The 107,127-nt window shown below is 40.4% G+C and overlaps 6 protein-coding genes across 7 annotated transcripts; 2 read left to right on the top strand and 4 right to left on the bottom strand.

Annotated features, from left to right (window-relative positions):
- Positions 1–5,433: 5,433 nt before the first annotated feature.
- LOC124292487 (centrosomal protein of 57 kDa-like) lies at positions 5,434–34,806 on the bottom strand. 2 transcript variants are annotated; one of them, XM_046729578.1, is made up of 9 exons: positions 34,706–34,806; positions 13,341–13,527; positions 12,694–12,873; positions 10,517–10,758; positions 10,080–10,157; positions 9,230–9,430; positions 7,848–8,059; positions 7,193–7,337; positions 5,434–6,350 (listed from the first exon to the last, which is right to left on the bottom strand). In XM_046729578.1, exons 1-9 carry the CDS (start codon positions 34,724–34,726, stop codon positions 6,087–6,089), a joined length of 1,530 nt encoding a protein of 509 aa, XP_046585534.1. In that variant the 5' UTR covers positions 34,727–34,806; the 3' UTR covers positions 5,434–6,086. The 2 variants fall into 2 exon arrangements, with proteins under 2 accessions (XP_046585534.1, XP_046585533.1); XM_046729577.1 differs by lacking the exon at positions 34,706–34,806 and adding an exon at positions 25,101–25,197.
- A 286-nt stretch (positions 34,807–35,092) lies between these two features.
- LOC124292480 (protein FAM76B-like) lies at positions 35,093–43,567 on the top strand. Its single transcript, XM_046729567.1, has 9 exons — positions 35,093–35,251; positions 36,808–36,872; positions 37,020–37,080; positions 37,651–37,806; positions 38,512–38,972; positions 39,451–39,537; positions 40,381–40,531; positions 42,668–42,769; positions 43,101–43,567. Exons 1-9 carry the CDS (start codon positions 35,171–35,173, stop codon positions 43,185–43,187), a joined length of 1,251 nt encoding a protein of 416 aa, XP_046585523.1. The 5' UTR covers positions 35,093–35,170; the 3' UTR covers positions 43,188–43,567.
- A 9,690-nt stretch (positions 43,568–53,257) lies between these two features.
- LOC124292477 (reticulon-4-interacting protein 1 homolog, mitochondrial-like) lies at positions 53,258–73,480 on the bottom strand. Its single transcript, XM_046729564.1, is given in 11 exon segments — positions 53,258–53,611; positions 54,524–54,616; positions 55,791–55,974; positions 56,377–56,513; positions 68,646–68,687; positions 68,689–68,694; positions 69,399–69,542; positions 71,573–71,641; positions 72,157–72,308; positions 72,741–73,048; positions 73,401–73,480. Coding segments are annotated over 10 exon segments (1,152 nt in total). The 5' UTR covers positions 72,958–73,048; positions 73,401–73,480; the 3' UTR covers positions 53,258–53,503.
- Positions 73,481–73,687: 207 nt separating this feature from the next.
- On the top strand, positions 73,688–95,166 carry LOC124292472 (DNA-directed RNA polymerase III subunit RPC2-like). The gene is given in 32 exon segments (XM_046729561.1): positions 73,688–73,851; positions 75,347–75,436; positions 75,800–75,864; positions 77,305–77,380; positions 78,130–78,230; positions 79,021–79,230; positions 79,715–79,796; positions 80,565–80,714; positions 81,444–81,560; positions 82,126–82,311; positions 83,774–83,887; positions 84,091–84,201; positions 84,525–84,614; positions 85,086–85,248; positions 85,746–85,899; positions 86,035–86,109; positions 87,082–87,180; positions 87,415–87,542; positions 88,126–88,211; positions 88,968–89,091; positions 89,616–89,706; positions 89,708–89,772; positions 90,226–90,346; positions 91,277–91,420; positions 91,676–91,724; positions 91,916–91,933; positions 92,178–92,283; positions 92,908–93,004; positions 93,676–93,775; positions 93,778–93,875; positions 94,026–94,115; positions 94,489–95,166. Coding segments are annotated over 32 exon segments (3,402 nt in total). The 5' UTR covers positions 73,688–73,782; the 3' UTR covers positions 94,622–95,166.
- Positions 95,167–96,887: 1,721 nt separating this feature from the next.
- LOC124292476 (gastrula zinc finger protein XlCGF42.1-like) lies at positions 96,888–98,508 on the bottom strand. Its single transcript, XM_046729563.1, has one exon. The coding sequence runs from the start codon at positions 98,387–98,389 to the stop codon at positions 97,571–97,573; it is 819 nt and encodes a 272-aa protein (XP_046585519.1). The 5' UTR covers positions 98,390–98,508; the 3' UTR covers positions 96,888–97,570.
- Positions 98,509–98,793: 285 nt separating this feature from the next.
- On the bottom strand, positions 98,794–102,760 carry LOC124292473 (zinc finger protein 26-like). Its single transcript, XM_046729562.1, has 2 exons — positions 102,668–102,760; positions 98,794–100,519 (listed from the first exon to the last, which is right to left on the bottom strand). The coding sequence occupies exon 2, from the start codon at positions 100,343–100,345 to the stop codon at positions 98,918–98,920; it is 1,428 nt and encodes a 475-aa protein (XP_046585518.1). The 5' UTR covers positions 100,346–100,519; positions 102,668–102,760; the 3' UTR covers positions 98,794–98,917.
- Between the last annotated feature and the right edge of the window lie 4,367 nt (positions 102,761–107,127).

The raw sequence follows: 107,127 nt of genomic DNA, 5'->3' as shown, positions 1-107,127 counted from the left end.
CAAGAAAGAACACACAGCACACTGAGGTTCTCACTGTGCCCAAGTACAGAACTGACCCTGGGCCTCTGGCAAGACAAACCAACACTTACATCATGAGGCAACCACAACCCCTGACCTAGAGCAGAAAGCAAAACAAGATATATAATATCAACATTTTATTTCATAACTTCATATGATATACATGACATTATTTGTGAGGATAAAATATTTTGCATGATAGGACACCAGATACACAGGACAACCACTCTGTCATCAACACATCCAACTGCAGATTTCCAGGGTGGAGACTGGGTTGAAAATGTGCTGACAATGTTGTTACAGAGACAAACACTAAAAGCCAGATTACAAAGGGTCCATCTCTTTCACAGGCATTGACAACAGATGAGCATTTGTCTCGTTATCCAGGATAACAAACTTCCTTTCAGAGAAAAACAAAATATGTCTTGATACATTGACTAAAAAAAAATATTTATTGTTCCCATTCAAACCAGAATTCCCAAAGAATTCCACTAAAACTGTGCTAAGGACCATCCCGTTCTTTGAAAAACCTTAAGTTGATTCAACAGGACTGTCCAGTTCAAATATTACCCAGAACAAAAATAGAAACAATGATTCTTTTTTATAGTATATCGCATGGTATTTCCTTTGTACATGAAATGTTGAATCCCCCATTAAATTCCCAGTTGTCAACCCCCATCAGGCTCCATACTTGTTTCAACCGAAGGATCAATAGTGTTGGTCATATCACGGTCTGACATTCCTGTATGATACTGATGGTGTAGGTGGGAGGTAATGTTTAAAGATTGTACAAGATTCATCTCCTACTCTTAGCGCTCATACTAGAATAAGACAGTAATGGGTTGAAAATGAGGCAGAAATTAGAGTTGATTTAAAAGACAAACTATCCGAAGGAATAAGTCCATATAATGAGAAAGTCCACAAAATTATCAATTTCAGGTATGACGAGTGTGCAGTATCCATTGTCTTGATGCATGGGGTGTATGTCAGAAATACTTTCTGAAAATGCAGCATCGAAAATACATAAAATCCAAAAAGTACTGACAATAAAAATATCATGGCTTTGTACAAGGCTGATGCTAGAGTCTGGGGGAAGCTGAAGGCACTATTAAAATATAGACGCATTTCATCTGGTTATAAATTCCTCTCTGTTAAAGCAACAATATGGAATGAGTATTAATATGGAATCACATAGGCATGTAACAGAATGCTGTACTGCCACCTTGAAAGGCATTCGAGTGCTATCATACATTTTACTCTTTGTTACACATTGGTTTATTCTGAGCCTGCCAATATCGACGCTTTTACTTCATGTGTACTTGATCAATTAGTTTTTATGACAATGTATCTTACTTACATTATCCATACATAATCAGAGTTCAGGCCCTGATTTCTCGAAAAACAAACTTAAGTATGAGTTTCGACTTAAGTTAGAGTTTTTACTCAAATTTGAAAAAATGCATTTCCAATAATGAACTAAAATCGATATTAAACTCAAACATAGTTGACAATTTGAGTTTGGTGGATAGATTACTTAAGTTGTTTGGGCTTTTTTATTTAAAAAATGCAGTTGAGTTAAAACTTCAGCTGTTTCAAATTGTCCAACTCAGTTTGAAATTTGAGTAGAAACTTTTAAGTTTCCGAGAAATCGGAACCTGGCAATTAGTTATTCCATGCATGGTCACTATTTCAGTCATATGGAACACATTCATATGCTCATAAAGTACAGAGAGAGTTACGGGCATGGTGGGGTAGTTTATATCAAACTGTGTTGTATCTGAATGTGAATGGTTCAATTTGTGTAGTGTTTAGGTCATGGAACATGAGTATTTGCCTGTGCTCTAAAACAGATAGAGAACCTGTCCCAGTAGTTTGTCGTGGCATTAACGAACTGTCACAAGAACAAGGCCTCGGGTTTGCCTTCTCTTTTGTTCTCACAACAGAACGTGTACATCCCAATCAAGTAGTGGTACTCATTATCTATCGTATCTAAACAATGAAATATACAAATGTCATCTGTATAATATCTCTCTGATCTTAAAAAATGCTGGAAGGCACATATGTTGAATATAGATAGGACAAAACCTATTAGAAACTTTCTCGGATAAAACATAAGGAATGTGCAAAGAGATCTTGGGGTAACTGTCTTTTTCTTTGTAATCGTTTTGGTCTTTGTTATTTGCATAACTAGCATTGAACAATTGAAACATTTGTGAAGAATACAATAATGTGCATTTTCTTTAAAAATAAGATAAATGAAACTTTTGTACAGTCTAATAGGTTTTGTTCTGTCACATATAGCAAATATGGAAGTGCAGTGTAGTGGAAGATTATCAAAGGCAATTGGAGCCATTTGTGGCCCTTTACTTTCCATACCACACCTGGAAGAACAGTTAATGGATTGTCTCCCTTTGATAACTTATCAGGTAATGAGGTATCCAGCTCGAAGCTGATGAAGACTTTTCCAATGAAGACTTTCACTTTCACTAAGCACAAAAATACCTCAAATGATGCTTTTTGCCTCACTCTACTTACAAAGCAATGATAATAGTTTATGATCATGGTTATGCACAAGATATTATTATTATTTTGACTCCAGAATAATTATATGGAGAAGGTCCAGTTTAAGTCTGTTTACCGAGTACAGTGACAACAGTGAGACAGTAACAACAGCGAGACAGAGACAGGATCACAGCAGGTACTACAGACACAACAGCACACACATACCAGTAACTATACAGGCATAATCAATGGCACAGTGATTCTTCTGAGAAAGGCACAAGATGCTAACATGACATTATATGGCTGATAAATAAAGTTACATGTAACTGAATGTTGCTTTATGCTGTTTTACTAATGTTCTAGCAGTATCAGAGCAACGAGGCGTTGACTGTTACAGCAATCATTGAGCACTGAATGCACTAAGGAATGCGCGAAAAATACTGATGAAGATGTTGACTCGGGATGGAATGATTCAACCGATGCACTGAGGTATCATGACACTTAACTGTATCTGCAGTTGTATCGAGGTATACTTCTGTAATAAGCGACATTTACAGGCTGTAGTGCCAATGAACACAGGATGGAAATCCATGTCAGTCCTTTCCCCAAACCTTCAGATGTTCAGTATCACTGCTGCCCCTTGTTATATACTGTGGTTGGCTGTTATGTCAAGCATGGGTACTACTTAAAGTAATGATAAACATTTTAATGAACTTTTCAAAATGTTATATTTCCAGCATGTATCATGACTTGGATGATCAGACCACTTATCTGAGGTTGAGCATAAGTGCAGCTCTAAATCATAAACTGTTTTCACGTGAAGAGATGTTACACTGTGTATGAATGTGTGCATCTTTTTGATACGTCAACCCCAGGCAGATGTTGATGACACTGGGAATGGATGATTAACAGATACCAGGGGTGGAAATAAGTTTAAAATTGATAGTGTACTCCGGTACAGTGGCACATGTAAAGTCACTTGCCCTGATTATTTTCCCACTATACCAACCGTTTTCTTGCTGATTTTTTAAATAAACAACATAATAAACATTGGAAAGTCAACTGGACACCGGTACAGTGTGATATACAAATTTGCTTGCCCGACAGAAAAAACACTGGACTCGGACGTCGGGCAATGGGTTATTTCCACCCCTGGATACCCTAGTGTGTCACGACACTCACCTGTATCTAACTGACCAACACAGAGATACTGATCCAGAAATGCATTATTTCTTTCATTAGTGGCACATACAAGGTATAGCTTTAATGAGTGAGGAAATGTTGCTTTACGCCACATCAGCAATATTGCAGCTATTCCTGGCTTTACAGCATCACTGAAGACTGGGTCAGAATCCAAAAGTCTGCCCTCTGCTGAAACCTATGAAGCTGGGCATCAGAGCAGCCCCAGATCATCTGCTGTATGTATGAGTGTATTCATGCGCGACAGATTCAGTGGGTATCTTCTAAAACAAGGAACTATGGAATGGAAACACTGAGGAATAAGTAACTAAAGCTGGAATAAGCAGGACAGTGGAATGCATTAAACTGAAACAAGTGTCACTATACATGCTATAGATCGCCTCATCCTGTGAGCAAATGTAACAAAGAAAACACTACATATAGTCCACCTCAATAACATACAGACAATTTACATGTGTGTTCACCTGTGTAAGAAATGGAGCATGAAGATTCAGAGATAAAGAAAACAGGAGAAATTTGTAAAATTCATGAACAGCCTCAGCCATGTAAGCTGTCATGAGAAACCAAAAATAAAACCAAACTTTAAAATTAGTTAAAATTTCAATAAATCTGTAACAAGAATGTGAACCTTTTCATGGTTCTGTATTTGTCATGTAAGGTGAAAGGTATTCTACATAAGTTAATGAGATAAAGTTCGCTCTTGTGAAACAAATACAATGTAGCACTAATACAACACCTTGAGCAATACAGACAAGTAAAAGCAATGATATTGAGGTATCTGTACGGATATTTGCACCTTGGGTTATTTGATTTGTACATGTTTCTCAGCCATTTCTTTCAAATTACTTGGTTCACTGTGCAAAAGTTAAAAAAAATTCAGAAATCCTTCCCTCCCTTTTGACTACTTTCAGGGTAAAAATATAAACCAAACTGTAAAATCACTAAAAATAATGAACACAGGAAGTGATGTTTAATAAACTTCAATTCGTTGAGTTAATTCCAACAATCACTTTTTATAAATATACTGAGAGAAACAAAGAAAGGATCACAGGAAAATTCAAGCGTTCCTTTATTATTTTCCAGTTTTCATCACCACAGTGCTATTCAAAGCTGGTGATGAAAACTGGAAAATATTAAAGGAACGCTTGAATTTTCCTGTGATCCTTTCTTTGTTTCTCTCAGTATATGTTATAAAAATCCTATTTTGATTACACACTTTTCTGATTAAAAAAACCACCTTCTGTGAACCATGTAACGGAAAACAAAGGCTTGAGTATATAAATACAGCTGATATATACAGACATACCATCCTAAACTAATAATAATATTACCCATAATGCATTGTATCATTATGTTGCTTCCTCTTTGTGCAATCCTACCAAGTACTCACCAATGGCTGACTTGGGTTAAGTTGTTTTATGCAATCATAATAATGGGTATCCGAAATATATTTTGTACATTTCATCCAAAAATGACTATAGGTAATAAACCAAATAGCCTGCTTGTCACAGGTATGACAAATATTCCATCGCATAGGGTTAATGCCGCTATTTCTTTGCAAAAAATATTGAAGCTTACTAATGATTCTATAGCCAACGAGGAGAGTTCTATGGATATACAACTTCTAATATAATATGAATGACATTTCGGTGTAGCTACTAACACAGTTTGCTTGACAACGGTGTTAGTAGCTACACCGAAACGTCACTCATATTATATTAAAGAAGTTGTATATTCATAGAACTCTCCTTGTTGTTCAGCACACCAACTTCTAAATGCCACTCAAACAAGATTCTATAGCCACCTTGACAAGATTGACATCTTTTGAATATTAACTTGCTAAATTTATATTATGAAATATGTGCATAAAGTGATAATTAAAATACTTTCAATCTCATATTCAAATAATACTGAAAAGTTCAAATTTCATGTTCATTTTTAGATCTTCATTTCATTTAAATTGATGGACTAAGGTTTTCCCACCAGAACAATTTGTGTTATTTACTGTGAATTAATACCATGGAAATAATAAATATCAGGTCATGTGTGATTGAAAATATGCTTTCTTAAAAATGGTTTGATTTGTATGTTGACATGCACAACGTTATTCTATATATTCTTTTAAAATAAATTCTTCGTTCGTAAAAAAACCTCAAGAACACAGATCTGATTGGCTCCAAACATACAGAAACAAGACAAAAACAAGATAACAAAATAACACAGCCTTCCTCTTGAGATTTCCTTGTAGCAACTGTGGTTAAAAGATGGTGGCAAAAGCCTCTGTTGTGACCACTGTATATACATAAATAAATATTCCATAGGTTTGTCTGTACAATTAGTTATAATATCACAATGGCACCATCGACTCATTCCCAGCATAGGTCGTCTTTCCGTAATGTTGTTTGTAATTTTTTCATGTCTTTGAGAACGTCCAGTGAAACTTGCCGGGAACTGGCAGTGTGTTGCCGTGATGCTTGACTTGTACAGCATTGAGTTTTTGGTTTGGAATTGGAATGTGAACTGTCACAGGTTCTCCTAGCGGGAAAACTGGCCATGGCTGACTGAGGACGTGTTGGAGGAGGAGCATCTTTAGATTTTTTTGTCTTTATTTTTCGTTTCATATCTTCAACCTGTAAACGAGGAAAAGTTTCATGTAAAAGTTTCATATTGGCCAATTATAATTTCATGGCAATACTGCAGAAACAGACACAGACCCATCTCAATCACTTCCTGAATGGCCCAAACCTTCCTAGCAGAAAGATACCATGAATCATTTACATTTCCCACGTCCGTAACTTCACATGTGCCCAATGCAGTACTTCTTTGAAGACCAGGGTTAGAACTGGTGGTCAGGCTGGCTGACTTTGTTGACACATGTCAACGTATTCTAGTTGCACAGATTGATGTTCATAATGTTGATCACTGGACTGTGTGGTCCAGACTCCATTACTTACAAACCGCTGCCATATAGCTGGAATATTGCTAAGTGTCGCATTAAACAACAAACAAACCAACCAACCAGCCAACATCTTTGAAAATGAAAGTCTTGTGCCAACAGTTTCCTAAATAAGAAACTAGCATCTGCTCAATGACCTTGACCTTCAGTTCCATGAACTACTAAAAGATCATGTATATATTATTAGGAATAGAATACACAATTTCACAATCTTCTATTTCTTGTAATTTGGAAAATCCACATCTATTTTTGACTCACAGGCTTAAGAAATCTTATGTCACTTGGTAAAGTATTGACTTCAATTCTGACATTTCTGTAGGGCCCCTACTTGTATCTTGCTACCAAAATATTTCAACTAGACACCAGTGAGTGACTACACCGCTCTTAGCTATATTCAAGCAATATCACAGTAGGGGACACCAGAAATGGGCTTCACACATTGTACTCGGGATTCGAACCCGGGTCTTCAGCGTGACTGGCCCACTGTCAACACCTGCATTCATAAAGTGGACTAACCTTCTGTTGATGCTGTCTGACTTTTGATATTTGCTGCCCTTTTACGTCCATCTTGACAATGAGACTGTCTAACTCCCTCTCCATGTCTTCTCTTGCCCGGTGGTCAGCCACCTCATTGATCTGCTTGACCAGCTCCTGGTGCTCACTGATGAAGATAGTTTAGACATAGGTAGTCTTTAACAACCGAATTACATATTCATACATTATTACAGGTGTGTGCAATGCAGATTTACAGTTGGTGTGATGTTTTTGAAGGAACAAGTATTCACTAATGAATATGTTAAGTAGATCAATCTCCAAAAATGAGTTAAGGAGCTAGTTTTGCAAACTTGTCAATTTTCAACCCATGAATAACACGTTGGGACTTGCCTGACATCAACTGATTCAAAAGTTGTTTGGGCTGGCATTGAAGACTAAAATTTCTTTAAATCAGACAGATCTGAAACCATATCGATAGTTTGGAAGCATGGCCATCATTGTTAAATACTCCTGCTGCAACATGGCAGTCAGTAAATCTGGGCCAGAGTATCAGTGGTTCAAACATCTTGCAACTAACATGGATTGCTGAAGATGTGGATCTAGTTCTAAGATGGATCTGGTGGTACAGGGCCATCTACAACAGGAGGCCCCGTTATCTACGGGAAGTTCTTCTCACCAGCTGAGCTGCCCAAACTCATCCTGCAGCGCTAGTAGGATGTCGGAGAGGTCGTTGTCAAGGCTGTTGCTGCTGGAGCTGGAGGAGGCGCTCTCTGTTCTGGGGATATCACCGTTCTGGTAGTGTTCTGAGCACAAGGCAGTGCTGTGCGTCTTCATCCATGCCAGAACTCTTTGGACATTGGCTCCTACCGAATGACTGGGGGTAGTTGCCTGTGTAGACAAAGGTATCACATACCATAAACAGCATGTGCCCAAACCTTTGATAACACATTCAAACAAAATGGAAATACCCAATGCCTCCACCAAAACAGTTGTTGCACCAAAACAGTTGTTGCACATCAAAAAATATTTTGGTACAAAAGAAAATCTCAATTTATCTTATCCTGAGCTTTCATCTGACTTCCTGTACTCTTACTGAAGGGATGTCTGTATAAAGAATCCTTAAGGAATGTTCCGGCGACTTGTAACAGACTTAAAGCATATGCTTAAGGTGGAAGCCCAACATATATACAATGGTTAAGCTAAACTGAGTATGGTTAAAAATATATATTAATCTTGTGAGGCCTAATATTTTAACGCCTCGCAGGGACTGTCAGTTGCATGAGCCGAGACCAGTGGTCCCAAATGGTGAATGCCAGACATCGTGCGGTAATGTCTCTTAGGTAGTGATTAGCAAATACCATGTTAGATTTCCATCAGCATCCTTCCATAATCGTGTTCAAGGAACAGTTACCGTGGTAGGGCCAGTGCCCTTGATCTCATGTGGATTTGATGCTGTTGGTGGTCCAAGCTGCTGCCTTGTAGGCACGTGGAGAATGACAGTCCTTATCCAAATAGATATTGTATCCGCTGATTAACTTCTGTTTGATGCAGATGCCGATAATGGGATGAATAAACGCTTGATCTTCTCTTTGTTTTGGATCGCCAGAAATAAACTTTGAGCCTTACCGACACAGTGATAGGTCTTGTGTATCTTGTGATCAGAATAGGAATACCGGATGTGGAATAATCTGTCTGGTTGACCTGGCAGTTGATTCTTGCAATGAAATCCCATCTAATCCGAGAGTGCTTGTGTTATGATTGTCATCAAACTGTATCCTCTAAGGCGTGAATTTCAGACATTCTACCAAAACAGTTGTTGCATATCAACTGGCATATTTACAAAAGAAAATATGTGAGTATGTTTGCGTTAATTCACCAATTTATCTTTGAGCTTTCACTGACTTCACTCTTACTGAAAGTCGGAATCCTGGAATGTTCCGACGTAACAGATTAATCCAACCAATGGAGTTGTAGTTCTGCAGCAGGCAATCAAATACCAGCAAAGTGGTAACACAAAGCCAAATATCTTCAGTCTCTGATAGGTGTGACCATACTTACCCTCCCAGCCACAAAGGGAATCTCTGCTAGGTTTAGCCTGTAGTGCTTGGAGGGTTCAGCCTTCCTCGTGGTGTTGTTGCTCGTCTTCTTCGGGACTACTTTCTTCTTCTTCTTCTTGGTTGGTTTCTTGGCTTTGACCGGCGGTCGGCCATTGGACTCGGCAGCTAGGTACACTCTCTGAGCTGCAGCTTCTGTTTCCCGCTAGAAGATGACAAAATGGAGTGAATCCAGTTATATCATGTCATCTTGATTTGCAAGGAAAGAGACCGTAATGAAGGTGGAAGACATTGGTGAGAGCTATGTACACAGGTATGGTGCTGCTGCTCACCAAAAGGTCATTGAAGTAAATAGGGATCAAACCCACAATAAACGCATCCTAGGATCACTAAAAAGTGCAACTGAAATGCTGCACATCAGACCATTGGCCTACCACACCTAGAGATAAACCACCCATTTTGACCACTTAGAACATTAATGTAACATTACCAGTGTTTTGATATTACAAAATCTAACTGATCAAGAGAGATCTGTAAAAGTTCTATGTTATATATATATGGCATAACTTTAATAGTGAAATGAGTGAGTATTGTTATGTACATCTTCTTTTTTTTATAGCAATATTCCAGCAATATCACGGCAGGGGGCACTAGAAATAGGCTTCACACATTGTACCCATGTGGGGAATTGAACCCTGGTCTTTGGCGTGACGAGCGAATGCTTTGACCACTAGGCTACCTCACTGCCCCAATAGTGAAGTGAGATGAGGTAGTATCAGGGCACCAGCACAGGTAAAGATTCAGCTAAAACAGTCAATACATGTAACAGCTGAACGAAGGCAGTAATCCAGTACCTCTGCAGCTCTCTGTTGTGTCATCCTTCTGTTCAACCTTTCATCCCTTAGTTTATCTTCCAGTTCTCGTATCTTGGACTGCAGGAGAAACACTACAATTGTACTTGTACTTAACAAATGTCAATAAATGGACCTGGCATACAAGGAAAACCAGTTACTTGAAACACTACCATGCCTTGTATATTGAATTAACTGTAGCATTTGATTTAATGCATCAACCAAGACACGTCGAAGTGACCTCCATGAAAAGATACAAATATTCTTATAGACTGTCGAGTGTGTGCTATTTGACTCTAGACAAATTTTCAACCCTTAAAGATGACCAAACCCGTAACCTAGATCCAAACAGCAATCTTGAAAAGTCTTAATTTAACATTTTCAAAATGTTTGAATTCACTTCGACATGCTGTTATTGGCTGTTCTTGCTCTATGTGTACCTCTGCTAGGTTCTGCGTGGCAGTCAGCTTGAGGTGTTCTCTCTCCAGCTCGGAGATGCGTTCCGCCTGTATCTTGAACTTCCTGGGCAGCACCTCCTCCCTCTGCTGCTCCACAACAACGTTGCGGGCGACAGTGTCCAGGCGGTCACGCTCCACGTTGTGCACCATCTTCCTCATGTAGTCCAGCTGTTTCTCCAGGACGTCACACTTTGTCTCTGCGGCCGACAACTGTGACCCCAACTCTGAAAAAAGGGTGGGTAGTTACAGTGAGTGAGTGAGTGAGTGAGTTCTATGCCGCACTCAGCAATATTCCAGCTATATGGCGGCGGTCTGTAAATAATCGAGTCTGGACCAGACAATCCAGTTATCAACAGCATGAGCATCGACCTGCGCAATTGGGAACCGATAACGTTTGTCAACCAAGTCAGCGAGCCTGACCACCCGATGCCGTTAGTCGCCTCTTACGACAAGCATGGGTTACTGAAGATCAATATTCTAACCTGGACCTTCATGTGTCTGGGTAGTTACAGACTCTAAGGAGTGAGTGAGTGAGTGAGTGAGTGAGTGAGTGAGTGAGTGAGTGAGTGAGTGAGTGAGTGAGTGAGTGAGTGAGTGAGTGAGTGAGTGAGTGAGTGAGTGAGTGAGTGAGTGAGTGAGTGAGCAAGTGAGTGAGTGAGTGAAATTTTACACAGCTTTTAGCAATGTTCCAGCAATATTAAGACAACTGGGACACAAATTTTTAACTAATTGAACCCGGTCTTCAGCATGATGACCAAACACTTTAACTACTAGGCTACCCTATCGCCTTGATGAGCATCACCAGACTACAGTGTAACTGGACATGTACTGGCTGGACACGAGTACACATTGGTCAAGTCTGTTGAAGCTGTCATATTCCCTCACTGTTTAGTTATCGGGTACAAAAGTTCTATGAACACTCATACTGCACATGCTCCTTTCCTTGGTCCCTTCTACACTGAGAGTGCAGACAATACCATCTGATTTGGACTGAATTTTGCTGGTCATGTGCATTCCTGGTTGGCACATATTATTATATGATATTTGTATAGCGCCAAGTTCCAGCTCAGCTCAGCTGCTCAAAAGCGCTTTGTTTTTCCCTCGATCATAGGATGTCAATCTCAACAACACATAATATTTTTCAATCTCAACTCCCTGGGGATCATCTCTTGCAGCCATTTAGGTGCACCAAGTTAATGTGGCATTCCCATCCTTATGAGGTACCCATTCACGGTGTCCGCCTGGGAAGTCGACAAATGAAATTTCAGTTATCCCGGGAAGTCGACAAACTGAGTCCCGGTTTGTAGACAGGTGCTGTACCGCTTTTGTCGACTTCCCGGGTAGTGTTTAGATAATTAGGTAGTGATGTTTTGAGAGTTATTGCCTGTGAACTTACAGGTTCTACATGTGCCGTAATGTTTTTGTTGACTTTGGTTTTGTCGGGTAGTGTTTATATATCAAGTAGTGATGTTTTGAGAGTAAATGATATACTCCAGTGAGTAGTAGTGACAATCTGGTCATGTACCAACGGATTCGTGGGTTCTTTTAAAGTGCACAGGTTGTGTACTGTACACTAGGGGTTGTGACAACACTGAAAGAGTCTGCACACAAAGTTGACTCCAAGGTTTTTACACCCGGTCACAGGTGGGCTCGATCTTGGCGCTTTAAGCTCGCTGTATCACTAGCCTGGCGCCTTAGATTGCTCACCCACTGATCCATTCTATTATTGGTCTTTACAAGCATACTTTGAACCTCATCCTGATGGAAAGTGGCCATCAAATAACTGATGTCTAGGTCTCTACATGACACATAACTAACAGTTACATGCCCTGATCACGTTCAAGAAATCACCATAATATTATCTCACATTCCAATGTTTACATGACAACAGCTATAAGAAATCACAAAATCAATGTAAACCATATTTCTCATAACAGTATAATACTGGATTGAAATATTTGACCAAAAAATATGATACCTATTGCAAGACTGCATCTAAAACAGGTTACTTATGGATTATTTGAAAAAGGTACCAGCAGTTGTATTGGAACATATACATGAAAGTATATGTAGGTAGAGATCCACAGTTCAAGTCTGTCTTTCTGGATACAACTGCTTCAAGATGCCACAGAGACAGGAGGTGTTATGTGTGCCCTTACCCTTGGTCTGTCTGGAGACGAGGATGGTGGTGGCGTCCTTGGTTTCCTGCTCCCCCTGCAGCATGTCCTTGTAGCGGGACGTCTCCGATGCCAGGGACTTCAGGTTGTTCTCCGCAGCTGACCGCTCCAGCTCCAGTTTCTGGACCTTCTCCTGAAGATTCCGTAGAGCCGAGACTACCGCTGCAGTGAGTGAGTGAGTTTGTGGTTCATGTTGCTTTCAGTAAAGTTTGACTATACTTTAACTAACAAGTTTCTATAACAACAGAATCTGTTTGAGTCAGCGATTATCTCAGACAATATCACTACAATGAAACTTCATCACAATGCTTTGCAACCTATTGGGTCATCATTGTAACAGATAAAGTCAGTGGCATTGTCACAATCAAATGACATCACTCATCCCAGCCATTGGAGCTGGCTAGGTGTACTTTTATTAGTTTTAAAACCCAAGATACTGGTTCATACTAGCTCATTCTGATAAAATCAAAGAAGATATTGGTGTTTCACTTTTTATATCAACTTGTGACAATATATTTGATATCATAAGACATTTGGGTGATATCCTGTACAGTGATAACATGTTCTTAACTCTTCCTGGTAAAGAAAACCATGGTCCCTGGAGACGGTTCTTCCAACCAGATTCTTACCATCGCGGTTATTCTCAGGGTATGATGATGAGAGTTTTCCCGCTGCTCTCCGGAACTCTGTGTTGATGAAGGGATGAGTGGAGGGGTACTCGTGGTACTGGGTGAGGCTGATGGAGTTGTCCTGGATGGATGTGTCATACGGCGGCCCAGGCGACATGGGGAACTTCTGGCTGGTGCTCATTGCTTCCTGAAACACCACGACCCTTTATACAGCTTTTACAGGGTTTTTGCTACTGAGTGAGTTCAGTTTTACGCCGCTTTTAACAATATTCCAGCTATATCACGGCAGGGGAAACCAGAAATGGGCTTCACACATTGTACCCATGTGGGGAATCGAACCCAGGTCTTCGCCGTGACGAGCAAATTTTGCTACTGAGACTTATACCCAGGTTTTTGTTTTTACAGGAACAAAATTTGTACAAACCTCTAGACCGTTCTAGTCAACGACAGCATGAAAAGTGAGGTACGAGGTAAGCAGCCAGAGTTACCTGCTCTTGGCTGTAGGGGGCCCTGTGAGGGGCCCTATAGGGGTGGTCTCACTAAACAAAACGAGTTTTTTGTTTGGTAAAATATTTGATTGAAATATTGTTACAACTGTCGTAGGTATTTTAAAATGGACATTTTAATGCTTATATGTACCCTAAGGAGGACTTCTTCTGAAAAAGAATTCGAATTTCCACGTGTGTATAACCCAACGCCATCTTTCCACCAGTGTACCTATCTACTGGCTGAATGCAGGCATTACATGCATGTACTCTAGTGAAGTGAATCATGCATGCTAGTATTCAGTGTTTGCATTGCTTATTGTATCTTTCTTCGCAGCTGTAGCCAGAAGTATTTAAAAGATGATTTTTTTAAAAAGCATTTAAAAAGGCTTACTTATAGCTTTAAAAATAGCCAGTAGATTGTGTCCCAAAATGGATTGAATACCTTCAAAATAAGTGTCAATCAACACCCAGTACATATAAAAATTATCAGGAGCAGGGACATAAACACATCAAGTAAACAACTGTCGGACAGGGACCGTCTGCTGTGAGCAATAAGCAGATCTGTTACAGCCTGTGAGATCTGTCACCTGATTGGTTAAATATAATGGCTTGTCTTGTTAAAACTATCAACTGTACCCAATGGATACAGTAAATGGATCCAGTCATCCAGAATTTCTACTTGAACAATCAATTATGAGAAGTCAAATGATGATAAACAGAACCGGATTGCCTGAAACCTATTTAAGCCTCTTGTTATCGGGATGGAGTTTCAGTTATGAAAACCTACTTGAATAGAGTCAGCTGTAATTGTGCTTGTGTTAGAAACCTGTAATCACAGGGTAAAACAATTCAAACAGGAGAATGTAAAGTTTGCCTGGATTTCTTGGTAAGAAGTCACAAACAGATTACAAAAAGGTCATGGTTGTACATTGTTTAGTTGGTACAGGTAAGCAAGTGGATATCATTTTAGGCCCCAGTTGTCAATATTCTAGCTGTGTTTATTTCATATAAACTATACATTCATTTGGGAAAAAACTTCAAATGAGACTGACTGACTGAGTTTGGTTTTACGCCGCTTTTAGCAATATTCCAGCAACATCACGACAGGGGACACCAGAAATGTCAAATGAGACAATTCAAGGAGAGAAAAACTATTGCAAGAGTTGGTCGCAATAGTATGTTGCAACTATCACTATCACAATGGTTGTTTCCCGTCAGTTGTCACCCCTATTAAACATAGACATCTGTAAATACAGACTGAGCTGGAAAAACTGGTGGTTGATAGCACCATCAGCCAGGTCCCATACTGTAATCACTTGATGCTCTTAAGTCAGCGAATACAAGCAGCAGCTGCAATAGTGACCTATTCACTGGAATCCTACCTAAATAATCAGCAGTGGTACACATAAACATTAAATATTAACAAAAGTATCTTAGCATGCTCTTCAGTTACCATGGTTATTGTCGCATATATCATAAACAATCTCCAAAACATACAGATATTCACCATGTTCACCATCTGCTACTTTAGGCTGCACAGACAATTATTGAAGTCTGGTTTATACATGAGGTGTGTACAAAAAATGTCGGCTGAATACATCGTCTTTAAGGGACTTTCTCCCACACAATATTTCTCTGTATTGAAGACAGAAATTAGAATGATTAGATCTCTAGTGACTCCAAGTGAGTGAGTTTAGGAATATTCCAGCAATATCACAGCAGGGGACACCAGAAATGGGCTTCACACATTGTACCAATGTGGGGAATTGAACACAAATCTTCAGCGTGAAGAGCGTACACTTTAGTGAGTGAGTGAGTTTAGTTTTACACCGCACTCTGCAATATTCCAGCTATATGGCGGCGGTCTGTAAATAATCGAGTCTGGACCAGACAATCCAGTCATCAACATCACGAACATCAATCTATGAAATTGGAATACGATAATGTGTCAACCAAGCCAGCGAGCCTGACCACCCGATCCCGCTAGTCGCCTCTTACAACAAGCATGGGTTACTGAAGGTTCATTCTAACCCGGACCATCACGGGTGCGAACACTTTAACCACCCGGCTACCCCACCGTCCCGATTATATTTCTACACACAAACAGCAACTCAAGTTAAAACAAAATCATCTAAATAATTATAGCCCCAGTTTGCAACAGCGCAAATTTCAGTGGACAAAGACATGCAAGAAGGAAACAAAATATCATGTTAGGGCGAGACATTTGTCAACATAATTTCACATGCTACAATTAGGTCATCAATACTGAAGCCAGATCAGCTCCCATTCTACAGCAGGAAATTCCACAACATCTTGTACATAATTAGTCAACAGGCCCTGGATACCACACGTCTTCAACAACAAACACGAAACTGAGACACTTCCTTGACTGACATGCCTTAGCATACTAAAATGTTTCACCAACATGATTTTTAATCTTGGAAACCGAAATATAATTTGAATCTATTTCCTGTCAGTAAGTGTTGGACAATACTGAGTGTAATAAACACCTGCTGTTAGTCTGTCTCACAGTCCCTGAACCACATTATTATCCCTACACCTTATCCCTCCCTGCAGTGCTAAAGCCCTAAATGAAGCAAGTCTAGATTTCCTCAGGTTCTGAATCTCTGGTCTCCCTGGGGCTCCTTTTCAATTTAAATGGGTTTGTATGTTACTATCAAACTTACATATATTCAGAGACTAAGCGTTAGTCTACAGTGCTGTATGAGAGTTGTCCAAAACTAGGAAGTACTGAAAAACATATATAAAACCAAGTCCTGTGTTTGTCCATATACACAGACCTGTGCAAAAAGTATTCGGACACTTGATGTAATTTCCATAAACTTAATTGTTATTTCAGTGTAGCATAAATAATTTTCATGAAGTGAGTTTAGTATGGATCTTTGTAAAATCTGACAGGCAAATTTGAAATCATCTCTGCTCTGTGCACATAATTTCAGTTCAATTTTCTGACCACTATTTAACTAATGACATCATATTTATCAACTCACGCACAATCCCATAGACTGCCATGTTAAGGAGTGCACGGCACTGTACATATGTTGATTATATTGTTGCCATTCGATAAATAAGCAATGGAAAATTAAACAGAAATTATGTGATTGTAGGTAAGATGATTCCTCACAAATGTGCAAAATTTGACTTGGGTCTTACAAAAATTAAATTCATGAAAATTATTTACGCTACACTAGATTAAGTCTATGGAAATTACGTCCGAATACTTTTTGCATAACTCTGTATCTAAACCGTAGGACCTGTGTTTTTAATACCCTGTTCTCGAGAAGACAAGACATGATTAACAATTTTTACGTTGTCATTGTTACCATGGTTACAAGGTTCTGACATTGAAAGCAATGCCAACACCTTTTCAGTATATTTTCCACTTTCTAAATAGACTTAAGTACAATTTATTACAACTGGAACTGTTAACTGTGAGGAGGAATATTCATGTAATTACAGTTTCATTTCATGATATATTCTTTCATTCTTTTTATTATTATTTTATGTAAAGATAAGAGACTTCTTGTACTGTACTGTACTGCACTGTAACTCACTTGACAAACACCACCATATGACAACATAAAACCAAGTCCAGTGTTTGTCCATATACATGTATATCTAAACCGTCACTAGGACCTGTGTTTTTCATACCCTATTCTTTATAAAACTACACACAATTAACAATTCTGACATTGTCATTGTTACCATGGTTACAAGGTTCTGAACACTAGAGTTGAAATAGACAACACCATGTTTTCATCACATGTATTCACACAGACTCTGTACATGTATACAGGGCTCCAGATAATTTTTCAACATCAGGAGTACATACTCCTTATTTGTTCAATACTGAGTACTGGAAAACCTTAAGTGTACATTTAGAGTACTGAATGGAAGTTAATGGACTATCAGTAATCTTGTGTTTCGTTTCATATATGCACCACAACATTGCTACTCTTGTGTAAACAGGTCAATAAACAATAAAACAATACTTTTCAGATAAATACGTCTGTAAATGATTCTAAGACCGTACACCATTGCTGTGGTGCGTATCTGCTACGTTTTCTAAATTATTTCCTACCGTATCGTGCATATTTTTTATCCGTACATACGCCGATACTGCCCTTATCTGGAGCCCTGTGTATACAACACATAAAGATGTGATTGACACATGGTATATGGAAGAAAATAGTGCACTTAGTTGACTGAAGAACTCTTAACATGTGATGGGACTGTCATTACAACATTGAACAGTCAATTATATAACATCCCTTAAGTTAAAAAAATTCTGTCATGGAAATTGACAATAAAGTAATTTAATTGGTTATTCCAGGCAACTTACAGAAAAACTAAATTTAAATGACTAATTAAAAATACCAACTTCAACATGCTCAATTTAAACACAGTAATTCGAGTATGCTTTCCAAATATTCAACCATGTTCAATTTGTTCAAGTTCTTGATGAAATTGTTGTACTTTACAAGAACAATTCCTCCTTTATTTACGTTCAAGTACACTTAAGTACCTTCATGAAATCTGAGTACTTCTTCAAGTTTGTGCAAACTCTAAACAGTGATAAAAACAATTTCAGCTGAGTTGGCTGTCTGTGAATTCTATGTGGGAGGACAACATGACACAAGTACAAACACGGTGTATTGTTCAAGGCTGCAGTCAGCAATATTCCACTGATATCAAGGAAACTTGTAGGGAAGAAATGCTGGGTGCGTCAAACCAACACCTAACAGTGTTATTAATGATCCACACAAACCAGGAATGATGACTACAGGGCAGGGGTGGAAATAACCCATTGCCCGACGCCCGAGTCCAGTGTTTTTTTCTGTCGGGCAAGTAAATTTGTATATCACACTGTACCGGTGTCCAGTTGACTTTCCAATGTTAATTATGTTGTATATTTTAAAAAAGCAACAAGAAAATCGGCCAGTATAGTGGAAAAATTATCAGGGCAAGTGATTTTACTTGTGCAACTGTACCGGGGTACACTAGCAATTTTAAAGTTATTTCCAGCCCTGCAGGGCCCGATTTAAGGAAATAAAATGTACTTGCACCTAGTGCAACCTTATGTAATAACTTGTTGCACCTGCTGATCAATATAAAAATATTACATTAGTTTTGGTATTAATGACTTAGAACATCATTATCACTGATTATAACACATTTATTTTGGGTCTGATCTCTATTTTACGTTGTAAAATTTCACGACATGAGCAGAAAGTCACTCAATCACTATCCATGCATATCACAATCCATGTCATTATCAGAGTCACCGTTCAAAGCCATTTCCTCACCATACAGTTTTCCAAATGCAATCTGTCTTCTTTGAACAGCAAAATGTTAACATGCACTGGGTTCAAGATGATATACACAAATATGAAGTTGTATTTAACAGTTGCACCTGTGCAACTTCTAAATGCTTTACGTGATGATGTATTCTTCAACAGTAAAATCAGCAATATTCCAACTACATCCAGGCAACCTACAAAGAACAAATGCTAGGAGAGACAAACCAGTGCTTCATAGTGTGATTAATGATCCTGCAAACTAGATATGATGACTACAATCATCAAGTGACAGTGGAGGCCAAAGAAGCCTACAGTGACCCGTGAAAAGGTTGCAGCGAACTTGAATAAACATGAGATCAATAAATAGTTGTCCATTTATACCACAGCCAGCAAAGACACATCTGTTTCACAGCTGCCAATTAATCAAAACAAGTGCAATATTATGAGCAACGTCCAACACTGCTGGGTATTATGACAAGACACCAAGTGATCATGACCTATTTCGGGAAGTTATAGAATACATGAAGCACCCAAGCCAATTGAGTTTATTGTCATTGACATTAAAATACACAATATTTCTATGAATGGTTGATTCAATCTTGAACGATTAATCAATTAATCTGTTTCAAGTTATCTACCAGTAGTTTTTTTAAGCATAAACAAGATGCCACATTTTTGTTATTGTCAACTGGACATGCTGTTGAGAGTTAATATGACATGTTACACACTTGGGACAGCATATGATTAGATACAAACTAGAAGTCATCCAAACAGCACTCACAAGTCAATCACTTTATAAAATGTTTACCCATTAGTAACATAAACCCAACAGCCTCGATACAAGGATATAAATATATTGACTACCCAAAAAAGTACTCAATGTGTAAATGAATTACCTTGAGTCCTGTATTGTTCATGAAGTCCATACATACATATTGTATTTTTCTTTTACAGTTTTCCGAAATAATGTTACACAATACGGGTTCTATTCAACATGCAATTACTTTTATTTTTTCGGGATATTGGTTATCCGAGACTCTGAATACAAAATAATTATAATTAATTTTTTTTTTTTTAAAATAAATAAAATAAAATAATAAAAAATTCACATCTTTCTTATTTGTTTTCCCGTACCAACTCATGATGTAAAGTTGGGGAAGTGATATAAGGAAATAAAATAGTTGTTTAACAAAAAAAAAAAAAAAAATAAAAAATGTCCATACATACCATGACATATTTCTGCTTTTGAACATCATACAGAGGACAGGTTCAGACTAGTAAAGTCTCTGGTATAAACTGATCACAAATTTCTCTCACCTTTGACTCACTAATAACATGTCCAATAAATTTATTCTGAAACCTTGCTGTCTTGAACTCTGGCTGACTTGAAACAGTACGAATTATCAACGTGATGTCTCAACGGTCATCCACAGGGTCCAAAAACTAGACAGGTAACCCATACACTGCCATGTAAAAACATGAAGACAAAGCCATCAATATCCCCTGCAATAGCAAAATACTCTTCATGATTATGTCTACGAGTTATGATTATGTCAAATATTTAGCTGTGTATATAGAAAAGTGGAAGGAGAGTATTGAAAGGTTTTTAAAGTTCTGCTCCAGAAAGGAGCACTATCACAAATTTCAGTTTTAGTCAAACTTGTTGCCATGGAAATACCCAAAATATTTTATTCAGATTCCAAAACTACCAAAAGACACAAGCACACCACCAGATCTCTGTATGTGCCAAGTTTGGTGAAGAAATATTGAACGTTTTTAGAGTCCTGCTCCGGAAAAGAGCACTACCACTAATTTCAGTCTAAGTCGAACTTGTTGCCATGGAGACGTCAAAAATATTTTATTCAGAATTCCAAAACTACCAAAAGGCACCAGTACACCAACAGATCCATGTATGTGCCAAGTTTGGTGAAGAAATATTGAACGTTTTTAGAGTCCTGCTCCGGAAAAGACAAATGTGGACGGACAGACGCACACACGGACGGAGTCCATTTTAATCCCCCCCGCAAAACGCGTTGCGGGGAATAATTACACATCAAACTTACTTGAACAACTGTGAAACATCGAGGATCTGATGATGCATATATAATAAGTTTTCCCATCAATAAAATGGCATAAGTGTAGATATTTTCTCCAAGACATGTTTCAGTGTTCACGAATAGCATCTGACCCTCTGGCAAATCTGGCCGGCCCCAGTGTCTGACAGTATATTTCACAATGACTGAAGTTGTTATGTGACATGTGACACTTGTTTGCTGTTATAAATCTTATGTTTGTAATAATTTCAATGCCAAATATAAGAAATGTTAAGTCTGAAATGTGTGTTTAATTTTATTCTATGGGTCCTTTCAATTTTCAATGGGTCAGACAGACATCTGAAACTTACAGGACCCAATGTCCTGTTACTTTGAAACACCATTCGTGAGCATTGATGTTTGATAACTTAAAACTTGCAACATGAGCACATAAGATTTCAACTGTAGCAAAAAACATTTCCCTTCTAGTTCTACATTCATGAATATGAATAGCCCAACCCTGAATATGAATACATCAACAAAACTTTCACTTTTAACCTGTTGAACACTCAAACAAACACTTCAAACCTAATCCTTTCTTCAATGAGAACAGACAATCTGCATTCTTGACCTGTATAACACGATTCTTATAAATCACTCAGTGGGTCTGTTTGTTTTTACCTATACTAACATTGACAAGAGGGTTCTCCATTATGAAAACTCTTCAGGTCGGGGTAAACACTCCAGCTCAATCATGCCTGGGACTCCACAATGGAGGATTTACAACTGGAGTTTATTATGCAAGGCATAGTGTTGGCTATTATCATGGGGAATGTATTCAGTACATGATAAAGAGTACACCATAAGGTGGAGGTTATCAATGCATTGAGCACATATGGAGTTCTTATACAACCTGTTGGTTTGAAGAAAAGTGCATTCACACACGTACAAGAGATTAGAGATATTCGAATTATTTAGAATCTTGGATGTGACAGTTATAAAGTGTTTCATTCATTCTGTATACAGGGTACACTTATGAAGATCCAAAGAAAGAGTTCAGTATTGTGCAATATGTCTATAATTCGAATATCTGTATACATTCTGCTACATAATATGCTTGTGGTATGGCGGAGGTAGCTTTTCAAACTGTCATTTGCTATAAATAGGACATCATTGTTAAAATGGTTACACATCAATGTTTGGAATTAATATCCTTTGAATTCTGGCAAATAAGTGATTCTGGACATATAAGTCATGGTTACAGGGTAAAGAGCCGTTTGAATTAATGTTCATTCAGTAAAAGGTCGTCCCAAACCAGTCACTAAGACAGTAAAAATATCAATGCTTCAAATGGAAAACTTTGGAGAAAGATCTAACAGGCTGTCAAGATCAAAATGACAACACTGCTAGGACAGGAAGTGGTCTCAGCAGACTACAGGAAGTACAGACTTTATTGGTTAGACATAAAAACGTTTTTACAAGAAAATGTCCACATAAATTTCAAATCTTTTCTGTCCTTAATACTCAGATGACAAGCTTTCATTTCATGTATAGATTGTCTATACCTCTCTCGGATATCAAAAACAAATGTTTTTTGAAGGAATATCAATTTGTGTCCTGTCCTATAAAAAATGGGGTTCAGCGTGGACTACCCATGTGAGTTGCTAACTGTTTTAATGCTATCATTACCTTCACAGAACCTCCCAAACACAGCAAGCACAAAAAGCCTACCAAGTACTTTCAGGTGATGGTCGTGTCTTGGAATGAAAATCCCTACTTCACGCCCACCCTCTGCCTTGACAAGCTGACTTCCATTGTCCAACTACATTGGCAACATGACAGAAATCACTCCACACCTCCTTACAAACAATCAAACCCTTTCACAGTAGCCATTACAAACATCACACAGTTTTCAAACCTTGTCACAGACAATTCATATCCTCCACAAGTAAGAATCCAGGTCAGGCAGCACCCACAAAATGCTTGTGTGGTTGACTGGATGAGTAGTGGAGTGAATTCCAGCTCACATACTAGACTACCCCGATCTTGCCCAGGACAGAGGTATTATTGCCTACACCACGGTGTTAAATTGCATTTGGTGATCCTTTTAATCTACTTCTGGTCTGGGCAGATCATAAACCTGCTAAAGATTTAATCAATCTGTTGGCATGTTTGCTTAAGGAGTTAAATGCTGTACACATCATAAATTTGATCAATACGACTCCTGTTACTGAAGGTATGACAGTAATAGCTTCACAAACGTTTAGGGAATGAAACCAGGGAAATATTACTATTCATCACCCATCATTACCGAAGTGAGTCTAGTTTTATTCAGCTTTTAGCAATATTTCAGCTATATCACGGCGGGGTACACCAGAAATGAGCTTCACACAATGTACTCATGTGGGGAAACTTTAGCATGATGAGCGAATGCTTTAACCACTAGGGTACCCCACCAACTCCACATGGTCGAAGTGACTGAAGTCAGTGAGTTCTGGTAGTTCTATGATATAATGGCACAGTGGTCTACAGGCATCTCAGTTCACCTGTTTCAGGATCTCATGTGTCAAATGGTCATGGGTTTGAATCCCAGGTGTATTTTAATTATGAATCTTGATCTGCCCTCACCAAAGTGGTAAATGTTCATGACAGCACAGCTTTGGGGTTTTCTCTTACATTATGCTGATATGACTGAAACGCTGTTCAAAGCATAATAAATACTACAACTGATTCCATGCATTTGATTCACTGAACAAGCCATTTATAGTGTACATTGTATGTTTCATAAACAAACAAAAATTAGATTAGCCAACGTCAACTAGTGGATCATTACTCACCATATCAGCTGACAATGGGTTTTGTATCCTTCCATAGATGTGAAACATTATTGAAGTCAATTCTGAACAATCATCAACAAATATAATTACAAAAATATACAATTGATGGACAAAATGCACCCCCATATTTGTGGTATGGAATTAGGTTAAATGCTACCTAATACGTGCAACAAAACCTTGATTCCCTTCAAGTGAAATCTGAAACAAGGGGATATACTAAACGCTTTGAAGGGAGCTGGTACTGCTATTTCTTTTCTTTAAACATTTAGAATAGAACAGTTTTGAGGTACTCCAACATTACAATTTTTTTATTGAATCATTTAAACAGAGACTACATGATAATTTATTCCAATCTTGGCAGTCATCTTTGGACAGTAGCTGTAAATGTTTTTACTATAAGCAATTCAAATCTTTGTTAAATGTAGAGAGCTACTTGAGAAATAATGATATCCCTCAATATTTAAAAATTATATATGCCCGATTTCGCTGTTGTAATTTTAAACTAGCAGTTGAAACTGGTAGATACATTAATGTTGTACATAATGAAAGGCATCGCCTGTTTTGTAAATTAAATGGTATCTATCGTTATTGAAGATGAATGGCATGTGTTTTATATCTGTGATGCATATTCTCATATCAGAAATAAGTACATATCAAAATATTTTAGTAAATGACCATCAATTATTAATTTTATATCTATATTACAGAGTAAAAATGTTAATATCATCAAGGATGTATGTCTATTTTTATACTTTGTTGACAAGAAACACAAATCTAAATGAAATACATATGTGCTCTAATTATCATCAATTTATGTGTATGTATTTTGGGCCGGAGGCCTGTTACAGAAATAAAATTCTGTTACATTTGGCAATTTCGTTCTTTGAACTTTATTCATTGCAATGAAAATGTTCAAAGCAACTGATAAGTAAGCACCTGACATACATCTGAAACTTCAAACAGTGGCAATTTCAAAAGCAGAATGTTATAAACTTTGGAATATTACCCCTAAATTCCAAGCATAGTTAGTGAACAAAGTAAACTACATCAAATAAAGTTTACAGGTAAGACAGAAATTTACCTCAACACTTGAGACACTCATGCTTGTTGGCATAGGGATGGTGAGACTCTGTGTTAAGAATTCCTCTGCTGTGTAGGTAATGTTCCCGAACTCCTCCACCTTGGTCAATGCTAGACAATACTTACGAGAGATTGATTTATTTTAACAATGAGAAAGCAAAGAGCGAGGCTTGTCAGATAGGGTAGTAAACAAACTCAGCTGGAATTGATGTGGTTTGATTACAAGGCCCTCCTGACTGGAAGAGGGGCCGTGAAAGGAGCGCTCTCAGCAGGTTGGGACCCGTTTGTGTGGTGGAGAGATCGACTATAATGGCACACAATGGGTATATAGGTATAGTCAATAATGCCTGGGTCAACAGGGCGATACGGTGAATAAAGCACGCTTTCGGTGGTGTGTAAAATGAAGTGAGAGCTTAGAATGTAATCGGTGTTGGATCTAATTACGCTTGTCCCTTATCACTCCGTACCTACAGTACAGCCTGTAGCTGTTTCTTCTACATTTTGAACTACCTTTACAATGGATGTCGAAAAATCCATGTAGCTGAGGTTTGGTTGAAAAATCTACAAGATTATGATTATTCCAGATCAGATTGGGATTAGGAAGGATTGCAAGGACTAGGTCAGATGTGAAGCAGATTAGAACAGGATTACACGACTCTGTGAAGCATGCTGAAGTTGAAGGCATTGTATGGCTACAGAGTGTAGGGTCGATCCAGGGTGTTATGCAGTCCGACATAACCTCTGTCAGTGGATTACACATATCAACTGGCATGACATATTAAGTGGTAATGTGTTCCTTAAAGGATCAGGATAATAAACCGGAGGAAGTGAACAAGCAATAAATGTTCTTAACCAGTTCCAGATACAGGAGCAGGGTTAATCTGGTAATATAAGGCCACAAAAATATGTTTCCATTTTTTCACAGATTTTCTTTTGATAGGCACAATCTGGGGGCAATTTTAAATAAAAATTGCTTGATATCCTTTCACATAATTTTCTGATTTTTGAAATGAAAATTAAATAAAAACTTAAATGTGAAGTAATTTCATTTTGAAATTAACTTACCATAGTTTTAATTGAAAAGCATTTGTTTCCTTATTACTAAATTTTTGCTCCTACACTGTTTTGTCCCCTCACAAATTTTATCATCACAGTTATTTCAATTCATAACTAGACACCTGTTTGAAGCTAAGAGTCTTATGACATCCTGTTTGGACTACAATACTCAGCTAACAGTAGGTCTAGGGGAACCATCATCTACTTTTAAAGATGCTGACAGCAATGTTTGGGTTGGTAGACTCAAAAGTATTTGGCACAGACTGACAAAACTTTGTTACTTAATAAAACATGTATTCCTAAATCAAGGTTAAAAACTAGTTTATGTTTTAAAAGTTTCAATGTGAGATGAAGTGAGGCAAGATGACGCTTGGTGTGGCGTGGCGTTTATGGTTTTACATCTCTTTTATATTCCAGCAATATCATGGTGTGGGACACCAGATATGGGCAGAAATTTTCTATCAAAACTTTTGGGAAAAGTTGAAGGTGTCCATATTTAACAGTTTAAAAAATATTTGCAAACATTTTAACATTTTAAAAAAACATCAGTGATGTCCTGGCAGGAATAATAAAGACAAACATGGAATTGTTAGTCATAAATCAAAACAAACAAGTTTTTTGGACCAAGTTTGAAATGTGTGGTCTTCCCAGACATGTACTGAGCATGTTAAATTGTGTTTAAAAGATTTGATCAGATAATGAAAGTTTGATTATCTTGTCAAACTTGGACAGTCTGTGACTTAAGTCACTTGTCTGAAGCCCAAGTGAGGTGAAATTATGTCCAGCCAATAAGATCAGCTAGATCCACACAATAACCTTGAACTGCAGTTAACACAACACCAACATCTAAGACAAGGTTCATGGACTTCATGGATTTACTGGTAAAAGTCATTTCACCATGTTATGTCATAGTCTACGCTCCACTGAACATGTTGCACTCAAGGACACCGACAGCCGTGTTCAGGATGTTATGTGCTCAGGCACTGCACAGTTTTACTTTAACAAGGTTTATAATCATTAAATTTGTTTTGCATAGTTCTGAACAGGAAGTTTTGAATGGATGAATGACAGACATACTATCAATGGTCGCTATGATGAAGACAGACATACTATCAGTCAGGACAACCTGTTTCCTGTACTTAACATGATTAGCTTGCACAATGGTCTGTTCAGTTGAACATGAGACATTTAATAAGTTTCAAATAGATCAATGAGTGAGAGTAAGTTTGGTTTTATGCTGCTTTTAGCAATATTACAGCAATATCAAAGCAGAAATGGGCTTCACATATTGTACCCATGTGGGAATCAAACCCGGGTCTTCAGCGTGACAAGCAAACGCTTAAACCACTAAGCTACCCCACCGCCACTCAAACAGATGAAGATCTAAACGTATAACAAAGCTGCTTTTCTATGATGTACACAAAATCTGTGCATAACTTTTCAGTCTACTGGCTTGGACCTGTTTTTGACATTAATTTCAGTAGATTACAATGTTAGTGGATGAACTTTCCAAAGAAATTTGCTGCAAAGTTTACATGACCAGAAGAAATTTTACCACACTCTTTGGCTTTGGACTTAATTGTGACTAAATTCTCAGATTTTTCATGCTATATATACTTTCTTTTCTTCCATCCCACTGACATATAACCTAATAATGTTGATATATGTGAATACAACAAAACCGCATTTACAACAAAACCGCAGAAATTCATCTGCATTATCATGACCATGGCAAAAGGACTAATCATGAAATATTCATGCACTAGCTGTTTGAATCCCACTACAGTACAGAAACCAACCACTATAGTCAGGAATTCAACAGTATCCTTTCCACAAAACAGAAGAAAAAAAAGATCTGATCCATTTATTGATAATCAGTACAATCAATAGTGTAATAAGCTATTTGTATGGGCCAGTGCAACAGACAAATGCAGAGGCTATTGACGACAAACATCTGATATTGACAAGAATGATTTATGACAACTGGTCATGCAACTCGCCCAGGGCTTGTGACAGGATATTGTTCTGTCAGTAATCTCACTATTCTCAGCACTTGTCAGCATTGGGGTGCCTGAAAGTCTTTGACCGTATCACCCTGGGCCTAGATTAATAATCACCATACCTCACGATTTATGATCATTTACAAACTACAACAGTGATTTGTCTAGGAATCCTAACAAAATGTCTGCTGCATGGAAATTATTCACTACAAAAGTGTCAATTTATGGATCAAAATATTTTCCCATTTATGACTGTTTATTGATTCCCGTAGCTGTTAAATAAAGTAAAAATGATACTTAGACTGACTGACTGAGTTTGGTTTTACTCCGCTTTTAGCAATATTCCAGCAACATCACGCAAGGGACTGGGCTTCACACATTGTATTCAACTCGGTCTTCGGCGATGTAACCATTAGGCTACCCCAATGCCCCAATGATACTTAGAGATATTACAACACACACTGGGAAATATATTCATGATTTTACCTGTCAGCTAACATCCATGTGTGCATAATATTGAACAAACCATTCACTTCAAAAACATTTTTACCACTCATAGAAATGAGAGATACCAAAGATATTCTTACCAGTTTCTATAATGTGATTGTTACATAAATCAGGCTCAGTTATGAAGGCAAGTTCTTAAATTTATATGCAAGTTTGCTTTTGCAACACATTGTTGTGTGTTTAACGTAGCAATGTTTTCTCTCATCTAAATCTCTTAATTTACAATATAAACAAATCTCAGAAAACATATTGTGATTAAATACATATCTTATTATATTTATAACATATGGTTCTTTCTTCCGCAAGAAATATCTAGAAAGCTCACAACTATTAGCCATTTGTGACTTGTACCTCTCAGGGCAATTCCTGCGACTTGGTTTCATCTGAGTGAAATCAGGCATAAAGAACTGTCATCTCATGGAACTACTTCCTACATATATTTCCCCATATATCATATATAGTGCTGACGAGCAGAGGTACAGATAAGCTGTGTATCTGCGTAAATTACACAAATATTTATGTGAAACTCAATTCCTATTAGGTCTATTGCGTACAGCTACGCTTGAATTTTTGTAAATACTCAATAAATTTGATCTTACATGCATACACACAAAAATGTCAAATCTTAGCTTGCGTACCGGTGGATAGCTAAAATAACTGAAGTATACTGAGAGGTTCTATTTCAACAAATGAACTTGGCAACTTGCAGTCGTTCTTATCAATTCTTATATTACAGATCAAATATAAATAACAAACACGTAAACCAACATTTAAACTTTATTATATTTTTACTATTAATGGAAAATGGCAAAATACTCAAATGACTTTGAGTGAGGTGAGTACAATTTATTTGGCTACTCAATACCCATTTGGATACCCATTTGAGATGAACACAAGCGAGTACATAACCCAATGACCCAAAAAGTTATCCGTAGCTTGGGATGAGGATGATCAGATTCGGACTACAGCTGTTTTTCACATTTGTTCATTTAGTTCACTAACACAAATCACATTCACAAACAAGGAAGTGGAATCAATTTCACTGTTGAACATGCCTCAGCTGAACTGTTCAAAATTATCAAAATCATGGAAATATTATCTGAAATTGATGCAATGACACATACCAGTTTTGAAACAAAACCAGATTTACCAATCGACAAAATAGCTGTATCTCTGATTAAATCCAAATCTGTAACCATGGTAATGGTAATTTCTGTCTACACCGAGTTTTTCAGTAGTTCCTTTAATGCTGGAATTTCCAGTAATCTCAACTTCATTATTGACAGTAGATATTCCAATTTAGCATGACCATTAATTCTCTTCATTAGGTAGAATTACAATATATTTTATGCAGAGAACCACAAAAACAATTGATTACCTGTCTTCAATATACTCCTGATTAAATGATAAAGAGTTTCTGGAGGATCTTAATTAGTGTAAAATATGTTAATCAGCAGTCAAGCCAGAGTCTATTTACTAATCAGATGAGTCCTAAAATTTAATGTGAAAACAAAAGATTAAATTATCAGTGGGACAGGGAGTCCTTTCTTCATTCGTGACCAGAAATAAGGAAGACATAAAAGACATAACAAAAATCATCCAGCTGCTTTCAGTATAAATGATTTAAAAGATTTCTAATAAAAAATGTTAAACATATAACTTCAAAACTCATGCCCCACTTTATGTATTTTGAAAAACAAATTCCTACATACCAGACATTTGGGAAAATGTAAACAACAATCAACATATAGTTTCAATCTATCAACTCTACTTTTGAGTAATAAACTTGCTGAAGGTACATTCTAAAAAGTCTACATGATGAAAAGCGTTTAAGAACATGATAACACAGCAAGAGATTAAGTGCAATGCAATCAAAATCTTTCAACATGAACTGATTCATATTTCAATAACAATCTACCTCTATCAGTTTAAACAAATTACACATGTCAAGAGGTTGTATATAACTCACACAAGCATGAACTACTCAATCTACAAATATTCTGATCACTAAGTCACAATCACACATATTCACCACCCTTATCAATCCTTCTCTCAACACAGCGACAGACAATGCGACAGGGTTGAGAATAAATGGTTCATTTAGCAATGTTCAACTCAGTGCAAACATTTCTTCAAACACCGATTCAAGAAAGTGAAATTGCAAACCTGTCTATGCAAACTCACTTCACACCAATTTCGTCTGAGCAAATAATTTGAAATTGACAAGGATCTATTTGAAATTGACATGGGACACCTGAAATGAACATCAAATGACATTTAATACAAAGGTGTACCAACACTGTCATTGACTTGAGTACAAGGAAAACACAATTTCATACAGATCAGTAATAATCCAAACTTGCTGGAGCATGTCATGTATAATACTGCCAGACTTCACTTTCTTCAGATCAAGCGTTCTCTCACAACCCCGCCATACACTAATACATACTAGTCGTCAATGTGTCCAGGTGTTATATGGACAGATAACACATACTCTATTTGTGCAAGATATGTATACATATATGGAAACATTATGACAGGTGTCAAGTCTAATTTATTGTAGTGATTTATATTCAGTCTGTCATGGCAGGGAGCTATCACTATTTTGTTTGTGATAAATTAGTGGAGTTAAATTTTAAGAAAACATTGCAGTCACGCTGAAAGGCCCGGGTTCCATTCCCCACATGGGCACAATGTGTGAAGCCCATGCCTGGTGTCCCCCGTCGTGATATTGCTGGAATATTGTTAAAAGTGGCGTAAAATCAAATTCGCTAACTCACATTTTGACTAAAAAGTAAAATATACAGCAGGGGTCCAGGACCAATAAAATAGCTTGTTACATCAGTCAGCTCATTATAAGTTACTTTTCATCAGTTTCATGACATATTTAAAGCCAGGGTTTGACACAGTTACATTAATATCATGATATACAGTACAAATCCTGAACAAACCATGGAGATATAAACACAATCAACTAGGGCTGTAACGAATAAACTATGTTGCGAATATGATACGTATCACGAATATTGGGTAACGAATACGAATAATTATTCACGAATACAACACGTAGTTAAATGACTGATGCACAATATTGAATGCCCAAGTTGACAGTGTTAATTTGTCACAGCAATAACCAGTCATCTCATAACACTCAAATTTGGTATGTAATAGTTAAGTTGACAGTACCATGTACGGCCTTGGCAAACTCACATGACTTGCGCTACTACAAGGCTAGTACATAATGCATTCTTGCATATCTCATTTTGAAAAAGGACATAAGGGTTCAAGTAAAACACACTCCCTTAAAAATTGTAAATATTCATGAATATTCGGTTCTGGTGACCACGAATAATGAATTGAATTCATGAAGGGCTACGGTTCGATTCACCGAATATGCGAGTGAATCGTTACAGCCTAACAATCAACACTAACAAATATTTACAGTAACATTCAGGGATTAACATATATATGTATCATGTTAAGTATTAGTAGGAAGCATCTGATGAATGAGCAAAGACATTCAGGATTTATCTCAGTAGCTATTTGACTCCAGGCTCAGGGGCTACAGATAAGGGGCGTACAGGCGTAATGTACGCCTCAAAATCAATTAAGTACGACATAATATAAGATTTCAAGCGTATCGTGTACGCACATAAATACCTTTGTACGTCTAACATTTAAGTTCCGTGCGTATCGTGCAAATGGAAATCTATTTCGGATAAATACTTGTCAAGTTTCTTTTGCGAAACACGATTTTGACACATGAGGAAACCCCGACAGTAGGAATCACTTGCGTTGCCATGCAACGATATGCGTCACTATTTTTCGATTGGCTAAAAACTACACTGTTCCTATTTATATCCAGTCGGAACGGACATTTCTCGCATCACACGGTCGCTCAGTTATTTCTCACGCGTCTTCAAATACAAATACATGGTTGGAAATAGTGATCGATGAATCGTCCAGACAAACCACATCGCCAACTCGCTCACACAAAAACATGTCAGTACTCCTTCAAAATTCTCAGTACACCTCCACTTGCAATATGATGTGTAAGTACACTCGCACCCCCAAAAGTTATCTGGAGCCCTGCAGGCTGTTTACGAATGTCAGCAACTTACCCTGATAAGAATTCAAATGTTCCCAATTCAGATTATAATTCATAAATAACTGTTTTAGCTATACAAACGCTTATCATATTTTACTCAGTGGTTATACTGCAGGGGTTAACAATGTGTCAGGTACTGGACTAGGGCATTTCTTGATGGGAACAAGCAATTTATTCACACACAGAAGTTTGGATTTGTCCTCACCAATGAATCATACTGAAATGAGAAGTTGGAAATTTACACATCAACAACTATCACAGAAATAGACAGATAAAGAGCTGTCTTGCTGGAGTACTGCTACTATGGTTACAAAAATGTCCAATCAATACTTTGACAGTCTGATAATTTAGAAAATCTACATTTAGAACATCTCAGTATTTGTTCTTAAGGCTTTGCTGCAAAATGTGTACAAAGTAACAAACAAGAGCAAAAAGGTGGAAATGTAAACATTTGCCCACTGAAAAGTCTGACGCATTTTGATCTAGTAATATCATCGATCGGTTAACATATGTGGTAATACAAAGAGCATTACAGTAAAGCATGAGGCATAAAAGTTTTCTAATACATTTGAAGAACATCTAATATTTTCATCCTTCCACAATTTATTATGCGATATGTTTTGACCTTTCACTTGTGTTTTTCCCCTTGTGTAAAACTTGTTTGCAAGGATAGTACCATCGTTTACACAATGCTGATGAATTTATCTTGGATGGAAAAAGAAGGCAGTTTGCAGCTTGTGATCATTTTGGCTTTCAAAGCAAACACAAAAGAATTGTTTGTAAACTGTGTCACATCCACATGTTCTTCCATTACTTGGACAGAAATAGTTGGACAGTGATCAATTTTAGATTATCACATAACATAAAGAGCAATATGTTAGATTCAGAATAACTTTAAAACACATCTGTTTAATCTGAAGATTTTATGCACTGGGAAAAACAGCAAAACATTCAATTGAAATTGCAAAGGTACATTTCTGAATTTGATGATCTTAAAAAATATCGACATATTAACATACATGATACATATTTTGCGTTGATATATCTGTGTCTACACCAAACATACCAATCAGTGACATCCACATTTCTAGAAACAGTGCCAATATCAAGGTGAAGAAATATAAACATTTTATAAAGATGTTTTACTGGAGCAATGGTTTGCAATGAGTCATCAGACCATAGATTTCATCACACTAATTTATCTTGGGGTTAGCACATTTCTGTGTGTAGATTTTACACAATAAAGTCTTCTAATGTATACTGATACGTTTTTTATTTCAAAGGAATAATTCATTCAAAGATTTGACATATACGACTGGAAAGGCATACAAAAGCCTACATTACTGAAGGGTGTAAGATTGGAAACTAGTGTCAATCAAGGTGGAATGTTACAGTGTTTATGGAAGGGGATACTAGGGTAGGGATAGAGTTAAAACTGGCAGAACTTTGTAACCCTTAGGATCAAAGGGGCAGACAAACTCACTGAAGCGTGAGTCAGAGCGAATTAACGCCATATAGTTGACCAAGTGAACTGCAACCTTGCTGCTACCTGTGTATGATTAAGTGTCAAAGTCAAATAATAGAGCGACATTGACACTAATTTCCTTGTACTTTTTTTTTAAACCTATATAAACCCACCTTAACCAGATAACTGAACCATAATCAGACTGTAACAAACCGATGGTAAAACGTTTGACAATAACATGAATTGTGAGTGTCAAGTGTATGGTTCATTGGTGGAAGTTGAAAATCACAATCAGTAGCGGTTAATTAAACTGAAACCAGATGGTTACAGCAACATATTATAGTTTGCATGATCAGACCTGTGATTCGGTGGTGCCAATAAAATGTAAATTCGTTGCGATCTGTCATCTAACATGACCACGTTTGACTCTAATGTCGTACATGGAATGAACAGTGTGATATCTAACTTACTTTGGAATTAGAATCATCCATTGTGGAACGTTATCACACCAAATGGTGAACTTGTGAAGAACCATGCACAGAAAAATCATGTAAACACCAAGCTGACAGCATCCGGGCGACGGTATTACCGCTTAAAATGTAAACGTTCATATGATTGGCTGGAAGCGAAATTGATTGTGATGCTGGTTTTCATTGGTTAAAATGCCAATCAATCGCTTTATTATTGTGAATATACAGCAATAATAATCCTTTAACATCACAAAATAATTACAATGTACAAAGAAAGCATCATTGCATGCGCTTAGAAACCAAATTTTAGTGTATTAGCTAAAATAAAGAAAATGTCCCATGAAAAGCAAACTCGGTTAGACATGCGCAGACAGATGGCAGCGGAAATTTTCCACTTCCGTTTGAGGCCGTGAAGATTTTGTGGCCTCAAAATTCATTTTAACCAAATTGTTTTGAAATTTTAGAATGGCTGCATTGTTTTCCTGTACGAAATGTCATAGTAGACACCCATTTGAAGAGTTATCTCAAGGCGAACAGTTATGCAAAGTGAGTGATCCCCCCTATTCCTCAAAGTAAAACACTCTTCCACTTGTCAAACAACACAAACAATGTTAAATGTACATTTACATCATGAGGCGATTTTTAAAAACATCTCAAAGGAATAATCATTCCTAAAATCTACATTATCTTTGCATGTAATCACATCACTAATCCGATGTTTTATATTGTCTGTGTTTAAACTGATATTAAGCTGATATTATGTTGTAATAATCCTGACAATATTTATACCCTTTAATGACAATAAATCTGAAAATACTTTTATGAATAAAATATCATATTATCTAAATATAATTCGATGAAAAGTGCCTGAGGTTCAAACCCAGAGAAACCATACAATATGTTCGTCACTGTTTTCATTGAAGAATTCAAGTGCGAAGTGATTAGGCAATCCCATTCGAAAAGCAGGATTGAAGAGGCACAGGGATTGGGAAAGGCAGGGGCCATGGGCCATGGGCCATTTTGCACATTAGAATAAAAAATGGCCCATTAAAATATTGAAATTGACTATTGATACAAGGGCAGTGGCCCATTCTAAATTCAGAAAATGGCTAATAGTCCTGAAAATGGCCATTGTCAAAGTTCTCTATCCCAATCCCTGGAGGCATGCTAAATATAAATTCCTGAGTCTAAATAATTTTGTAAACTCAAGTAGTTTTCAAGATTGGATGCTAATTCTTAATTCATAGAAAAACCTTTTGAAATACCAGGCCTGCAGAAAGTTTATTGCTCCTACCAGAAACATGTTATTGATATGAGCTCCTTGATATGTATGATGAGTACGAGGCGACAAACGGGATCGGGTGGTCAGGCTCACTGACTTGGTTGACACATGTCATCGGTTCCCAGTTGCGCAGATCGATGCTCATGCTGTTGATCACTGGATTGTCTGGTCCAGACTCGATTATTTACAGCCCGCCGCCATATAGCTGGAATGTTGCTGAGTGCGGCGTAAAACTGAACTCACTCACTCACAATTGAAACTAGTAGCGATATTACAGGTGCAACATCATGCAGTATGTGGAAATCACAATAATACTCACAAAAAAATCTTTTCCAGGATAAAATTATTTTTTGTCAGTCATCTGATGGATTAAATGTATTTATTTATGTAGAACTAAACAGAAACTATGCCAAATTTGAGTTCAGAAGAGGAATTTGATTATTTTGTATTTCAAGCTCATGAATGAAAGAAATGCTGAGCAAAGTTAGTGATAACAGAGATGGAAATGGTGAAGTCACAGTGGAAACAAAATTCTGATTGTTGAATGGTGATGTAATGATAACAATACAATACACAGTTGAAAATGGGGCAATCCATGACTGATCTGTCACATCAAGAGTGAAGAATACTATTTTTCAGTCATTAGTAAGGCAAACTGAAGTGTGTATTGTCATGGTAAGAATTAGCATCCAATCTTGAAAACTACTTGGTAAATAATGGTTGCCATGGTAGATGCATTTTGTCTTGAGTCCGAAATCATCATATTCATACACCTTCGTCATGTCTTAACAATTGGTAATAATATAAAATTTTGTTTCAGGACTGTCGAAATAATTATCCTATTGTCAAGTGCACATATTGTCGAGCAGAATTCCAACAAGTCAAGTAAGTATTAACATGATAAATTTTTATCTCTGATTTATCAGTTGATGCTGAAGACATTGATTGCAATCATTAATGTTTGGAAACAAATTTATCCATGATGATATAATACCCATTTCTTGTCTGAATGTATCCTTTTTCATTTTTCAGTAAAGGCAGCACCCACTCTATCTGTAAGAAATGTGCCTACAATGTTAAAGTATATGGGAAGGTATGTCACATTACACCTTGTACTATGTTGCATTGGAGATAAACCAAGCAGTTGGAACATTCAAGGAATCTGTTTATCTTAAATAACTGTACAGGCTAAAATAGGAGAAATGATTCTTGGGAATTGGCACATCAATTTCAGGCATTCTCTGTTTTTTTCTAATTAGAAAGTGCTTCATTCATGAACACGTATATCATTAATCTGGTTTAGCAGAAAAGAATCGATGCCAAGGTGACGACGATTAGTTTATTTCTTTTAGTCACTACCAAAGCTCAAGAGGGTGACATAGATTTCAGTTGAGAATAACAGTACCCCATGCTCCTTTTGTTTTTGATAAATGCAAGCAACATCCTTGAAAACAAACACACCCAAGAAACATTTCATGATTTGGCAGCCTTTTGTGACCATAAGAAACTGTAAATATTGACTTATTAATGTTTGAAAATGTGTGACTTTGGAGGTAAATATATGGAAATGTAGATTAGGGATTACAGTTTCTCAGTTAAGTACAGATTCTGATACTTCTTGTGTATTCAAATATACAGAAGAAAATACTGATTCTGTTTCCAGCCTACAGCTTGTGAATACTGCAGTGTGATAGCAGCCTTTATAGGTAACAAGTGCCAGCGGTGCACTAACTCTGAGAAGAAGTGGGGGCCTCCTTCCACCTGTGAACAGTGCAAACAGAAATGTGCTTTCGACAGAAATGATGACAGTCGCAGAAAGGTACTACTATCACAGTTTGCGATGGACCATTATGTGATTTACTCTTGATAATGATGTGTGTTTGAATTAGTTTTATCAGCGGAGATCCTAAGTGCCCCATGTTCATGGCTAAGGACAGAAGGGCTATGTAACAAGATTTGGTGTCATTGTACCCTGATGATGGGGATCATTATGAAACCCAATTAAAATAACGACAGAATAACTGCTTGTAGGCTGAATTTGTCTACTACCAGCATCATCATAACAACATCAATGATAATAATAATGATGATAATATATTTACGTTTTATATTGGGCCAGTGCTGTAACAGGACATGATTCTGGAATGACCAATTCTGTGGCATGAAACTGATATCCTTTTGCAGCATCTATTTAGGGCCGATGTCAGTTAGCTTCATTTTTGGCAGGGGCGGTGGGGTAGCCTAGTGGTTAAAGTGTTGGTTTGTCACACCGAAGACCTGGGTTCGATTCCCCACATGGGTACAAAGTGTGAGCCCATTTCTGGTGTCCCCCGCCATGATATTGCTGGAATATTGCTAAAAGCGGCACAAGACCATACTCACTCACTTGATTTTATTAAATTTTGTTGTATTCGTGGGAGTTCTCCAAACTTTGGTAAATGTTTCACCATATACATGATGCATGTTCCAATTCATCAGATGGTCGAATAAATACACATTTTTCTTACTGGTTGTAATTTTACAGGTTGATGGCAAGCTCCTCTGCTGGTTATGTACTTTGGCATATAAACGTGTATTAGCCAAAGCCAAAAGGCATCGAGAGCATGATGCCCAGAAAATTGCCAGTGGAGCAAATCGAGCCAGTACTGACAGTCAGCCAGACAATTTACTGGCCAAGCTGGAGAGTAAAGTCAGTCAGAGCGAGAGTCGACTGAATGAAGCAGAATCTCGACTTGAGAAACATTGGAGCATTAACCGTTTGTTTAAACTGAGTGGCATTGATCTAGATAAGACCCCCACAAAGACAGGTTCTAGTGGTAGTGGTGGGGGCGGTGGAAGCAACAACCACCATAGCAACAGTAAGGAAGAGAGCCGTAGTCGGAGCAGTGAGAAGAAGGACAGGCACAAACATGCTCGACATCACGACAAACGAGACAAGTCACACAGCAAGAGCAGCAAGTCAAAATCACATCACTCAAAACATAAGTGAGTTGTTTTTGAAGGGCTAACAGAGATGGAATAGCATATTGGTTAAAGTTAATATCATGTCAAACCAAAGACATGGGTACAATGTGTGACACCCATTCTTGGTGTCAACCATGATGTCGTGTAATTGGAATGGAATCTGAGTCAAGACTGGGAGGTGGTCATAATGATTTTCATGAACTAAATTGTACTCAGATTGTTACAGTACAAACGTGAAGAATTCTTGTAATTGTATGTCTGTCTCTTGTTGAGTGTTTATAATGTCAAAAGCTTTTGTCAGTGTTATACTGTTTACTTGTAATTCTATTTTCAAATATTTTTGTGATTTTTTTTTTTAATATCCATATCGTAATAGTTTGCCCAAATGACGTTTGGAGCTGTAAGGGGAGGTGATTTGGGCCTAACGTTTTGGAGGTCTTCAGTTCTTTCACATGAACATAATGAGGTGACACTTATTTTGTGTACTTTGCATTTCAAGGTCAGAAGACGCTTCATCTCCCACTAGTCCAAACAAGAAAGCAAGAACAGAAAAGAATTCCTCAAATGGCGTATCTACTCCTAAAAGGTAGGTGTACAGGACAGCACAGAAAGCTGTAAATACCTTCAATACAGTATGCTACTTTGACAAATAGTAGTCCAAAACAGTATCTCCCTCCCTACTGTTGCAACAGTGTTGTCTCAAGTAACTGATCCGGAGACACATGCTTTTGATGAAAGGTTATATGGAACCACCAGGTGGAACTGAATCATACAAAGTCACTTGTCCAAGGAGACACTGTATGCTATATATATTATGTACTTCATACTAGATGTATTCTCTGGGCCAATTACAGGTCTAGTTCTGTTCAGTCAAGTAATAGTCAACTAGTAATAGTACACTGACAAGATCAAAATAGGAAGAAAATGAGATGAATAGCCAAGTTTGAGCTTGATGACTGAGAAGTTCTTGGCACGACTGGATATCCAGGAACTCCTTGTTAAAGAGATCAGAGATCCAATGGGTTGAGACATTGTTTGGTTGTTCGGTTGGCATCAGCTATGGGCATTAATCATGCTATCAGACTCTGATTTACCTGTCTTAGGTAAGATTATATACATGTTGCAGTGATGTAGCTGGAATTTTGCTGACTGCAATGCTAACAAACAAATCCGAGCATGTAGACACTACATTGTGAGATGTTGCAGTTTTTAGTTCTGTTTAGCACCACTCTCAGCAGTATTTCTGCTATATGATGGTGGTCTGTAAATAAAGTCTGGACCAGACAATCCAGTGATCAACAGCATGAGCATCAATCTACTCAACTGAAATATGACATGCATCAACCAAGTCAGCAAGCCTGCCTCTTATGACAAGCATGGGTTGCTTAATACCAATTCTAAAACGAATCTTGACGGCTTGTTGTTGCAGTACCAGCAGCAGTATAACAGACACAGCAGCTACTATGGACATCGGGTCCTCAGATCAGATGATTGCCATTACACAGCTTCGAGAACAGCTGGAATCTCTTAAGAAGCAGCTGCAAGGCAAAGACCAACAGCTCAAAGAGAAGGATAAAAAGGTAACATGTGTTTTCATTCTAATATTTTCATGGCCAGTAGTCCTAACTGTAGGGGGTGGGCAGTGGAGTAGCCTATTGGTTAGAGTGTTCATTCATTATGATGAGGACCTAAGTTTCGATTCCCCACATAGGTACAATGTGTGAAGCCCATTTCTGGTGTCTGCTGTAATATTGCTGGAATATTGCTAAAAGCGACATAAAACTTAACTCACTTTTAACTGTAGGTCTAGGATTTGATAGTTTGAAAGTTGCTGTACCACCAGTTTGTTTCAGTTCTTTTGCCGGAGAGATTTAACTCTTGAGATCCCTGGTTTGTCAGTAATACATGTATAACTTTGTACTTTCATCAAAGATGGATACATGTGCCTTTAGTTGTTGTCCTTCGCCGCAACGCGGAATGGGGGACTAGGTATTCAGCGTCCGTACGTACGTATGTACGTACGTCCCGATTCTTGTTAACGCAATGTCTCATGGACTGTTGTGCCCAATGTCTTCAAATTTGGTGACGGCCTACATTGGGGGATTACGCAGACACCAGTTTATTTGGGTAGCCTTGACCTTATTTTCAAGGTGACCACGACTGATCACTTTTCAAACTCTTGTTAATGCCATATCTGATGAACTGTTGTACCCAATGCCTTCAAATTTGGTGACAGCCTACATTAGGGGATTACGCAGACACCAGTTGATTTGGGTGACCTAGACCTTATTTTCAAGGTCACCACAACACTTTGATCACTTTTCAAACTCTTGTTAACTAGTGTTAGGAATCGGTTGAAATCTCACAATTGATGATTGGTTCAATACCAACGACCAATCATCGAAAACAATTGGTTAGCATCATTTTTTAGATTTTCCTATTCAGGTTGTAGTTGCAGATAAGTATAAATAAAAAAACATTTGGTTCTCTGTTGTTTTTGTTTTACAGTGGAAACCTGATAAGTAAAATGTCAAGGGACTCGCCAAAAATTGTTTACTTATCAGGTATTTTACTTATCCAAACTTATAAAAACCTGCAAATGACAACCATATGCATGTATATGTATGCATATGTAACAATGAACAACTTATCAGGGATGGCCTCCAGTTGTCAGTGTATTGTCAACTGCTTGACGCCAGCGAGCTGTAAACAGGATGTTTGTTTGACTGGAGACTGACACGACTGCCCCTCATGTCGGATTATGTGGTGATCGCTAATTTAGTTATCCAGTCTCTTTTGTTAAGTAATTTACTTCCAGGGACCGTGAGAAGACGTTTAGTTAAGCGGTATTGTTTACTTATCCGAGTTTAGTTAACCAGACTCTAATAGTGTTAATTAATGAAGAAAGTTGCCGGGACCAAAGAAAAGTGTTTACTTATCAGGTCTGTTTAGTTAAGCGGTCTTTACTTAGGCGGTTTCCACTGTATTTAGAATCTGCACAAATTACATTTGCAAATTTCACATCCAGTGTAAAATGATTTAGTTCCAGTGTAACATAAACTTCCCAGATTCTTCAAGAAATATTCAGTCATGACTTTTCAGAAAGTGAAGGGAGTTTTCTAAGAATTAAACACGTTTTCCGGCCCTGACAACGTCCTAGATATGTTCCATCATCAAGTATTTCAAACTCTATTACAGCAGTTCCAAAATCGTTTGTGACCTTGACCGTATTTTCAAGGTGACCACGACACTTTGACCACTTTTCAAACTCTTGTTAACGCGATATCTCATGAACTGTTGTATCCAATGTCTTCAAATTTGGTGACAGCCTACATTGGGGGATTACGCAGACACCAGTTTATTTGGGTGACCTTGACCTTATTTTCAAGGTCACCACGGCACTTTGAGTCAGGAGTCTGACCACTTTTCAAACTTATTTAAACGCGATATCTCATAAAACATTGCACCCAATGTTTTCAATTATGTCGACAGCCTACATTGGGTGATTATGCAGACACCAGTCATTTCAGGCATCTTGTATGTGACCAGAAAATAAAAAGTAGTAAATATAGATACCTGAACTTTGTGAAATTGATCTGAAAGTGTGCCCACTGTTTCTTTTGAATTTTTTATGTTGTCTATTCGTGATGTCATATGTTGTTTGTTGCTTCAACATATGGTCCAGTGGGTTTCTAACTGTTTGCCTTTTCTTCCAGATTAATGAACTTAAAGCAGAAAAATGGGAATTTGAAAAAGATTCAAGAACAAAACTGAATACTCTACAAAAACAAAGTTCTGACACAATAGATACTTTACAGGTAAGTATTAATACTTTCTGTGAATGGAAATCACAGGATTTCTTTAGATATCTTGATATATCGCTAAATGATGGTTTTGTTCACAGATTTTCTAAAGTGCCATGAATGTACTCAATGTAAGAGCGTTTTCTCGTTGATTCCCCACATGGGTACAATGTGTAAAGCCCATTTCTGGTGTCACCTGCCATGATATTGCTGGAATATTGCTAAAAGCGGTGTAAAACCATCCTCACTCACTCACTCACTCACTCTTCTAAACCAGGAGCATTGTTCTTTTCTTCGTGATTTTACAAAAGATAAATTACTAACTCTCCTTTGCTTTGCTTTTCAGGTCAGGAACCGTGAATTAATGCGTCAAGTTTCAGCCTTACAAAAAAACAACAAGAAGACAGTCATTGCAGAGAGTCCTCATTTATGAGGATAGTATCTGTTTTAGACATTACTGAATACCTCTGTGTGACCTTTGTAAAGTAGCAGATTACTTTAGTTTTCTATGAATGTAACATATATTTAATGAACTGAGTTTTATGCTTACATTATGTCTTGCCAACTCATGTTGTTATGATACTAATTAAGAAGTTGGCTAAAACGTGTCGTAGTGTACATTCTTTTTCTGCTAACCAATTCTACTTTTATGTCAACCCTTTTATTTCATGATCTTAGTCCTGTTATACTTATTTCTATATTTTGTATTATTTTTCACGGCGACAATATTTGTTACATTCATTCATTAATTAGTTCAATTTTAACTCATTTTATCAGGGACATTATACATCTCTATCGATAGGCCGTTTGTGCGACGATTGTAGAAGTTTCATGACATACCTAGCAACCATTAAAAATGGCTTCCATTTATCCATTGATGGTTAAGTTTGTAACCGTATCACCCCATTAGTTCCAAAGAAGTGGTCAGTGAACAATGACAGGTCCAAAGCTCAACCTTCAACATAGATTAGGGACTTGTACTTTTTACGCAAGAAATCCTTTGGCATTATTTCCTGGTTTGGTTTACATGTGGCAGCTGTGATGTATGGTTTTAAGAGTTACTGGAATCTATTTTGGCTACAGCTTGAAGATTCTTGGGGAGACAGGCAGCTTGTTGATATTAATGATGAAATGTGGGACTGATAGTACACTGCTGTTGCATGCACATGTAGGATGTAGGGACGCTATGATTATGACAAACATTGGCATTAACCTTGACCTTTCTTTCACCTTTTAGGATGCTTCCTACCTGAATCTTTTTTTCTTTGAGAAAAGACATGACATGTTTAAGATCATAGATTAGTCAACAGTTCCTTTCAGAATCCTAATATTCATTATAAAGTTTAAGGGTGTGGTCACTTCTTATTGCAGAGGACTTGAGGTCCCCAGGAATCCCCCTTAGTATCTACAACACTCTCTCATAAAGTCAGTACTGAAGTACTGTTATTATTTAAACTTCTGGGTCCCGTTTCACAAAGCTCTCATAAGCCTAAGATCTCGTAACTTTTCTCGTAGCCTCGTGCCTCCTATACTATAACTGTTGACTTACGGCAGTCGTAGCTCTATGAGAGCTTTTTGAAACAAGGCCCTGTACTGTAACTTAGGCCTTCAATACATTAGTCACAGCCCAATGATGGCAGTGGACATTGACTTAAACTGGAGGATGTTATACTTAATTCTTTATCCTTCATCCAGTTTTGCATGATCTCAAATGTTTGACAGCCTTCGTACAGCCGGCCTTTGTTGGACACCAGGTGTTGTAATGTTTGGTCAGGGTTCAAATTCACTACACAAAGCAATAGATGTTTCCATCGGCGAGGAAGTCATTGTCTTGGTCTGTGTGCTCAAGTGGTTTTGGTTCCTCAGACTCTTGGTCGAGGTTAGCATCGGGATAGGGTGATGTCACCTGATATAGGTTTGTAAGGATGTATTTAAAGTTAACTCTGGACCTTAATTGGTATTGTTTTTCAACAATGTATCAGACCTCAGTTCGAGGTAGTGTAGTGATTCCTTGCTAATGGACCAACCCGAGGACCTCATTTGGCCATCCAAGCACTAACGGTAGGTTTTAAACAAATTTTGTTATTTTTCCTTATCCTGACTCATGACTCATGGGCGGAAATAAGGAGAGAGTGACAAGTATGGGCACGTCACATGGTACGTTTGCGCGGGACAGGGCAAGGGAGGTAACTCGTGGGTGAGTATTTATATATCCGCCTCGGGAACTTCAAGGGATTCAAGTGTTCCACTACCATTCGAAAGGGAAAGGGAGATAAGCAAAGATCATGAGTCAGGATTAGTATAAAATATCAATTTTATTTAAAAATTACATCATCTTTAGAACACTTTTTGCTTGGTCAGTTGAAGAATTACTGAAGGGTTAATTTTCTTACTAAGCATTTGTTAGTTCCAAAATATTCCAATCAAAATATACCTCTTGAACTATTTTATTTTGGCCTGTGTGTAATTCAAATTCAGCTGAATATCTCCACTTAATACAGAGATGTATTTACAAATGCATATACCACCGGGTATTTGGGTCTTATTCACCCTTAAGTGAAAATCGGAAGGTTATGTGTCACAGCAGTTAGTTATGTACGCAGTTAGAAGTGGTTATATATAGTTCTGGTTTCATTCATTCCACCCACTGACCAAAGTAGAAACAAGTCTCCTGAATTCATCACATAGAGTATCTCATAAAGTGCATTTGAAGTCCATGCTACTTGGAACGGAATCACAAAAACAATCGGATTATTATTAAGCATGTGTGCTTATGTTTATGAAGTGACAATAAGGTATCCCGACAAGGAATGTTACTTACAGTAATGACAACATTGCTGCAGTTTTCAGGAACTATACATTTTACTTATTTTCATTAAGTTTTGAACACACAGGGACGGTTTTTCATTCATGTGCAGGGGTTCAAAAATCGCATTGCCTGACACCGGGACAAGTCACTTTTCATTTCGGGCAATCAAATAATGGTATTTTACTTGTCCGTGGACTACTTGATAATTTCCACTTCCACATGGTTTCAAACTGCAAATAAACTTGGATTTAATTTCATATCTGCTCAAAATGTAGCTGTTGGATTTCGCAATGATAATAAAGGAGAGTTATTTTTCTTTGCTATTGATCACTTTTCAATAAATAGTCCAGTAAACATTAACATCAAATACCATGTTGATTTATTCTTTCATAATTACATCATCATGATTATTTCATAAAATCTGGGCAAGTGGAAAATTAGTCAGGACAAGTTTAGTCAGGACAAAAATTGGAACCCCTAATGTGACAGTAAAGGGTCGGTTAAACAATGACTATTTGAACTAGGTCGGAAGCGTTGAATGTACATTACTAGTACAAATTTATAGAACAGATGTTTTATTTATAATGCTGTTGACCTAGAACTTGTCAATAATCACACACCACATGGTAGCTGAAAATCCTGATATCTCTGGGTATATCTGAAGGAAGAATTAGTGATCTTTGGCTTGAATGTTACGGGTATAGTGTAGCGGTGTTCTTCAGTTTGATCACAGATCTGTATTGGGTCCTCAGTTCAGAGGGGTGGTGGGGTAGTCTAGTGGTAAAAGCAATCGCTGGTCACACCGAAGATCCAGGGTCGATTACCCACATGAGTACAATGTGTGAAGACCATTTCTGGTGTCCCCTGGCATGATATTGCTGGAATATTACTAAAAGCGGTGTAAAACCATACCACTCACTCACTCACTCACTATTTCTATAAGATTATGTTAGCCATGGCTTTTTAATGCCAACTCATGGTGAGGTAGTCTGTTTTCATAGACTTGCAACATTTGAGTTTGTTAACAATTCACTTCAAAGTAGCTTTGGCATTGTGTCCAGTGTTGCCAATTTCTTCTTCTTGTTTCTTTTTTTTTTTTTTTTTTTTTTTTACCATGGTGCAATTTGTCATTGATCATTTGTCATCTATGTACTATTTGTGTTGTTGCCAAAAACATTATTAGTATGACACTGTGGCCACTTAATAGCTTCCAGAAGACTTTAAGAGGGATTTATTTAACAGAAAATTATTTTGATCACTGATATTTGTTTTAGCAGTTAATAATCAGCATTGAAATAGATAAAGTGTTTGATAATTTATGTCATGGGAGTGTTTTCACGTCCCTTCGTTTCACATCATCTTACTCACATATCAGTAAGAGTCAGGACAGTTCACAACTGCTGTTTAGCAGGGATCGTCATGGCGGTCAGTCAGCAGTTACTTTCACTATGTACAGAAACTGTATATAACATTTTATTTATATCATTGTTAGTTTATAACACTAGATTTTAGTGGACATGTTTTTACTATAGAGACAGATGTCAGATACTTTGCGTTTTGGATCGTCGCCCTGGTTCAGTTCAAACACAATTATAACAGACCTGCCTGTTCATACAAATTTTGCATATTTTGTAAGCTAAAAGACTGACTATCCACCCTACCTGTTTCATTGTTTACTAAATGAATTTTAGTGGAATATGAAAGTATTACATTCGTTGTTCATTCTTTTTTTTTGTAATGCAGCCCTTTATGACTGAGTTGCTGGCCACAAACCATCTCGTCATTTGAAAACACTCTCCTTATTGCACATTTTAGTATGGAACTTGTTTGTTAGTCTGAAATTTTGAAGAAACCAAAGGGAAATGTTATGAATGAAAATGGCAGCAAACAGAGGATGTATGAGTATCCATTGAGAAAATATTGATAGATTTTTATGTCTTAAGTTATTAACAAGCAGGGCTGTTTTAAGTCTGGGAATTGTTTTATGTGTTTCACATAACGGGACGGTAGATTTACTTCTCAAACTGTATATAGCAATAGTGATTTAGTTATTGCCAAATGGCTGAAGTATATGTCCTGAATAGTTGCCCATTTGAAACCTGGAGAAAAGTAACAATTTATAAGAATATTTTAATAAAGTAGTATTTTTAGCCTTCCATATACCATTAATGTTTTATGAAACAATAGTGCCAAATGATCAGTGTACACTTAGGATGTGGCACTTGTCATCTACCGAAATTATTGAAAGCCAAGATCCTCTGATTAGCATAGTTTAATCATAGAAAACTGGACATGTTTTGTTCAGAGATGTGTGTACAAAGTTTGCCTTGCCTTTGTAAACAATTGCCCTTAAGATAGAGAGATGTTTATTTTTCTATTAAAGAGACTGCATGTACTCATTGCATACTTCATCAGTGTAGACTTACTTCTATCATTTCGGGTCAGTACTACACAAGGGGAAATCCAGACAGCTGAAAAGTATCTTCTAGAAAGTCAAGCACTGTGTTTTCTTGCATGTATTGAGCACTTTACCTGTTTATGGTGTTCTTTTGAATTGCTACTTTGAATGTACTTTATAGTCTACAGCCTCAGTGGTTCTCTTCAGATGAAGTCTGGAGCAAGTATTATGAAACATTAAAGTTTGTGGTCAAAGATTAAGAGATATGGTTAAATGTACTACAAAACTTGTTTCCATTCTTGGCCCCATCCACAAGTAGTCATCGTGCTAAGGCTATCAAAACTCCCATACTTTAACATTGACTTATAAGAGTCATAGGGTTGTAATCACTTTGTGAAACAGAGCTCAGGTAGGATTCTAAATGTTGTAAACAGTTACCGCAATTGATTACTGACTTTAAACATTGACCTTGTTCTTGTCTGTTGGATCAGCACCCCATATTATTACATCAGTGATTTGGCCGGTGGGGTAGCCTAGTGGTTAAAGCGTTGGCTCGTCACGCCGAAGACCCGGGTTCGAATCCCCACATGGGTACATTGTGTGAAGCCCATTTCTGGTGTCCCCCGCCGTGATGTTGCTGGAATATTGCAAAAAGCGGCGTAAAACCAAACTCAGTCAGTCAGTACATCAGTGATTTGTCACTCCATAGTTTGAGGACATTTTTGTGAAAGAAATACAATACAAAAGAAAATATTCTGCCTTTTCTACATTATTTTGTTATTGCTTCATTGAGTTAATGATACAATTAGCTGAACAGTCCTTATCAAATTTCCTGTACATTTCTTAACAAAATGTGTTCAGACATGCAAGCAAATAATTATATTTTAGTTGAGAAAGTTGTAAATGTGAAATGGATCAGTTATTTGATGGATGTCTATGTATAATATACATTACCACTGTCAAGATGTCCGCATCAAGTAATACATTGTATAGTATCAATAAGTTTATATTAAGTACCATTGTACAGCAATAGAACCACAGTACTTTGTATGAGGTTGACATATTTGTGTGTGGTTATGTTACCAGTTTGGTCTTCATGATAGTATTTGTTCATTTGTAAGTTGCTATTGTTATGCTAACAGAATTTAGTGTAATTTGTAAACTATATAGTGATTTCTTTTATGTAAAAATTGATTTTATGATTTTTTCGTCTCATTTCAAATGTCCATTGCTATATTGTAAATCTTCCCATAAAGTTAAAAAAAAAAAAAAAAAGAACAATGAATTGAGATGAATCAAATGTTAACTACTATTTATTGTTAACTTGTACAGATTGTTTTTAATGGCAACAAATTTGCTGGTCAAATTGTTTTAAATTGAAAAGTTCATTGGCTTAATTTGGCTCATTTGAAAGAGAGTGAAAAGGTGTTAATGTTTCCCAGAAACTTCATTGTCATATACATGTATTCCCATTGACCATATTACCACTGCCATAGCAACCATCAACATGTTTGAACGTATGTAGACCATATTCATTATTGTCTGGTTGTGTACAGTGTAGAAGTTTTGTACAATAAACGAGAGATAACATAAATCAGTTGTCAGCTTTAGTTTTCTGAATGTCCGATTCTTTCAAGGTTGAATGTGACAGCTTTTTCAGAGACAGAGACAGAGTGTGTTGTTTGTTGTTTAACGCTGCACTCAGCAATAGTCCAACTATGTGGCAGCAGTCTATAAATAATCAAGCCTGGACCAGACAATCCAATGATCAATAGCATGAGCATCGATCTACGCAGTATTGATATGATGACGTGTCAACCCAGTCAGCAACTCTGACCACCTGATCCCATTAGTCGCGTCTTGCGACAAGCATGGGGTGCTGAAGACCGATTCTAACCAGGATCTTCAAAGTTGTTTTTTTCAGGGAAGGAGACGTGACACTGAAGTTACTGATGAACCAAAAAAAAGAAATTGTCTTTATGTGGATTTCTGCTGATATCAAGCTAATTGTAGAGGTCATGAGCACTATAGTCTGACAGTATGAACTAAAATTTCAGGAACTCCCAAAGTCATGATCCCTTGTACAAAAAGATCATGGATTACATTTGGAGTTTAGAATGTTTACCTGCTTCATCATCTTTTCAATGCCATGATGTAACAGACTGGTGTAGTGGATAAGGTTCTGCCTAGGGTGCAAAGGGTTGGAGGTTCAAACCTTGGTCACATCAAATCAAAACATGATCGTACCTATTCTTACTCTGCCTTACTGAATAAGGAGAAAAAACACTAGGACTGGTCAACAATGTGTTAAACCCTGTTTCACTGCACTCTAGTCTAATGCAATATATGTTTGATGTTCTGGTACTGGCTTGGAGGCTCACCATCATCCAGTACTTCATGTACTCTGAACAGACACAGATAGATCCCATATCACTGGCTTTCTATTAAGTGTTTGGACATGATCAGGGCATACTTGGATTCCGACAAGAACTCTGGAAATTAGTTGATGGTGGTGGCCACCCATGCTCGCGAGTGATGGGTGTGAGTGAGTGAGTTTGGTTTTATGTCACTTTGGGCAATATTATAGCAATGTCATGGCAGGGGGACACCAGATATGGGCATCACATACTGTAACCATGCTGGAACTGAACCCGGATCTTTGGCGTGATAAGCAATTGCTTTAACCACAAGGCTACCCCCATGAGGTGTGAAGAAGTAATTGTAAGATATTTGGATACTATGCAAGGTCTTGAGAACACAAATATGGAAAGCAGGGTGAACAGTGAAAGTTACACAGCATTTGGTAATGCTCACACAGTATCACCATAGACTGGAGTCAGGACTTGGTCAAGTCTGGACCAGGTAAACCAGTGGTTGATAGTTTGAACAGTGTTTCAACTCAAGCCTAGACTAGATGCTCTGTTGTAACACATGTTATATTTGGGATTACACGTTCTTACTAAGAAAGTGTAATCCAAAATATAACATATGTTACATTTGACCACTTTCTAAATGGCATTGTGTATTCATAGTTTGCGGCCGTTGGAGCTGTGCCAATTAACACTTATCAGAGGGGTACACAAAGTCCGCAGTCTAGACTACCAGTTGTCTGACTTCCAATTTTTTGGAAGCCGCGGTGGCTGAGCGGTCTGGGCGTCTGACTTTGTGTGCTGGCGATTAGGTGCCTGACTCTGAGGGTGTGGGTTCGAATCCCGGAGTGGTCTCAACCCCCCAAAAGTACTAGAATCTGTACTTTACTAAGATAGTGTAATCCCAAATATAACATATGTTACATTTGACCACTTTCTAAATGGCATTGTGTATTTCATCCACTGTTGTGTTTGAGGGAATTTTCCAGTATCCTCCAAAATTCTCAACAAGGAGTCTTATCAGACATAAAGGTAAGCCAGAAGCTGAAGAGTTTGCTATGCAATTCACAGGATGTGAGAGTGGTGGGGTAGCCTAGTGGTTAAAGCGTTTGCTTGTCATGCCAAAGACCCGGTTCGATTCCCCCACATGGGTACAATGTGTGAAACCCATTTCTGGTGTTCCCCTGCCATGACATTGCTGGAATATTGCTAAAAGTGGCGTAAAACCCAACTCACTCACAGGATGTGAGCATGACAGTGATAAAGTCCAATACTGACACAGGAGAACTGTGATATAGGCCATGTAGGACTCATTTCCCATCACACCTGTCAGTGTAATGGTGGCCACAGAAAGCTGCTGATGGGCCATGGAGCCAGTGGCTGTGTTACACCCGACTACAACAATGGTTGGAATCTGTTTCTTGAGGCTGTTTGCACTGAATTATTACCAACATATCTAACAAATGGAAATTAACAATGTAAATTAAAGTGTATTTTTATTTGCATTGTAACAGCATATCAATGAAATACCCTGACAAGTTAACACAAGCAAGATTTTACCTTGAACATGTTTCATATATGTACATTTCATGTATGAATTCATTGATCTATCATCATCTTCATATACAAATATAGTTGAATATAAGAGATATTGCATAGTTGAATGACCTCAGGTCCTGAGATATACAGGTATAATCAAAACGTATTTTTCTTTTTGAGATTATTTTATATGTGGAAAGAAATAACCAAATACCATTTACTGGCGAAAGTGATCTGTGAGGATATGATTCATCAATGACCGTACCATAGTTACTGGGAAAATTGAACATGCATGTAACAGGTCTTAATCAATGTTTGAGTCAAGGTCTTCATCTTTGTTTGAAGATAGATGTCCATAAATGTAGGAGGTTGGATCTCCATCACGATTTGAAGATCAATCTCCATCATGATTTGAAGATCAATCTCCATCACGATTTGAAGATCAATCTCCATCACAATTTGCGGTCATGTTTGAGGCTATGTTTTCTTCTTCATTTGTGTCCCTCTCTCTCCATCACTGTTTGAGGCTTGGTGTCCATAACAGTATGAAGTTAGATCTTCGTCACGGTTTGAAGGTTGGTATCCATCACTGTTTGAGATTGTGTGTTCAAATCTGTTTTAGGCTTTGTTTCCTTCACTATTGGAGACTAACTGTCCATAACTTTTCATAGCTAGATGTCCATAAGAGTATGAGGCAAGGTCATGGTTTGAAGATCGGTCTCTCTCCATCACTGTTTGAAACTAACTGTCTACAACTTTTCATGGCTAGATGTCCATAGCAGTATGAGGCTAGATCATGGTTTGAAGATCAGTCTCTCTCCATCACTGTTTGAAACTAACTGTCTACAACTTTTCATGGCTAGATGTCCATAGCAGTATGAGGCTAGATCATGGTTTGAAGATCGGTCTCTCTCCATCACTGTTTGAAACTAACTGTCTACAACTTTTCATGGCTAGATGTCCATAGCTGTATGAGGCTAGATCATGGATTGAAGATCAGTCTCTCTCCATCACTATTCAAGACTATGTTTCTATCACTGTTTGAGCTGCCTGTCCACAGTTCGAGGCTGGATGTGTTGAAACCACATCACAGTTTGAAGTGTACAAGACACATTCAGCAAACTGCAGATGGTCAAAATGTCAACTTACTAATGGCAAGTGGTGGTCTACATGTAGTTTGTGTGGGGATTGGTGTCCCTGGGACCAATGGCACCACAATAAGTGGTGCAGATTTACCCCCCTTTATTGTACCAGGATCTATCAATCCTAGATTTACCATCACGATCCTTTGTGAACATTCTCACCTTTCTAACTGCAATACTGTTCTGTAAATATAGCTAACTCAATCACTCACTACCATGAGACACAACATCCAATAATAACCAGTCTTTAGTCAGCACTTTACTTCATGTTAAATCTATCATGCCATCACAAAATAGATAAAGTATATATGCCTCACAACTTATTATTTTTTAACATAATTCCAAATTATGGGTAACTAATTGAATCAATAGTTCCATTGTATTCACTAGTTGTAAATTTAATTAAAGTTTCAACATGCAGAAAACAAAACTTCTTTAGGTTTTGATCACAATGCTTTTGGGTTTCAAGGGAGATCACTCTCATAGTGGTGTTCAGATAACCTTAATCACAGTTTTTCCTCTAGAGTGACCAGCAGCTAGCTTGTCAAAAGCATTTGGAACTTCTTCAAACTGAAACACCTTTTCTACCACAGGCTTGATCTGCAACAAAACAAACATTCAGTGATGCTCAAATATTATAGGGGGCAGTGGGGTAGCCTTATGGCTAAAGTGTCCCTTCATCAGGCTGAAGATCTGAGTTCGATTCCCCACATGGGTACAATGTTTGAAGCCCATTTCTGGTGTCCCTAGCTGTGATAATCACATCGATGGAATATTGTTAAAACTGGCGTAAAACCATACTCACTCACTCACTCAAAATATTATATCATAACAGTTTAAAATTTGTGTTTTTGCCTACCATTAGCAATATTCCAATAATATCATGGTTGAAGACACTAGGCATGTTTGAGAATGAACCTGGGGCTTTGACAACGTGCGATGTTGGCACTGAATTTATTAAATGTTTCTCGGCCCTTTCTTCAAACATCATCAGAAAGCATGTATCCCAAACTCATTTGTTAAAATACAATGTGTTCTAATTATCAGAAATGTTTAACTGTACAAAAATAAGTGTTTTAACTTAACTCTTTACATTTTGTCATATACTGACTAAAATCTTCCATGCAAACCATCCTGCCATGTAAACCTAACTGTCTATTTGTACAAGAGTAATAATGTATATGTTGCCATTATAAGTGGCTCAGTTACGAAATTGTAAATATGCTGTATGATCAGTGTCCGTGGATTAACTGTATATCAAGTCAATGTGTCTGTTAAAAATGTGTCATTGATAACTGTCTCATTATAAAAGTGTCCCATTTATAACCATATCTCAGCTACAACAGTATTTCAACATTTATCATTAGGACATTGTTACACCTATGAATACCCCAAATGCATGCATAGTCCTGACATTTCCAGAATTGTTATCAGAGCCAGTATGGAATTCAAACCCCAATACACATAAACAGGCTACACAGAACACGACAGAGAATGACCAGGTCAACCTACATCAGAGTTGTCCACCATCTTGGCCACTTTTTTTAGAGCACGACCATTGGGTACAAACACAGCCCAGCGATAGCTTCGGAGATGTTTGATGCCCTGTAAGGGAAATACACATGTAATATTGAAATAGTTCCTCCAGCCAGCCAGTAAAACACATGTAATATTGAAATAGTTCCTCCAGCCAGTAAAACACATGTAATATTGAAATAGTTCCTCCAGCCAGCCATGTAAAACCTCCACAGTAAAACACATGTAATATTGAAATAGTTCCTCCAGCCAGTAAAACACATGTAATATTGAAATAGTTCCTCCAGCCAGTAAAACACATGTAATATTGAAATAGCTCCTCCAGCCAGTAAAACACATGTAATATTGTAATAGTTCCTCCAGCCAGTAAAACACATGTAATATTGAAATAGTTCCTCCAGCCAGTAAAACACATGTAATATTGAAATAGTTCCTCCAGCCAGTAAAACACATGTAATATTGAAATAGTTCCTCCAGCCAGTAAAACACACAAATGTAGCCATATTGAAATAGTTCCTCCAGCCAGTAAAACACATGTAATATTGAAATAGTTCCTCCAGCCAGTAAAACACATGTAATATTGAAATAGCTTCCTCCAGCCAGTAAAACACATGTAATATTGAAATAGTTCCTCCAGCCAGTAAAACACATGTAATATTGAAATAGTTCCTCCAGCCAGTAAAACACATGTAATATTGTAATAGCTCCTCCAGCCAGTAAAACACATGTAATATTGAAATAGTTCCTCCAGCCAGTAAAACACATGTAATATTGAAATAGTTCCTCCAGCCAGTAAAACACATGTAATATTGAAATAGTTCCTCCAGCCAGTAAAACACATGTAATATTGAAATAGTTCCTCCAGCCAGTAAAACACATGTATTTTTTAACATATGTGTATATTTGGGATTACACTTTCTTAGTAAAGTACAGATTCTAGTACTTTTGTTGGGTTGAGTCCATCTTGGATTGTTGAAGAGTCCCATCCGTGGTGGCTGAAGATGCGGTGGCTGAGCGGTTAAGACAGCTGACTTTGTGTGCTGGCGATAAGGTGTCTGACTCTGAAGGTGTGGGTTCGAATCCCGGATGGGACTCAACCAAACAAAAGTACTAGAATCTGTACTTTACTAAGAAAGTGTAATCCCAAATATAAACATATGTTACATTTGACCACTTTCTAAATGGCATTGTGTAATCATGTATTTTTAAATAGACATACTTTAGCTGTCTGTATTAAACATACCCCGGCCACATCCTTGAGGAGATCAACTGCAGTCTTGACAGAGCCTTTAACCAAACCATATGAATCTGCATTTCTCAGTAACGGCGTCACTATGGAGACGTATTTGGCATTTCTATATTTGGTCAACAGATCGAAGGAGAAGTTTGGTGTCTCCCCTCCAAGAGTGTCCAACACTAAGTCGAATCTGAAACACAAACAAAGGTAACTCTTGTATTGATTGAGAGAAGACAATTTTTCCAACAAACAGGTCATCGTAGCATACTAAAATGCAATGTCATAAAAGCTACGAGTCGCATGTTCACATGTATCGTAGGCACTTTGATGGGGTATGGGTTTATCAGGGAATAGTGATGCTGCCTGGCCGTTGCACTATCATGTAACTGCATACTTAGCTGACAAATAAAGTGTTGTGGACCCACTGATGGACTTCTGTGTTTGAAGAGACAGATATCCCACAAACCTATAACCAGCCCGGGGATACATGATCTACAGGTGCCAAGCACATTGAGTATTAATTTCAATAATGTATGAATACAAATTCTAATCTGGATCTTTAAAGAGGTTGAAAAATGCAAACGAGATCTACTTGTCAAGTTTCTGCAGTTCTGCTTCTACATCCTGTGTCTTGTAGTCGATGACAGTATTGGCTCCCAGACTTGTAACAAACTCGACAGCATCCGTACTGCACGTCGTCGTAACGTCCGCTCCCCACGCACTCAGTAACTGTACACATGAATGTCACATTACACTAAACTGACATACAATCACACTGGATAATTAATTTTGATCACACTTAAATATATCAATTATATCAGTTCATAACTACGGTGATTTGGCCCTGAACTATTATAGTTAAAGTACGAGGACGCTTGCGTCCAAGTGCTTAACGTTATAATAGTTCATCGCGAAAGTGTGCTTTATTACACTATACATGGTGGTAGAGCGAACTGTAGTTCTTTTCTAAGATGCCAAATTTAATACTTTCTAAGGATTATTACGATTAATTTTAGGCAGAAAACAAACGATGGTGTCGGTGACCTAAATTAAGAATCCTCGTACAGGGCTAATTGGCACGCTGTTCTATTGATGTGTCTGCCCCCCTACGTTAAGACAAACGTTACCAGAAAAAAACAAATGACAACAGTTTGATGACGGTTTACGTTCGGATTAAATATCTTCTCTGAATTATTTTAATTACATCTGTCATTAACGTAAACCATATGGGGCAATATGAATGTTGCATTTCTACTACCAATGTAAGTTTAGATCAGTACATCCAGATGAAGCTGTGTAGTCAAGTGACATTCCATGATTGCATTGTGGGAATGTAAACATTGCGAACATTACCGTGTTGCTGAAAACTTGTGAGTCGAATTGACACATTTTAACCGTCGTAAAACATAAATGTAATGTTTCCACCAGTGATGTTAGCTGCGTGGAGCAAGTGCAAACCAAGAAACGGGATGCAACGGAGTAGTTTACTGTAGGAGGCCGTACGAGGCGATGACAACTGACATGCATCATGATGTCGCTTACATTGTGACGTAATGTAAAATGGTTCGATTATGAGGGGGCACACTAGAATGGGGCAGTGACGGGATAACGTCATTAAATTGTTACATCATCAAAAAACTATACCTTTATTGCCTGATAATGTATGGTTTTTTTTATTGTTCTAACCGCTAGGCATCTTAGAATGCTGCTTACAATAGTCCAGACTATTGTCGGTATAATACTGGTAGCCCACCGAGATTCCATGCCACTGTGGATACCCTACATAGGGTATACTGACTCCATGCCAAAGAGTCCCTGTCCTTTAAAACTTAACCAAACCTGAAGAGGTTTTCAATTCTTCGAAGAGAGTCGTCCTTGGGGTACATATTATGCATTTTCCACGCTGAAAATGTCCTGTGACAGTTGTATCAATGTTTTTGAATAAAAAGATTGTACAATAAATAAACTTTTTTATTTATTATACGTCCCCCACCTCGTGGAGGTACCTCCCGTTACGCATGTGCACCAACTGGGTAATCACCTAGGCCCGTATCATCATTCCTTCTGCTGAATAAATCCAGTGAACAGAATTGCGGGGAGGGGAGGCCCTACCCAAGGGCGACTCTCTTCGAAGAATTGAAAACCTCTTCAGGTTTGGTTAATTCTTCTTCATAGAGATCGTCCTTGGGGTACATATTATGCATAAACACAGACTCCCAAAGACCGGAGGCCAGGGAGGAGGGAATTCTGTCCAAGCACATACAAATAGCTATCGTCAATTGAATAATGTAACAGACGCCATAACACTCACCTGTCACATGTCCCAGTTTTCGCTTCCGCGAGAGGCATTGTGGGAGGAGAACTGACAGGGAGGATTGCACTCAAAGACGACCTCAGAGGTTCGCATAGTAATTCGCACATGGTGCGAAATGTAAACAAAGCCCCACCCACCTTGTGTCAATTAGTGAGCCCGTGAGGGGAATGTCAAAACGCTCACAACCGACCTAAATACTCCGTAGAGGATCGAAATGAGGTTATTTAGCTCCCAGAAGCGGACATGTCAATAAAACTCAGTATTGACCAGCAGCGTCAACAAAAACCAATGAACCAAGACTCACTCGGTCAGGGTGGCAGGACACTGTCCACTGGAGAGAACAGAACGGCCAAAGCTCGCACGATTACGGGAATGTGTATCGAGCTGATAATGCCGAATAAACGTGCTAGGCCGGCTCCAAATAGCGGCAGAGCAGATCTCTTCAATGGGGAGTGCCGATGCAAAAGCTTTTGATGCGGCTACTGCCCTGACCGAGTGAGCCTTCAACCCCTCAGGGGGAGGCTTGCCCTTAGCCTGATAAGCGGCACAAATACACGAAACTAGCCAGCGAGACAAAGTCTGCTTGCTGCGCCCGCACACCAGCCTTCCCGCCACTGTAACAACAGAACAGCTGGGTACCCGTCACGGATTCCCTGCGTTAGCTTTGATATAGACCTTGAGTGTCTTCACGGACATCCAACGGGTGAGTGCTCGTTGCAGAGGTCCCCGATGTGGAAGGCTGGGTAAGAGTGGGAAGTTCGATAGGAGCTGTCACATGGAAAGCGTGATCGACCTTCGTGCGGTGCATGTATCCGGAGGCTTAATACTGACACGATCAGTGTGAAGCACAGTCAGCGCCCGGTTCGGACGACATAGCATGTAAATCGCCAACCCTAAGCCCAGATGTTACCGCCACCAGAAAAACAGCCTTCCAAGTTAACAACTGAATGGAAATAGCTGATAGGTGTGAGAAAGTGGGACTGGACAGCCAATCGAGCACAATTGACAAATCCCAAGGTGGACTGGTTAAGCCTGACAGCAGGTCGAACCCGATCAGCGCCAGCTAAAAGCTGTCACGAGAGGGTGCTGCCCCAGAAGAGCACCATCGACAGGGGTGTGAAAAGTGGAAATAGCGGTGGAGTAGCCACGAATGGTCGAAGCCACCAGGCCTTCTTCCAAACGGGCTTGCAAAACTCCAATACTGGACTAAATCCGCAGAAAAGGGATCTGCAATCCCCTATCTGAACACCAGCAGCGCCATAGCGGGACCACCTATCCTCATACTGAGCGTTTGTCGAATCCCTACCGAAGCCAGAATTGTGTCTGCAACTGCTGCAGGAATTCCGCGTGCCTCGAGGCTAGACCTGACAGAGGCCAAGCCACCCACTGAATCCTTGGATTGGGGTGGGGAAGCTCCGTTCTGAGTGAGAATGTCCGTCGTAAAGGTAATAGAACAGGAGGCTGAGCCAGAAACCTGAGAATTACGGAAACCAGCTCTGTGACAGCCAAAGCGGTGCCAGTAGCACAAGCAGCCGAGCTGGCTGGGTGGACAGCTGTGAAAGGACACGGGGAATGAGTGGTAACGGTGGGAACGCATGAAAGCACTTTGCCCGTCCCAATCCAGCAGGAAGGCGTCGGCAGTAGCCGCCCTCAGGTCCGGGTATTCGAGAGCAGAACACGGGTGTCTGATTCGTCCCGCCGGACGCAAACAGATCCACCTGGAGCGACCCGTACAACTGGGAGATAACTCTGAATATCTGCCTGTCGAGCATCCACTACGTGCGGGGGCCAGGATCCGGCGAGAGCGCCTGCTCGCCCGTTCTCCAGCCCGGAGATAAACAGGGAGTACCTGACAATGCGACTGGTCGCACCAGAGGAGAAAGTCCCATGTCTCCCGGGAGGAGCCGGGACACCGTGCCGCCTTGCTTCAGGATGTACGACATGGCCGCCTGGTTGTCCAACTGAAGACGAACCACCTGGCCCTGGACATGCTCTCGAAGCGCTTCGAAAACCAACCGCGACAGCTCTCAGTTCCAACACGTTGATGTGAAGGTGGGCTTCGCTTCGGACCAGAGTCCGGACACCGACAGACTGCCCAGAACACCCCCAGCCCGTGAGGGACGCATCGGTCTGAACTGTAAGAGCTGGCGTCCGATTTCCAAGGGATCCCCTGGTGAGATTCCCCGACATTGGTCCACCACTGAAGGTGAGGGTGTCAACCACCCGGGGACTGTGAGACTCGCTCCAGGTCCTCCTCGAGTGAGCCCACAGACTCGCCAAAGCTTGCTGTAGAGGGCATCCTCAACCGCCACCGCCACACTACAGAGATCGTCGCCGCCGCCATATGGCCCAGTAGACGGAGCCAAGTCCGTGCTGGTGCCTGGGGCTGGGAAAGGAACGAAGACACCATCTCCCCGCACTCTGGTGACCCGGTCGGGCTTACAAGGAAACGAGATCCTTGTGTGTTTGGAACCTCACCCCGAGAAAAACCAAGTCCTGGGTGGGTACCAGGTCGGATTTCTTGAGGTTGATGATCCACCCCAGTCGAACTAGAATGTCTATCACCGTGTGAGTAGCATCTAGGCTCGCTGGCTGTGTTAGTGCGCCGAGCAACCAGTCGTCGAGGTAAGGGTAACAACGCCTTCCTTGCGAGCGGCGGCGGTAGCCGGACTAACATGAGCTTGGTGAACACCCTTGGGGCAGTCGATATGCCGAAGGGGAGCACCGTGAATTGGTAACACATCCCGTCGTGAAGAGAACCGGAAGGTACTGCTTGAACGATGGATGTATGGGCACATGCAGATCACGCATCCTGAGGGTCGATTGGCGTGAGCCAATCGCCCGGGCTGAACAGAGGAGATCACCGGCGCAGTGTCTCCATCTTGAAGGATGGAACTTTCGAAGCATGCGATTCAACCCCTTGAGGTTGAGAATGGGGCGGAACCGCCGTCTTTCTTCTTAGGACGAGGAAGCACGTGGAGTAAACTCCGCCTGTTCCTCGCCCAGTGGTATCGCGCCGATTCGCGGACTTGTCCAGCAAAGCCTGAACTTCGTCGCGCAATATGTCCGCTTACCTGACATGGCGGCGCACGGAGTGCAGCGTATGCCGGTGAAGTCGGGCGGACCTCGCTTCCACCATGGTAAATGGCCGACACTGACGGTGGCCAGCACCCAAGTGTTGTTTGTAGCCTTCTCCCACCGGCAGGAATAGAGAGGCGGACTCCCCACTGGGACGTTGGGTAAGAGCGTTCGTGGGTCCCGAGTAGCGGAGCTGACTGGGAATGACACACGGCTGGGTCTACAGCCTGATGGGTTAACGGAGGTCGGGGCAGACCTCCCGCTCACGCGCCAAAATGCTGGCTGGGAGCTAGTTGAAGAGGACTGCTCTTTGCCCTTACCCTTGGCGGACCCGTTCCTCCGCCACCAAGCGGCGGCCAGCCAGCGGACTCGGGTGTAGGCTGCACCCAGCGGAGGAAGGTTGAACGGGAGGCCGGGGCGAACCTCGCTGGTGCTCCAACAAGGCCTTAGAGTCCTTGAAGGAGGTAGCTGCAGCGGCAGCCTCCATATGACCTGCTGGGCCCCAGGAAACAACGTCGCTCCCAGACGGTAGGGAAGGGCCAGCAAAGTCTGCTGTGTAGCTGCCGAGTACCTAGACGTCGACAGCCACAGCTTGTGCATCCCCATGACTGCGCACATCACCGTCGACGCAACTGACCGCAAGGAGTCGCGCGCGAGGTAGGCCTCATGGACCACGACCCGCACCTGCTGCATGGCGTTCCGGTAGACCTCCTCGTTGGTCCGGGTACGCGCATGCATGGCAAGCGATGAGGGCAAATGGTGGTGTTAACCGGTAGACCTCCTCGTAGGTCCGGTACGCATGCCGAAAACGCTGAAAATGTCCTGTGACAGTTGTATCAATGTTTTTGAATAAAAAGATTGTACAATAAATAAACTTTTTTATTTATTATACGTCCCCCACCTCGTGGAGGTACCTCCCGTTACGCATGTGCACCAACTGGGTAATCACCTAGGCCCGTATCATCATTCCTTCTGCTGAATAAATCAGTGAACAGAATTGCGGGGAGGCGGGAGGCCCTACCCCAAGGACGACTCTCTTCGAAGAATTGAAAACCTCTTCAGGTTTGGTTAATTCTTCTTCATAGAGATCGTCCTTGGGGTACATATTATGCATAAACACAGACTCCCAAAGACCGGAGGCCAGGGAGGAGGGAATTCTGTCCAAGCACATACAAATAGCTATCGTCAATTGAATAATGTAACAGATGCCATAACACTCACCTGTCACATGTCCCAGTTTTCGTTTCCGCGAGAGGCATTGTGGGAGGAGAACTGACAGGGAGGATTGCACTCAAAGACGACCTCAGAGGTTCGCATAGTAATTCGCACATGGTGCGAAATGTAAACAAAGCCCCACCCACCTTGTGTCAATTAGTGAGCCCGTAGGGGGGAATGTCAAAACGCTCACAACCGACCTAAATACTCCGTAGAGGATCGAAATGAGGTTATTTAGCTCCCAGAAGCGGACATGTCAATAAAACTCAGTATTGACCAGCAGCGTCAACAAAAACCAATGAACCAAGACTCACTCGGTCAGGGTGGCAGGACACTGTCCACTGGAGAGAACAGAACGGCCAAAGCTCGCACGATTATGGGAATGTGTATCGAGCTGATAATGCCGAATAAACGTGCTAGGCCGGCTCCAAATAGCGGCAGAGCAGATCTCTTCAATGGGGAGTGCCGATGCAAAAGCTTTTGATGCGGCTACTGCCCTGACCGAGTGAGCCTTCAACCCCTCAGGGGGAGGCTTGCCCTTAGCCTGATAAGCGGCACAAATACACGAAACTAGCCAGCGAGACAAAGTCTGCTTGCTCGCCGGCACACCAGCCTTCCCGCCACCGTAACAACAGAACAGCTGGGTACCCGTACGGATTCCCTGCGTTCGCTTTGATATAGACCTTGAGTGTCTTCTACGGACATCCAACGGGTGAGTGCTCGTTGCAGAGGTCCCCGATGTGGAAGGCTGGGTAAGAGTGGGAAGTTCGATAGGAGCTGTCACATGGAAAGTGATCGACCTTCGGTGATGCGTATCCGGAGGCGAATACTGACGATCAGTGTGAAGCACAGTCAGCGCCGGGTCGGACGACATAGCATGTAAATCGCCAACCCTACGCCCAGATGTTACTGCCACCAGAAAAACAGCCTTCCAAGTTAACAACTGAATGGAAATAGCTGATAGGTGTGAGAAAGTGGGACTGGACAGCCAATCGAGCACAATTGACAAATCCCAAGGTGGACTGGTTCGCCTGACAGCAGGTCGAACCCGATCCGCGCCAGCTAAAAAGCGCTGTACGAGAGGGTGCTGCCCCAGAAGAGCACCATCGACAGGGGTGTGAAAAGTGGAAATAGCGGTGGAGTAGCCACGAATGGTCGAAGCCACCAGGCCTTCTTCCAAACGGGCTTGCAAAAACTCCAATACTCGGACTAAATCCGCAGAAAAGGGATCTGCAATCCCCTATCTGAACACCAGCGCGCGCATAGCGGGACCACCTATCCTCATACTGAGCGTTTGTCCGAATCCGCCTCGAAGCCAGAATTGTGTCTGCAACTGCTGCAGAATTCAGCGTGCCTCGAGGCTAGACCTGACAGAGGCCAAGCCACCCACTGAATCCTTGGATTGGGGTGGGGAAGCTCCGTTCTGAGTGAGAATGTCCGGTCGTAAAGGTAATAGAACAGGAGGCTGAGCCAGAAACCTGAGAATTACCGGAAACCAGCTCTGTGACAGCCAAAGCGGTGCCAGTAGCACAAGCAGCCGAGCTGGCTGGGTGGACAGCTGTGAAAGGACACGAGGAATGAGTGGTAACGGTGGGATTGCCCAGAGCACTTTGCCCGTCCAATCCAGCAGGAAGGCGTCGGCAGCCAACGCCCTCAGGTCCGGTATTCGAGAGCAGAACACGGGTGTCTGATTCGTCCCGCCGGACGCAAACAGATCCACCTGGAACGACCCGTACAACTGGGAGATAACTCTGAATATCTGCCTGTCGAGCATCCACTCGTGCGGGGCCAGGATCCGGCGAGAGAGAGCGTCTGCTCGCACGTTCTCCAGCCCCGGGAGATAAACAGGGAGTACCTGACAATCGCACTGGTCGCACCAGAGGAGAAAGTCCCATGTCTCCCGGGCCTTTCGGGACACCGTGCCGCCTTGCTTCAGGATGTGCGACATGGCCGTCTGGTTGTCCAACTGAAGACGAACCACCTGGCCCTGGACATGCTCGGAAGCGCCTTCGAAAACCAACCGCGCACAGCTCTCAGTTCCAACACGTTGATGTGAAGGTGGGCCGACTTCCCGACCAGAGTCCGGACACCGACAGACTGCCCAGAACACCCCAGCCCGTGAGGGCGCGCCGGTCTGAACTGTAAGAGCTGGCGTCGGGATTTCCAAGGGATCCCCTGGTGAGATTCCCGACATTGGTCCACCACTGAAGGTGAGGTGTCAACCACCGGGGACTGTGAGACTCGCTCCAGGTCCTCCGAGTGAGCCCACAGACTTCGCCAAAGCTTGCTGTAGAGAGCGCATCATCAACAACCGCCACACTACAGAGATAAATGCGCCGCCATATGGCCCAGTAGGCGGAGCCAAGTCCGTGCTGGTGCCTGGGGCTGGGAAAGAGCGAAGACACCATCTCCCGTACTCTGGTGACCCGGTCGGGCGACAAGGAAACGAGATCCTTGTGTGTTTGGAACCTCACCCCGAGAAAAACCAAGTCCTGGGTGGGTACCAGGTCGGATTTCTTGAGGTTGATGATCCACCCCAGTCGAACTAGAATGTCTATCACCGTGTGAGTAGCATCTAGGCTCGCTGGCTGTGTTAGTGCGCCGAGCAACCAGTCGTCGAGGTAAGGGTAACAACGCCTTCCTTGCGAGCGAGCGAGGGTAGCCGGGACTAACATGAGCTTGGTGAACACCCTTGGGGCAGTCGATATGCCGAAGGGGAGCACCGTGAATTGGTAACACATCCCGTCGTAAGAGAACCGAAGGTACTGCTTGAGCGATGGATGTATGGGCACATCTGAGATCACGCATCCTTGAGGTCGATTGGCGTGAGCCAATCGCCGGGCTGAACAGAGGAGATCACCGGCGCAGTGTCTCCATCTTGAAGGATGGAACTTGAGCATCGCGATTCAACCCTTGAGGTTGAGAATGGGGCGGAACCGCCGTCTTTCTTCGGGACGAGGAAGTACGTGGAGTAAACTCCCGCCTGTTCCTCGCCCAGTGGTATGCGCTCGATTGCGGACTTGTCCAGCAAAGCCTGAACTTCGTCGCGCAATATGTCCGCCCTTGCCTGACATGACGGCACCGGAGTGCAGCGTATGCCGGTGAAGTCGGGCGGACCTCGCTTCCACCATGGTAAATGGCCGACACTGACGGTGGCCAGCACCCAAGTGTTGTTTGTAGCCTTCTCCCACTCCGGCAGGAATAGAGAGAGGCGGACTCCCACTGGGACGTTGGGTAAGAGCGCGTTCGTGGTCCCGAATAGCGGAGCTGACTGGGAATGACACACGGCTGGGTCTACAGCCTGATGGGTTAACGGGAGGTCGGGGCAGACCTCCCGCGCCCGCGAAAAGGCTGGGAGCTAGTTGAAGAGGACTGCTCTTTGCCCTTACCCTTGGCGGACCGGTTCCTCCGCCTACCGAGCGGCCGAAGCCAGCCAGCGGACTCGGGTGTAGGCTGCACCCCGGCGGAGGAAGGTTGAACGGGAGCCCGGGGGCGAGAACCCCGCGGGTGCTCCAACAAGGCCTTAGAGTCCTTGAAGGAGGTAGCTGCAGCGGCAGCCTCCCATATGACCTGCTGGGCCCCAGGAAACAACGTCGCTCCCAGACGGTAGGGAAGGGCCAGCAAAGTCTGCTGTGTAGCTGCCGAGTACCTAGACGTCGACAGCCACAGCTTGTGCATCCCCATGACTGCGCACATCACCGTCGACGCAGCTGACCGCAAGGAGTCGCTCGCGAGGTAGGCCTCATGGACCACGACCCGCACCTGCTGCATGGCATTCCGGTAGACCTCCTCGTTGGTCGATGCGCATGCCGCGCGAAGCCAGCGAGCATGGCAAATGGTGGTGTTAACCGGTAGACCTCCTGCGTAGGTCCGATGCGCATGCCGCAGGGGCCTCGCCAGGGCAAACGGTGTTAACCGCCCTTGCTGAGCAGCCGGAGCTGCTCCGGAGGAAGCCGAGCCTCCCCCTAAGGCGACCGAAGTAAACACGCACTCATCCACCACTGGAACAGCGAACAGGGAATCCTCCCCCAGCTGGTACCTCCGGACAAGCTCAGGCAAGTCGAACCGGAGGTGAGACCCAGACAGGAGGGGATCAACCACGTCCTGGACCAACGATGGTAGAATACGGAGCAGCATCTGCGTAGGCTGCTGAGGGGCAAACGCCTCGCCTGGCAGGCGGAACTCAGACGAGTCTGTGCGGCTGGCAGGCACCGCGGCCTGGGGTAGGAACTCGGCAATGCGTTGCCAGACCTCCCGCAAAGCCGCGGCCAGCGGAAAGCGGAAGGCACCCTCCTGCTCCTCTACCTCCCCAGTATCCATGGACTCGGCGACTGAGCCCGAGTCCGAGGCTGGGTCTCCTCGCGAAGAGGACCCGAACCCCGACCCGGTTGGCGGCCTAGCACCAGGCATAGAAGAGAGGGAGGAGCAGACAGAGCGCCCTGCGTCGGCACCTGCCATCTCGCACGGACCCCGGTCCCGAGACGCTGGAGGCAGACCAAGCAGAACTGGTGCCTCCGCTCTCATGGGAGCGCGGGGACGGCGCGAGACGGAACCCCAGGAATCCTCAACGGACCCTGCGCCAACTCCGAGAGGGGGACTGGGAGCGAAGCCTCCCCCTCCGGGGCAGCCGAGGCGTCCGGACCCGAAGCCAGAGGCATCGGATCTACAGACGCCTCAAGGCCAAGGGATCGAGCCGGGCTCGGCGATCCCACCCCCAGACTCTCCGCCCCACGCTCAGAGTGGGCGAGGAACTCCTGCCGGAGCCCTCCAACCGACTCATGAACGAGGGACCTCATCCGAGTCCGCGTGCTGCTGGAACATCTGCGCATGCTAACGACATGTCAAAACCGCTACTAGGAGCGTGAGAAGGCGACTGGCTGCGTGACTTTTTGCCTTGCCTACGAGGCTTTTTGGCTTTGGACGGCGGGACCTGGGTCAGTTCCCCTCCCGCCTCCCGCATCTCTCTATAAAAGAGAAAATCAGCCGCCCTTCTCTTCTGGGCCCGGGGGGAAAACCCGATACATATCTCACATGTTTCTGAGATATGGTCCGTTTTTTCCAGACACACAATGCATTTGTCATGGCGGTCAGCCCTGGGAATGCTCTGCCCACAGACCGAACAGGAGGAAAACGCCTGAAAGCAAACACGCAAGCATGTAGCTAACAGCGGACCAGCAGCTAATAGACACGTATAAAACATTGAAAAATACGTGAAGGCTACCACGGGAAGAAATAGTTGGTTCAATATGCAATATTACAACCATGTGGCACGCTAAACTTCCCACCATGGCAGAGCAACATGTGCGTAAACCACGGGAAAGTTAGCGTAAAATAATACAAAGTCACAATTATGAAACAACCGACCGCAAAGCTTTACTGCTCCTTAGCAAGGACAAGATAAAGACCATACATACAGGTGGTGTCTCAGACATAATTCTCTTGAGTTCCGAAGAGTATAGCGCTGCTCTACACATACGTCCTCACACGTTAGTGACAGCAGAAGGAATGATGATACGGGCCTAGGTGATTACCCAGTTGGTGCGCATGCGTAACGGGAGGTAACTCCACGAGGTGGGGGGCCGTATAATAAATAAAAAAGTTTATTTATTGTACAATCTTTTTATTCAAAAACATTGATACAACTGTCACAGGACATTTTCAGCTGGGAAAATGCATAATATGTACCCCAAGGATGATCTCTATGAAGAAGAATGACCACCCTGGAGGAAAACAAGCAGCCTTTTTACAAGATAAAAACAACCCCAACCTTCCATCTTCTTTGCAGATGCTTTATCTACTACACTGTGGAGTCGGTCAAACAGCAGTAGGACGCATACAACTCAAGGTTCAGTGAGATTTTGTTTCACTGATCTGAGTTTCAATCATATCACAGCATATCAGCTGGATGTGGGAGAAAAGTGGCAAGTGATCCAGATCCAAGATGGCTACCACTTTGGTGAAACACATATACAGGGGTTGGTGCAAACACCCATTGAGAGTTATAATAGGGACACAAGTTATCACAGCAAATTGTGGTAACCCACACAGCTTAGCCACTAATGCCAGGACACAGGTTTCAATGGCTTTTGGGATACAAATTGAGAAACAATTTAGTAAGAACACTAGCCAAACACCAATACCTGCTTATACAATGTTTATTCCTAATTCAGGATATTACCATCCCAAAACACATTTCTCTATAACTTCTATATTCGTCTCTTTCTTTATCATAAGACTGTGTGCAAGTGAATTACCTGTATAGAAAATGTGCCTATTCCCCCAGAACCAGCATGAACAAGGATCCTGAAAGTGAATATACTTACTGGGTAAAACTTAGTCGTGAAGTTGAAGCTCACAGAGAATCATTCTGAACTTGACACAGACATAACCAAACACCATTAAATTGAAGTGAACCCCTTGAGGAGCTCTTGAAAGAATGCTACATGGGGTAACTGTAAAATATGGAACATTATTTTTAAAAATCAACATTACCTTTGATGATTGAGATTGAATAAAATAATGATATTTCTTAATTCTCAGCAAAACAGACTACATAATAATATTACTTCTTTAAGACAATTTGTAATATAACTTAGTGAAAGAAGTCGGAACTCATAAAGGGTTTTACACTCACTGGAGTGAAAACAAGGTACATAGGTACTAATTTTCTTAGTATTCATATACTTTCATCGACTTTCACACAGTATTTGTCATGATGGCAGGTTTTTGGTAACATGGGGTCCTGGATTTCATGGAATGATGATAACATTGTCATTAGTTCTGTGCATGATGTTTCCTTAAGTGGCATTTAGAAGCTGGTCTGATGAAGAGGAACACTTTTTATGGACAGACAACTTCTTTGTTATCATCGTTTGCTTGATAACAGTGTTAGGATCTACATCCTTTCTCGCGAAAGCGCCCTTTCTGCATCTACTGCAACAAAGAAGTTGTCTGTCCATAAAAGTGTTCCTCTTTGCATGATGTGTGGCACACAGTTTACTACCAACCTCTTCCCTGCAGTGTTGCTTTCCTTGAGTTCCCTCTTTCCTCTTTGCCTTTCCTTGCACCTCAGTCGCGGTCCATGATGTCACAGCCACGTAGGGAATGGATGCTGCCTCTAGATGGTCCAGTGTCTTCGGCTTCTTTGATATCTGAACAATAACAGAAACGAACATCAAGTTCATAGGCATATGTAAAGTTCAGGAGCGATTTGTCAGTGTCAGGTACAGCAGAAAGAATCCTACAGATCTTCAGAAAGTTTTGATTGTTTTGTTTGTTGTTTAACTTTATTCCAGCTTTATGGCAGTGGTCTGTAAATTATTGAATCGACCAGACAAGCCAGTGATCAGCAGCATGAGCATCGATCTACACAATTGGGACACAAAGACATGTGTCAACCATTTAGCGAGTCTGACCAGCCGATCCCAGGCCCTCATGTCTTTGCGAAGATTAAAGATTTAAAAACAAAATTATTTTGAGATGCCCCCGACTTGAAATGCTACATAGTACAATACATTATGACAAGGCCAGACACTTTGGTGTATCCTACCCACCTGGTGGTCGAAGCAAGCCTTGTTAAGGAGACATTTCCAACTGATGCTTTCGTTTGACAAGCCATTGCTTACATTAAGCAGTCGATGAAAGGAAAATTCCCGCAAATTTATAAAGAATGTGCAGATTTGCAAGCACTGACCAATCAGGGGGCTTGCTTCGACCACACCCTGTTATGTGCAGACACATTGTCATCCATTTGTGTCAAGATTGTTTAGTTGAGGGTGAAAATCAGGTTTCAATCGACTTGTAGTAATAACAATGAAGAATTGGTAGGTGTCATGAGTGTTGATCGATAGGCCAATTATCCATGGTTATGTTAAGCAGGCGGGTAGGGTACACTGAAGTGTCCGGCCTTGTCATAATGTATTGTACTGTGAAGCATTTCGAGTCAGGGGTCATCTCAAATGTTTTATATCTTTTTAACATCTTTAATCGTCGCAAAAACACGAGGGCCTGTGCACCCGATCCCTTAGTTGTCTTTTACAAAAATCAGATGTGCAGCTCTGAATATTTCATTTAGTGGTACTGAAAATATTTAAGATTTAATGGCACATATTTTCCAGGATGGAGTGAGTGAGTTTAGTTTTACGCTGCACTCATCAACATTCCAGCTATATGGCGGCGGCGGTCTGTAAATAATTGAGTCTGGACCAGACAATCCAGTGATCAACAGCATGAGCATCAATCTGCGCAGTTGGGAATCGATGACATGTGTCAACCAAGTCAGCGAGCCTGACCACCCGATCCTGTTAGTCACCTCTTACAAGCATGGGTTGCTGAAGATCAATATTGGAACCCTGATCTACACAGGTTGATCTTGTATGGAGGTTTTGTCAGTTCAGAGAGGGTGAGTTGGTTTAATACCAGTTTGAACAGTATTCCAGTTAAATCACAGCCACTCAGCTAAATATGGGGGAAAAGGGAGTAAGTAAGTGAGTTGGGATTTACCCTACTTTTAGCAATATTCCAGCAATATCCCGGCAGGGACACCAGGAATGGGCTTCACCCATGTGGGGAATCGAACCAAGTCTTCAGTGTGATAATAATAATATAATAATAATAAATGGATATTTCTTATGCGCCATAGTCCATCCAGAGCATGCTCAAAGCGCTACATATAAAAAGAGTCACTAGAGTTCAAGAGGAAGATATGACAATTCGTCAAAATGACCATGAGAATATTTCGCAGTTATAGGTTGTAGACTTTTTTGAAGAGGAAGGTTTTGAGTCCTGATTTGAATGCTTCTAAGGATGAAGCATTTTTTATGGGAGTAGGAAGACTGTTCCATAGGGTTGGTGCTTCAAATTTGAATGACCTATGGCCAAAGTGTTTGAGACGAACTTGGGAAACTGAGAGAAGATGTTGATTCTGGGAGCGGAGTGAACACTTTAATGTGGGTCCCAGATGGTTACCTCTTTGGTGAAGCCCAACAGCACAACTATGGTGCAAACAAACCAAGAAACATAATCAGTGCAAACAATCATTTGAACCCACAATCAAAAGTTTGGGGACACAATTCTGTACAAATTTGCAGTGCCTTGGATAAACGTGCCATCTGCAGCCCTATCACATAGAGATATTGTATCAGAAGATATATCTGATCCTAATTACATCAAGTGTAACTACCTCCTTCTGTGATGTGACCAGGAGCTCTGCATGGGTCCCCTGTCTGTGAGCTCCCACTGCTCCCCACACCTGCAGCAGAAACATACATATAGCTGGGGGTCACTTCAGTCTTAGAAATATAAGGCCTTTCCTTTCTATTGAAGCATACTCATTACAGTAAATCAACAAATTAAATTCCTTATTTTTTTAATTTTTAAATTCCTAAAGTATTCGTTCTATATAGATAATGAAGGCTGCTTCCTAAATAAAGCTGGTAGTTCACAATGTGTTTTGAAAACAGGTTGCAAAAACAATTACTGCTTCTGTCCATGTTTAGTTAACCCATGGCTGTACTGGCCCATGAAGTAAGTCCATGGACAACAGACATGGTTGGTCTGATCAAACAACTGGAAAATCTCTCTATTCTATTCAACATTCAAAATAAACTCTCCTATGATTTTGAGATTGAAAATTCAGAAATGAAAAAAATGACTCTTTATCATTGTAAGATATTACTTGCTTATAAAAGAAAACGATATGGACTGGTGCTTTTGTCCTAAGTTTGGAAAGTAATCATTACTCAAAAAGATAAAAAGGTATCCCACCTGATCTCCAGGTTTGAAGTCAGTGACACGTTTCCCTGTCTCCAACACCACCCCAGAGAAGTCTCTGCCCAGGGTTAGCGGGAACTCATTCCCTGACTTGGGCTTCCCTAGCAGTTTCCTCATAGAATTCAGCATCACCTCACCATAACCTCCTACAACACACATTGTTCATGAGACTAGAGACTTGTTTATTTCTCAAGTACCTCGTCTCACTCAGCTTCACCTCACCATAACCTCCTACAACACACATTGTTCATGAGACTAGAGACTTGTTTATTTCTCAAGTACCTCGTCTCAATCAGCATCACCTCACCATAACCTCCTACAACACACATTGTTCATGAGACTAGAGACTTGTATATTTCTCAAGTACCTCGTCTCACTCAGCATCACCCCATCATAACCTCCTACAACACACATTGTTCATGAGACTACAAAATGGGCAATGAATGGAACTACCAACATTGCAGTTCCACAATCTGGGTAGAACAGGCACGTTTATGACGACATTTACTGTTTACAAATATAAACATAAATTTGAACTTAATTCATAGACACTAGGAATATGTATTGGAATGCTCTACCTCTCATATGAACATCAATAGGGTTAACACTGGCAGCATGAACTTCAATGAGTAGTTCTTCTGGGCTGTGAATAGTGGGCACCTTGGCTGTGCGAGAGAGGGTGAACTCTTCATTTCCTCCATACTGGTGAATCTGCCATGCTGACATACTGGACCTTGTGCTCTTGTGGACATTTTGAATGTGTTGATTTGAGATTTGGGATCTCAATTTTGTCATGTGCAACATACGTACACTTTCAGCACATTTACGACAAAATAATCCACTCATTGACTGCATCCTGTGTGTTTGTTCTGTCTGGCTTCTTCACCTATGAATTGAAACACATGTCACCTGACATGGCTGACGACATATAAGCTTCTTATTGCATATGGGATTAATCTAATTATTTATTTCATGGGTAGATCTTTCCAAAATTAGTAAAACAACATACCCCTGCATAAAATACTGAAGAACTGATGGAAATGAACTTCGATAATTATTTTTTATGCCTATGATTAAGCCATTAAAGGGGTGTAACTTGAGGCCAGTGGAGACAGCGGTATCTCATCTTACCCGGGGGAAAAGATGTTAGTTTTCAGTTCTACATGTGACAATATGATACATGTGAAGCAAGCAACAACACAAATCAAACCCTGAGAGAAGATAGAAATGACACTCACAAATAAATGAAGGGTTATGAGGAAGGTCGAGCAACCTCACCAACGTTATCAGACCTGACTGATTATGTTTTTAGTTATCTGCCCTTGATTGAGGAACTTTAACCGGACCAAAACGAACTCACCCAATAAGGGTTTTTATAAAATTCTTTCTCTCTATCGTAATATTATTTGAATAATAAACTTGATATATCTTATTTAGAATGTTTAGCTGCATGGAACTATCTAATCTAGCAGCGAGTGAAAAAATCTTCTAGATTGTAAATAATACCATTAGTCCGGATTTTCATCATAGAAAATGGCTGTTCATTTCATGCTGCAACTCTTTTGCAACACGTGCAAGTAGATATTTCGGCCTGATATTGCTGTGCATGACAGATAAACAATGGAGTCCATAGAGGATATTATGAAAATGGACAAGGAGCAACTGACGGAGCCTATCCGTACTGTCAAGGTATAGATATTGAATAATGTATCGGGTTGGCTCCACTTTGGACTGATTACAGGATTAATCAAGTGGAGGAGACTATATTGCTTCGTTACACATTATGGCATTGGATTAAATGTTAAAATAATCTGAATTTTGAAAAATAAGAATTTAAACAATTAACGCATTTTCCGCATTTGCATATACCAGGGGTATTTAGTCCACAGATAGCTGTAGGGACAATTTGTTAGACTTCCGCACGTATCCCCCTAGATTTTAACGGGTTATAGCTAAAACGGCACCACAGCAGAACGGCACCAAAATCGTTTGGCACCGTATTGGCGAACACGGCTATTGATTTCTGAGCTAAAACGGCACCATATACAAAACACAGTATGATGTTGACTTTTATGTTTTAGTTCGTTTAATTATAACATTAGAATCAACATATAAAAAACACAGTATGACGTTGACTTATGGTTTTTATTTCATTTCAACATTAGCAAGATTATAACATGTGATATAGCTGGAATATTGCTAAAAGCGGCGTAAAATCATAACTCACTCAATCACCCATTACATTAAAATAACAAGATTATAATAAAGACGGTAACAAACCGTCAACATAACACATGTTCACACGTCAGTCAAAGTCATTATTTGGCCGGATGCTTATTTGGCCGAATGTCTTCATGAATTGCACTAAACGATTGGTCCGTGGATCATCGCACATCTTGATAGTAGCTGCGACAGAGACAGGTCTCCATCCTTGAATAAACTCCACAGTTCGAAAACCTCCTCCTGCCTAGCTGTTGAGGATTTTCGGATGTATGCCTTCAGCCTTCCTTCTTGTATAGGTCTTGTCTGGAGGGGTAGAAGGCTGGCCTCACGATGGAGCTCTGGGATGAGCCCGTAGAAAAGAACATTTTTACGTAACATTATAAAAATTGAAACTCTTTGAGTGGCATTTTCAGAAGTTGAATATGTCTCTCAGTATGTTCAGATACAATTAAAGAAACATGCTAGTCCCTATCAGATGACGAATATATGTTCAGGTGATATGATTTGACAAGAATGAAATTTAAGGGGGATACGGGCAGAGGTCTTTCCAAAATTTAAATTAAACTTCAACAACCATGGTTTCTCGGTGGGCTAGCACCATAAAACGTACGTGAGTCTTGAGCAGCCACATGATACACCATGTCACTACATGAGTGAAATTCCTTTTGTGCATGTGAATACAAAGGTTCAGTATGATGTTAAACTACATTCCATCTCCCATCTCAAGAATTCCTAATGTTTCCCGCGCACAACCACACGCATCTCAAAAATCATGAAAGTAAAAAAAATATTTTACTGAGAATCATATAGTCTTGAGATTAGCATAAACATATTTTATGCATATCATAAGTAAAAATAAGTCACATTGGCATTTGATCCACTGTATGAACTGGGAACAAAAGTTGGGGTATTGAAAGGAAATCTATCCTTTCACAGTTTAATTCAAGTTTCTGATTTCCAGGACAAGTGGAAGCTACTTCCTGCTTTTCTCAAAGTAAAAGGCCTTGTCAAACAGCACATTGATTCTTTCAACTACTTCATCAATGTTGAGGTAAGTTGCCATTGAACTCATTCGTCATTTAATTACTTCATCAATGTTGAGGTAAGCATCCATTCAGCTCGTTCATTATTTAATTTATTATCAATGGTGAGTTAAACCTTTATCAACTACATAATTGATCAAACCTAATATTTTTTCAGTGTCATTTCCCTTTTGACAAGCTAATTTTGCATATTTTTCTAATTTGTGAATAAGATGAACATTCAATGAAATTGTGGATTGTGAAAAGAATGAAATATTTGCATCCCTCAAAGTTCGAACACCCATTTAACAACATTTTTCAACCAATTAGAATTTTAGATTGTAGCACAAACTCCCTTTCATTCTACAAATGTTTCATAATGTTGTTCTCAGATCAAGAAGATAATGAGGGCCAATGAAAAAATAACATCTGATGCTGATCCCAACTTCTATGTCAAGTGAGTCTTTCCATTGACCTTATGGACAATGTCGAGGAATTTAATGTTTTTCATTTAAATTGTTTTGCTTTATTTACTTAAAGGTCACATGCAACCAAAAAATCAAACATAATTAAAACACAATTATCACTTATTCATGACATATAATATACATTGTTGGTTATGAAAAAGCATATAAACAAAATTATAAGCGTACAATCGCAAATCAAAAGTGCAATATTGTGTACTTCCGTTTACTTCCCAAGAAACGAAGCAGCCGGGATACCGAGCCCTGTCAGAGCGGGTGGGTGTGCACTCAAGTGTAACGGCTGGTTCATTTGCAGATGCCCTAACGACTCATTGTGTGTGTATATATAGAGATGTTGGGTTTTGTAAATACATGCTCATTTTTTGTGTATAACATTTTGCAATCAACAGACATCATAACATGTCATGTGTTCAAGTATCACACCTGCCTGTCTGTGTAATTACATAATGTGACAGAGACCGAACTCGGGCCATAAATCAATGCATTTTGTTTATGGTGTATAGCCTGATTGGTGTTAAGTTCAAATTGCATGTGGTCAGTGATAGCAGCTGTGTATTGAATATTGTCATTAGCAGACAGGCAGGCAGACACACAGGTGTCAATAAAACAAGACATTGAGTTTTGTCTGTGACAACGACATATCTATATCACAGTTAGAAATTGTCACCGCTAAATAATGACATTGCTTTTAAGTATCGAACTGAGAAAGTGACTCGCTAAGAAGAACGTGTGGTGAAATAGACAAATTAAATTATATAAACAGTTAATTTACTGTCATAACATGTAAAGCTCGCGGCTGTGAGATATCAACAAAACATTAGAAAAATAGCTCACACCAAAGCCTTCTCCGAGTATTCACCGGACAGCCCACTTCCAAGTTGTGCGAACCTATTTCACTGCGCACGTGCTATGAGCGCAGCCCAGCTGTTGAAACCCGTTTTCCCCAGAATTGCTGGGGAAAATTAGTAAAACGTTTGAACTCCGATTTAGCGTGTGTTTTTTGCATCGCGTTATTTTTCAACTTTATAAGTTGAATTTGCATTTTTGACGATTTGTTTCGGTAAGTCCATACCGAAAGGTATCAGAATCTGAAAAGTTGTGTTTTACGTTGCATGTGACCTTTAATTTGCATAATTAATAGTATTGTTTTACTATTACAGGAAATGAAAATGTGTTGAGTTATTTTTGGATAGTTGATTCATAAAGGATATTGGCTCCAATCAGTCAAATCTGTTAAATGTAAATTTAGAAACAGTTTTGCCATACAGTGTTATACATTAGTTAATGCAAAGGTTTAAGAGCATACACCTTGTAAAATGTCAGAAATAATTATGAAAGTATTATGAAACATGTTAATGTATGCATATCAACCCCTCTCTAGAATTTAAAATGTTGGTTTCATGTATCTGAAGGTACCTGAACATCTATGTTGGCATGCCAGATGTAGAAGAAGGGTTCAACATCACAAAGCCAATCTCTCCACATGAGGTCAGTATATTGTTTTAATGAATGTTTCTTTTTGCAACTTAAACTAGCGGCATCCTGAATCTGTGCCATACTTGAATGTTAGGAATCCCATGAATCAATGACATTCAACATGAAAGCTTTGTGTAGCCTGATTCAGAATATCAGGATTAGACTTCAGTAGAACAGTATAAAACAATAAATTGTACTTGTCAGATGGTAAGAAGTGGAGCAGGTCATATTTGATAAGTACCTCAATTATCCGCAGAATTAAATGTAACTGATACATTAGACTTCAACTGACTGACTTACTGAGTTTGGTTTTACGCCGCTTTTAGCAATATTCCAGCAACATCACGGCGGGGGACACCAGAAATGGGCTTCACACATTGTGCCCATGTGGGGATTCGAACCCGGGTCTTCAGTGTGACAAGCCAACACTTTAACCATTAGGCTACCCAACCGCCCCTTCAGTAGAACAGTATAAAACAGTGACTCATACGTGTCAGATAGTAAGAGGTGGAGCAGTTCATATTTGATGGTCCCCACATGGATACAATGTGCGAAACCCATTTCTGGTGTACCCCGTCGTGATATTGCTGGAATATTGGTAAAAGCGGCATAAAGCTAAACTCACTCACTACTCACTCACTCACTCATGCACTCATATTTGATGAATACGTCAATATCCACAGAACGAAATGTAACTGAAACTGAAGTAAGACAAGAAAAGAACCTATTTTGATTTATCAAGACAATGACTGGTGTTTCAGTGTCGCCTGCGGGACATGACCTACTCGGCCCCTGTCACTGTGGATATCGAGTACACACGTGGAAACCAGAGGATCATCCGCAACAACCTGCCCATTGGCAGGTAAGTGTGACAAGGGTTTACTACACAACAAAGTATTGATTCATGTGTTATTTCTGTGTCAGTTTGAACTTTGCCAAATCCTTGCATGATAACAAATACCGTTACCTTACTGCCCATTATGAAACAAAATACATGTGTATTTTTATTGCAGTTTGCTTAGTCAAGAGAGGGGGCTTATAGTTGATGGCCTTTGTTTTGATCTCCAGCTGGGTCATACTGAAAGATGTTAACAGATGGTACTTGTTGTGTACCTGCCTGGTGCTCAGAATTAAGATAAAACCGGGACTGGTAGCTATATAAGTGCAGTAATCTTTAATGTGACACTAAACCATTTTTTACTTTAGCTTTATTGCAGAAATCAGGTTTTAGACTAGGGCCGATTCTGGAAAAAGGCTCAAATAAAAGATGTTGAGGCATTTTTTAGTAGGATTTGGTATCCGGGCATTTTTCAGCTTGGAATCCTATTTATTCATGATCAGCATTCTCTAAATGGCATAAAAGGTCAAGTTTCCAAAATTTACGAAATAGAGACACAGTCACAGGTGAAAATACTGTGCACACCTACCACTATTTTAGTCGATTTTGGTGGCCATTTTATTTTTCAATTTTGAGGGTCAAAAACACTTTTTTCAGCTTGGTATCCTATTTTTTCATGATCAGCACCCTTTACATAGGTAAAATAGCCTGGATACCAAATCCTACTAAAAAATGCCTCTTGCATTACTTTTATCCACAATCGGTCCTAGTCTATTTGTTGTAACTTGTTAAAACATGACATTACACTGTCTAGAATGCCAATAATGCTGAGAAGCTCCAAGTGTGTGTTGAATGGAAAGAGTCCGGCAGAAATGGCCAAGTTGAATGAATGTCCGATGGATCCTGGCGGCTACTTCATCGTGAAGGGCGTGGAGAAGGTCATCCTGATACAGGAGCAGCTGTCCAAGAACAGGATGATTGTTGATATCAGCAGCAAGGGAACGATCGAGTGCTCAGTCACAAGGTGAGGAGGGGAACATTGGAACAACATTCTGCTTCATGTTTCATCAAATTTGACAAAGTTGTACAGAAAATATCTTTACATGCTGCTGTTTTCAGTGTGAATTTGAGGATAATTTCCCAACAAATAACATAAAAAAGCATTCTTACAGAAATATATGGCAGATGATGTCTTTCAGTGGCATTTAGAAGTTATACATTGATGTCCAAGATATTTTTATGGATTAAACTTCTTTGTAATTTCTCTCATGACGTTTCGAGACCATTTCAGGTCCCTTCATCAGGTGAACTGCCAATCCATAAAAATATCTTGGATATATGGCAGATTTTAAAACACATTTTAGGCATTTGTCTTTTCTAATAAGTATTTGTATTCATGGACTTATTATTATCATATCAATTACTATTACTTAAATGTGACAATTTTCCAACATCACAGTATATCAGTGAGGTCTCCTATGGCTGAATTTTGATTTGTTTTCTTTCAGTTCCACCCATGAAAGAAAGAGTAAGACATATGTTGTTGTCAAACATGGGAAATATTATCTCAAGCACAACACTTTTTCAGAGGTGAGACATCCCCCTTTCTGCAAACTAGTTTGTTTGTTTCTGTGTTTGTGTGCTATATGATCACAGATCTTTGAAAATTGTGTCTTGACCAGACGATCCAGTGTGAGAATGAGTCTTTGCAATTGGGCTACAATGACATGCATCTTACAACATGCATGAGCTACTGAAGCCAGAGTATTGACATGAATGTCCACATTGCTGTTGCAAACTAATACTCTTATCTGAAGATATAATTGATGCATGTTTGGTATTACTGGCAGCGTCTTGAACAGACAGAGTTTCAACACCAATCTGTGGAGTGCAGCTTCCCTTTGATACCATACTTAGAAATTCTAATTCCTGTGGTTACACACAAAGTGGTCAGTAATAATCCTTAACTTCTTGGAGTGGCATTTTAAAAGTTGGGAAGTTACAGTATAGACAAGCTTTATGGATAACAACTTCTGGTTTTTTTTAGAGTGCAACGTTTTGATTCAGATTCTTGTACTGTTGTCAAGCGTGCCCTTGCTTGTCCTGTGAAAAAGGAATTGGAGGAATCAAGTGTAGATATTGCTGAGATAATGATTGAGATCCGATTGATGTTGCTGGTCCCCAAATGTGGTCTTCAAGGCCATTGAGTTTGTGTATAGATAATGCCGCGGTAGATGGTACAGTGTGGCCTCTATTAATGTTACTGGGCATTCATCTGATTTTCAAGGCCATGTGTATCTTATGTAGATAGTTCTGTGATGGACAGTACTTTCAGTGTGTTCCCTATTCATGTTTTAGGACATTCCTGTGGCTATTGCCTTTAAAGCGATGGGAATCGAGTGTGACCAGGAGATCGTGCAGATGATCGGCAGTGAGGAGGAGGTGTTGGCAGCCATGGCCCCCTGTCTGGAGGAATGTCACCGAGCTCAGGTGTTCACACAGAACCAGGTCAGCTCATGTAGATTTTATAAGGTCTTTGGGTCATTGTTTGTCAGTGAGTGAGTGAGTGTAATTTTACGCTGCACTCAGCAATATTCCAGCTATATGGAAGCACTCTGTAAATAATCGAGTCTGGACCAGACAATCCAGTGATCAACAGCATGAGCATCGACCTGCGCAATTGGGAATCGATGACATGTGTCAACCAAGCTAGCGAGCCTGACCACCTGATCCCGTTAGTCGCCTCTTACGACAAGCATGGGTTACTGTAGGTTCATTCTAACCTGGACCTTTACGGTTCATTGTTTGTAATAAATGGATAAAATTCAAGCTTTCCAGGAGGTAGACAATGGAAGAGTGTGACATATCATTGTCAGAAGTTTTTCAGCTAATTCTGGGTATTTAGATTAATAAACTTGTTTGAGTTATTTTGACAGTATCTTGTTGCTTTTTTCCTGATGGGCAGTGGGTTAGCCTAATGGTTAAAGCGTTCGCTCCTCATGCTGAAGACTTGGGTTCTTCCCCACATGGGTACAGTGTGTGAAGCACATTTCTGGTGTCCCCTGTGTGATATTGCTGAAATATTGCTAAAAGCAGCGTAAAACTAAACTCACTCACTCACTCATTTTTTTCGTGAGAATACAGAAAATCTATTGTGTCTTCATGCTATCCATTTGTTTTTCTCTGTGTATCATGTTGTGAGTTCTATTTATAAGATGACTGATGCTTTCTTTGCAGGCATTAAAGTTTATTGGAAACAAAATTCGCACAAGGAATGTTTGGGTTGGTTCCAAGAAGACGAAAGTTGATGAAGCTCGCGATGTGCTTCATGGAGTCGTCCTTGCTCATGTTCCGGTGAGTGGGACACTTGAACAGGTGTCATGGCCAGAAGGGTTTGCAAGCTTGAATGAGTGAACTGAATAGGTCACTGGATGTAATATTAACTCATAATGGGAACCAGAATTGTTTGAAAAATCGGTAGTTGTTTAAATGTAGTTTTTAGATATTTTTGTAATACAAACGTTACATATTCCATTCTCCATTTGTATACAAATACAGCTGCTCCTTATTTATGAACACCTTGCTTCACTTTGACTTACTGATTGAAGTGGCGGTGGGGTAGCCTAGTGGTTAAAGTGTTCGCTCGTCATGCCAAAGACCTGGGTTCGATTCCCCACATGGGTACAATGTGTGAAGCCCATGTCTGGTGTCCCCCGCCGTGATATAGCTGGAATATTGCTAAAAGTGGCGTAAAGCTGAATTCACTGATTGAAAACCAAGATATGCTAAACAAACATGATAATGTAGGCCTTGCCTTGGGATTAATCAGAGCTTGAAATGAGTGATTTATGGTTACCTTTCTATTGGCTATAAATTTTGTTTTTCAATGAGGTCTGATTTACCATGTCCTTGACCTCAGGTGGTACAGTGGAATTTCAAGGTCAAGGCTGTGTACTTGGCCCTGATGGTGCGAAGGATAGTTCTTGCTGAAGGTGACAAGGTGAAGGTTGATGACAGGGATTACTATGGCAACAAGAGGCTGGAACTGGCAGGGCAGCTGCTCTCCCTTCTGTTTGAAGATCTCTTCAAGAAATTCAATGCTGAGGTAATGTGCTATAAAAATATGGGAATGGAATTGACAAAAGGTTAACAATAGACTCTATCCAGAAATGTAGCATCCATGGGGATTTCTGGTTAGAAGTGGCCCTAGCTACTGTGCTGGTCTTAAGAGGTGACTTAATGAGTCAGGTGTTGAGGCATGGCGACTTGGATGATGGTGTGTCATTATACCCTGATGACAAAAATCACTGCTCAAATACGTGTGGTCCGACTTGATTAATTACAGGCAGTAGTCATGTAAGTGAAATATTCTTGACTGCATCAAAAAATATCAACCCACTTGCATGCACACACTAGAATTAAATCATTGACTGGTGGAATGCTTGGAAGTAAGAAACAAGAAACAGCAGTTACAACATCCGCTGTGATGAAAATAATGATTCTGATGATTAGTGCACAGAGGCCAATCTAACAGGTCCTGCTTGTCTTTTGAACCATGGTTAGCAAACTTGGCGAAGGGCTAGTGGTATTAGCCCAGTAGGTTGTTTGTGGAATTTTCTAAGATGCCTAGCGGTTAGAACAATCGAACAAAAATTACATTATCAGACCATAAAGGTATAGTTTTTTTATGACGTAAGAATTGAATGATGTTACTCCGTCCCTGCTCCATTCTAGTGTGCCCCCTCGTAATCGAACCATTTTACATTACGCCACAATGTGTTTACGCCATGATGCATGTCAGTTGTCATCGCCATGATCGCCTCCTACAGTAAACTACCCGCTGCATCCCGCTTCTTGGTTTGCACTTGCTTCACACAGCTAACATCACTGGTGGAAACATTACGCTTATGCTTTACAACGGTTAAACTGTCTCAATTACTCACAAGTTTTCAGCGACGGTAACGCTCGCAATGTTTACATTCCCACAATGCAATTGTGAAGTCGCTTGACTACTCAGCTTCATCTGGATGTACTGATCTAAACTTACGCTGGTAGTAGAAATGCGACGCTCATATTGCCCCATATGGTTTATGTTAATGACAGATGTAATTAAAATAATTCAGAGAAGATATTTAATCTGACGTAAACCGTCATCAAACTGTTATCATTTGTTTTTCTGGTACCACTTAATGCCTTAACGTGAGGGGCAGACCAACAAGTACCAGCCAGTAGCCCTGTGCGTCTTCTTAATTGAGGTCACCGACACCGCCGCTTGGTTTCGCCTTAAATTAATCGAATCCTTAGAAAGTATTAAATTTGGCATCTTAGAAAGAATTACAGTTCGCTTAACCACTGATGTATAGTGTAATAAAGCACTTTCGCTAACTATTACTACACCAAAGCACTCGACGCTAGCGACCCTCGTGACTTTAACTATAATAGTTCAGGGGTAAAGGTGCTTTTATTACACTACATGGTGGTAATTTCTAAACCCTAAAAATATGGATTCATATATTTACATGTTTAAGTAGTGATAAGTAGATCTGGATGTGATGTTATGTATTCAGCTGAAGAAGATAGCAGACATGACTATCCCCAAGCCAAGAGCGGCCCAGTTTGACATAGTGCGCCACATGAGACAGGACCAGATCACCAATGGCCTTGTCAACGCCATCTCCACTGTGAGTAGAAGAATTTTGTCAGCACGAGCTGCAATAATGAGTAATTATCAACTAAATTCTAATGACTGTGTTACAGTACTTTTACTTTCTGTGATTCATTGGCATTATTTTTAGTCTTCTTCTTTTTTCTCATTTAAAAAAAGTCTTGCAATAAATTGTATTGCGCTCTGAAAAATACTGTGAACTGCATTGTTGGTTGCCAGGGTAACTGGACAATCAAGAGGTTCAAGATGGAGAGAGCTGGAGTAACGCAGGTTCTGTCCCGTCTCTCCTACATCTCAGCTCTCGGCATGATGACAAGGATCTCCTCACAGGTATGGTTCACCAGCAACATTGTATCTCTCCTTCATGCTCAGGTGCTTATTCGCTCTGCAGAGTTATGCCCCTTTAGCACACCAAAGCCTGAGATTGTTTGTTCCAATCCCAACCAGCCCTATTATTATTCAAGGTTTATCACCACCATCCATACCCATGCTTATGTGTTTTATCAAGTGGTAAATGTCACATGCTCTCCTCCAACATTAAGCTTACATGCTGTGATGTAACTGGAATACTCTTAAAAGCAACATCAATCTTAACCCAACTTATGAATGAATGAAAAGCCATTTACCACACTTCACCATGTCTTTGTTAACAGTTTGAGAAGACCAGGAAAGTGAGTGGTCCACGATCCCTGCAACCGTCACAGTGGGGTCTGCTCTGTCCCTCCGACACACCAGAAGGGGAGGTAAGTCATCATGATAGGTTAGGATTGAACTTGTTGTGAATAATTGTGGGTGGTGTCTTCGTACAAAGTGTAATCACTAACAGAGATGTTTTCATTGTCATGTGGTTAAATAAGGTACAGTTTAGACCCAGCAACCACATTCCCCAGTTGCCTGGACTAGACTAGACTTATGTAAGTCAAATCATTGGTAAGACAATTCAATCACTGCAAGAGTAGACTGTGAGGTTGTATAACTTAATCGTTAAATGTTTGAGCAGAGAAGGTAAAATATCCAGATGTGATGTACTGATAACACCAATCAGCAACCCGTGTACCCGTGAAGATCCGGTTAGAATGAACCTTCAGTAACCCATGCTTGTCGTAAGAGGCGACTAACGGGATCGGGTGGTCATATAGCTGGAATATAGCTGGAATATTGCTGAGTGTGGCGTAAAACTGAACTCACTCACTCACTCACTCTGCATTGTGTAGGCATGTGGTCTGGTGAAGAACCTGGCTCTGATGACTCACATTACCACAGACATGGATGAGGCACCATTGATCCGACTTGCTTTCAACCTCGGTGTGGAGGATGTCCAGCTGCTTAGTGGAGAGGAGATGTCCAGTTGTTATGTCTACCTCGTCTTCCTCAACGGTATGCTCCATTACGCTCTTATAAATCCTGATGCCTTACATTATTAGTTCCCTTCATGCTCTGGTCAACACTTCTATTACGTGTGACATTCATGAAGATTTAATATGCCAATCAGCAAGATTTATGTGCAGTGTTTTGATTTGAAATATAGAAAGAAAAAGAAATAATTGGCATGAATGGTAAGACGAAGATGGTCTAATACGTGCTAAATAAAGAGTGTTTGGGATCATGAGTGTGTTGGGGGATATTTTCTGTAGTGAAGACAGAGCCCACAATTTCATAGAACATCCTTCAAAATATTCAAGATCCCTAAGTGTTTTTTATCAGTATGTGTTAATCCTATAGGACTTTATAAAAAATCTTATCAGACTTCATTATGACTGAGTGAGTTTAGTTTTATGCCGCACTCAGCAATATGACTTCATTGGGAAAATATATCATGACTACAATGGCACATATCATATATGTATTGTTTACGAGTGGGACATGACTTGCAGGAAACATCCTTGGAGTCATCCGAGACTACAAGCGTCTTGTCCGTACATTCCGCATGATGCGTCGGGCCGGATACATCAGCGAGTTTGTGTCCATCTTCCCCAACCATACTCATCGATGTGTGTACATCGCCTCTGATGGAGGACGAGTCTGCAGGTCTGTGTCAGAATCAATGTCTCATTAAGTGCTTTTTACTGGTTTTGAAATTACTTTCATAGTCAGTGTTAGAATTGTTGAAAGTTAGAACTTTTTCTTGTCACAATTTTGAAACATTGATAATATTTCTTGCAGACCATACATCATAGTACAGAATGGAAAACCCTATGTGACCAACAAGCATATAAAGGAGCTGAGTCAGGGATTTAGGTAAGAGTGAGTGAGTGAGGTGAGGTGAAATGGGGTTTAACGTGGTACTTAAGAATATTCGCTCATATGACGACGTGCATGCGTGTGTATGTATATGTGCGGCTGCTTGTACTAGCCCAGACTGAAGCTGGTTTTATAGTGCTAGCCCAATGAGATACCATGCCGCAGTGAAGCATGAAGACCCCACTCAGACACATTATACTGACTCCGAGCCGACCAGTCCATGTTGTACCCATTAATGCTGAGCGCCAGGCAGGGACCAACAAGTACCATATTTTAACGTCTTTTGGTATGATGCGGCCGGGAATGGAACCCGCCACCTTCCACTCTCTGGGCGGATGCTCTAACCACTACACCACGGAGGCGGCTGTGAGTGAGATGAGTTCAAATTTGAATAGTTTTCAGGTCATATGATGGCATGGGCTTTATCATATCTATGTGGGAGGAAAACTCAATATAATACTGGTCATAGACAGTTGCCACTCTAGAAAGAGGAAACATGAACATTTGTATGGTGCCTACAAACCGAGAAACATACCATGATTAGGGTGAAGCAATGTTCAGTTCTACCACCATTGGTTTCTGGCATGCCTGAGGGACTCAACTCTGCACAGTCAGTGTGGTGCCTTGTAAAACTGGCCCACCCTTGTCCCCAGTGTAAATTAGAAATGTTGAGAGATGTACATGTCTCCCCTGTCAGAATCGGGTATCTGTTTAATGAGTTGCTGGTAGTCTTCATGTGATCCTACTTATCATTGACTTGGTTGAAGTACTGTTGTGTAGTGAAAGTTCAGGGGGCATACATATTACTTTTGTTGTGTAAGACCTGCACTAATTATGTTCAGAAAACTGATGACTGTTGTGGAACATCTGTAGTGAAATCATTCTGTAGTGATCATTCATTCACTCCAAATTGCTGCAAAACTGCTTAATCATTATTAAAAAATATTCAACTCTTCTCCCACATTTCAGGTGTTTCGAGGACTTTCTGAAGGAGGGTCTTGTGGAGTACCTGGATGTAAATGAGGAGAACGACTGTATGATAGCACTGTACGAAAAGGACATTACCAGGTGAGCTACAGCAAATATACTCTGATGTTCCAGATGCTCACTTTCTATGTACAGTTTCCAGAAAGCTGTTTTTTTGTTTTCAGATTTTAGTTGACTTTGTTGTGAGTCATTTTGTATGTTATCTATATATCATTATAGGTGTTTGGCTTGCTGAATTCATGTTATACTTTCAAAACCTCATTTTAAACAGAGGGGGTTAGTTGTAAAGATTGTTTCTCCATTTTCTCATCTCAGTGACACTACCCACCTGGAGATAGAGCCATTCACCATCCTGGGTGTGTGTGCCGGTCTTATCCCCTACCCCCACCACAACCAGTCCCCTCGTAACACGTACCAGTGCGCCATGGGGAAACAGGCCATGGGTAGGTATCATGTAAAACAAGACCAAACCATATGATCACCATGCCTATGCATAATTAACAAATATAGCCACTATTTTCTAAACAACTCCTTTGCTTTCTAAAATGAGCCAAGTGGATTATGGTCCTTGAATGGCATTTAGACGTGATACTCATTAAGTCAAGAAGCTGTGGAATGTCAGCTTCTTTATTTGGAATACATAAAGATGTCTTCCAAATAAAGAAGTCGACATTCCATAGATTCTTACCTTTATGGATTGTTAAGATTTTTTAGAGATTTTTCCAATATGTGTAGGGCGGTGGGGTAGTCTAGTGGTTAAAGCTTTGGCTCGTCACGCCAAAGACCCGGGTTCGAATCCCCACATGGGTACAATGAGTGAAGCCCATTTCTGGTGTCCCCCGCCATGATATTGCTGGAATATTGCTAAAAGCGGCGTAAAACCAAACTCAGTCAGTCCAATATGTGTAATCTTCAAAATAAAATAAAAAAAGACTCTGACTCTGCTTGTAATGCTTCTAGCACTACTGGCAATTCCTAAATGCGATGATACACTAAACTCTTGGAGATGTATGTACCCTGTTGCAGGTTCCATAGGGTACAACCAGAGGAACCGGATCGACACACTGATGTATCTGCTGGTCTACCCACAGAGCCCCCTCGTCAAGTCTAAGGTCAGGATCACGGCTTCTTTATAGTGATGGTCCTTTGACTGATGAAGATGACAATCCTTTAACTGTCTGATCCATATCATTTACGGACTGCCTTCATGTAGCTGGAATATTGCTGAATGCAGTGGTAGACAATGTTGAACAGAAAGACTCACAGAAATGTGGGCAGAATGTTCCTTGTAAACCATTCATGTTGTTAGTCAAGTCCAGGATGAGGCTCACCAGCATGTCAGTCATAGTGATGTCCCTTTGATGGACAGAATAGGATGTGGATCACTGAATTGTCTGGTTCGGAATTGAGAGTATTTACCTACTGTCTTCACATGGCAGTAATATTGAGTACAGCATTTACAACAAAGTTGTGTGCAGAATATGTTCCCAGTAAAGCATTCAGTTTGGGAGACATGAGTCTGCTTCCAGTTAGATCCCCAGTTACCGCCATTTGTGGGTATTCAATGAGGTGTTAAAAGTTATAATGTGCAGTGACTGGGTGGTACATGTCACTGTAACCTAGGATCGTTGCTCAATATATCAATCACTAGTTTCAATAACTAGACTTGAATACAGGCTGCCTTCATATACCCGGTAGCTGAATTAGTGCTGCATGTTAAACAACAAACAAATATATATTATTGGATTATATTATCAGTTTAGCCTTGACCAATCACAATGCTAGATCATTTGACGTCAAGATTTGAACTTTTCCTGATTTTTTATATGGTCAGCTTTTTCATGATAGGTCAATGAATGTATTTCCAGACTATTGAACTGGTCAACTTTGACAAGCTCCCTGCAGGTCAGAATGCGACAGTGGCTGTGATGAGTTTCAGCGGATATGACATCGAAGATGCTCTGGTGTTGAACAAGGCATCACTAGACAGAGGTAGAGTCACTTAGCGACATTATGGACAGTGATGTTGTAGTACATACCTTGTCCCTTTGTCCCAAAGTGGAGTGCCAAGTGTAGTGACCAGCATATCTATACATAGCATCACTAGACAGAGGTAGAGTCATTCACATTATGGCAAGTGATATTGTAGTACATACTTTGTCACAAGTGTAGGAGCCAATGGATGTAAAACTTAGCATTATGGGCATGCCGTAGAAGTGGAGGAGCCATGCATAGGGATTAGAAGTGGGATAACAACTTTGTGGATACACTCACACAGCATTCCAGGGACTATGTCTTGCCCCTTATCTGGTAAAATGATAGGCTGAGAGGCATATACGCATATACATGCATTTGAATGGATTAGAGAGAGTTTTGAGTAGATAAATGTAAGTGACAAGGTTGAAGTTATACGATTAAGTTGTTGCCCATTATATGTCTTGTCTTAAAGATACAGGATGGTAGAAGTAACATGTTCATTAGTAAGGATGCATTCCTTTTCTGTCACCATGGAACAGGTTTTGGCCGGTGTCTGGTGTACAGGAAGCAGACATGTTGTCTGAAGCGGTACGCCAACCAGACTTTTGACAAGGTGAAAGGTCCTCTCCTGGGCGACAACAAGGAAGCCTATCTGGAGACACGAGGCCCTGGATGCTGACGGGATCTGTGCCCCAGGTGAGGTGACATGTAGTAGGGTGTTACAGGTGAGGTAGGAGGACACTACAGGTAAGTTTGACAGATGCTGCAGGTGAGTTGGGAGATATTACAGGTGAGTTGGGAGGATACTACAGGTGAGGTGGGAGGATCGCACAGGTGAGTTGGGAAGATACTACAGGTGAGTTGGGAAGATACTACAGGTGAGTGGGAAGATACTACAGGTGAGTTGGGAGGATACTACATGTGTGTTGGGAGGATACTATAGGTGAGTTGGGAGGATACAATAGTTAGTCAGGATACTGACTTTTAGTTGTGAAGATTTTGGACAAATTAAGATACTTCCAAAAGTTGTCAGTTCCAAATTAGGATGTCTTTAGTTATTCTACACTGAGACTACCTCAAATTTAAAGAAACAGTTGTCTTCTCTTTATTTGTTATGAGCTGTGGTTTATGATGACGTCTTATTTGCAGGAGAGAGGATAGAAAATAAACAAGTGATGATCAACAAAGCAATGCCAACTGTCACCATGACAACCCTCACATCCACCTCTGGTCAGCCACAACAGCCAGAATACAGAGATGTCCCAGTCACGTGAGTCGCAATGAAAGGTTTAATGTGGCATAGAGTATGTTCCAGCTGTTGTCTTTAGCCACAATGTTACACATACTACTCTAACAGTAAAGGTTCTTGTTATCACTCATTATATAACTTATCAATATGAGGCCAGTAATTATTTTAGAAATGCCCTGTAAATAGGTTGGCTGATCCTGTGTCTGATGGGCGGCAGCGTATGTTTGATGTGAAGTCACACTGACACTTATCAGCTTATAAATGATATGTGCTCACTACTGACACCCTATACTCTACTAGCGACTGCCGCGGTGATTTGCGGCATGTGGAAACATATGTTATGATCTCCAGCTATGTTATACCAAAAGACATTGTGATGGTGCCATTGTTATTCATTGTTCAGATTATAGACCGCCTCCGTGGTGTAGTGGTTAGAGCATCCGCCAAGAGAGCGGACGGTCGCGGGTTTGATACCCGACCTCGTCATACCAAAAGACATTAAAATATGGTACTTGTTGGTCCCTGCCTGGCTCTCGGCATTAATGGGTACAACAAGGACTGGTCAGTATAATGTGTCTGAGGGGGGTATTCATGCTTCACTGCGGCATGGTATCTCAGTGGGCTAGCACTATAAAACCAGCTTAAGTCTGGGCTAGTACAAGCAGCCGCACATACACACACACACACGCATGCACGTCGTCATATGAGCGAAATATTCTCAAGCACGACGTTAAACCCAATTTCACCTCACCTCACCTCACCTGTTAAGATTATAGATCAAGGTTTGGAGTCCGGGTATCCATGCTAAACTGTAGCACGATGTCACAGTGGATCAGCACTGTACAGCCAGCATCACTCAAGATTAGTCCACCTGCACACACTCAAGCATGTCGCTATAGGAGTACAAGAAGTTAATGGCTACTTTCTGTTAATTGCTATATCATGATGCAGGTACAAGGCCCCAGAGGCTTGCTATGTGGAGAAGGTCCTGATCACAGCCAACCCAGAGGAAGCCTTCCTCATCAAGATCCTGCAGAGACAGACCCGCAGACCCGAGATCGGGGACAAGTTCAGTAGTCGACATGGGCAGAAGGGGTGAGGAGACCTTGTCTGTCAGACAGGCTAGTGTAGTGGAAAATAGTCAAATAGTGTAAGGTTGACACCTCAGAGATTCTGGACAAAATAGGTCCTAAGTAACCCAATCTGTGTAGCAGAGGCCCTGAATACCTCAAGCCATAGTGTAATACACTAACATTTGAGTACATACATGTCAGTTGACTTGGAACTTCCTTTACTGGGCACTTCAGATGTAATACAAGTTCCATATTAACACTGTAATGTTTCCTGCAGAGTCTGTGGTCTCATTGTTCCCCAAGAAGACATGCCCTTCACTGATCTGGTAAGTCAAACTTCTAAAGAAACAGTAATGGTAAATCTGCTTTGGGTTCATTATCTATGTCGACTTGAAAATTCTACTCTTCTCAGACCTGTGCTGTAGAGAAAAGATTAATGAATGTCAGTCACATCTTCATGTAAATCATATGTAAACTTTAACATGTTTCAATCAAATGTTTATCTTTTCCACTTCAGGGAATATGTCCAGACATTGTAAGTATTGACAAACAATCAGCCAACAGTTCTGCCTTTAATTCAGATAACTACTGCCAGGAAAACTAGATTTTGACTGCCATATTTCACTTTTATAATATGTTATTTAATGTTCTGAGTATTTATCAGTCAACAAATGACCTAACTCTTATTTTTAACTGATTTCACTGGCAAATGCAGGGGAGGTAGGATGGGTGTAGACAATTGATCCTCAATGCTCATATTAAATATGTTTGATGTACAGATCATGAACCCCCATGGTTTTCCGTCACGTATGACAGTCGGAAAGCTAATCGAGTTACTAGGAGGCAAGGCTGGTGTGTTGGAGGGAAAGTTCCACTACGGAACAGGTGAGTGTCATCTACAGGTGAAGTAGCAGTGCCTCATGAGTTAATGTTTCTTCATTAAACATTTAGAGAAACTTCTTAGTGGTTGACAGTTTGGTTTACTGTCGCTTTCAACAAGATTCCACTTCAGTTTAATGTGTGAGAAAAACCCTCTGCACAGGTATCGTGCTAACAAACCTGGTTAGGTTGTTGACAAACCTAAAACCGTAATTGTGGCAAAGTGGGCTGTGAACCCACAATCACAGGTTTCTGGTGTGCCAAAGGGAGGTAACTCTGCACAGCAAAATTGCAGCATTTCAGTGGCTGGGCCAAACCCATGCTGTGTGTGCCAGTTTATTTCAGCATTTCAGTGGCTGGGCCACCCATGCTGTGTGTGAGTTTATTTCACTGTCTGTGATATTGTTGTATTCTGTGATGATGTGCTTTTCAAGACCAAACCTGGTAGTTAATAACTTACATCTAGAGTTTTCTCTGCTGGTTGCATTCAATGAAGTAAGGTTGAAAAACAGCATCTGCAACATGAGATGAAAGGATACAGAAGAAAAAGAATTTGGCAAACTTAGGTCTGACTTTTGAGCTTGTTGTCATCATGACCATGGTAGTGTGCATACATGATATCTACTTCAGCATTTGGAGGGGACAAGGTGACTGACCTGTCTGAGGTGCTGGTGGATCATGGCTTCAACTACCTCGGCAAAGACTATGTGACTTCAGGAATCACAGGGTTAGTCCTTCTGTTATGTGTTAAGGTCATCTGTATGGTTATGTAAGGGTCAGACTGTACCGTTAGGTATCATGCCTGTACCATTAGGTGTCATTTGTTATTCTAAGACTGTGTTACATGTAGTTATTTCCTTACCATATTACATGGCCACTTTCTATGATATTTTACAGGCGGTGTGGTAGCCTAGTGGTTAAAGTGTTCGCTCGTCACGCCGAAGACCTGGGTTTGATTCCCCACATGGGCACAATGTGTGAAGCCCATTTCAGGTGTCCCCTGCCATGATATTGCTGGAATATTGCAAAAAGCAGCGTAAAACCCAACTCACTCACTATGATATTTTACACATACCCTTAAGATACCACTCTGGCCCAGTGTGTCCCAGTCCCTTCAGTTCGTTCCAAGTGCACAATGCAAGAACATGTGAAGATCCGGGTAAAAATTGATCATCAGTGACCCATGCGGATCGAGTGGTCAGGTTTGCTGACTTGGTTGACACATGTCATCGTATCCCAGTTGTGTAGATCAATGCTCATGCTGTTGATCACTGGATTGTCTGGTCGAGATTATTTACAGTCCACTGCCATATAGCTGGAATATTGCTGAGTGCAGCGTTAAAACAACAAACCAACCAACCAAGTACATGTAGTTAACTTCCTGCCATGTTCCCACAGTGAGCCGCTGACAGCTTACATCTACTTTGGGCCGGTGTACTACCAGAAGCTGAAGCACATGGTGATGGACAAGATGCACGCCCGGGCCAAGGGGCCCTCCCGGCCGTCCTCACCCGCCAGCCCACTGAGGGGCGGTCCAGAGACGGGGGGCTTCGTCTGGGGGAGATGGAGAGGGACTGTCTCATTGGATACGGTGCAAGGTAGGCTTATGTCAGTGTCAGATGTAATTGCTGTCAGTGTTGTTGGAAATGGTTTAAGTCTTGCTTCAGTCATATCAAAATTTACCAATATTTTGAAGAATACATAATGTTTTTTGAATGTTGGTTGATGTTCTTCATGTTCTGTGACAGTATGCTGTTGTTGGAGAGGTTGATGATCTCCAGCGATGCTTTCGAGGTGGACGTGTGTGGCGAGTGTGGCCTTCTTGGATACTCAGGGTGGTCAGTATTACATTTGTAAACCTTCTAACATTAACTCAGTGCCTAGTGGCTGCATAATAATAATAATTTTTAGTGTAAAATATTCATCAGCTAACATGCCTAGAACACCTTTACCAATTACAAATGAAGTTTGTACCAGGTTTTCGTGAATTTGCCTTAATAAACCCAAGTGAAGGCCTTCAGTTTATTGGGGACAAATCTGTGAGTGAGTTTAGTTTTAAGCCGCACTCAGCAATATTCCAGCTATATGGCAGCGGTCTGAACAAATCTGTAACAAACCAGATTAATGTGTAACAATGATATAGATGCAATATTGCTGGCTGGATCATAAAGCAATTTCTGTCAAACGAGACCTGTGTTTCTGCCTGTTTAGGTGTCAGTACTGCAAGTCGTCCAAGGCCGTCTCCACACTGAAGATGCCGTACGCCTGCAAGCTTCTGTTCCAGGAACTCCAGTCCATGAACATCATACCCAGACTCACACTGAAGAAGTACAATGAAGTCTAGCTCTGGCGGAGACTATAGGGGCTGTAATGGCGGTCCTAATACTCACCTGCCAGTGTCCTACAGTATGTGCTGTCTACACATTACTCCATTGTGTAGCGGGAATACTGTTCAAAGCTGTGTTAAACCTAACTCCCTCACTCACTCAGCAAAGTCATCTGAATAACGAAGAATTGTGTGTGGATATTTTATGTCCCTTCCTGAAGGAACTTCTTGGATTTTCTTTTCAAAATAAGTGAGCTAAACTTGATTGATAGGTATAGATGTTTGACATAACATATGCTCAGCTTCATCTGTGGTGTAACTTGCTGGAGGCATGAAGTGCTGGAACAACTGATGTTTTGTGTGACTGTCAAGAATACAGCTAAATGTTTTGTATGTCAAGAAAATTTTGTTTTGTATGGATTGTGTACTCAGTTATGTCAATCGTTTTGTGAAGGGATCGTGATTGACATGCATGTTTGTACCGAGAGAATGGTTTCCTATGAATGTATATAGTTTACTTCATGGAATTGAAGGAAATAAATTATTTTGTTATAAAGTTATAATTGTTTGGGGTTTTTTGTAGCAAAGATAGTGACAATTCTGTCTTCTCTATTTAGTTTTGTTTAATTCATTGTGGCCTATTTTGACTGATATTGCTAGTTCAATGTCGTTGTCTGATGCATGATGCAGTGGCGGGCTACCAGACGACATGGTTTGCCTAGTCTGCGGAGAAGGTTTTAGCGACTCTAGGGCTTCCATCATCTTTAGTCCAGCTTTCTGGTGTTTCGGTTTCACGTCGGTTTGCTCTGAAACCTCTTTTGATGACATTTTCGATACAATTTATCACTGCTCCGTGATGTTGAAAGCCTGAAGCCGTGCGGGTGCTGATGCTAATATAAGGGAGATAACTGCAGCGATACTGTTGTAGAGGCAAGGGACGTTACTCGTACCATACCGTAATCAAAATCTATTTTACTCTGTAAAATATGACATTGTCTATGTACCTGGAGAACAAGGGAGCGATATGTGGACATGTAACAAGGAACACGGACAAGTGTGAGTTACCTTCTCAGGTCTGCACAGTGGTCGAGTGCCCAAATGATTATATTAACTGGCTGAACTGTACTGGTCATAATGAACCACTAAATGGATGAAGTGGTCAGGCTTGATGACTTGGTTTTTTTTGCGTGTCATCATACACTGAGAGCATGGATTAATTGCTCAAAATATCAACAAGGGATGTACTTGATCATTAAATATTTACAGACTGTCGTCATTTTGCTACACTATTGCGGAGTGGAGTGTTAAACCACAAACCTAATTTCACAGCAAGATGATTAGATGGTTATAGGAGGTGACCTGTCTCACGGTCTGATTCTGTGTAATGGTGACTATGTAATAATTGCCGAGGTGGTCAATCACTGTCCTTCTGGCTTTAATGAACGAACCGGACAATTGAAACGCATAGGAAAGATGGTTGTTTCTCTTGTCCATTTCATCACTGAGAAAAACAACTTTGTTAGAAATATTTGTGCTCCTGTTTGGTCGATATTTAAAATTGAGCTCAAGAATAGGTTGGGACAGGTCACATGTTTTGGGGTAATCAACAGAAGCAGCAAACAGAGGGAAAAAACTTGCGCACAAAAATATACCAGATCTTCCAAAGAATGCTTAACGGAATTCACTATTTGCAGATGTCTCCAACAATATCTGCAGAAATATCTTGTGAAAGTCATACATATTTTCAACTAGTCAGTCCCACAAACTTGACTTAAAATTAGTTTCTTGTTTAACTGCACTCAACAATATTTCAGTTCTATGACAGCTGTCTGTAAATAATCGAGTCTAGACCAAACTGTCCAGTGTTTGACACTATAAGTATTGATCTACACAACTGGTATACAATGACAGGCATCATCCAAGTCAGTGATCACCCATTCCAAGTTTGTCACCTCTTATGAAAAGCATGGGTTGCCAAAGATCAGTTCCAACTTCAATGTTCCTGGGTTGCTTTGACTTATAAGTTGCTTTTATAAATGCTCATAAATGTTCACTGACCTTTGTTAAGTTAAACATGATTATGTCTGTCTATATCTCCATTCTACATAACCTGTGCCTTTCCATCACCATATTTTGTCAGTATAATAAGTAATGTTGCCATCTTCCCGTTTATTACGAACCATACTAACATTTTGTCATGACCTCGACATTTACAATCAACCAAAATTATTCTGAAGATAGCTGAATGCAAGTTTATCACATCTACTTCCTGATAACAGCTTCATTCAAGTGAACAATCACTGAATAAATTAACATTTAATCATGAAAGCAGAAGAATGACTTTAAGTGTTGGAAAAACAGTTTTCATAACTATTCAGAATGTTCGAATTTGCTAGACTGCACACAAAGAGGGAAGGTCAAGAAGTATGAAATGTAGCTTTTTGTAATTATTGCATCATCCAAACCAGACTTAAAACTAAGTTTTGGTGGCAATTGTGTTAAGGTTATGTATCGTAACTGAATGTAGAGAGAACAGGCTGAATAACTAAGTCTGTTGTCAAGTGGACCAGTTTATTTATTGACCACTGTCTCACCATACCATAGTCTTTATCATAAGGTTGGTAACGACAAACCCTGATATTCAATCCTGGTGGTCAGCAATGAACTGAATACAACCAATATCAACCTTTGATGTCTCACTGATTCTGATGAGCATTTTGTATCATCATCTCAGCTTCTCTCATCAAAGCCTGGACATGGTGCATGTTCATACTCTGGGTCATGCTAGCTCTAGGGAGGGGCATGCACGGTTCCATACCAGTAACCATGGCAACAGGAGGAGCTGTTACCATAGGACCGGTCAGACCACTCAGGTCTGCCCCTACAGTCATATTGCCTGTGACATGACTGTCAAAGTTTCCTGTTGGTCCTCCCAAAGGAGCCCCATAGGACATGGTAACCATAGAGTCAGGTGGATAGGGACATGTCCTCTGTTGTAACATTTTCACTAGAGACGCCAGACTGACTTGGTAAATCAGCTGGCAGTTCAGACGGCTTTTCCAAATGGGTATCAACATGGTGCTTGAGGTCATCTGGGTGAGAGAACTTTTTACAACACAAGCCACAACCAAACACATCAGTCCCCATGTGGCCCCTCTTGTGTTTCTCCAGCTCGCCACAATACGCGAAGGATGCGGAACACAGATGACATTTGAAGGGAGTGTCTCCAACAAACTGGTGACTCTTCATGTGGTTGTTTAGAGAACATGATTGAGAGAAGGATTTGTCGCAAAACTGACACGAATACGGCTTCTCTCCAGTGTGGATGCGGATGTGCTTCTTCAGCTGACTGTTTTCTGTGAAAGTCTTTCCACACGTTTCGCACATGTACGGTCTCCAATTCGCGTGGATCTTCATGTGGCTTTTGAGGTGAACCATGTTCGTGAACAGCTTCCCACACATGCTGCAAATAGCTGGCACTTTCTCGTTGTGGCTTTTCTTATGTTGCTTATACTCATCCTCATCCGTGAAATTAACATCACACTTCTTACACATGTAGGTTTTCGATTTTGTTGATGTGATATTTTTAATTTCATATTTCTCGGGATCAACGTTATGAGTCACTTTGAGGTGGCGTTTGAGATTATCACCTCTCTTGAAAGCACTGTTGCAGAGTTTACACTCATAATGCCGGACTGTAGAATGACTTTTCATATGTTTGGTGAGGATGTATCTTTCTGGGAAGGACTTGCCACAAACTTCGCAGCTGAATGGCTTTAGACCCATATGGGTGACCAGGTGTTTCTGAAGATGGTTGACAGTCTTGTTGCAGATGTGGCACGTACTGACGACAAGACCCAGCCTTATTTAGCCAAGACGGCTCTCCATGCCTTCTCATATGAGCCAGTAGTTTCTCACAAGAGCTGAACCCTTTCTCACATTTCACGCACAGGAAAATTTTCGGCTGTTCATTCTTGTCAACTCTTTCCTCCAGAACAAGCCCGTTGTTTTCTTTATGTTGAGACGGACATGATCTGAGATGATTTTCTAAATCATTCGCGTCTTTCAGTCTCTCTTTACACACCATACATGCAAATGAAGAGTGTTTTTCATCAGATGACTCAGACTTGCTACCCGTCTTTCTGTTTTTCTGACCAAAATGGACCCTGCTTCTATGTGCTGTGAGACGACCCTTTTCAACAAATCCCTTTTTGCAAATATCACATTTGTAGGGTTTCACTGAAGCATGGAAACTGGCAACATGCTTTTTTAGAGCCTGGCTCAAGCGGAAACGTTTATCACAGAAATCACACTTCAATGGAAACTCACCTGTGTGAACCCGCTCATGGTATCGAAGACTACTAGCCAACCGAAAACATTTATCACAGTGTTTGCACTTATGTGGTTTTTCACCTGAATGAATTGAGTAATGTCGACGTAGGCAGTTTTTAAAGTAAACCTTTTCTCACAGATATCACACTTGAATGGAGCAGATTCAATGTGGGTCCGTACATGTTCTCTCAGTGACGAATACATGGGAAATGTTTCACCACACTCATCACATTTGAACTTATCGACATGAATTTTAAGATGGAGTTTGAGATGCCGCGTCTGTCTGAAAGTTCGGCTACATACTCTGCACTTAAATAAATCCTCTCCTTCATGAGTGAGTTCATGATCATCAAGCTCCTCCACAGTTTTGAAAACATTCTCACACAAATCACATTTAAACTGTCCATCATGTGTTGCCACATGATTATTGAACTGTTGCTTCCCATTTACAGTTTTACCGCAGACATGACATGTAAATTTCTTTCCGTCATCTAACATTACATCAGCAGCAGCATCTCCAAATGAGATCATCTCATCAAAATCATCTCCAGAAAAGTTGTCATTTCCATCAGTCTGATCATCAGTCAAAGATTCAGCTGAAGCCTGGGTGCCCTTTATTTCTTGTGTCTGCTCTAAAATTGACGTCTGCTCCTCGCCTTTCCCCTCTGTATTGAGATTATCATTTGATGTGGACATTCCAACATTGCTGACAATTCCATTAAAACATTCTTCACCTTTTTCCTTGGATTCATCAACTTGAAACTCAACTGAATCTGTCCAATTTTCCTTGTGACCAAGCAGATGCTTTTCCAAATCTGAATGAATCAAAAACATTTTATCACAGTATTTACACTTTTCAAATGAATGAGTTTTCTTGTGACGTGCAACATTTGACTGTTTACTGAATCCTTTCCCACAGACATTGCACAGGAAGGGCTTCTTGACCTGACTGCTCTTCTTATCTGGAATCTCTTCCTCAACCACATCATCAACACATGTGTCATGCGGAGATCCATGATGGGTGTTAAAATGTTCCCTGGCAAGTTCAGACTCTGCAAACTGAACATTACACAACTCACACTGGAACGCCTCTGTTCCAGTGATGACAATGACATGTTTGAAGTTGTAATAATCCTTATCTTTCCCCTTAAAAGAAAACTGATGGTTCCTTAAATGAAGGTGCTTCAGATGGTTGGTTAGTTCTTGGTAGGCCACAAAGTCCAGCTGACACAGACCACATCTGTAGCAATATGTGACCGAGTCATCCTTAGCAGGGCTAGCTTCAGGAATATTAATGACTGAATTACCTTCCTGGTCCAGTTGTACCGTAACTTGAACAGAATGAGATTCAGGGGTGCCAATCTCACTGTACAGGCGTGTTATCAAGGCAGCATTTTCGGTGTCTGACATCTTTCTATCTAAGATGTCATGACCAGATTTCTCAACTTTGTTTACACTTCAGATAATTCTCAATCATCCACATAATAATTTCCAGTTTGTGAAGCAGAAAATATTACCCAATCGTAAATGAATCATGGTTTCATTCCTCTGTGTCTGGAGTCTTTAGTTCCATGCTTGATAGGACTGTGGAACAGAAAACAAAGTGAAATTAATCAAAAGGGGAAAGTTGGAGTAGATAATTAATGTTGACATTCACACTGTACAGATATGTATATCATTATTTGCATGACCTTGTTTTGGGGAGTTTTTAAGACTTTGAAAGTATTTTGTTTAGTGTTGTTCTACTTTGACTGGTTTAACGTTAGTCCATCAGCGATAAGGTACTCTGGATATTTATACCAAAGCTTCCACTGCATGATCTGACCAAGCTGCCCAGTGGCCCAATGCCCCCTGCATGTGTTTGTCTACATGGAAAAGTTATAGGAAAGAACCTCCTTCTCAATGCTGGTGGGTGGTGGGGTAGCCTAATGGGTAAGCGTCCGCTCGTCATGCTGAAGACCTGGGTTCGATTCCCCCCATGGGTACAGTGTGTGATGCCCATTTCTGGTGCACCATGACATAGCTGGAATATTGTTAAAAGCAGCGTGAAACCATACTCACTCACTCAATGGTGGTTGGTAAACATTTTGAAGCATTACTGTGCACATGATATACACTTTCAGGTTACTAAATACAGGTCCCTAGTATGGTGATCTACCTTCAGTTGTTGGCAATCTATAGCCCAATTTTACATTGTATTGTCCAGAAATAATTTTCTACTTTTAAAGATATATGCTAGCTAGTTTTAACTCAATCTGTGATAATCTAGTGGTTTTACTGTCCTTTGTTGACAGGGTTTTATATATTATATGTATGTATTATAAATTGAGAACTAGTTTTAGTCACGATATGGCTGAAATATTGCTGATGTGACTTTAAATCTTAACTCACTCACACTAAATACAGTGATGATTGTATATTATATGTGGCTGTACATGTTTTGGAGAAAATTAGATAGAGAAAGAAGGAGTGGTTTTAAAATTTGGGGAAACCAGAGATGAAATTTGGCATCTTTCTATATACATTGTACAACTGTGACATAATATATACTTTATATAACACAGAGGGTTGTGATTTCATAATAGTGATTGTGGTGTAGAACTACACCTTATAAGACTTGCTTCATCAAAAGATTTTACACGGATATGCTCCTTAACTGTGAGGTGTCTTGTTAATTTATGTATGAAACTTACACCTCATAGTATTTCATTTCTAGTTCTCCTACTCCCAATCAGGACACTGCTGTATATTACAAAAAGCAGAAAACTACACTTGCTCACTTTATCATCTGTACATTTTATATAGCAACATCTATATAACTTTGCCTATGGAATTACTAATTATATGCATATATAATATGCAGCAAGCTCATCTGATATATTGGTACATGACTGTATATGTATTTGCCCTGTCCTAAACCAGGTGAATCTTATAACAACAGTTAAGAATATTCATTCAGATTTATGGATTATAACATTTAAATTTTGTTACATCTCTAAGACTCAAATAGTTGTGCTGAGTAACATAAACAACAATCTCAATCTCTGTACAGGAAGTGGATTGTATAATGTAAAATATCAGTAAACGTTTAGTGTAATGTCCTTTCAGCATGTTTTTAAAACATGATTATTTTTCTCAAATGGGGCAATTTTAATAAAACATTAACAGTAAGTATGATACCTAACTGTATCAATTTACACTAGACATCACTTGTCCTTACACAAACTTGATTATATATTTGCATCAAAGCTGCGACAAACGTATTACGTGAAATCAAAAGTCATTTTAAAACTATTTTCTGCCCTAAGAGTGACTGGGTTTGGGTATGAATGTGACCGTGTTATATAATTATCGATCGTGTCTTTAGGGTAAATACGGTAGTTCACGGTAATGCGGTATTTATACAGCACATGCACGGAGGTCGTGCAAAAACGGCAGAATGTCAGCTGTATTTTCTGTCGTAAAGTCAAGCTGGGAAAGCTGTACACATCTCAAGCGTAAGAATCACGCAAATAAACAAGAAACGTGTTGAGGTCAGTGAGTAAAACTCGGAGAGGTAGACCGACGAAAGCAGGCCTCGTTTCTTGTCAAGAGCCCTGCCTGTCGCCGGTGTTTAGGCGGCTCAACTATCGGGCTACACGGAGCAAATACACGGTAATTGCTGAGCTATCGAGGTAAATTACAACCCGGAACAGAACTGACATATCTACACTCCTCTACGTGACTGAATACCTTTGAATAGAAACGTCGTCTCGCGATGATACGATGCTTCTTACTCATTCTCCGAATGAAGATCGTCCAAATGCAGCCATTTTGGCAGCTGCGCGACCAATGAAAATGAGTCTCGATGTGAGACTGTGTTTCGATTGGTCAATATCGGCTGTGAGAAGCAAGTCAACACATTCCTATTGATGCGTTGATTCAGTTGGGTAACAAGTGTTTATCAATGCTATTTTACATGCAGTTTGAGAAGAGGTTCCTGGGATTTGAAAATGGTACCTTCGTGATATTAACAACGTTAGATATTTTAATAACTTTGAAATGACAGAGTTATGACAACAAATATTTTTTAATATATTGCTTGCATTTTGATTGCATAATATCAGAGCTTTGTAGAGGCTCCCGATCCATTGTTGGATGGTTCCTGTAAAATATCGGACGTGCCCTTCCTTAAATCATGAAATCTATGTACGATTGATAAATGAATTAAGGCAACATAATTGGGGTGAAAACAATTGCAATGAGAGCCATGTTCATATGGGAAATATCAACCTATAGCATTTATCTGTGTGAACATTTATTATTGCCGTTTTACTGAATGTGAAATTCTCAGTATATTCGCCTGTCTAAGAATCTCATTGATATATTTTATATCCAACTATAGGAGGAAGAACTGAACATAGATTTTTCACTTCCATACAATCTTCAATGCCTGCGTAAAGTTTCCAAAACTAAAATTTCAAAAGATGAATTTTATAATCATCCTGCAAATGGGTAGGGCGATTTCGATGATACATTTTTAAATACTGAAATTGAATGATTCCAATTAACATAATCAATATTATCAACACTTAACGCCTTTGGTAACTAGCTGTAAAATAGAGAACTCGCTTATGATTCCATTCGAAATGACGATATACGTTAGATGCAATATTCCCGCAAATATCACGTACGACGGAGGGCGCCAGAAATTGTCACCAAGTGGGGAATCGAACATGGGCCTTCGGTGTGACGAGTGGACTAGACTACCCTCGTTCCATTACAAAAACGCACGCATGTTGGATATTCAATCTTCTGCGAGATGAAATATGCTGAATATAACAAGTCAGGGATCTTAAACATTTGTACATGTATATACCGTACTAATTTTAAGAAAGTCAGTCTTCCCTACAAGACATGCTCCCCTAAATTTTCATGATCCGGAAGTCTTTTTTGTTCAGTATGGATGCGCACCCGTGAAGATCCGGGGTAGAATAGGTCTTCAGCAACCCATGCTTGCCACAAAAGGCGACTATGCTTGGTTGACACATGTCATCGGTTCCCAGTTGCCCAGTCGATGCTCATGCTGTTGATCACTGGATTGTCTGGTCCAGACTCGATTATTTACAGACCGCCGCCATATAGCTGGAATATTTCTGAGTGCGGCGTAAAACTTAACTCACTCACTCACTCACTCAGTATGGATCCGTGGTACAAGGGATTCCTGAAAAGCCAATACGCAGGAGCTTCATCCGAATTAAATATACAACCATGCAGCATATATTTGAAGGACTCAAATGGACTAGACATTCCGTAGTGATGAAAACGGACAGAACTGGGTAAGAATTGTCATTAAGCCTCTCTAATGGCTAACTCATTCAGCCATCCATATTCCGTTCTTTTCCTATGATTCCCCACATGGGTACAATGTATGAAGCCCATTTCTGGTGTCCCCCGCTGTGATGTTGCTGGAATATTGCTACAAGCAGCGTGAAACCATACTCACTCACTCACTTTTCCTGGCGGAGTTTAAGAGGGGAAGAGAGCCTCGAATATGATCCAAGATTACGAAGACATCTAACTGTCGCCACTACTAAACGTAAATGTTGGGTAATATTAGACGATTTTGGATGGTCGACGACTCAGCACACACCACATAGCCAATGGAGTAGGCATCTTTTAAGAGTAAGTTGAACACGTTCTGAGGAATAAATTGGGCACGACATAGGCTTCATTCAAGACTTCTGTCTCCTGATCAGAAACGCCCTTTGTTCATCATCTCTTGTACAATGTATGTCGTTTTTAAGCAGAACCACCATTTTTTGTGCGAACTCTATCCCTGCATGAGACTTGATTTGACCAGCATCAGCCAGAGACCACACAACAGCCAAATCAGTGAAATCGATATCGATCACTCGAGTTAAGAAGGCAAAGTTTGTTCCGTCAGCTAACAACGTGACTGCTTCTGTTTTCCTGGGATTCCAAAGGAATCATTCAGGTGGACTGCCTAAAGAAAGTTAAGACCATTGTTGGCCAATATTATGCTCTTCTCCTTTGGTACTGAGTGAGAATTTCAATATTAGACATCGTGGAGAACTCACTAATGGTATGTTGTTCCACCAGATAGCACACCAGTGTACATATCTGTTGTCTCCTTTTTCCATTTCTTCCCAAAGAAAGAACCTTTTTTGGCAACCAGTTCGCAAGGGGACAAGATGATTTCTGTTGTTGATGACTCTTTTTCACACCAGAAGATCCGTGCTATCAGGTATCGTCTGCAGAACTCAGAACATTTCACAGCTGAATTTTGAGTATATTACCCATGGGATGGTCTTTGCAATGGAAAACATTTTCAAACGAATGTAGTTTATATCATTATGTGACACCGACTGCATATGCATAACGCCCGATCAGAAATATTGCTGTTCCTTGTTGGAGCTGTGTCAGTGTTTAGTTCAGTTAAAATCTGGTAAAATGTACTGGATCTTACGATTGTGGTGTATATATATATTGTTATGGAACAGCCTATGCTTCTTGGTGATACAGCGGGCGGTGGGGGTAGTGATAGCCTGTCACACCAAAGGCTGGGTTCGATTCCCAACATGGCTAGAATGTGTAAAGCCCATTTTTGTTTCCCAGCTGTGTATATATTTGGATATTTATATAGCGCACATACCCAAGCACTAGTGCATGCTCAAGGCGCTGGTATTTTTGCCCTCGATCATTGGATGTCAATCTCAAGGGCACATCTTATTATCAATCTCAGCTCCGTGGGGATCATACAACTCTTGCTGCCACAAGGCACCGAAGTTATTGCGGCTTCCCATCCTTATGAGGTACCCATTCACAGCTGGGTGGACTGGAACACACAGTCACAGTACTTTGTCCAAGTTCACTGCACGTTGCTGTACTCGCAACTAGGTGTTTGCACGTATTCATGTGGCCACCATCTGGTCATATACCAACGGATTCGTGGATTCTTTTAAGTGCACTGGGCTGTGTACTGTACACTGGGGGTTGTGACAACACTGAAAGAGTCTGCACACAAAGTTGACTCCAAGGTTTTTACACCCGGTCACAGGTGGGCTCGAACCCGGCACCTCACCCTAGCTGGATCACTATCCTGGCGCATTAGCCAGCTCGCCCACCACGCTGTGATATTAGTGGAATGTTGCAAAAAGCGGCCTAAAGCCACACTCACTCTTGATTATATTCCCATCGCACTATAAGTTATCACATCCTGTCGAGGGAAATACGGGGTTTTATCAGTCCCGAGTAAGGTTGTATTTTTGGTAATAGGAATGTGAGTAGGTGCACCACCCGCTTTCTCTGAGTACTTTCAGATGAAATAGATTCGTTTTGAAAAGTGGCCAGATCCATCCTTAAATTACATAACATCCCACAAACAAGTACTATAAATGTATACTGTGTTGTCTAATCCGCAGGTCATGGACACTGTTGTGGTAATCACTCCCTTTCCATGCCCAAATCTGATTTCAATAACACAAGAACTTAGTTAAGTATCTAAAATACTTTATTCTGATTCTAGGAATGTTGACAGTAAATATGCACACTGTATAACCATCATAGGATGGTCACTCTAACTCAAACAGCACTCAATGAGCTAAACAATCTAAACAAATAAAAATGATTAGAATGCGAAATGTACAGCCCCATAAAATCAAGCAGGATGATGGATGAAGTCCACTATGTGGAGTTGTATAGGATGGTAAAATCAGCAATAACAATCACATGATCAAAACAATCTGTGCTAATTAAGATAATATGATATGGGGTATTAGAAAATCTGTAATGAGGGACTGATCATAATTTATGGCTAGGGGGGTGATGATGATTTTAAGGGTGTGTGTGTGTGTGTCACCCATTTTGTTCTGGGTTCATCAATTTTGTACACACATACTGGGGGTGGGGGTGTCAGCAATTTTGTACACAAAAAAAGTATGTTTTAAATTATGCTTAGAAATTATGGGAAGGGAAGGGGGTGTCATTGATTTTGTACATGACATACAGGAGGGTCACTTATTTTGTACATAAACTTTAGGGGTGGGTGGGTGGGTGGGTGGGTCATTCACATTGCACATGCTTCTCCATAAAAATCATCATCACACACCCCTAGCCATAAATTATGAACAGCCCCTAACCTCATTACAAGGAAACTGAGAGATACATGTGGCTACAGTTTTACTTAGATT

This window comes from Haliotis rubra, unplaced genomic scaffold (assembly GCF_003918875.1).
Source record: "Haliotis rubra isolate DU_JTF1 unplaced genomic scaffold, ASM391887v1 Scf519, whole genome shotgun sequence".
Taxonomy (NCBI): domain Eukaryota; kingdom Metazoa; phylum Mollusca; class Gastropoda; order Lepetellida; family Haliotidae; genus Haliotis; species Haliotis rubra.
The sequence above is the reverse complement of the archived record's forward strand: the minus strand, read 5'-3'. Positions and strand labels throughout refer to the sequence as shown.

Coding starts and splice junctions, on each gene's coding strand:
- LOC124292473 (XM_046729562.1), bottom strand. CDS start 100,345: ATGTCAGACACCGAAAATGCTGCCTTGATAACACGCCTGTACAGTGAG.
- LOC124292487 (XM_046729577.1), bottom strand. CDS start 25,133: ATGCCAACAAGCATGAGTGTCTCAAGTGTTGAG. Junction 10,759..12,693: donor CGTCTCCAGACAGACCAAGG/GTAAGGGCACAC, acceptor CCCTTTTTTCAG/AGTTGGGGTCACAGTTGTCG. Junction 7,338..7,847: donor GAGTTTGGGCAGCTCAGCTG/GTGAGAAGAACT, acceptor TATCTTCATCAG/TGAGCACCAGGAGCTGGTCA.
- LOC124292480 (XM_046729567.1), top strand. CDS start 35,171: ATGGCTGCATTGTTTTCCTGTACGAAATGTCATAGTAGACACCCATTT. Junction 37,081..37,650: donor ATGTTAAAGTATATGGGAAG/GTATGTCACATT, acceptor TTCTGTTTCCAG/CCTACAGCTTGTGAATACTG. Junction 42,770..43,100: donor ACACAATAGATACTTTACAG/GTAAGTATTAAT, acceptor TTTGCTTTTCAG/GTCAGGAACCGTGAATTAAT.
- LOC124292476 (XM_046729563.1), bottom strand. CDS start 98,389: ATGGGTCTAAAGCCATTCAGCTGCGAAGTTTGTGGCAAGTCCTTCCCA.